Source organism: Dipodomys merriami, unplaced genomic scaffold (genome assembly GCF_024711535.1).
Source record: "Dipodomys merriami isolate MVZ:Mamm:240054 unplaced genomic scaffold, mDipMer1.0.p SCAF_325, whole genome shotgun sequence".
Lineage (NCBI taxonomy): Eukaryota > Metazoa > Chordata > Mammalia > Rodentia > Heteromyidae > Dipodomys > Dipodomys merriami.
The window spans coordinates 645,847-790,025 of record NW_027204771.1 but is presented as its reverse complement, the minus strand read 5'-3'; the positions used below and the strand labels follow the sequence as shown (position 1 = coordinate 790,025).

At 41.1% G+C, this 144,179-nt stretch overlaps 1 protein-coding gene across 1 annotated transcript; it reads right to left on the bottom strand.

Moving 5' to 3' along the window:
• Nucleotides 1–24,459: 24,459 nt before the first annotated feature.
• Nucleotides 24,460–132,890, bottom strand: LOC138841664 (zinc finger protein 658B-like). The gene is made up of 12 exons (XM_070042448.1): nucleotides 132,696–132,890; nucleotides 128,760–128,831; nucleotides 108,789–108,915; nucleotides 107,697–107,786; nucleotides 105,299–105,532; nucleotides 105,180–105,256; nucleotides 103,978–104,882; nucleotides 103,286–103,893; nucleotides 68,016–68,020; nucleotides 64,013–64,809; nucleotides 32,947–32,953; nucleotides 24,460–25,719 (listed from the first exon to the last, which is right to left on the bottom strand). Exons 1-12 carry the CDS (start codon nucleotides 132,888–132,890, stop codon nucleotides 24,460–24,462), a joined length of 4,377 nt encoding a protein of 1,458 aa, XP_069898549.1.
• Between the last annotated feature and the right edge of the window lie 11,289 nt (nucleotides 132,891–144,179).

Sequence of the window (144,179 nt, the reverse complement as noted above, 5' to 3'; positions counted from 1 at the left end):
TCCTTTGTCGAATATCAGCTGGCTGTAGGCCTGTGGGTTTATTTCTGGATCTTCTATTCTGTTCCATTGGTCTTCGGGTCTGTTTTTGTGCCAGTACCATGCTGTCTTTGTTATTATAGCTCTGTAGTAGAGTTTGAAGTTCGGCATGGATAGCCCTCCCATATTGTCTTTATCCCCTAGAATTGTTTTGGCTATTCTAGGTCTATTGTTGTTCCATATGAATTTTTGCACTGTTTTCTGTATTTCAGTGATGTACGTCATTGGGATTTTAATAGGAATTGCGTTGAATTTGTATATTAGTTTTGGAAGTATTACCATCTTTACTATATTAAGTCAGCCGAAATTCGAACTGTGTCCCCCAGGCTGTATAACCTAGGTGGTATACACATCAGCACAGGCCTAACGAGTGCGCTCCAGGCTGCATAACCTAGGTGGTATACACATCAGCACAGGCCTAACAAGCGCGCTCCAGGCTGGGGCCGGAACCAGGCCCGGGGATCCGGCGCCTGAACAACACAACCAACTCCTCCCAATTGAAGTAAAAAGCTGAGCATACGCCTCAACAGAGGGGAGAAAACCAGGAAACAACACTCCCCCAGGAAGCACGCCTGTGACAACAAAAGACCTGGAGGCCCAGGACAAGAGAAGCCCAAACCCCACCAAAACTCCACCCATATACCCTAGACTGAGAATTGGGCAACACAGGCTGCCAGCACCTGATAGTAAGCAGGAGCTCAGACTATTAAGGCGGCTCAGCAATAGAGTGAGAGTCTTGGATGTATGAGGCCCTGGATCTGATTCCTCAGCATCACAAAAGCAAAAAGGGTCAGAAGTGGTGCTGTGGCTCAAACGGTAGGGTGCCAGCCTTGAGCTGAAAAGCTGAGGGACAGCACCCAAACCTAGAGTTCAAGCCCACAACCAGCCCAAAACAAATAAACAAAAACACATCAGGAGCTCATAGCAGACTCCAGCATTTGGGAGAGTGCATCCAGAGCAACTGTTCTTCACAAGAGCACCCATAGGAGCAAACACAAGCAGTCTAGGCTGCTCAACCCTTCCAAAGGCGGGAACTGCCAGCAATCTACAGCAGAGAGCTGAGAATCCTAAGTCAGAATAGCAGCTGGAAATAGGTTCCCAACAGAACCCAGATCAGGCACAGACTCTCTCTACCAATACAGAATCAGCAACGAAGCAAAGACAGACACACCAAAACAAAATTGAAGAGCAGTCTCCTGAACCTCCATGCGAAAATCACAGAGAAAAATCACAAGGTTTACTACCACCCAGGACAGCAAGGCCACCTCAAAAGCCAGCAGCCACACAGGGGAGAGCCCCAGTGGGAGCAAAGCAGGAATGGAAGACAAAGGCTACTTCCAAGGGTTGCTGGAGGCAATGACTCAAGAAATAAAGCGAGAAATTGATAAGAAATTGAAAGAGCACAAGGATGAACTATCCAAAGAGATACAGGGTATCAAACAAGAGATGCATGCAAAAATCGAAGCTGCACAAACCTCAGTAAGAAGTGAGATAAATGCCAAATTAGAGGTAATGCATACCTCATTGAGAGGTGAGATCAGTACTCTGAGAACCAACATTGAATCCATAAAGGGATCCATTTCCTCCATGCAAACCACAATAGAAGCCACTGTCAACAGAGTGAATGAAATGGAAGGTAGAGTGTCAGATACAGAAGACAGAATACACCAACTGGACCAAAAAGTGACAGATATGGAAAAAACACTCAAATTAAATCAAAGGGATATTCAAGAGCAAGCAGATAATGCTAAAAAATTTAACCTTCACATAATTGGAGTGGACGAAGGTGAGGAATTCCAGAGCAAGGGAATGCAACACCTATTTAACAAGATAATCAATGAAAATTTTCCCCACCTCAAAAACGACCATCTTAACTACATCACAAAAGCTTATCGAACACCCAACAAGCAAGACCCCAGGAGAAACACTTCTAGACACATTATAGTAAAAATGATAGATCTGAATAATAAGGAAACAATCCTGCATGCAGCAAAAATGAAGAAGGAGCTATACTACAATGGGAAAAATATAAGAATTACTGCAGATCTCTCCACACAAACAATGAATGCAAGAAAAGCCTGGGAAAGCACCATACGAGCCCTGAGAGCCAATAACTGCCAACCCAGACTGATCTACCCGGCAAAGCTAGCATTCACATTTGATGGAGAACTGAAAACTTTTAATAGCAAAGAAAAAGAAAGATTGATTTTCAACGAAACACAAGTGTAGCAGTTCTTTACCAGATACCATCGGGGAGGGACATACACAGCAAAAAAGAAATCATCCTACAAATATGTTAGAAACAATAGCAATAAAGAAATATTTGAGACTCATTTCTGATAAACCGATTAGAAAACAGGAAGTGGTACTATGGCTCCAGTGGTAGAGCACTAGCTTTGAGCTGAAGAGCTGAGAGACAGTGCCCAGGCCCAGAGTTCAAGCTTCACAACCGATAAACCTATCAGTTTGGGTCTGGCCCTTAACTTCTTGGTGTTCTATTATGAGATTCTGAACTCCCCAGAGAAAGCTTGCTTTCTTGCAAAGACAGGTTTTGATGAAGTCATTGCTGAACTTGATACATTAAGTGAAGAGGGGTTCAAAGACTGCACGCTAATAAAGTAGTTACTGAGAGAAAAGTTGACATTGTAGATATGATAACCAAGGAGATGAAGTGAAAGCAGGAGAAGGAGGGGAAAATTAAATGGCCTTCCAACTTTTGTCTGCCTCATTCTAAAATTTATACAGCAGACTAATTGCCATCCATGCTGTCCCACAAATAATTTGTTTATGATTTATGATGGGTTTATGTTGCTTCTATTTGAATTTCTACATTTCTCAGGGTTTTTTGTTGTTGTTTTTTAATATTAGGGGAATAGATATTGCCTGTTAACATTTAGTGATTTATCTGTTTTCATCTTCAATTGGCCAATATGAAGATGTAGAATTTTCTTTTTTTTGGGTCCAGTCATGGGGCCTGAACTCTGGGCCTGGGCACTGTCCCTCAGCTCTTCAGCTCAAGGCTAGCGCTCTACCACTTGAGCCACAGCGCCACTTCTGGCTTTTTTCTTTTTTGCTTATGTGGTGCTGAGGAATCGAACCCAGGGCCTCAGGCATGCAAGGCAAGCGCTCTACCACTGAGCCACCTTCCCAGCCCGAAGATGTAGAATTTTTTACAAGTTGTAAATGTTTGGCATGTACTTTGGTACATGGGGACTTCACAAGGGCCAGTGTGTGTTAAAACTGCTTCCATGTTGAAGTGAAGAAATCTTCCTACATATTGGTTTGTACTGGTGGGGAATAAAAGGGAAAATTGGTTCCAGGCACAGGTGTAGTTATTCTGGATATTCGAAAATTTTGGAGCACTAGCAGGGCTGTGGTACAGATATTCCATGGCTGTTGCATTCTGGAATCATCTATTTCTGTGGAAGAGTCTATTTCAGTGTGCACACCTTAAACTACAGTACCAGAAGTATTATTTGAGACAAAGTTGTGTCCCAATTAACTCTGGATAAGGGCAGAAATGGTTCACATTCCATTATTTGTAATGTTACCTGCTGCTTGCTCTCATTATTTTTGCTACAGATTTTATTTGTATTTAACTGTTTTAGACAACCTACAAACAAAAATGTAAAAGTAAAGATGCAGTGAAAACGAACTGTTTAGTAATCATTATTACCGTCTTCTCTACAACTTTTCATGTAAATTATTCTTTTGGTTTTGATATGCCTCAAAAGAAATTGTACATTATTATAACTTAGTTCCTTACTCCCTTTTGGCAGGTAATGGGCTTTTACCAAGTTTAAAGTGCAAAATTTATCACAATAACAAAAATACTAATCTATCTACCAACTACCTCCTACAAACCCAAGTTTTTCTTTGGGAAGGGGAAAATTCATTTGAAAAATAACGTTCCAGTTAAAATTTTGATATATAGCATTTTCTAAATTAGGGAGCCACAACGTTTTTGACCCACCATAACAATGGTTAGTATTAACTGAAAATTCTGTGCATCTAAGTCAGTTTTGGTTTTTGAGAATGTTTTGATTCAGCTTGCCTTCGATTTTGGTAATTTTATTTGACAGGCACCCAGGATTACCGTTGTTTTTTTTTTTTTTTTTTTTTTTTTTTGTTTTTTGTTTTTTTTTTTTTTAGCCTTCTGTCTTGTCACTAACCATTCCTCCTTGGTGGCCATGTACTTCGGAAAAGGTCACATGACTTTTCTGGTCTACTCACTGTCTAAGATCCCTTGCTTTCCTTGCTTGCATCCCACAAACTATTAACCATCCTCTACTGCAGCACATCTCACCTTACTTAATGAGATTGTGTATCTCCTACAAACTCTATCCTGAATGCTCTGCCATTGTTTGTCTTTAAATCTTCTCTAAGTAATGATGGGTCTGAGTTATATCAAATCTCACCCTACAGAATATTTCCTCAGAAAGTTACAGAAGACACCAAATAAAAGTGCCATTTTAAAGGACAAGTGGGGCTGAGAAGGTGGCTCAGTGATAGAGTGCTTGCCTTGCATGCACGAGGCCCTAGTTTCTATTCCTCAGCACCACATACACAGAAAAAGTCAGAAATGGTGCTGTGTTCAAGTGGTAGAGTGCTTGCCTCAAGCTGAAGAGCTGAGGGACAGCTCCCAGGCCCAGAGTTCAGGCCCCACGACCGAGAAAAAAAATGATATATTTTTTCTTTCAGAATGTAAGATCCTCCAGAGCAGGGACAATATTTCCTGTATGTTCTACTGTGTTCAGTACACTGTAAATGCTCAATAAATATTGATGATTGGAGGCAAAAAATATCTGCTTTCTTCATTGGAAATATCAACTATACCAATTACTATTCTTGTGTTTGATAATAGTTCTAAAATAAACACTGCCATTCTTTCAAAGACAAACATATAGACACATATATGTATATAAGTACACATATAATGCTTTGGGGGTAATCAGTAAGATTGTATTTCATTAATATGAAATATTAAATTAGTGTTCTATATAAATCAATACAAACCCATCCAGTCATTGAACCCGTCCAGACTCCTTCATAAACCTGTAAACTTATCATATCTTTTGCACAAGCATTAGTCCTCCTGAGTAAGCTCAGGTCAGGAGAAGCCACAACAGGACACAAGATCCATATCAGGGCCTTAAAAATAGGCACACAAAAGAGGTGTGATCAGTTTTGAAAGAAGAGATATCAGTAAGATTATTAAATTATTTGGGATTGAAAGCCAAAGAAATGAAGATCTCTACAAAGAAGGGGACTAGAAAGAAAAGGAAATATCTCTGAGGTCCATTCAGTCCAGTGTTCATGTACAAGTCTTCCAGGGGTGATGGGCCACAGTGTGATGCCCAGTAGCCCACGTGCTTAACTGCTCAAGGCAGGATGAGATGATGTCTAGGGGCTTGCATACAGGATGGCTGAAGGTCACAGTAATAGGAGACAGAACTTTTATAAGAGGGGCCCTTTGTGTGTAATCCTAGTTACTTTGGAGGCTGAGATCTGAGGATCAGGGTTCAAAGCCAGCCCAGGCAAAAAGAAAAATCTATAACTTTTTTTTTATTAGTCTTATGGCTTGAACTGAGCATCTTGGAGCTATCCATGAGCTCTTTTGCTCAAAGGTAGCACTCTTTTGCCACAGCACCACTTCTAGATTTTTCTGTAAATAATTGGAGATAGGTTGGGGCTGGAAAGGTGGCTCAGTGGTAGAGCGCTTTCCTTGCATGCCTGAGGCCCTGGGTTCGATTCCTCAGCACCCACATAAGCAAAAAGAAAAAAAAAAAAAAGAAAGAAAGAAAATGCATTAAAAAAAATAATTGGAGATAGGAAACTAACACATTCTCCTGCCCAGGCTGGCTTTGAATTGACATCCTCAGATATCAGCCTCCTGAGTAGCTAGGATTAAAGGCCTGAGCAATTGACACCTAGCTCATACGAAACTCTTATCTCCAAGTAATCAGCAAAAAGCCAGAAGTGGAGGTGTGGTTCAATTGGTAGAGTGCTAGCCTTGAGCAGAAATATTAAGGGATAGCACCCTGGCTTGAGATCAAGCCCCCGGATCAACAGAAGGAATAGAAAAGAAATAATCTGAAAATCACAAGCCAGGAAGATGCAGGATATGGAGCAGAAGGAGTCTACTGTGTTTATGTAGCAGACAGACAAAGTGAGACCCAATGAGGCCAGAGGTCTGTGAAGCAGGTAAGACACTTGCCTAAGTGTCGCCTAGGATGGCAACATGCAGCATTTTGCATTTGTACCAGCAGGTGGCACTAAAACAACAAGGCTAAGCAGGCCTAGTTGGTTGGCTCTAAGTAATGAGCAGGTGATTTTGTATATTTGCTGGGTGTTGGGGGTGGAATGGGGTGAATTGAGGCCCTTCAGGATTCTCTTCCTTCATTCTTCCATTATCTTGTTCATCATTCCATTTTACAGATGAGGAAAGCTCTGAGCTGATTTTTTAAATTAGTTATTTGCCTGATTTTTGCTAGCATTGGGGCTTTAACTCAGAGTCTGTCACTCTTACTTGGCTTTTCTTCTCAAGGCTGGCACTCTTCCCACTGGAGCCATATGTTCACTTCTGGGATTTTGCTGGTTCATGGGAGAAAAGAATCTCTCAAATATATCTGCTGGGGCTGGCTTTGAACTGAGATCTTCAGATCTCTGCCTCCCAACTAGCTAGAATTACAGTCGTAAGCCATCAGTGAGTTGTTTTAGAGATGATTTTTTAAAATAATATTTTTTCTTTTATTGTGAAAATACTGTACAGAGGGGTTACAATTACATGGGCAAGATAATGAGTACATTTCTTATAAAATAATACTTCTATGTTCATCCAATGTGTGTGTGTGTGTGTGTACACCCTCATGCATGCATACACACATACACACACACACACACATACACACACACACACAGAAGCAGGGACATTGTCCAAGCCCAGTCAAAGGGCAGAACAATGTTCACACCAACCATTTATTGTCCAGTGGTCTTAGATTTTGGGTGAGGGGAAGGGAGTGTTCTGTTACTCCCTGCCTTTTGGGCTAGGCCTATTCCTTCCTGGTGACTACTTTGTTTCTCATCACAGACTCCCAAAACTCTCCTTGGGAGTTCAGAGCTGCCACCCCGAAGATCTCATGTCTTTCTGTCCAGCTGTAGGCTTTCTCATTATGGGAAGAACATGGGCTCCTTGGGCAGAGATCATAACAGTCACCTTTAGTGCCTTAACCAGAAACCTGCCACATCCCTAGATGGAGGCTGGACACACAGACTTCATTCCTTCATTCTGCAAGCCATTCCTTTGCCACACTGCACATGGCAGCATGCGTGATCTGGGAAGGGTCTCAGATGAGCTTCTCTGGAAAAAGCAGATAAATAGTAACAAACAGATATGGAAAAATAACACAGAAAGAAGGACTCTGGAGGCGGAGAACTAAGGATCTTGGTTCAAAGACAACTTGGGTAGGAAAAGTCCCTAGACTTACCTTCAAAGAACCAGCAAATATTCCAAAGTGGGGCTGTGGTTCAAGTGGCAGAATTCCAGCGTTGGTCAAAAAAGCTAAGGGACAGTGACTAGGTTCTGAATTGAAGCCTCATTACCAGCGATAGATAGATAGATAGATAGATAGATAGATAGATAGACAGACAGACAGACAGACAGACAGACAGATAGATAGATAGATAGATAGATAGGTAGATAGATAGATAGATACATAGATAGATAGATAGATAGATAGATAGATAGATAGATAGATAGATAGATAGATAGATAGATAGATAGATAGATAGATAGATAGATAGATAGATAGATAGATAGATAAACAGGTTTTCTGCGTACTGGTGTTTCACACCTGTAATCTTAGCTACTCAGGAGACTAGGAGTGAGGCAAGAATCATGGTGTGCAGCCAGACAAGGCAGGAAAGTCCATAAGACACTTATCTCCAATTAGATATCAAAAAGCTGAAAGCAGAGCTGTGCCTCAAGAGATACAGAGATAACCTTGAGTAGAAAAGCTGAGGGACAATGTGCAGGTCCTAAGTTCAATTCCCAGGATGAACATGCACACATGCACCTGTGCATACATATACACACAAGCACACACACACATACACACACACACACACACACACACACACACACACACACACAGAGGAAGATACGGTAGTATGACCATGGGCTGTGGGGTATAGAGGGGGTGGCTGACTGGGAGCCGTGTTTTGGGTGTGGTGCTGGGGACAGAACTGGAGGAAGGGTCTCCTACAGGCCTAGGAATGGGGACTTCAGTAACAGGAAGAGCCAGCATCCAAATCTAAGGGAGAACAGCAAACAGGGAGGAGACAGAACACTCTACACAGTTCTAGATTGTTCTGCAAGGTCCTAGTGTGTTACGCAGTTGAATGAATGTTCTCCTCATGGCCTTCATCATTCTGGCTGTTAGTGGACCCCCTTGGTGTGTATGTATGCAGGTCCTGGGGCTTGAATTCAGAGCCTGGGCACTGACCTTGAGCTGTTTCTGCTCAAGGCTCGCATGCTACCTTTTGAGGAACATCTGTACTTCCAGCTCTTTAGTAATTAAAGGGAAATGAGTGTCTCCTAGCTCATGCCTGTAATCCTAGCTACTTAGGGAGCTAAGATATGAGGGTCATGGTTCAAAGCTAGCCCAAACAGGAAATTCCATGAGACTCTTATCTATAATTAACCACCTGAAAACTAGAAGTGTTGCTATGGCTCCAAGTGGTAGAGTGCTAGCCTTGAGCAAAAGAGTTCAGGAACACCTAGGTCCTGAGTTCAAGCCTCGGTACTGACTCCAAGCCTCGGTACTGACTCCCTCCTACCCCCTGTAATAACTCAAAAAAAGAAGTCTCACAAACTTACATGCTCAGGTTGGCTTTGAACCATGATCTTCAGATTTCAGCCTCCTGAGTAGCTAAGATTAGAGGTGTGAACCACCAGCATCTACCTCACTTGACTTTATCTCAAGACAGCTCTCTACCTCTTGAGACACAGCTCCACTTCCAGTTTTTTTTTTTTTTTTGAGTAACTGGACATAAGAGTCTGTTGGATTTTTCTTCCCAGGTTGACTTTAAACCATCATTCTCTGATCTCAGCCTCCTGAGTAGTGAGAATAACAGGTGTGAGCAATGAGCCCCTGGCTATAGCTCTCTTCTTGGCCCTTTTTCAGTTCCACCAACCTCCCTAGCTTCCTGCCCTGACTTTTCAATCCCTTGCTATCATTGGTGGTGATTGTCACTCCCTCCTATTTTGACTGAGTCACTCAGTCTCTGGTCCCAGGAATCTACTGCAATGCTATTATGATGACTAGGGCAAACATAAGGGAATAAGCCAGGGACAGACAGTATGGAATCTGAGCCTGCTGCCTGTTACATCTGCCACAGTATGAATGATCTTGGGGCTTCTGATAAATGCCACTGCCCTCTTGGAGACCTCCAAGGAGTTAGTTGAATGCCCACTCACTGAAGGCATGCCAAGTCCTGGGGTACAGGGCACTAAGGCTCTTCCTGTTCTCCACTGCCACCAGTGGGACTGTGAGAGGTCATGTCCCTCTTCTGAGCCTTCATTTCCTCCATAGTTCACAGATATTGTCCTTAAACTCTTGCATTCCAATCCCTTCTCCCTTCTCCTGGCTCTTTGCCAGAAGTCTCATACTTATGATTTTTGGGCTTTGCTTTTGGCTAAGCTGATCTGTCTGTTCCCAGCCTGGAAATCACACCATTATAATCATCCTTACTTGGTAGAGAAGAGAATGGGGACTAAAGGTTTGTGATGATGAAATGGGAAAATGGAGACCCAGTCTTTCCACCCCCCTTTTTTATTTTTATTGTGAAAATACTGTACAGATGGGTTACAATTACATGGGTAAGATAATGAGTACATTTCTTATCAAGCATTGTAGCCTCCTCCTTTGTTTTCCCTTCCCATCTTCCCCCCACCACCCAATCCTCGCCCCCCCCCGCCTGCACCAAAGTTGTAATGTTCATTTTCAACATAACGACTTGTACATTTCATTGGAGACCCAGTCTTTGAATGAGGAGTTTGTTAAAGAATATTAAAAACAACCCAGGCAACGGTGGTTCCTGCCTGCCATTCAAGCAACTTAAGAGGCTAAGATCTAAAGACCATGGTTTGAAGTCAGCCTGGGCAAAAAACCCTGTGAGAGTCTTACTGACAATTAACCAGTTTTAAAAAGTCAGAAATGGAAGTGTGGCTTAAGTGGTAAACACCAGACTTGAGCAGAAAAGCTAAGCAAGAGAACAAGCCCTAGTATCAGCGCACTTGCACATGCACACACACACACACACACACACACACACACACACACACACACACACACACACACTAAAATGTGTTTTAAATATTGACCCATAAACCAGCACTTCTAGACTGGTGAATCTATTCTTCTTACGAAACCCTTGGCTAAGGCTTTGGCTTCATCAGCTTGAGGTCCCAGAATGAATAGCCTCAACAATGAAGATCCCTAAAAAAGCCAAAGTAAGGACACCTAGTAGGAAATTTTATATCCCACCAGGAAGGTTGAAGACACAGACCACAGTTTGTTAAAATAAATACATAAATAAAAAGGGACCTGGATATTGGTGGCTCATGCTCGTAATCCTAGCTACTTGTGGGGCAGAGATCTGAGGATCATTATTCGAAGCAAATCTGGGCAGGAATGTCTATGAGTTTCTTGTTTGCTTGTTTGCTTTCCTTTTAATTTTTTGCCAGTCTTGGGCCTTAAACTCTAGGCATGGGCACTGTCCCTAAACTTTTGCTCAAGGATTGCACTCAATCACTTGAGCCACAGTGCCACATCTGACTCTTTCTGTGATTAACTGGAGATTAGAATCTCCCAAACTTTCCTGCTTTGACTGGCTTTAAACCCAGATTCTCAGATCTCTGCTTCCTGAGTAGCTAGGATTACAGGTGGGATCCACCAGCATTGGCTGACTGTGAAACTCTTATCTCCAGTTAACCACCAAGAAAACTGAATGGGGGGGGGGCTGTGGTTCAAGGGGTTGAGTGCTAGCATTAAGCAATAAAACTTCAAGGACAGGACCCAGACCTTGAGTTCAAGGCACAGGACCACACAAAAAATAATAAAGAGGGAAGTAGCAAGGGGACAGTGGGAGGAGAGACTTACCATTCATCAAATACAATATTCTAGAAGCTGACACAGTGCTGACCCAAGTCACAACCAATCATCTATTTGAGGAAGCACAGTGACAACCAAGTAAACAAACAAATATGTGAAGCAACCATAACAAGATCAACAGTGCAGGTGAGAGGGCTTTAAAGGGGTCATTATGAGTCAAATGCTGGTGGCTCACACCTGTTATCCCAACTACTCAGGAGGCTGAGATTTGAGGATCCTGTTTCAAAGCCAGCCCAGGCACTAAAGTCCATGAGACGTTTTTTTTTTTTTGGGGTCCGGTCGTGGGGCCTGAACTCTGGGCTTGGGTGCTGTCCCTCAGCTCTTCAGCTCAAGGCTAGTGCTCTACCACTTGAGCCACTGCGCCACTTCGGGCTTTTTTCTTTTTGCTTATGTGGTGCTGAGGAATCGAACCCAGGGCCTCAGGCAGGCAAGGCAAGTGCCCTACCACTGAGTCACTTTCTCAGCCCTCCATGAGACTTTTATCTTCAATAAACTACTCAAAAAAGCTGTGGCTCAAGTAGTAGAGCATTAGCCTTAAACTCCAGGACAGGGCTCAGGCCCTGAGTCAAGCCCCAGTCCTCAGACTTCAGCTTCCTGAGTAGATAGGAATACATATGTGAGCCACCACAGCAAGGCAACCTTTTATTATATATTATCTCATTTAATGTCCATGACTACCCCAATAAGAGGGCTCAGTCTAAAAGTATCAGTTCTCATTTACTTTCAGTCAATGATCAGGTCTGTTATTCCACTGAAAGTAGTCTTGTCTCTGGGAGGAGGATAAAAATCCCAAAAGCCCTTTCCCTTGTTTGGTGCATCCTATATTACAAAAGTGATGAAAGGGGCTGGGAAGGTGGCTCAGTGGTAGAGTGCTTGCCTTGCATGCATAAGGCCCTGGGTTCGATTCCTCAGCACCACATAAGCAAAAAGAAAAAAGCCGGAAGTGGCGCTGTAGCTCAAGTGGTAGAGCGCTAGCCTTGAGCTGAAGAGCTGAGGGACAGCGCCCAGGCCCCACAACCAGACCCCCCCCCAAAAAAAAGTGATAAAAGGGCATGAGATTAAAGCTGGGTTCTTAAAGTAATGTGGGAAGCCTGGCCTGGTTTGCAACTTTTATTAAAAAATGACTCCGGGAAGATAAAAACAAAACACACCTCAACTCCAATTTCCTTCAGAGTCCTCTAGGAAGCTAGTTGAAGAGAGGTGAAGGGGAGAGAGACTAAATAATTTCTTTCCTTTTATGAATTTGACTGCTAAGCTCAAGCAGTAATTACTGAATACAATAGCTACAATGTACTAGCTGGGGAAGGTCGTCAGTTTACTTTCCCAAGGTGGAGAAGTATATTAGCTAAAACTTCAGGTCTCAGCTTTACTTAGGCTGCTTGGCTCAGGGAAGAGGGGGACCTTTTCTGCAAATTCTTCTGTCCAGAAAGAGCTCTAGTTTATTCTCAATGAACAGTAGCAGGTGCTTCTAGAGATAAGAATGGAATAGAATAGATTGTGACCTAGGTGCTGACATCCTCCAGAGGGAAGCCCAAACTGAGACCTGCTCTGTAGAGAAATCAAAGAACTAGTGAAGAATGAATATTTTAGGTCAGCAGGCAAGGGAAGGGGTTGCTGAGGTAGAATTTCTGCTCCTGTTCCTGAGAAAATGGAGAGAACTACACAAAGGTTTATTTTTACGTGTGTGTGTGTGTGTGTGTGTGTGTGTGTGTGTGTGTGTGTGTGTGTGTGTATGCATGCCAGGGGGCTTGAACTCCAGGTCTCATGCCCTTGCTTAGCATTTCCTGCAAGGCAGATCCTCTACCACTTGAGCCAAACCTCCACTTTGAGGTTTTTTGCTAGTTTATTGGAGATAGGAGTCTGTCAGCTTTGTCTGCCCAGTCTGGCTTTTAACAAGTATCCTCAGATCTCAGCCTCCTGAGTAGCTAGGGTTATAAGCAGAAGCCTTCCAGTATCCAGGTAACACAAAAGTTTAGAGAAGTTTCTAGAGGAGACCAGAGCAAATTTGCAAAGGCCCTACCTGATTTGTTAACTTCTTGGGTATTTATTTAATTAGGAAAACAGCAAGATCATCCTAACTAGGAGAAAAGCAAAAGGTGTAAATCGGTCATATCATATGGGCCTCGCAGGCTGTAAGGATTCTTGTGGATTGTTAATGTGAAGGAAAAGTACTGGTGAGTCCCTAAAGTTCACCTGGGGTTCTAGCCGCTCCTCTGGCTACTCTGTTACAGCAGTGTGCCCAATACAAAAGAAGTATAATATTAGTCATCGCATCATTCACAGTAGTGGAAAGGTAGGAGCAACCCAAATGTCCATGGATGAATAAACAAAATGTGATCTATGCATCCAATGAAATACTATTCAGTCTTAAAAAGGAATGGCATTCGGACCCATGCTACATGAATGAATCTTTAAAATATTGTAAGATATAAAAAATGACAATTTATGTTTCCACATCCATAGTTAAACAATAGTAAAAATAAATAAATAAAAGTCAAATTTGCTGGGTACCCATGGCTCACATTTATAATACTAGCTTCTCAGTGGGCTGAGAACTGAGGATGGAGGCTTGAAGCCAGGCTAGGCAGAAAAATCTCTGGGGCTCTTAACCCAATTATACCAAAAAGTCAGAAGTAGAGGTAGGACTCAACAGTAGAATATCAGTCTTGCCAAAAAAAATTCAACTTCGAGTGGAGAATGAGTCGGTCAGTGCGGGTGAGAAAGAGCAAGCTTTCTGGGTGCAACAGCACTGTGGCAGAGTGAGCACACAAAGCCAGCCCTAGGCTGACAAGGAAGGGCAGAAAAGACAGGAGAGGTTTGATTACTTTTATTGGCCAGCCCTGTGGGTTGACCCCAGGGCCTGGGTCTGTTCCTGACCCTCATTGTGCTTAAGGCTAGTGCTCTACCACTTGAGCCACAGCCCTGCCCTGCTTTTGGCTTTTTCTGAGTCTTTATTGGAAATAACACTTTCATGGACTTCCTGCCAGGCTGGCTTCAGAGATTGATCCTCAGATCACGGCCTCCCGAGTAGCTAGGCATACAGGCATGAGCTACTACTTCCCCCCATTTCATTAACTCTTGTGTGTCATCCCCAGGAATGTGCACTGGAGCCAAGGAGACCCAAGCCTTCAGGGGAGCCCCAGACCCCGGGGGCTGAGCAAAGGCGGGGCTCCGCCACTATCTGCAAAGCCCAAAGACCTCGACTCCAGTGACCACAGAAGCATAGGAGGCAGGGATCAGATCCTGGAGTGCACTCCAACTGCACCAAAATGCACCACGAGCACCAGTGCCCAATGAGCAGGCAGCAGTGGAAAGTGCTATAGAGTCGGAGTGGGACAGCACCATTGCTGTCTTGGGTTTGGTTAGTTGTTGCCGCTGCCAGCACGTGGACATGCGGATGGACTAAGGAGGTCAGGTCTGACTGTCCATATTGGCCACATGGTGATTGTAGAGTCTGGCATCTAGTCTTCATGCTGGGGGAGGAAAACCAGCCTCCCAGATGAGAGGCATGCCTGGATCCCTGGAGGCAGGGGTGGGCACTTGGCTGATAGGTTATTGAACCTGTCAGTCCAATGCCTGGGACTGGGAATTTCCTGTGGCTCTGCCCCCTGAACTGATCTCTTTAGGCCAGATGATGGGTGTGTCCGGATCCCTGGGGTGAGCACTTGGCTGATAGGTTATTGAACCTGTCAGTCCAGTGCCTGGGACTGGGAATTTCTGGTGGATCTGCCCGTGCTCTGATCTTTTTAGGCCCGGATCAGCTTAAGTCTTGCCACATGTGTCTCCCTAGTTGAGTGCTGGGTCCTGTCTCATCTTTGGTCATCATGCCATCGTAATTCAGATCTCCATGGAAGCTGAATTGCCTTGTTGGTATTGTTTTTATTTCTTTCCTCTTTAGCATGTTTGCTAGCTGTGTTATGTGTATTTGGGGGGCTGTGGGCCTTTGTAACAACGGGCGGCCTGCAGCCTGTTAACTGTGTAATAAAGACTCCAATATTTTATATTCCCAAGTGTGGCTTCAGGGATAGCTCACAACACAGCTAGTGCGGTGCAGGGCTGCCGGGCTCTGAAGGGGCTTTTTCAGGCGGTGGTACTGGTGGCCCTGGTCTTCCTGCCCAATGTGGGGCTGTGGGCTTTGTACCAGGAGAGGCAGCTTGGTGGCACCTGTGGGGGGTTCAGAAAAAGTGCTGTTTCTAGCGGCTGGGCAGGTGAGTGCCTCGGTCCGGTGCAGCATGGAATAATGCTTTCCCTCTTCTCCAAATACTTTTCTGCTGCCCCTTCTTGCTCCTTCTCCTCCTGTCGGAGTCCTCAGAGGCGGCAGGGGGGAACATTTGCACTTTTCCCCGCTTTTTTTCCCCAGATGGGGCAAATTGAGGATGAAAATGTGTCCACTCAATTGAGTCAGAATTAGAACCCAGGGCCTTTGGTGCCCCAGTCTGGGACTCTTATTTCAAATTTCCATGTTTTACAGTCAGTCCTCCTTTCTGTTGCCCTCTCTCCTCCCCTGACCTCCCAATATTCTCTTTCTGGGGAGAACCCTGTGTCCCAGGGTGTGATGCCTTCTGTAGGACTGGTTCCCCCCTCATCTCTGCTCTCCTCCCTCATCCCCCCTCCCCTCACCTCACCTGATCCTGTTGTTTCTGCTCAGGTCAGTCCCTTTTGCCTTTTACCATTTGCACAGGGGCCCCTGGGCCTCCCTGCTCCCCTCTCCCTATTTGGCTTTCCCCATTCCTATTTTTTTCTCAGATCCTGTGGATTCCTTGGGGAGTGAGTGCAGAGATCCTCTTGGAGCTTCAGGTGCCTTGGATAGGGTGAAAGGTGAGTTTCTGGTTCTTGAGGAACTTGCCACCTTTAACTCTCCAGGAGTATGGAGGTGTCCTGGTGGAAGGATCCCCCGAAATGTCCCAAAGCACAATTCCTTGAGGGTAGAATGCCACATGCCTTCCTCCTCTCCTCTGAATTGACGGGACTTGGTATTTTTTCCATTCCAAATTGTGATCATTTTTGTTATTGCCTTTTTGAAACTTAATCATGTACCTGTACCTGTGTACATGCATTAGGCTAAATTTACATTTCTGTGTGTGTGTGTGTGTGTGTGTGTGTGTGTGTGTGTGTGTGTGTGTGTGTGTGTGTTCATGTGTTCAGATCCTGGGACTTGAACTCAGGGCCTGGGTGCTGTCCTTTAGTGTTTTTCACTCATGGCCCGTGCTCTGCCGCCTGATCCACAGCTCCACTTCTGGCTTTTTGGTGGTTCATTGGAGATAAGTGGTACAGATTTCACTGGCTTAGAACAAGGATTCTCATATTTTAGCCTCCTGAGTAGCTAGGATGGCATGTGTGAACCATTGGCACCTGGCTTTGACTGCTCCCTCACATCATTCCAACTCCCTTATCTCCTAGCAAGTCTATGGATACTTAAATTGCTTCCTATAGTAGGGCATTTCAGATTTGCTTATGGGATTTTTCCTGGTCCCATAAGAAGTGGGTAATTTGTATATCAGAATCTGACTTGACTGACTGTTGGCTGGCCTCAAAGGAAGAGGCTGAATTTTTTTTGTTGGGGGGGGGGTCCTGTCATGGGGCCTGAACTCTGGGCCTGGGTGCTGTCCCTCAGCTCTTCAGCTCAAGGGTAGCACTCTACTACATCATCCACAGCAACAATTCCAGCTTTGTTCTTTTTGCTTATGGGGTGCTGAGGATTGGAACCCAGGGCCTCATGCATGCAAGACAAGTGCTCTACCACTGAGCCACCTTTCCAGCCCAAGAGGCTGAATTTTTGAGGTTGATGCTTTTCCTTTCTCCTCAGTCTCTGGCTGGTCTCTGGCCATTCTGGTGTCTTGAGTACAGAGGGCTCTTTGTTCTAGGGCTAATCAAATGGAGATTAGCAAATGCTCTAGTTAATACCTTGAGGTTAACTTGGCAGCTAAAAGTACATCCTGTAGCAGTTAATTGCCCTTGTCAGTGTTTGAATTGTGTGAGTGAGTTATGTGTCTTCTGTATTTTGCATATGCCAGACCCTCTGCATTTCATACATGTGTCACAGTCAGAAAGACAAAGACTTAAATGAAACTGTTGCTTCCTAACAACCACAATGGAACTGGGAATGGAGGGAGCCTCTGTAGCATGTGCAGTAGAGTGGGGAAAGGAGGTGAGCCACAGATAACCTAGCCCGGATCTCTCTTTGAGACCTCTCCTCTTTCCCAACTTCATATGGGAACTGAAGGAAAGCTGGAAACCAGGGCTGCTTACATTAGCCCAGGGCCTGCAGGCAGGGTTAAACTCTCCTCAGCAGGGATGATTAACAGGTCTGGCCTTATCCTGGAGTAATGGAGCTGGCAGAGGGGAGGTTCAGGAGCCTCTAGAGAAGCTCACCCCCACTTCAGGGTGATGGGTCCTAGGTATGAGCCTAGCTCCAGGGTCTCTCAGTGGGCCCTGGCCTTATGGATTACCAGAGTGCTAGTTAATAAAGGAATATAATTAGTTAGCTGGGCACCAGTAGCTCATGCCTGTAATCCTAGCTACTCAGGAGGCTGAGAGCTGAGCTCATGATTCAAAAACAGCCTTGGCAGAAAAGTCTGCAACTTTGCTCTCCAATTAACTACCAAAAAGCCACAAAGTGGATCTGTGGCTCAAGTGATAGGAGCACAGAAGCTCAGGGACAGGATCCAGCCCCTGAGTTTAAGCCCTAGGACCAGTCCCCAAAATAAAACAAAACTGAAACACAAAGTTACTCTTGTTGACTTTAAGAGTACTGCGCTATGGCTGGCAATTCTAGGTGCTAGTAGGACTCTCATTCCAGAAACCTATAAGGAAACTAGGGTTCTGTGGGGCTTGAACTTGTTTAAGATCCCTACCATGAGCTACATTACTATTGGCCTTCCTGGAATTGTGCCCAAGGCTATCTAATTATTGGGCATGTACAGCCTTTTAATTTAACTTTCATTCTCTTGGAAGTGAGCTGCGGCTAAAGTGGTAGAGCATCAGCCTAGAGAGAAAAGGTTATGAGAGAGCACACAGACCCAGACTTCAAGCACCAGCACTGGCACAAATAAATGCTCTCTCTTTTCCACCTATATGAGCCATGGAGAGACTGGTGTTGGAGTGAATGCAGTTGTGCTCTTTTGCTTACTAACTGGTGGGTCTTTCTGTACTTTATAGTGCCGGCTGTGGCTTGAAATCATGGCCTGGGTAGTATAAACTGGGCTTTTTTGCTCAGTTTTACCACTTGAGCTACAGCTCTAATTCTAGGTTTTTAGGTGGTTCATTGGAGATAAGAGTCTCATGAACTTTCCTAACCAAACTGGTTTGAACCATGATTTTCAGATCTTGGCCTCTCCTGAATAGCTAGGATAACAGATGTGGGCCACCAGCACCTGGCTTAGCTGGCTAAACTGCAAACCACCTGGAGGCACCCCAGAGACTTGGATTTAGTTAGTCAGGTTGGGGCTGGCACTGTACTCTGTGTCTGTGTGTCTGTATGTACTTGTGCAGTTGCCTAAACACAGGACCTCATATTCTATTTTGTTGTTGTTGATGCTGGGGCTTGAACTCAGGGCTAGGGACATATCCATGAGAGTCTTTTTCTCAAGGCTACCACAGAGCCACAGCTCTATTTCCAGCTTTTTCTGAGTAATTTACTGAAGATAGAATTTCATGGAGTTTTGTGCCCAGGCTGGCTTCGAACTGTGATCCCCAGCATACTGAGTAGCAGCAGCAAGGATTACAGGTATGAGCCAACAGCACCCAGCTCATATTTGTAAAGAAGGATGAGGTAGTGATTATCTTAAAGCTTGCCTCTGGGCATGGCATAAATAGGTTTTGTGTACTACTTGTTGTTGTTATTGTTGTTGTCAAGTCAGAGGTGGGGATAGAACTCAGGACCTTGTACTTGTCAGGACAGGCTTCTCCAAGAGCTAAATCCCCAGCCCCACCTCATATTTTTTATTGTTTTTTTCCCCTCACAATTGGTGCTCTACCAGATGAGCCCCATCTCTATTTCTGTTTTATGTTTTTGATTTTTTTTTCTTGTTAATTGGAGATAAGGGTGTCAGACTTGCCTGCCCAGGCTGGCTTTGAACTGCAATCCTCTCCTCTCAACCTCAGGAAGTAGAATGGTGGGTTTCCAGAGCCTGGGAAAAGGCATGGATGGGTACTGCTAATTAATAGGTACCCAATTTTAGTTTGGGATACTGAGAAAGTTCTAGAAGTTGATATCAGTGAGGTTGCTTGAAATGTGATTGTACTTAAAGCCACTGAAGTGTATACGTATACTTGGTTCGTATAGCATGTTTTATGCTATACTTATTTTCACACAATGAGAGAATAATTAACATTGCAGCCAGAGAGGGGCTGGACAAGAAAGGTTGGCAGGAGGTGTAAAGTTCACTCATTCAGTTTCTCATCACCAAATATCTATTGTTGGACCATTTGTGCTGGGCCTGTGCCAAGTTGTAACAAAGGCAGTGTGGGTGGTTGCTTGGAACTGGTCCTCTATTACTTGAGCCACACTTATGCTTCTGGCTTTTTGCAGGTTAATTGGAGATTAATCTCTCAGATTTAGCTGCCATGGCTGGCTTTGAACTTAATATACTATCTTAAACTCATGAGTGGAACCTGCTCTTTTTTGTGTGTGTGTATCAGTTGTGGGGCTTGAACTCTGGACTTGGGCGCTGCCCTTGTGATCTTCAGCTTAAGGCGAGTGTTCTACCCGCTTGAGCCACAGCACCACTTCCGGTTTCCTAGTGGTTTATTGGAGATAAGAGTCTCATGAACTTTCTTTCCCCGGGCTGGCTTTGAACCGTGATCCTCAGATCTCAGCCTCCTGAGTAGCTAGGATTACAGGCGTGAGCCACCAGCTCCCGGCCTGCTCTTTTTTTTTGTTGTTGTTGTTTTTGGTTATCAGGCTTAAACTCAGTGGATGGGCACTGACCCTGAGCTCTTCTGCTTAAGGCTAGTTCTCTACCACTTCGAACCACTGTACTACTTTTGGTTTTCTGGTGATTAATTAGAGATGAGAGTCTCACAGACTTTGTTGCTCTTTAGCCTTGAACTTCAATCCTCTGATCTCAGCCTCCTGAGTAGTTAGGATTACAGGCAGGAGCCCCTGCACCTTGCTGGAGACCTGCTCTTCTATGAGGGAAGGGACTCTGATTATCTCCATTTTACAGATGTAGAAACAGTGACAAAAAAAATAAAATGGCTTGTCTATGATGTCACAAGTTAGTAAATGCCAGAGCTGGGGCTGTTATCTTTTAGCAAAGCTCACCCTCAAATAATACTCCATTTGTGTGTGTCCTTTGTCATCCCATCATATTCCTGTACCAAGGAATCAACAACACCCACAGGTGTGATTAAGAACATGGCTCTGTCTGGTGAGGAGAGTGCCTGGATTTGAGTCTCATGTTCACTACTGAATTTGGATTGAGACGTTTGTATGGCCAAGATTCAAGTTTTGTGATCTTGTCTCTGGCCAATCATTTGTTCTGTGTTCCAGTGGCCAGGTCTGTACGACTAGGATAATTTATTACCAAGTTCACCTATTAAAGTCAGCTTTATAGTTCATTTGAGTGAAGATGGCAACCTTGGGCTGAGTGTCTCATTCAGTGGTATTCTGTACATTTTTAGCATGGTGAGAAGGAGGAGGGAGGTGAGGGGAGAGGAAGAAGAACCAAGAGGAAGAGGTAGAGGTAGAGGTGGACGTTGGCCAGGTATCAATGTCTGGAGCCAGTAATCCTAGTTCAAACCAGCCAGTACAGGAAAGTCTGTAAGATTTTTTTTTTTTTGGTCGGTCGTGGGGCTTGAACTCTGGGCTTGGGCGCTGTCCCTGCACTCTTCAGCTCCAGACTGAGTGCTCTACTGCTTGAGACACAGCGGCACTTCCGGTTTTCTAGTGGTTTATTGGAGATAAGAGTCTCATGGACTTTTCTACCTGGGCTGGCTTTGAACCACGATCTTCAGATCTCAGCCTCCTGAGTAGCTAGAATCACAGGTGGGAGCCACCGGCACCCACCAAGATTTTTATCTCAAACTACTCAAAGACTGGAAGTGGAACTGTGGCTCAAGTGGTAAAGCACTAGCCTTTTATTGTGGGGGGGAGGGGTCTGGTCCTGGGGCTTGGGCGCTGTCCCTCAGCTCTTCAGCTCAAGGCTAGCACTCTACCACTTGGGTCCCAGCGCCACTTCTGGCTTTTTTCTTATTTGCTTATGTGGTGCTGAGGAATCGAACCCAGGGCCTCAAGCATGCAAGGCAAGTGCTGTACCACTGAACAACCTTCCCAGCCCCAAAGCACTAGCCTTGATTGAACACAAAGAGGCTCACGGACAGTGCTCAGGCTCTGAGTTCAAGCCTCAAGACTAGCGAAAAAATAAAACAAGAGACAGAAGTAGAAAAGATAGGGTTTTGTGTTAGCAATATAGTTTGTTGTTGCTGCGACAAAATACTTGACAGAAATAACCTAAGGGAAAAAGGATTTATTTTGCTTCATGTCACAGATTTCAGGCAATCTTGGCAAAGCAGAACAACTCATGGTAGCCAGGGAGTTAGGGGAGGGGGTAAGAGTGGGAAAGAGAATGCCTGCATTGCAGCATTCTCTCCCCCACCCCACTTTAATTTCATACGGAAAGCCTGCCTATGGAATGGTGCGACCTATATGCAGGAGAGATTCAGTTAATCTGCTATCCAGCCCAACCCCCCCCCCACACACACAAATGTGTGTTTTACTCATCAGCCTGATGCATCTAAACCAATCTATCTCAATTAAGTTCATCCTCAAGATTTAACCATGACAGATGTCAGCTTCATTTGCCTCCAGATTTACCTTACTTGTTCTCTCACAACTCACCTATAATTTGTCATTGTTGGGTTTTGTTTTGTTTTGTTGGTTATGGGGCTTGAACTCTGGGCCTAAGCTCTGTGCCTGAGCTCTTCAGCTTAAGGCTAGCACTCTACCACCTGAGCCACAGTGCCACTTGGAGTTTTCTGAGTGGTTTATTGGAGATAGGTGTCTCACAGACTTTCCTGCCTGGGCTGGCTTTGAACTATGATCCTCAGATCTCAGCCTCCTGAGTAGCTAGGATTACAGGCATGAGACACAAGCACCCAGCTTCATTGTTGGTTTTTTTTTTAAGCACTCTTAAACTACAGTGTGTGTGTGTGTTTATATGTATGCACCTGCATGCATGTGTACACATGCTGATACTGTGGCTGGAACTCAGCCTCTGTTAGTTCTTCCTTACCTTTTGTATTCAAGATAAGGCTGATGCTACCACTTGATCCATGTCTCCATGTCGTTTTTTTTAGGCCAGGTTCAAGTGGCTCACACTCTAATCCTAGCTACTCAAAAGGCTTGATATCTGATGTTGAGGTTCAAAGCCAGCCAGAGCAGGGCTTTTATCTCCAATTAGCAATCTACTGTGATTTAAAGTGGTAGACCACCTGCCACCTGTATTTTACCCTGCCAAATATCTAGCACAGTCCTACCTCTTTCTGCTTATCTCTATAATCGCATGGATATCTGTAAGTATTCTAGCTAGCTTTTGTCCATCATTTTTTCCATGGGTCTAGTTTTTTTTAATTGCTACAGAATTAAATTTAGCAAAACCATAACTTATAATTTGTTGTAGAACTAGAAATTTGTAACTTGAAAAAGCAATATTCTCCTCTTGAGAAATTCACTTTCACCCTCCATAACAGTGAGAAAACACAGACTCTCCACAATATCCAGACTAGTGTTTTATTACTCAGAAGAACAATAGCATGGTCTACAAGTGAAAAATTTACAACAGACTCATCAGTAGTAAATAGAAAACAGCATGTAGTAAAATCATTTTGGCATTACTCATCCAAACCCAAATGCTTAAGAATCATGTCTTCATTTTTCCACCAAAGAAACTAGAAATGGAACTGTGATTCTAGTGCTAGAATTTAGCCTTGAGAAAAAGTAGTTAAGGAAAGTGGCTAGGCTTTGAGTTCAATCTACAAGACTAGTACCCACACACAAAGAAAATGTATTCTTTCAGGTTTTCTGAATATTTCATGAACTTGGGGATGAAAGATGATGAGACAGATTTTATTCTTGTGCACATTTTGTAATAAACAAGGAGTATTATCTTCCACCAGACCTTCTATTAAAAAAATGAATTGGAATAGTAATAGTGTTATAATGCATACATAGACCACACATATAGTGGAAGACTTTTGGGGAGCAGTGGAGAAATTGATGCTCTCATGTCCTTGGAATAAAGCATGTTAGTCCTTCCCCATCTATCACTACCAAACCACTATGGATGATTTGAGTTCAATCTCAAAGGTCCAGAGCTCCTATTTCTGAAAAGTGTTTATTAAATTACTTGACCATCCATTCCTCAATATAAAAGACACAAGTCAACAATTTCACTATCTTAATTCTTTGTCAAGCCTGGAAATCCAACCCCTGAATAACATGAAGGGGAATCATCCCTACTCTACACAATGAGAGGATGAGAAATGTTGGTTCAGTGAGTGGTTTTCCCTTACACCTAGCTTAATTCTGCCACGAAGGATTTCTCTATAATTTACAGAGGTTTCTGCCAAAGGTTTCCCTATGTTGGGTTTCATTTTTTGTGTGAGTGCTCTAATGCTGGCTGAAGGTTCATTCCTGCTTGAATGATGTCCTCTAATGTTCACTCCACATTCTCTCTTGTCTCTAGGTCTCTGAAATATGTAGAGAAACCTGTGAAACTTCTGGCTAAATATTTGTCTACATTTATTATACTCACATTTTCTCTCCTTATTATGTTCTTGGATGTACTGAGGACTGACTTCTATTAAAAATTGCATATTTGTTAGACCTGTTAATTTTCTTTTCTCCTATGTGATTCAGTTCTCTGCTGAACACTGTGCTACGCTGTCGAAGTGGTATTTTCTACATTGGTATTATTCATACCTTGTCTTTCTTGTCTGTGCTCTATAAACACTCATCCATGCATGATTACTAAGTGAAGGACTTTTTTGATACTTGTTTCATTCATAATGTTTTTCTCCTGTGTGTTTTCTGATGAAAATTTAACTATGTATGACTTCTCAAAAACTTTCCACATTTTTTTCATTCATAAGATTTTTCTCCTGTGTGCATTCAATTTGGAACCATGAGGCATGCCTTCTGGCTAAAAGGCTCCACATTTGCTACATTCACAAGGCTTCTATCAGGTTTTGGTTCTATCATGCAAACTTATTTTTCATCCAGGTGAGACATTCCATAGTTATCACATTCCTAAGATTTCTCATGTGTGTGGATTCTCTTATGCTTCCTGAGGGATGAACTGCAGATGAAGGACTTTCCACATTTGTTACATTCATAAGGTTTTTCTCCTGTATGTGTTCTCTGATGAACAGTAAGCTGTGACTTACAGGGGAAAGACTTTTCACACACATTACATTTATAAGGTTTCTCCCCTGTATGTTTTCTCTGATGGACAGTAAGGTGTGATTTTAATCTGAAATACTTTCCACATTTGTTACATTCATAAGGTTTCTCTCCCGTGTGTGTTCTCTGATGAACACTAAGGTGTGACTTTTGGGTGAAAGACTTTTCACACACATTACATTCATAAGGTTTCTCCCCTGTATGTTTTCTCTGATGGACAGTAAGGTGTGATTTTAATATGAAATACTTTCCACATCTGTTACATTCATAAGGTTTCTCTCCCGTGTGTGTTCTCTGATGAACACTAAGGGGTGACTTATGGGTGAAAGACTTTTCACACACATTACATTCATAAGGTTTCTCTCCTGTGTGTGTTCTCTGATGGACAGTAAGGTGTGATTTTAATCTGAAATACTTTCCACATTTGTTACATTCATAAGGTTTCTCTCCTGTGTGTGTTCTCTGATGAACAGTAAGGTCAGACTTACTGGTGAAAGACTTTTCACATACATTACATTCATAAGGTTTCTCTCCTGTGGGTGTTCTCTGATGGACAATAAGGTGAAACTTCTGTCTGAAATACTTTCCACATTTGTTACATTCATAAGGTTTCTCTCCTGTGTGTGTTCTCTGATGAACAGTAAGGTGTGACTTACGGGTGAAAGACTTTTCACACACATTACATTCATAAGGTTTCTCTCCTGTATGAGTTCTCTGATGAACAGTAAGGTCTGACTTACGAGTGAAAGACTTTTCACACACCTTACATTCATAAGGTTTCTCTCCTGTGTGTGTTCTCTGATGGACAATAAGGTGAAACTTCTGTCTGAAATACTTTCCACATTTGTTACATTCATAAGGTTTCTCTTCCGTGTGTGTTCTCTGATGAACAGTAAGGTCTGACTTCTGGGAGAAAGACTTTTCACACACATTACATTCATAAGGTTTCTCTCCTGTATGAGTTCTCTGAGGAACAGTAAAGTCTGACTTCTGTCTGAAATACTTTCCACATTTGTCCCATTCATAAGATTTCTCTCCTGTGTGTATTCTCTGATGCAAAGTGATGTATGACTTCATTCTAAATGATTTTCCACATTTGTTGCATTCCTCAAACTTTTGTTCTTTGTCAGTTCTCTGATGCCTTCTGAGACCTGACTTTTGGGTGGAAAATTTCCTATATTCTTCGTATTCAAAGGGTTTCTCTTCTGGTGTTGTTTTAGGTTGATCAGAACTTAGTTCTGAATTCTTAGAGATAGATTTTGCACATTGCTTACACTCATCAGGATTCTCTGGATATTTCCTCTCAGGTTTTGTAAGGTGTAAATCCTTACTGAATGATTTCTCACATTCACTACTTGTATAAGGATTCTCTCCTGTGTCTCTTTTCTGATGCATAGTGACTGGAAACCTCCCTCCCTGACAAAGTTCTTGGGCAAGAAGAGCAGACTTATCATATTCTTCTCTATATTCGTTATGGTTAGAGGCGGGATCTCTGATGCAAACCCAATTATGTGGAAAGAATATCATCTCTGAATTTAATACCTTCTCTCCTCCATATTGAAAATATGGACCATCATAATTTTGACTAAAAGCCTCTGAGTATCGAATTGATTGTTTAACTACAGGAGAAATACCAGGTATATATGCAGCCGGCATCTTACCAGGCTCACTGTAGTGGAGCATGTTCTGACACTGAATGAACTCGTCCGTCGTCATCCTTAAGGAGTTCTCATCATTCCTATTCAGATCTGGCTTCTGTTTTGAGGTCAAGTTAGAAGTTGTCACTAATCTCACTCTTTGCTCTATTGTGTTAATATTTGTGACAGCTACGTCACGCAGACATTCATCTGGACCTTCCTGGTAAGTCTTAATCACATGCTCCATTTTTTGAATATCTAAAATGAGTCATATAAAGAAGAAAAAAAACATAAATAAGATCCAAATACTCCTTAAAATAAAGGTAAAGACATTTTCCCCATCTTAACTGTTACAAATTTTGAAATATTAATATAGGAAATGATTTATGAGAAATAAATTTCTTTTACCACAATGTATTGATTAAGAAAGTAATACTCTTCCTTACACCGTTTTTTTGTCATGGGGCATGAACTCCAGGCCTGGTGTTGTCCTTCAGCTATTGAGCTCAATGCTAGCTCTCTATCATTTGAGCCACAGCATGACTCCCAGTTTTATCTGCTTATATGGTGCTGAAGAATCGAACCCAGAGCCTTATGCATGCAAGGCAAGCACACTACCACTGAGCTACTATAATCAAGAACTCTAATAACAACAGATGCTGGAGGGGATATGGACAGAAGGGAACACTACTGCATTGTTGTTGGGAGTGTAAACTTGTACAACCACTTTGGAAAACAGAATGGAGGCTCCTCAACAGACTTCACATAGAGCTCCCTTATGACTCAGCAATCCCATTTCTGGGCATTTACCCAAATGATCACAAACAAGACCATACTAAGGGTACCAGCACAACTATGTTTATTGCAGCATTGTTTACCATAGGTAAGATAAGGAACAAACACTAATGTCCCTCAGTAGATGAATGGATCAAGAAAATGTGGTATATATACATAATGGAATTCCATGCATTCATCGAAAAGAATGATATGGCTCCATTTGTTAGGAAATGGAAAGACTTGGAAAAATTATATTGAGTGAAGTATGCCAAGCCCAAAGAAACAGGTCCCATGGTTCCGCTTATTTGCAATAACTAGTATATATCTGAGACAAGCAGAAACGGTCAATAAATTGATGTTAGGCAAAATGAACCCCAAGATAAGGACTCATATGTTTTTATTTATTGCTATTGTATCTAACATATATATATATATATATATATATATATATGATATTTCTTTATTGATTTATATGTCCCTCCCCTATGGTATAAGCCCTGTTTTTACTGTGTTTGATATAGGTATAATTTGTGGAGGGAAGGTGGACCCATTGCAACAATGAGATGTACAAGATGTTATGTCAAAAAATGAACTTCCCAACTTTGGCTGGGGCGGGGGGCTGGAGGGGAATGATGGGAGGGGATGGTAACGGAAAACAAAGGAGGAGGCAACAATGCTTGGTAAGAAATGTACTCATTACCTTGCCCATGTAATTGTAACCCCTCTGTAAATTGTTTTCACAACAACAAAAAAGAGTAACACTGACAGTTTATGATGGAAAATGTTTTTCTGTATTTCAGGTTTTTCTTCTTTTTTATGTCAGAGGAATTATTTATACAAATTACTAAACTATTTACTGCTAGCTTTTTAACCTGTATAATTTAATATGTAGCATTCTTCATTTTTTCCGAAAAATTGTTTTGTTTGATCTTAGGGGAATAGATGCTTTGTATTGTTTTACTTTCTTAAAATAATTTATATATTGTGCTACTTTACTTCTCAAACATTAGGAGAACAGTATTTTCTAACTTTGGAGATTGTACCTTTTTTATACAAACCTTTGCTTACACCTGAGAATAAAGTTTTATAACCACATTTCTTCAGTTATAAGTTCTCACTGTGAATTAAGTATCTTTAGAAATTTTAAAATTTGTTTCCCTCCACGTTAGACAGAATGTCATCTGACTTTTAAACCCTCAGACTCATGAACTAAAGCCACATCAGATCACGACCTAGTTAATCATTCTTTCTAGACTGAAAGCTTTGGTTCTGTATCCTGGCCTCTACCCTCCTTATCCTTATCAGAGGATAGCAGCCTTGGCATAGTCATTTGCTATACCTGCCTAGTCCTAGTTTCAAAGAAAAGTAAATCTCACTTTTCACATTTCTAATTTTGTTTTTTCAAAATAATTTCCACAAAGAGAAAGAATTGCTAACTTTACCTTTACTGCCCTACACAGTTCAGTGTGCATCTACATGCATTTTTGATTCACAAGTCTAACACAAAGATCACCTAGTTCTCTGCTACACATGGGACTCAAGGGAATTAGGAATATTATTGGTCAGTACATAGCAAGACGAATTTACCAATTTGGTTCTGGATCCATGATCACTATGCAAGATGCTTTAACTCACCTGAGAAATTCTTGTCTGAGGCTTCTCTCATATATGGCTCTTCATCTTGCTCCAGCTTGACAATCAATTGAGGTTTAGGACCAGTGTGCCCTGTTAATAAGAGTGAAGACTTATTGCTCATGCTGTGTCAAAATTGTTCTAAGATTTCAGATATCCTGTTAACAAGGTTGCTCCCAAATCTTCTTTCATTTCTCACTGTCTCCATGGTTGAATCTCCCCGAGGTTTGAATGAATTTTGCAGGTTGTGTGACTTGAATGCAATTCTTTTTCTCAAGGTTAGCATTCTATTAGTTTGAGTCCTAGCTCCACTTCCAGTGTAAGAGTGGTTATCTTGAGATAAGAGTCTCATGGAGACTTCACTGGCATTTTTTGCTTCAAACTGAAAGCCTCAGATTTCAGACTCCTAAGAATTACAGGCATGAACCACTGCATCTAGTACTAGGTTTGGATTATAAATACTCCCTCTAATCTAGTGATTTCCAGTTCTTACTTCCAATAATGATAAATAGGTATGTATGTATGTATGTATGTATGTATGTATGTATGTATGTATGTGTTTTCTAGATTGTATATCTACCCACAATAATCACTTCAAGTTTGGAAATACAGTCTTCTCTTTAGGGAAGACAGTTTGGAACTTTTGTCAAACTGCTGATTTGGATTCTTGAACAATGAAAATAAAATTGCCTCAGAATTTATATAATCTACCTGTATATAATCTACCTTCATTTGAAACAAATGACACTTCCCTCAGACTGGAAACTTACATCCAAATAGCATTGAAAGTTCTATAAATATTCACATATCTACTAAAAACAAATCATTTTCCGCCCACCAGTGGTTCACACCTGTAATCCTAGTTACTCAGTAGGCTGAGATCTGACGATTGCCATACAAAGCCAGCCCTAATAGGAAAGCTGTGAGATACTTATCTCCAATTTAACCACCAGAAAGCTTGAAGAGGCGCTGTTGCTCAAGTGATAGGGTGCTCACCTTGAACTGAAGAGCTGAGGCACTGTACCAATGCCCAGAGGTCAAGCCCCACTTAACTTTTCAAGTTAATGTGATATTTTTGGCTCACCTAAGGACACCAGCATGCTATAGGTTTCCAGCATCACATCTCTATACAGGGTCCTCTGAGAAATATCCAATTCCTGCCACTCCTCCCAGCTGAATTCCACAGCCACATCATCAAATGACACCAGCTTCTGTAAGGGCACATTCCATCAATCCCTGAGTCATGAGAACACCAAAACTAGAATTTCATTCTTCTACATGTATGCTTTTGTATTACAGAATGTGGTTGGAACTTTCTGTGTTATTTATAAAATGAGAGAATATATAATCAAAGTAGAAATATTTGCCTCCATAGTAACTTGGTAATTACACATACAAAGTTTTTCTAATACATTAGAACCCATTTCTGGTTGCAGCAATGAAGACAAGAAAACAGTTCTAAGAAGCTAATAACCTAGCAAGACAACAATAAGTATAAGTAGGAGTCTCAAAGTGTGTGTTTAGCTTATTTTGGTAATATTTACTATATATCTGGGTAACAATGAAGTAAATAAATATGTTTTCGGCATTTTCATATTCTGCCTCACTGACAATACTATTTAGAGTTTGTATTAAATAGTGCTCTCATAAACAGTCACAACATGGCCATTACATCATATGCAATACATAACACATTAGTAGATCTATGAAAAGCACAGCATCCAGGTAAATGTTAAAAGGAGTAAATTATGCAAAAAATAGTAAACGAATGATTTGGCTCTCATAAGATTTGACTTAGTTCTCACAATAAAACATCCGATGTTAACTATTTTTGTTATTAAATTTCTAGATATAAAAGTATGGTCATAGATAGCCATTTGTTTCTTCATATGTAAAAATGAACTGCCAGCATGAACGTTTGTGAACACTGACTACTTCCTACCACACCAAATACTTACTTATTACCATAAAATGTTTCTTAATCAGCTTTGCATTTTAATAGGCCTTAATTGAAGGATGGATGTAAATGGATAGAGGCTTAAGGAATGCTCAAGATGATCCCCAAAAATGTGAACTATGACCACCACAAGAAGGATAGAGAATAAAACTATGAATTGGGACATGATGTAAAAAATATAGTAGTTTTAAGAATTAGAATAAAATACAGCACTAATTTGTTGTACAGTGTCTAAAAGGAATACAGTCATTCTTGAAAATATCAGAGGTGAATGATGACTAACACACAAAAAGAAATATATCTATAAAGTGTTTAAAGAAAATAGACTTCAATACACAATCCATGGGGCAAAGGGCCTCTTCTTACAATTAAGATTGAAGGTATTCCTAGGGAAAGATAATGCATTATTAACACATCTTCATTTTAAGTGCTATAAAAATTATTCTTCGGGGCTGGGAAGGTGACTGGCTCAGCGGTAGAGCGCTTGCCTTGCATGCCTGAGGCCCAGGGTTCGATTCCTCAGCACCACATGAGCAAAAAAGAAAAAAGCCAGAAGTGGCGCTGTGGCTCAAGTGGTAGAGCCCTAGCCTTGAGCTGAAGAGCTGATGGATAGGGCCCAGGGCCAGAGATCAGGCCCGTAAACGGGACCGAAAAAAAATTATTGTGCATCAAGAGAAAAATAAAAATTGCTAACATAGATCTACACAGAGGAGAAGATTATTAAAAAGGTAAATGTGTAGTTAAAGGAATGGTACATGTGTAGGTAAAAGAATGTATAGAAAACATTGTATGTAATTTCTCTTGTGAAAAGAAAACTTATAGTACCATATTCATAATTCATAAGGAATGCAAATTCAATATACAAACACATAGGTGTTTTAAAAACAAAGTTTGTGAATCCTGCATATGGATCAATTAATTTTGTACTTGCCTCGCAAATATGGGGGTCTGAGTTCAAAGAATTATTTCTACAAAAATTTAAAAGGAAAATAGAAAGGTTATACATAGGTTGTAAATTTCATTGAATTCCATTGAAAAGTAACTATATTATGCTATATGCTACTACTATGATAATATTGTAAAGATTAATGTTCATAGTAAAAATGCAATCAGCAAGTTAATTTCCTTTGTGTTCCTAACAAAGAATCCCACAGGGTAGAAAGTTCTTTTTCTTGCAGTTCTACAGTATAACAATTTTCCTGCACATTTTACTTCTGCTGAAGCTCTATGCTTCAGCCTGAGAATGGCCTTTGTTCTTTACATGAAATGTCTGCTTATTTCTGTATGAAGAATATTAATAAGACTGTTTTTAAAAAATCTTGCAGTCCTTGCATATTTTGAGTTGCACAAATTCAATGGAACATAGAAACAAACGTTTGAAAAAGTAGGGCACCTGTATTAAGCATGCAGTCTTATTTTTATCCTATGAACAATGGAGTATAACAACTATTTACATCAGATTTAATTTGTAATTGGTATCAGAGGTAATTCACAGTGTACAGGAGAATGCCTGCAGCTTATATGAGAGGTGATTTACAGTGAAGTTGAGGTGTGTGCAGGTTACATAGAAGCAAAATAAGAAATAAATATCAGATGAGACAAACAGATATTAAATAGCAAGATATCCATCAAAATAAGACCATATTTATATTGTAAAATATAGTAAATATATAAGGCACTGTCTGACATGAACAGAAGAAAGAAAACTTAATGAGCAATCCAAAGTCATGGACTAGAGAGAAAAAAAATAAAAAAAAATATACAAAGATACCATGAGCAAAAGTTAATGATGAAAAATACAAATAGTGATAATATGTAGGAAATAAGCATCAGCCCAAAATATTTGACCACAGATATAGATCATTGATAATGACAGACAGATTATACATTATGATAGTAAAAATGTATGCTGAAAAGCAAAGGTACAAAGACATGTTTAAAAGACCATGCAGTTTTAATACTTTAATCTACCATTACTATTGTAGAACTAATACTCCTTTTACTAACTGATATAACAACCAGACAAATAATCAGCACGAACACACACATGGATGCCATTATCTTTTTTTTTTTTTTTTTTTTTTTAGGATTGTTTTTTTTTTAAATTGTATTTTATTTTATTTGAGAACATACTGTACAGAGGGGCTACAATTACATGGGCAGGATAATGCATACATTTCTTACCAAGCATTGCAGCCTCCTCCTTTGTTTACCCTTCACTTCCCTTCCCCGCCTCCCCCCTCCCCCTGGATGCCATTATCTTAAACTTAAAAAATATGGTGTTGCATTTATCAAGACACATATTCCAAGATTAATAGCAAATCGGAAGACAAAAGGTGTAGAAAACAATATGAAAAATTAAAGTTATGTTATAAATACATGAAAATTAAAAGATATATTTATAGTATTCTATGAATGAAATAAACACAGGGAAATTACAATGGATCTCAAAGAAATGTATTCCATCATTGTGATTTATAGAATATTAAATATAGCCTCTTTCTTAGTTCACCTTTGAAATAAAAACACATAGTTTGGGGCTGGGAATATAGCTAAGTGTTAGAGTACTTGCCTGCCATGCATGAAGCTCTAGGTTCCATTCCTCAGCACTACATCAATAGAAAAATTAGGAAATGGCACTGTGGCTCAGGTGGTAGAGTTGTAGACTTGAGCAAATCAAGATCAGGAATGGTGCCCAGGACAGGCTCCAAATTCAAGCCCCAGGTTTGGCAAAAAAAAGTTTAAATAGATATGGTGTATTCACATGGATCTCTTCTGGAGAGTGGGGGAAGCCAGAGAACTAGAAGGAAATGGGGTAAAAAGCGCATCTGTGGAGGTCATTAGGCACTGATGAAAGTAAGCTATACAAATCATGAGTCAAGATGGCAGGGAAACATTGGGAGAGAGTGAGGGTATGGAAGACACAGCATGAAAGGAAATGTATTCAATACCTGGCCCAAGAAATGGTAGTCACTCTGTACATCACCACTATAACAATAGATCAATTAAATTTGAAACAATTTCTTCATGGAGTTGTGTGAGCATAAAGTTAGTGAAGAAAATGTAGCACAGTTAGAAAAACAGCTACAATTATTAGAAATAAAGTACATCACTTAATTGAAACATGAAATACTGGAGCTTAGGTTGAATATTAATTTTAAATATGCTGTTAACAATCATCTAACTATATTGTAGTATCCAATTAATTATTAATGATAAATATTCAAGTAAGTAAAAACAAAACAAGTGCTTCTGGTTCAAGATGCTTATCCTACCCTAGCTATTAAGGAGGCTGGAAGCCAGAAAACTGGGTAGACAACTCAAATTAAGCAGCTAATCAACATATTGGAGGAGGTGTGGCTCAAGAGATAGTGCCAAAAAAGAAATTAAAGCACAACTTAGGAACTGGAAAAACCTACCATGCTCTCAGAATGGGAGGATCAACATTGTGAAAATGACAATACTTCCAAAGGCTATCTACAAATTCAATGCAATACTTATCAATAGTCCGAGTTCTTCAATGAAATATTAAAAACAAGCCAGAAATGTATATGGAACAATAAAAGACCCCAGATAGCAAAAACGATCCATACCAGAAAGAACAATGCTGGTAGAATATCACTACCAAATTTCAAACTGTACTACAAAGCCATAGTAATCAAAACAGATTGGAAATTGCACAAGAACAAACTTGAGGACCAATGGAATAGGACTGAAGTCCCAGAAATGTACACACAGACCTATATCCACCTAAACTTTGAGAAGGGAGCTCAAAATTAGAATCGAGGAAAGACAACTTCGTCAGTAAATGGTGGTGGCAAAGTTGGTTCATTACCTGTAGAAAACTAAAGCTAGATCTGTATATATAACCCTGCACCAGAATCAATTCCAAAATGATCAAAAACCTCACATTCAAAGCAAACACCCTAAACAACATTACAGAAAAGAATAGGAGAAACTCTAGTGGTACTTGGCACCAGCCAAAATTTTCTTAATAGAGACCCAGAAACACAACAAATCAAAGAAAGGTTGGACAAATGGGATTGCATGAAACCGCAGAGCTTCTGCATGGCAAAGGACATTGCTAACAAGATCAATACAAAACCCACAGATTGGCAGAAGATCTTCACTAGGCATAAAATGAACATGGGTCTCATATCTAAAATATACTTAGAACTCAAGAAATTAAATCCCCAACAACAAATCCTCAGAGAAACAACTGCCCAATAAATAAGTGGGCTAAAGACTTAACAAGAATCTAATCTGAAGAGGAAATAAGAATGGCCAAAAGACATATTTAAAAAAAGGCTCAACTTATAAATATGTTAGAAACAATTACAAGAAAGAAAATACATTTGAATCCTTAATGGGGTTCATTTTTGCCTAAACTCAACTTATCTGACCGTTTCTGCTTGTTTCAGACATATACAAGTTATTGCAAATAAGGGAAACCATGGGACCTGCAATTACAAGAAAGAAAATACATTTGAATCCTTAATGGGTTCATTTTTGCCTAAACTCAACTTATCTGGCCGTTTCTGCTTGTTTCAGACATATACAAGTTATTGCAAATAAAGGAAACCATGGGACCTATGTTTCTTTGGGCCTTTCTTACTTCTCTTAGTATAATTTTTTCCCAAGACTTTCCATTTCCTAACAAATGGAGCAATTTCATTCTAAAAAAAACACAAAAATCAAAAAAAGTCTCAACTTCTCTAGCCAAAAAGAAATGCAGATTAAGACAACCTTGAAATTCCACCTCACCCCAGATAGAATGGCTATAATCAAGAACACGAATAACAACAGATGCTGGAGGGGATGCAAACAGAAAAGGGAACCCTACTGCATTGTTGGTGGGAGTGTAAACTTGTTCAATCACTTTGGAAAGTAGTATGGAGGTTCCTCAAAAGACTCCACATAGTGCTCCCCTTTGACCCAGCAATCACACTTTAGGGTATTTACCCAAAGATCACAAACAAGGGTATACTAAAGCTACCAGCACACCTATGTTTATTGCAGCTTTATTTACCATAGCTAAGACATGGAACCAACCTTGATGCCCCTCAGTAGATGAGTGAATCAAGAAAATATGATATATATATCCATATATACATAATATGTATTTATACATATATGTGTATAGACACACACACACACACACACACACACACACACACACACACACACACACACACACACACAAACAATGCTTTTCTATGCCTCCATCAGAATAATGGCATCACCCCCTTTATAAGGAAATGTTAAGACTTGGAGAAATGTGTAATAAGTGAAGTAAGCCAGGCCCAAAGAAACATAGGTCCCATGATCTCCCTTATTTGAAATAACTAGTACATGTCTAGGACAAGCAGAAATGGTCAAAAGCTATGTACATATGACCATATCAGATGATATGAAGTGAAATGAGCCCTAAGACAGGAACTCAAGTGGTTTTTCTCTTTCTTGCTCTTGTTTTTAATGTACTATGTGACTTTTTGTTCCTTTGGTATGTTCTTCCCCCACGGTATAACCCCTGTTTTCACTGTATGTTTTTGCAGTGCCTTGCATCTTGTATATACACTTTTCTAAATTGGGGATAGGATGGAAAAAAAACAAAATGCTTAAATAGGGATACAGGCTGACTCATTGTAACAATGAGATGTACAAGACACTAGGTTGGGGGCTGGGAAGGTGGATCAGTGGTAGAGCGCTTGCCTTGCATGCATGAGGCCCAGGGTTCGATTCCTCAGCACCACATAAGCAAAAAGAAAAAAAGCCGGAAGTGGCGCTGTGGCTCAAGTTGGAAGAGGTGAGGGACAACGCCCAGGTCCAGAATTCAGGTCCCCCAGCTGGACCCCAAAACAAAAATAGACAGTAGGTTGAAAACGAACTTTACCATTTGAGTGAGGGAGGGTGGGAGGGGTTGCAGAGGTTAGGAGGAAAGAAATGGTAGAGGAAAAACAAAGGAGCAGGTAACAATGCTCCATAGGAAATATAATCATATAACTGTAACCCCTCTCTAAACTATTTTACAATGCATAAAGATTTTTTTTAAAAGACCAAGTAGTGCTTGGTCTTCCAAGGAGGAAGCGGACAGGATGTGAAGCCTGTGAGTTCCTGTTCCAACACTAGCACAAGAAAGACAGTGGAGAATGAGGTAGGTGTGTCCCATTAGTGTTGAATTTAGACACCAAGCATGCAACACAACAAACGTTCATCTCAGACATAAAGAGAAAAGGGGTAAGAAAAATTTCAATTCAAAGAACTATGTCAGCAAAGGAAAATTGATCAGTAAAACAAACAAGTTCCCAGATACAGCATTTGAAAAATGGTGAGAGACAGATGGAGAGAAGGGGGACTGAAAGAGATGAAGACACAGGGAAGAAAATATATAAAAAGTGAGAGAAAGAGAGAAATGTTGAAAGCTTATGAGTAGGAAACAGAATGAAGAGAGTAAATAGAGAAAAAAAATCTTGTGACGACACATTAGGAAAAAAACAAAGGGCTTTCTAGTAAGACCACACACTATATCATCAAATATTATCAAGTTTTATGTAGTCAAAGACCAGGAAGCAGTCCAAGAAGTATGTATGGAGAGTAATTTAATTACATGTATCTTACTAAGTAATCTCTCACATTTGAAGGTGTGTGTGTGTGACCACACTATTTCAGAAACTCCAGTAAAACCTGTTTAACATAATTCAACATTAATCATAAGGAGGTGATCTCTGACAAGTTGTCAGCAAATGTCCACTTTACATGACAAGTGACTCCCTCAATGGCATTGAATCACCAAACAAGTGTGACTACTTTATCTCACATCAGAAAACTCCAAGCAAGTCTGCCCTCAACTAAGACATTCTATAATCTACTCATTCTAAAAACCATCTTACTCTTGTTTAGGAACATGTTCTTGAAACTGAATATTTTTTTTCTGTTTTAAATCTTGGATAGACTTAGCTTCCTAAAATGGAATGTGAAAAATGAGAAATAAAAAACAACTCACCAGAGATCCTCTCATTCTTTCTTCCTGTTGCCAATGCAGAGAAGATTCTGGAAGCATGGCTTAGAGAAAAGGCAATTGACATAGTCAGGAAAGAACCTGTGTGATTATGCCTCAGATTTTCCTGCTCAAAACATTATACATGGAGTGAAAAAGCACAAAGCCTTCTTATGGTAGAAGAATCTTTGATGTCTCAAGTAGAGTATTAAATGCTCCAATGAAGATGACTCCACAGTCAATTAGTTGGTAGACAAACAGTATTCTAGGTTAATATACATACAGAATTCATAAAAACTAAGGTTCCTAAAAATGATTGAATAATTAAAACAAAAATCCACACCTTCAATACCACCAATTATTAATGAAATACATTGAGGGTTGTATGAATTATTTTTCTATTCATTAAAATGGATCCTAGGACTCCATTGAGCTTTTGCACTCTATCTTATTCATTTATACATTTAAACTCCATGGAGAGAATATAGGTTATAACTCAATACTTTTCCCCAAAATTATACAAGAAAATATATACAATACATATTACTTGTATTATAATATTTCAGTAATGGTTTTCAAATGGCACATTTCCCATTTCCCTGCATCCAAATACTTGGAGAACCCTTGAGCAATAACTTGAAATTTGTCATTTAGCCTACTTTACTTAATCAGTAAAGATTATGTAAATACAGTTTTGAGAAGTCCCTAATGCTCACTTTCCTAAACAATCATATGAGAGATAAAGGGCTTAATAAAGATGTAACATGAAATATTAAGCATAGGAGTGACAGAACATCACAGCTAAAGAACCAGAAGATTAAAATCTTATGTTGCACAAATAATACTAACACAAAGTTCTAAGCTGAGGACACCCCAAAATGCAGACTTATAAAAATAAAAAATAAATATCGATATGCTTTTTCTTATATTTATTGCTTGGCTTTTACACAGGAAATGCTACTGTCCAGAGTTTTTATTTTTTTTTACACAACTACGTGGATTAGAAACTCTTAATATAAAATAACATAAATTTTACAGTGATATGTATGAAATATGAAAACCTACTCTGTAATCTTCAGTTGGGTCGTTTGTGCTAAGGAACAATATGAATCACTTAAAAGCAACATTTGCACATTCATTTTGGATTGTTCCACATGACAAGAATGGTTTCTTACTTTTAAAAAGTAACAAAGAAACTTCTGTAGGCTAATTATCCATATTCAAATACTCAAAACCACAATTGTTATAGATTTCGGGGTGTGATATTTTCTTCTTGTTTTGGGATTTAGACTATCATCCTTTAAATTTCAAGTTTCTATTTCATATTATTTTATTACAAACATAATCTATATTTAAGAGTTTATTTTGTAACTGTGCTCTGGTTGCTCATAGTTGTAATCTTAGCTACTCAGAAGGCTCAGATCTGAGCCCCACAGATTGAAGCCAGCTGGGGCAGGAAAATCTAAGAGACACTGATCTCCAATAAACTACTAAAATACCTAGAAGTGGAGATATGGCTTAAGTGGTAGAACATTAGGCTGGAACAAAACAAGCTCAGGGTCAATGTCCAGTGCTTGAGCCCAAGAACCAGGTCTAGCACACAAAAAAAGAGCATTTTATTGTATTGTATTTAAATTCTATTGAACAATTGTTTTGGAATACATATTTAGGCAGTCTCTCATTTTAAATGATGTAAAATAGGCTCAATAATCTAGTGGAGAAATTGTAAATTGTCAAGAACAGATAAAGTGGAAAACCTCCATGTTAGTAAAATTTTAAGCTAGGAAAATGCATAGGAACTGCAAAGGATAAAAAGGGATCAACGTGTTTCACTAACATATTTTAAATGAATGTTCAAGCTTCATTGACTTCAATTCCCATGAAGATTTTAAGTGAAATAATACTTCTTTGAGCAGATTGAGACAAAATGGAGAACACTACCTAAAACTTCATTATACGTTACATCTAAAAACCATACCACTTTGAGTAAGACACAGTACTTTAATTTCCTTCTGTAACACTCCATGACAAACACTTTCTTAACTGCAGGTAAAAACCAACGCTATAAGGCTACTATCAGTATATCCACAGGTGAGACATTTGAGAGATCCTGTACAAGAATTGATACTGTGAAGAGGCTGAATAAATGAGTAAGAACAGAGATAGATACTTTCAGTTGTGACAATAATTCCTAATCCACAAACCACAGCCCCATGTCCTTTCTGAGAACTAGGCTCTGACTGATTCCTCAGGCAAATTCATTTTCCCTCCTACTAGTTACTGTTAACCTTCCAACAGCACCTAGTGATTGGGAGTGTTAGAGGAAAGAGTACCACCTGAGTCTTGTGCTCTAGTGAGTAGAACCAATCTTTGCTTAAGGCAAGGAAGCTGAAAATATTTTGCCTTTCCTTTGCCTTTCTGCCTCTGCTCTGTAGGGCTTGTCAGAGTTGACAAGGTATCCTCCTTCAAACATTGCTAGGCTTCATTGCTTAACAGAAAGTAAAACAAAAACAAAAACAAAAACAAAAACAAAACAGGACCATCACACACTACTGTAATATCTCATGTAGACCTGTTCCTAGTAAAAAGGTCTTGTACAAACACGTGTGAACTAAAACCAGGAGTACTAAGAAAGCTAACAAGGAAGGAGAAGAGCAGAGACACCTGTAGGAGAAACAACACAGGAACCCAAAAAACAACTGCAATATAAATGGAGTCAAATCAGGCACACACCTCACAATTTTGCTACAATTGTTACCATGCTCATCTTACACCTGGGCAAAGATAGTAAGATCACAGGTGTTAACAGCAGAATTTCACCATCATGGAAATATAAATGCACACTTTCTCCTATTCTGGAGAACCACCCAACTTGCTGTCAGAATGTTGCAAGCGTTTCTGGCACCTGGAGACACAAGGGCTGTGGCAGCACAAACTCTGGAGCCCTGAACAAATCATCAGCCTCATGCTGGAGGAACATGTGGAGGATCAATTTTGCCTTGTGTTTTGCATCCAGCTCACAGTTCCTACCTGTTATTGGTTCTGCAGCCTGAGATCCCTTCGTTACACCTCCCAAGCTCCACTGAAGAGAAAACTTCCAGCAGCAAGGCATCGGGAAAGAAACCAGAATTTGCAGGCTGGAACCACCCACAGTGGGTGGGGAGGCATATGCGCAGAAGGATCTTTTCCCTGCTTTTAAAAAAAGAATAAAAAACCTGCACTTTCAAAGTATCTGTGCTGCAACATAGACTACAATTCCCACAATGCATCGTGCCACTCTGAGAGGAAGTAGGTTTCCACCAGTGTTAGGCCCTTTGTCTTAGGACTGCAGGGATGCATAGGGAGGTTTTCACCTGCTTCGCATGAACATAGGTGAGTTTTTTTTTTTTTTTAAATGAAAATCACTGTGTGTCTTCTGAAACATTGTTAGACTATCTGAGAAATGGACAAGTATTGGAAGCATGAAATAAGTTGGCTTTTTAATTCTTAGATCTACTAATGTAATTGAGCTTATGAGACTTGTGTTTCTGTTCGTGTGTAACAGATAAGTTCTGTTGAATGTAAATGATATCTGATTTCTTTACATTTTGGAATAGCTCCCTGTTCAATATAAAAAGGTATTCGCAGGCACTAAACTGATTCTTGGATCATTTTTCATGCTTTAATGTATACACTGCAATAAAGTAGCAGAATTGCTAGATATACAGCATAATCCTTGCACCAATTAAATTTTTTTTAAAAATCTAACAATTTCCCAGAAATGTCCAAATTCCATTTTTGGAATCTTAAGTAGTTTTTGGCTGTTTCCAAATTTTTCCTTTCCTTTAAGGTTCTTTACTTTACTTTTCATTTCTTTTCTTTGATGTTCATTGTTATTCTTGTGGCTTGAACTCATGGTGTTCCCATGACCTTTTCTTTAACAATTTGTTCAGCTAAATAGTGAAAAGCATCCTGTGGGTGGGAGGAGTGGTCTTAGAACAGGCATCTCACCACCATTACTGTTCAAACTAATGGTGGTTTGGGGAGATCGGGGGGAATGTGGGTGAGGTGCAAGTGAAGTGAAGGATAGGTCTCAGTGAAGCTTGATGGCTTGGCCCAAACCAGTGTGTTTTTGTCTTTCCATTTGCATGCCCTATTCCAGTGTGCATTCCTCCCTCTTCTATGATCCTAAAAGTTCCTCTCAGTCACTCTAAGCTACCTGATATTGTCTTCCCAGGTGTTACCCATTAGACCTTGGAATAAATCTTTGTTATCCCAGGTCCTATGTGTGGGAAGAGTCAGGGCCACTTCTAGAAACCAGGCTTGTGTCCTGACCTCTGGCATTTGCCACAGTCAGGTATAGTCAGGCATCATTTGGGACAACACAGTTCCTTTACTGATAATGCAGCATCACCAGAGAATTCCTAACTTCTTAGCTCCCTAGGAGCTCTTCTCAAAATAACTGTGTAGGCCTAATCTTTCCAGGCCCATTGATAAAACTATAGTGCAGCAACTTCTAAGCCTGAGTAGGGAGGATCATTCAAGCTCAGGAGTAACATAGAAAGATTGATTTTCAACGAAACACAAGTGTAGCAGTTCTCTATCAGATACCATCGGGGAGGGACATACACAGCAAAAAAGAAATCATCCTACAAATATGTTAGAAACAATAGCAATAAAGAAATATTTGAGACTCATATCTGATAAACCGATTAGAAAACAGGAAGTGGTACTATGGCTCGAGTGGTAGAGCACTAGCTTTGAGCTGAAGAGCTGAGAGACAGTGCCCAGGCCCAGAGTTCAAGCTTCACAACTGATAAACCTATCAGTTTGGGTCTGGCCCTTAACTTCTTGGTGTTCTATTATGAGATTCTGAACTCCCCAGAGAAAGCTTGCTTTCTTGCAAAGACAGGTTTTGATGAAGTCATTGCTGAACTTGATATATTAAGTGAAGAGGGGTTCAAAGACTGCACGCTAATATAGTAGTTACTGAGAGAAAAGTTGACATTGTAGATATGATAACCAAGGAGATGAAGTGAAAGCAGGAGAAGGAGGGGAAAATTAAATGGCCTTCCAACTTTTGTCTGCCTCATTCTAAAATTTATACACCAGACTAATTGCCATCCATGCTGTCCCACGAATAGTTTGTTTATGATTTATGATGGGTTTATGTTGCTTCTATTTGAATTTCTATATTTCTCAGGGTTTTTTGTTGTTGTTTTTTAATATTAGGGGAATAGATATTGCCTGTTAACATTTAGTGATTTATCTGTTTTCATCTTCAATTGGCCAATATGAAGATGTAGAATTTTTTTTTTTTGGGTCCAGTCATGTGGCCTGAACTCTTGGCCTGGGCACTGTCCCTCAGCTCTTCAGCTCAAGGCTAGCGCCCTACCACTTGAGCCACAGCGCCACTTCTGGCTTTTTTCTTTTTTGCTTATGTGGTGCTGAGGAATCGAACCCAGGGCCTCAGGCATGCAAGGCAAGCGCTCTACCACTGAGCCACCTTCCTAGCCGGAAGATGTAGAATTTTTACAAGTTGTAAATGTTTGGCATGTACTTTGGTAGATGGTGACTTCACAAGGGCCAGTGTGTGTTAAAACTGCTTCCACGTTGAAGTGAAGAAATCTTCCTACATATTGGTTTGTACTGGTGGGGAATAAAAGGGAAAATTGGTTCCAGGCACAGGTGTAGTTATTCTGGATATTCGAAAATTTTGGAGCACTAGCAGGGCTGTGGTATAGATATTCCATGGCTGTTGCATTCTGGAATCATCTATTTCTGTGGAAGAGTCTATTTCAGTGTGCACACCTTAGACTACAGTACCAGAAGTATTATTTGAGACAAAGTTGTGTCCCAATTAACTCTGGATAAGGGCAGAAATGGTTCACATTCCATTATTTGTAATGTTACCTGCTGCTTGCTCTCATTATTTTTGCTACACATTTTATTTGTATTTAACTGTTTTAGACAACCTACAAACAAAAATGTAAAAGTAAAGATGCAGTGAAAACGAACTCTTTGGTAATCATTATTACCGTTTTCTCTACAACTTTTCATGTAAATTATTCTTTTGGTTTTGATATGCCTCAAAAGAAATTGTACATCATATAACTTAGTTCATTACTCCCTTTTGGCAGCTAATGGGCTTTTACCAAGTTTAAAGTGCAAAATTTATCACAATAACAAAAATACTAATCTATCTACCAACTACCTCCTACAAACCCAAGTTTTTCCTTGGGGAGGGGAAAATTGATTTGAAAAATATGTTCCAGTTAAAATTTTGATATATAGCATTTTGTAACTTAGGAAGCCAAATTTTTGACTCACCATGACAATGGTTAGTATTAACTGAAAATTCTGTGCATCTAAATCAATTTTGGTTTTTGAGAATTTTTTGATTCAGCTTGCCTTCGATTTTGGTAATTGTATTTGCCAGGCACGCAGGATTACCGTTGTTTTTTTTTTTTTTTTAGCCTTCTGACTTGTCACTAACCATTCCTCCTTCGTGGCCATGTACTTCCGAAAAGGTCACATGACTTTTCTGGTCTACTCACTGTCTAAGATCCCTTGCTTTCCTTGCTTGCATCCCACAAACTATTAACCATCCTCTACTGCAGCACATCTCACCTTACTTAATGAGATTGTGTATCTCCTACAAACTCTATCCTGAATGCTCTGCCATTGTTTGTCTTTAAATCTTCTCTAAGTAATGATGGGTCTGAGTTATATCAAATCTCACCCTACAGAATATTTCCTCAGAAAGTTACAGAAGACACCAAATAAAAGTGCCATTTTAAAAGACAAGTGGGGCTGAGAAGGTGGCTCAGTGATAGAGTGCTTGCCTTGCATGCACGAGGCCCTAGTTTCTATTCCTCAGCACCACATACATAGAAAAAGTCAGAAATGGTGCTGTGTTCAAGTGGTAGAGTGCTCGCCTCAAGCTGAAGAGCTGAGGGACAGCTCCCAGGCCCAGAGTTCAGGCCCTATGACCGAGAAAAAAAAAAAGATATATTTTTTCTTTCAGAATGTAAGATCCTCCAGGCAGGGACAATATTTTCTGTATGTTCTACTGTGTTCAGTACACTGTAAATGTTCAATAAATATTGATGATTGGAGGCAAAAAATATCTGCTTTCTTCATTGGAAATATCAACTATACCAATTATTATTCTTGTGTTTGATAATAGTTCTAAAATAAAAACTGCCATTCTTTCAAAGACAAACATATAGACACATATATGTATATAAGTACACATATAATGCTTTGGGGGTAATCAGTAAGATTGTATTTCATTAATATGAAATATTAAATTAGTGTTATATATAAATCAATACAAACCCATCCAGTCATTGAATCCGTCCAGACTCCTTCATAAACCTGTAAACTTATCATATCTTTTGCACAAGCATTAGTCCTCCTGAGTAAGCTCAGGTCAGGAGAAGCCACAACAGGACACAAGATCCATATCAGGGCCTTAAAAATAGGCACACAAAAGAGGTGTGATCAGTTTTGAAAGAAGAGTTATCAGTAAGATTATTAAATTATTTGGGATTGAAAGCCAAAGAAATGAAGATCTCTACAAAGAAGGGGACTAAAAAGAAAAGGAAATATCTCTGAGGTCCATTCAGTCCAGTGTTCATGTACAAGTCTTCCAGGGGTGATGGGCCACAGTGTGATGCCCAGTAGCCCACGTGCTTAACTGCTCAAGGCAGGATGAGATGATGTCTAGGGGCTTGCATACAGGATGGCTGAAGGTCACCGTAATAGGAGACAGAACCTTTATAAGAGGGGCCTTTTGTGTGTAATCCTAGTTATTTTGGAGGCTGAGATCTGAGGATCAGGGTTCAAAGCCAGCCCAGGCAAAAAGAAAAATCTATAACTTTTTTTTTACTAGTCTTATGGCTTGAACTGAGCATCTGGGAGCTATCCATGAGCTCTTTTGCTCAAAGGTAGCACTCTTTTGCCACAGCACCACTTCTAGATTTTTCTGTAAATAATTGGAGATAGGAAACTAACAGATTCTCCTGCCCAGGCTGGCTTTGAATTGACATCCTCAGATATCAGCCTCCTGAGTAGCTAGGATTAAAGGCCTGAGCAATTGACACCTAGCTCATACGAAACTCTTATCTCCAAGTAATCAGCAAAAAGCCAGAAGTGGAGGTGTGGTTCAATTGGTAGAGTGCTAGCCTTGAGCATAAATATTAAGGGATAGCACCCTGGCTTGAGATCAAGCCCCAGGATCAACAGAAGGAATAGAAAAGAAATAATCTGAAAATCACAAGCCAGGAAGATGCAGGATATGGAGCAGAAGGAGTCTACTGTGTTTATGTAGCAGACAGACAAAGTGAGACCCAATGAGGCCAGAGGTCTGTGAAGCAGGTAAGACACTTGCCGAAGTGTCTCCTAGGATCGCAACATGCAGCATTTTGCATTTGTACCAGCAGGTGGCACTAAAACAACAAGGCTAAGCAGGCCTAGTTGGTTGGCTCTAAGTAATGAGCAGGTGATTTTGTATATTTGCTGGGGGGGGGGGTGGAATGGGGTGAATTGAGGCCCTTCAGGATTCTCTTCCTTCATTCTTCCATTATCTTGTTCATCATTCCATTTTACAGATGAGGAAAGCTCTGAGCTGATTTTTTAAATTAGTTATCTGCCTGATTTTTGCTAGCATTGGGGCTTTAACTCAGAGTCTGTCACTCTTACTTGGCTTTTCTTCTCAAGGCTGGCACTCTTCCCACTGGAGCCATATGTTCACTTCTGGGATTTTGCTGGTTCATGGGAGAAAAGAATCTCTCAAATATATCTGCTGGGGCTGGCTTTGAACTGAGATCTTCAGATCTCTGCCTCCCAAATAGCTAGAATTACAGTCGTAAGCCATCAGTGAGTTGTTTTAGAGATGATTTTTTAAAATAATATTTTTTCTTTTATTGTGAAAGTACTGTACAGAGGGGTTACAATTACATGGGCAAGATAATGAGTACATTTCTTATAAAATAATATTTCTATGTTCATCCAATGTGTGTGTGTGTGTGTGTGTGTGTGTACACCCTCATGCACGCAAACACAGACACACACACGCACACACACACACATACACACACACACACAGAAGCAGGGACATTGTCCAAGCCCAGTCAAAGGGCAGAACAATGTTCACACCAACCATTTATTGTCCAGTGGTCTTAGATTTTGGGTGAGGGGAAGGGAGTGTTCTGTTACTCCCTGCCTTTTGGGCTAGGCCTATTCCTTCCTGGTGACTACTTTGTTTCTCATCACAGACTCCCAAAACTCTCCTAGGGAGTTCAGGGCTGCCACCCCGAAGATCTCATGTCTTTCTGTCCAGCTGTAGGCTTTCTCATTATGGGAAGAACATGGGCTCCTTGGGCAGAGATCATAACTTAGTCACCTTTAGTGCCTTAACCTGAAACCTGCCACATCCCTAGATGGAGGCTGGACACACAGACTTTATTCCTTCATTCTGCAAGCCATTCCTTTGCCACACAGCACATGGCAGCATGCGTGATCTGGGAAGGGTCTCAGATCAGCTTCTCTGGACAAAAGCAGATAAATAGTAACAAACAGATATGGAAAAATAACACAGAAAGAAGGACTCTGGAGGCGGAGAACTAAGGATCTTGGTTCAAAGACAACTTGGGTAGGAAAAGTCCCTAGACTTACCTTCAAAGAACCAGCAAATATTCTAAAGTGGGGCTGTGGTTCAAGTGGCAGAATTCCAGCCTTGATCAAAAAAGCTAAGGGACAGTGACTAGGTTCTGAATTGAAGCCTCATTACCAGCGATAGATAGATAGATAGATAGATAGATAGATAGATAGATAGATAGATAGATAGATAGATAGATAGATAGATAGACAGACAGACAGACAGACAGACAGACAGATAGATAGATAGATAGATAGATAGATAGATAGATAGATAGATAGATAGATAGATAGATAGATAGATAGATAGATAGATAAACAGGTTTTCTGCGTACTGGTATTTCACACCTGTAATCTTAGCTACTCAGTAGACTAGGAGTGAGGCAAGAATCATGGTGTGCAGCCAGACAAGGCAGGAAAGTCCATAAGACACTTATCTCCAGTTAGATATCAAAAAGCTAAAAGCAGAGCTGTGGCTCAAGAGATACAGAGATAACCTTGAGTAGAAAAGCTGAGGGACAATGTGCAGGTCCTAAGTTCAATTCCCAGGATGAACATGCACACATGCACCTGTGCAAACATATACACACAAGCACACACACACATACACACACACACACACACTCACACACACACACACAGAGGAAGATACGGTAGTATGACCATGGGCTGTGGGGTATAGAGGGGGTGGCTGACTGGGAGCCGTGTTTTGGGTGTGGTGCTGGGGACAAACTGGAGGAAGGGTCTCCTACAGGCCTAGAAATGGGGACTTCAGTAACAGGAAGAGCCAGCATCCAAATCCAAGGGAGAACAGCAAACGGGGAGGATACAGAACTCTCTACACAGTTCTAGATTGTTCTGCAAGGTCCTAGTGTGTTAGCCAGGTGAATGAATGTTCTCTTCATGGCCTTCATCACTCTGGCTGTTAGTGGACCCCCTGGGTGTGTATGTATGCAGGTCCTGGGGCTTGAATTCAGAGCCTGGGCCCTGATCTTGAGCTGTTTATGCTCAAGGCTAGCATGTTACCTTTTGAGGAACGTCTGTACTTCCTGCTTTTTAGTAATTAAAGGGAAATGAGTGTCTCATAGCTCATTCCTGTAATGCTAGCTACTCAGGGAGCTAAGATATGAGGATCGTGGTTCAAAGCTAGCACAAACAGGAAATTCCATGAGACTCTTATCTATAATTAACCACCTGAAAACCAGAAGTGTTGCTGTGGTTCCAAGTGGTAGAGTGCTAGCCTTGAGCAGAAGAGTTCAGGAACACCTAGGTCCTGAGTTCAAGCCTCGGTACTGACTCACTCCTACCCCCTGTAATAACTCAAAAAAAGAAGTCTCACAAACTTTCATGCTCAGGTTGGCTTTGAACCATGATCTTCAGATTTCAGCCTCCTGAGTAGCTAAGATTAGAGGTGTGAACCACCAGCATCTACCTCACTTGACTTTTCACTCAAAACAGCTCTCTACCTCTTGAGACACAGCTCCACTTCCAGTTTTTTTTATTTTTGAGTAACTGGACATAAGAGTCTGTTGGATTTTTCTTCCCAGGTTGACTTTAAACCATCATTCTCTGATCTCAGCCTCCTGAGTAGTGAGAATAACAGGTGTGAGCAATGAGCACCTGGCTACAGCTCTCTTCTTGGCCCTTTTTCAGTTCCACCAACCTCCCTAGCTTCCTACCCTGGCTTTTCACTCCCTTGCTATCATTGGTGGTGATTGTCACTCCCTCCTATTTTGACTGAGTCACTCAGTCTCTGGTCCCAGGAATCTACTGCAATGCTATTATGTTGACTAGGGCAAACATAAGGCAATAAGCCAGGGACAGACAGTATGCAATATGAGCCTGCTGCCTCTTACATCTGCCAGCGTGTGAGTGATCTTGGGGCTTCTGATAAATGCCACTGCCCTCTTGGAGACCTCCAAGGAGTTAGTTGAATGCCCACTCACTGAAGGCATGCCAAGTCCTGGAGTACAGGGCACTAAGGCTCTTCCTGTTCTCCACTGCCACCAGTGGGACTGTGAGAAGTCATGTCCCTCTTCTGAGCCTTCATTTCCTCCATAGATCACAGACATTGTCCTTAAACTCTTGCATTCCAATCCCTTCTCCTTTCTCCTGGCTCTTTGCCAGAAGTCTCATACTTATGATTTTTGGGCTTTGCTTTTGGCTAAGCTGATCTGTCTGTTCCCAGCCTGGAAATCACACCATTATAATCATCCTTACTTGGTAGAGAAGAGAATGGGGACTAAAGGTTTGTGATGATGAGATGGGAAAATGGAGACCCAGTCTTTCCACCCCCCTTTTTTATTTTAATTGTGAAAATACTGTACAGATGGGTTACAATTACATGGGTAAGATAATGAGTACATTTCTTATCAAGCATTGTAGCCTCCTCCTTTGTTTTCCCTTCCCATCCTCCCCCCACCACCCAATTCTCGCCCCCCCCCACCTGCACCAAAGTTGTAATGTTCATTTTCAACATAACGACTTGTACATTTCATTGGAGACCCAGTCTTTGAATGAGGAGTTTGTTAAAGAATATTAAAAACAACCCAGGAAACGGTGGTTCCTGCCTGCCATTCAAGCAACTTAAGAGGCTAAGATCTAAAGACCATGGTTTGAAGTCAGCCTGGGCAAAAAAGCCTGTGAGAGTCTTACTGACAATTAACCAGTTTTAAAAAGTCAGAAATGGAAGTGTGGCTTAAGTGGTAAACACCAGACTTGAGCAGAAAAGGTAAGCAAGAGAACAAGCCCTAGTATCAGAGCACTTGCACATGCACACACACACACACACACACACTAAAATGTGTTTTAAATACTGAGCCATAAACCAGCACTTCTAGACTGGTGAATCTATTCTTCTTACAAAACCCTTGGCTAAGGCTTTGGCTTCATCAGCTTGAGGTCCCAGAATGAATAGCATCAACACTGAAGATCCCTAAAAAAGCCAAAGTAAGGACACCTAGTAGGAAATTTTATATCCCACCAGGAAGGTTGAAGACACAGACCACAGTTTGTTAAAATAAATACATAAATAAAAAGGGACCTGGATATTGGTGGCTCATGCTCGTAATCCTAGCTACTTGTGGGGCAGAGATCTGAGGATCATTATTCGAAGCAAATCTGGGCAGGAATGTCTATGAGTTTCTTGTTTGCTTGTTTGCTTTCCTTTTAATTTTTTGCCAGGCTTGGGCCTTAAACTCTAGGCATGGGCACTGTCCCTAAACTTTTGCTCAAGGATTGCACTCAATCACTTGAGCCACAGTGCCACATCTGACTCTTTCTGTGATTAACTGGAGATTAGAATCTCCCAAACTTACCTGCTTTGACTGGCTTTAAACCCAGATTCTCAGATCTCTGCTTCCTGAGTAGCTAGGATTACAGGTGGGAGCCACCAGCCTAGGCTGACTGTGAAACTCTTATCTCCAGTTAACCACCAAGAAAACTGAATGGGGGGGCTGTGGTTCAAGGGGTTGAGTGCTAGCATTAAGCAATAAAACTTCAAGGACAGGACCCAGACCTTGAGTTCAAGGCACAGGACCACACAAAAAATAATAAAGAGGGAAGTAGCAAGGGGACAGTGGGAGGAGAGACTTACCATTCATCAAATACAATATTCTAGAAGCTAACACAGTGCTGACCCAAGTCACAACCAATCATCTATTTGAGGAAGCACAGTGACAACCAAGTAAACAAACAAATATGTGAAGCATCCATAACAAGATCAACAGTGCAGGTGAGAGGGCTTTAAAGGGGTCATTATGAGTCAAGTGCTGGTGGCTCACACCTGTTATTCCCAACTACTCAGGAGGCTGAGATTTGAGGATCCAGTTTCAAAGCCAGCCCAGGCACTAAAGTCCATGAGACTTTTTTTTTTTTTTGGGTCCGGTCGTGGGGCCTGAACTCTGGGCCTGGGTGCTGTCCCTCAGCTCTTCAGCTCAAGGCTAGCGCTCTACCACTTGAGCCACAGTGCCACTTCTGGCTTTTTTCTTTTTGCTTATGTGGTGTTGAGGAATCAAACCCAGGGCCTCAGGCAGGCAAGGCAAGCGCCCTACCACTGAGTCACTTTCTCAGCCCTCCATGAGACTTTTATCTTCAATAAACTACTCAAAAAAGCTGTGGCTCAAGTAGTAGAGCATTAGCCTTAAACTCCAGGACAGGGCTCAGGCCCTGAGTCAAGCCCCAGTCCTCAGACTTCAGCTTCCTGAGTAGATAGGAATACATCTGTGAGCCACCACAGCAAGGCAACCTTTTATTATATATTATCTCATTTAATGTCCATGACTACCCCAATAAGAGGGCTCAGTCTAAAAGTATCAGTTCTCATTTACTTTCAGTCAATGATCAGGTCTGTTTTTCCACTGAAAGTAGTCTTGTCTCTGGGAGGAGGATAAAATCCCAAAACCCCTTTCCCTTGTTTGGTGCATCCTATATTACAAAAGTGATGAAAGGGGCTGGGAAGGTGGCTCAGTGGTAGAGTGCTTGCCTTGCATGCATAAGGCCCTGGGTTCGATTCCTCAGCACCACATAAGCAAAAAGAAAAAAGCCGGAAGTGGCACTGTAGCTCAAGTGGTAGAGTGCTAGCCTTGAGCTGAAGAGCTGAGGGACAGCGCCCAGGCCCCACAACCAGACCCCCCCCCAAAAAAAAAGTGACAAAAGGGCATGAGATTAAAGCTGGGTTCTTAAAGTATTGTGGGAAGCCTGGCCTGGTTTGCAACTTTTATTAAAAAATGACTCCGGGAAGATAAAAACAAAACACACCTCAACTCCAATTTCCTTCAGAGTCCTCTAGGGAGCTAGTTGAAGAGAGGTGAAGGGGAGAGAGACTAAATAATTTCCTTCCTTTGATGACTTTGACTGCTACGCTCAAGCACTAATTACTGAATACAATAGCTACAATGAACCTAGCTGGGGAAGGTCGTCAGTTTACTTTCCCAAGGTGGAGAAGTATATGAGCTAAAATTTCAGGTCTCAGCTTTACTTAGGCTGCTTGGCTCAGGGAAGAGGGGGACCTTTTCTGCAAATTCTTCTGTCCAGAAAGAGCTCTAGTTTATTCTCAATGAACAGTAGCAGGTGCTGCTAGAGATAAGAATGGAATAGAATAGATTGTGACCTAGGTGCTGACATCCTCCAGAGGGAAGCCCAAACTGAGACCTGCTCTGTAGAGAAATCAAAGAACTAGTGAAGAATGAATATTTTAGGTCAGCAGGCAAGGGAAGGGGTTGCTGAGGTAGAATTTCTGCTCCTGTTCCTGAGAAAATGGAGAGAACTACACAAAGGTTTATTTTTACATGTGTGTGTGTGTGTGTGTGTGTGTGTGTGTGTGTGTGTGTGTGTGTGTGTGTGTGTGTGTGTGTGTGTGTGTGTATGCATGCCGGGGGCTTGAACTCCAGGTCTCATGCCCTTGCTTAGCTTTTCCTGCAAGGCAGATCCTCTACCACTTGAGCCAATCCTCCACTTTGAGGTTTTTTGCTAGTTTATTGGAGATAGGAGTCTGTCAGCTTTGTCTGCCCAGTCTGGCTTTTAACAAGTATCCTCAGATCTCAGCCTCCTGAGTAGCTAGGGTTATAAGCAGAAGCCTTCAAGTATCCAGGTCCACACAAAGGTTTAGAGAAGTTTCTAGAGGAGACCAGAGCAAATTTGCAAAGGCCCTAGATGATTTGTTAACTTCTTGGGTATTTATTTAATTAGGAAAACAACAAGATCAGCCTAACTAGGAGAAAAGCAAAAGATGTAAATCGGTCATATCATATGGGCCTCGCAGGCTGTAAGGATTCTTGTGGATTGTTAATGTGAAGGAAAAGTACTGGTGAGTCCCCACAGTTCACCTGGAGTTCTAGCCGCCCCTCTGGCTACTCTGTTACAGCAGTGTGCCCAATACAAAAGAAGTATAATATTAGTCATCACATCATTCACAGTAGTTGAAAGGTAGGAGCAACCCAAATGTCCATGGATGAATAAACAAAATGTGATCTATGCATCCAATGAAATACTATTCAGTCTTAAAAAGGAATGGCATTCGGACCCATGCTACATGAATGAATCTTTAAAATATTGTAAGATATAAAAAATGACAATTTATGTTTCCACATCCATAGTTAAACAATAGTAAAAATAAATAAATAAAAGTCAAATTTGCTGGGTACCCATGGCTCACATTTATAATACTAGCTTCTCAGTGGGCTGAGAACTGAGGATGGAGGCTTGAAGCCAGGCTAGGCAGAAAAATCTCTGGGGCTCTTAACCCAATTATACCAAAAAGTCAGAAGTAGAGGTAGGACTCAACAGTAGAATATTAGACTTGCGCAAAAAAATTCAACTTTGAGTGGAGAATGAGGCGGTCAGTGCGGGTGAGAAAGAGCAAGCTTTCTGGGTGCAAAAGCACTGTGGCAGAGTGAGCACACAAAGCCAGCCCTAGGCTGACAAGGAAGGGCAGAAAAGACAGGAGAGGTTTGATTACTTTTATTGGCCAGCCCTGTGGGTTGACCCCAGGGCCTGGGTCCTGTTCCTGACCCTCATTGTGCTTAAGGCTAGTGCTCTACCACTTGAGCCACAGCCCTGCCCTGCTTTTGGCTTTTTCTGAGTCTTTATTGGAAATAACACTTTCATGGACTTCCTGCCAGGCTGGCTTCAGAGATTGATCCTCAGATCACGGCCTCCCGAGTAGCTAGGCATACAGGCATGAGCTACTACTTCCCCCCATTTCATTAACTCTTGTGTGTCATCCCCAGGAATGTGCACTGGAGCCAAGGTGACCCAAGCCTTCAGGGGAGCCCCAGACCCCGGGGGCTGAGCAAAGTCCGCCACTATCTGCAAAGCCCAAAGACCTCGACTCCAGTGACCACAGAAGCATAGGAGGCTGGGATCAGATCCTGGAGTGCACTCCAACTGCACCAAAATGCACCATGAGCACCAGTGCCCAATGAGCAGGCAGCAGTGGAAAGTGCTATAGAGTCGGAGTGGGACAGCGCCATTGCTGTTTTGGGTTTGGTTAGTTGTTGCCGCTGCCACAACGTGGACATGCGGATGGACTAAGGAGGTCAGGTCTGACTGTCCATATTGGCCACATGGTGATTGTAGAGTCTGGAATCTAGTCTTCACGCTGGGGGAGGAAAACCAGCCTCCCAGATTATAGGCGTGCCCAGATCCTTGGAGGCAGGGGTGGGCACTTGGCTGATAGGTTATTGAACATGTCAGTCCAATGCCTGGGACTGGGAATTTCCGGTGGGTCTGCCGGTGCTCTGATCTTTTTAGGCCCGGATCAGCTTAAGTCTTGCCACATGTGTCTCCCTAGTTGAGTGCTGGGTCCTGTCTCATCTTTGGTCATCATGCCATCGTTATTCAGATCTCCATGGAAGGTGAATTGCCTTGATGGTATTGTTTTTATTTCTTTCCTCTTTAGCATGTTTGCTAGCTGTGTTATGTGTATTTGGGGGGCTGTGGGCCTTTGTAGCAACGGGTGGCCTGCAGCCTGTTAACTGTGTAATAAAGACTCCAGTATTTCATATTCCAGAATGTGGCTTCAGGGATAGCTCACAACACAGCTAGTGCGGTGCTGGGCTGCAGGGCTCTGAAGGGGCTTTTTCAGGCGGTGGTACTGGTGGCCCTGGTCTTCCTGCCCAATGTGGGGCTGTGGGCTTTGTACCAGGAGAGGCAGCTTGGTGGCACCCGTGAGGGTTCAGAAAAAGTGCTGGTTCTAGCGGCTGGGCAGGTGAGTGCCTCGGTCCAGTGCAGCATGGAATAATGCTTTCCATCTTCTCCAAATACTTTTCTGCTGCCCCTTCTTGCTCCTTCTCCTCCTGTCGGAGTCCTCAGAGGCGGCAGGGGGGAACATTTGCACTTTTCCCCGCTTTTTTTCCCCAGATGGGGCAAATTGAGGATGAAAATGTGTCCACTCAATTGAGTCAGAAATAAAACCCAGGGCCTTTGGTGCGCCAGTCTGGGACTCTTATTTCAAATTTCCATGCTTTACAGTCAGTCCTCCTTTCTGTTGCCCTCTCTCCTCCCCTGACCTCCCAATGTTCTCTTTCTGGGGAGAACCCTGTGTCCCAGGGTGTGATGTCTTCTGTAGGACTGGTTCTCTCCTCATCTCTGCTCTCCTCCCTCATCCCCCTCCCCCCCACCTCACCTGATCCTGTTGTTTCTGCTCAGGTCAGTCCCTTTTGCATTTTACCATTTGCACAGGGGCCCCTAGGCCCCCCTGCTCCCCTCTCCCTATTTGGCTTTCCCCATTCCTATTTTTTTTCTCAGCTCCTGTGGATTCCTTGGGGAGTGAGTGCAGAGATCCTCTTGGAGCTTCAGGTGCCTTGGATAGGGTGAAAGGTGAGTTTCTGGTTCTTGAGGAACTTGCCACCTTTACCTCTCCAGGATATGGAGGTGTCCTGGTGGAAGGATCCCCCGAAATGTCCCAAAGCACAATTCCTTGAGGGTAGAATGCCACATGCCTTCCTCCTCTCCTCTGAATTGACGGGACTTGGTATTTTTTCCATTCCAAATTGTGATCATTTTTGTTATTGCCTTTTTGAAACTTAATCATGTACCTGTACCTGTGTACATGCATTAGGCTAAATTTGCATTTCTCTGTGTGTGTGTGTGTGTGTGTGTGTGTGTGTGTGTGTTCATGTGTTCAGATCCTGGGACTTGAACTCAGGGCCTGGGTGCTGTCCTTTAGTGTTTTTCACTCATGGCCCGTGTTCTGCCGCCTGATCCACAGCTCCACTTCTGGCTTTTTGGTGGTTCATTGTAGATAAGTGGTACAGATTTCACTGGCTTAGAACAAGGATTCTCATATTTCAGCCTCCTGAGTAGCTAGGATGGCATGTGTGAACCATTGGCACCTGGCTTTGACTGCTCCCTCACATCATTCCAACTCCCTTATCTCCTAGCAAGTCTATGGATACTTAAATTGCTTCCTATAGTAGGGCATTTCAGATTTGCTTATGTGATTTTTCCTGGTCCCATAAGAAGTGGGTAATTTGTATATCAGGATCTGACTTGACTGACTGTTGGCTGGCCTCAAAGGAAGAGGCTGAATTTTTTTTGTTGGGGGGGGGTCCTGTCATGGGGCCTGAACTCTGGGCCTGGGTGCTGTCCCTCAGCTCTTCAGCTCAAGGCTAGCACTCTACTACATGATCCATAGCACCACTTCCAGCTTTGTTCTTTTTGCTTATGTGGTGCTGAGGAATGGAACCCAGGGTCTCATGCATGCAAGACAAGTGCTCTACCACTGAGCCAACTTTCCAGCCCAAGAGGCTGAATTTTTGAGGTTGATGCTTTTCCTTTCTCCTCAGTCTCTGGCTGGTCTCTGGCCATTCTGGTGTCTTGAGTACAGAGGGCTCTTTGTTCTAGGGCTAATCAAATGGAGATTAGCAAATGCTCTAGTTAATACCTTGAGGTTAACTTGGCAGCTAAAAGTACATCCTGTAGCAGTTAATTGCCCTTGTCAGTGTTTGAATTGTGTGAGTGGGTTATGTGTCTTCTGTATTTTGCATATGCCAGACCCTCTGCATTTCATACATGTTGTCAGAGTCAGAAAGACAAAGACTTAAATGAAACTGTTGCTTCCTAACAACCACAATGGAACTGGGAATGGAGGGAGCCTCTGTAGCATGTGCAGTGGAGTGGGGAAAGGAGGTGAGCCACAGATAACCTAGCCCGAATCTCTCTTTGAGACCTCTCCTCTTTCCCAACTTCATATGGGAACTGAAGGAAAGCTGGTAACCAGGGCTGCTAATACTAGCCCAGGGCCTGCAGGCAGGGTTAAACTCTCCTCAGCAGGGATGATTAACAGGTCTGGCCTTATCCTGGAGTAATGGAGCTGGCAGAGGGGAGGTTCAGGAGCCTCTAGAGAAGCTCACCCCCACTTCAGGGTGATGGGTCCTAGGTATGAGCCTAGCTCCAGGGTCTCTCAGTGGGCCCTGGCCTTATGGATTACCAGAGTGCTAGTTAATAAAGGAATATAATTAGTTAGCTGGGCACCAGTAGCTCATTCCTGTAATCCTAGCTACTCAGGAGGCTGAGAGCTGAGCTCATGATTCAAAAACAGCCTTGGCAGAAAAGTCTGAAACTTTGCTCTCCAATTAACTACCAAAAAGCCACAAAGTGGATCTATGGCTCAAGTCTCAGGAGCACAGAAGCTCAGGGACAGGATCCAGGCCCTGAGTTTAAGCCCTAGGATCAGTCCACAAAATAAAACCAAACTGAAACACAAAGTTACTCTTGTTGACTTTAAGAGTATTGTGCTATGGCTGGCAATTCTAGGTGCTTGTAGGACTCTCATTCCAGAAACCTGTAAGGAAACTAGGGTTCTGTGGGGTTTGAACTTGTCTAAGAGCTAGATTACCATTGGTCTTCCTGGAATTGTGCCCAAGGCTATCTAATTATTGGGCATGTACAGCCTTTTAATTTAACTTTCATTCTCTTGGAAGTGAGCTGTGGCTAAAGTGGTAGAGCATCAGCCTAGAGAGAAAAGGTTATGAGATAGCACACAGACCCAGACTTCAAGCACCAGCACTGGCACAAATAAATGCTCTCTCTTTTCCACCTGTATGAGCCATGGAGAGACTGGTGTTGGAGTGAATGCAGTTGTGCTCTTTTGCTTACTAACTGGTGGGTCTTTCTGTACTTTATAGTGCTGGCTGTGGCTTGAAATCATGGCCTGGGTACTATAAACTGAGCTTTTTTGCTCAGTTTTACCACTTGAGCTACAGCTGTAATTCTAGGTTTTTAGGTGGCTCATTGGAGATAAGAGTCTCATGAACTTTCCTGCCCAGACTGGTTTGAACCATGATTTTCAGATCTTGGCCTCTCCTGAATAGCTAGGATAACAGATGTGGGCCACCAGCACCTGGCTTAGCTGGCTAAGATGCAAACCACCTGGAGGCAGCCCCAGAGACTTGGATTTAGTTAGTCAGGTTGGGGCTGGCACTGTACTCTGTGTCTGTGTGTCTGTATGTACTTGTGCAGTTGCCTAAACACAGGACCTCGTATTCTATTTTGTTTTTGTTGATGCTGGGGCTTGATCTCAGGGCTAGGGACATATCCATGAGAGTCTTTTTCTCAAGGCTACCACTGAGCCACAGCTCTATTTCCAGCTTTTTCTGAGTAATTTACTGAAGATAGAATTTCATGGAGTTTTGTGCCCAGGCTGGCTTTGAACTGTGATCCCCAGCATCCTGAGTAGCAGCAGCAAGGATTACAGATATGAGCCAACAGCACCCAGCTCATATTTATAAAGAAGGATGAGGTAGTGATTATCTTTTATTGTAAAGCTTGCCTCTGGGCATAAATAGTTTGTGTACTACTTGTTGTTGTTATTGTTGTTGTCAAGTCAGAGGTGGGGATGGAACTCAGGACCTTGTCAGGACAGGCTTCAACAAGAGCTAAATCCCCAGCCCCACCTCATATTTTTTATTGTTTTTTTCCCCTCACAATTGGTGCTCTACCAGATGAGACCCATCTCTATTTCTGTTTTATGTTTTTGATTTTTTTTCTTGTTAAATGGAGATAAGGGTGTCAGACTTGCCTGCCCAGGCTGGCTTTGAACTGCAATCCTCTCCTCTCAACCTCAGGAAGTAGTATGGTGGGTTTCCAGAGGCTGGGAAAAGGCATGGATGGGTGCTGCTAATTAATAGGTACCCAATTTCAGTTTGGGATACTGAGAAAGTTCTAGAAGTTGATATCAGTGAGGTTGCTTGAAATGTGATTGTACTTAAAGCCACTGAAGTGTATACGTATACTTGGTTCGTATAGCATGTTTTATGCTATACTTATTTTCACACAATGAGAGAAGAATTAACATTGCAGCCAGAGAGGGGCTGGACAAGAAAGGTTGGCAGGAGGTGTAAAGTTCACTCATTCAGTTTCTCACCACCAAATATCTGTTGTTGGACCCTTTGTGCTTGGCCTGTGTCAAGTTGGAACAAAGGCAGTGGGTGGTTGCTTAGATCTGGCCCTCTATTACTTGAGCCACAATTATACTTCTGGCTTTTTACAGGTTAATTGGAGATTAATCTCTCAGATTTAGCTGCCATGGCTGGCTTTGAACTTAATATACTATCTTAAACTCATGAGTGGAATCTGCTCTTTTTTTTTTTTTTTTTTGTCAGTCATGGGGCTTGAACCCTGGGCTTGGACGCTATCCTTGTGATCTTCAGCTGAAGGCGAGTGCTCTACCCGCTTGAGCCACAGCACCACTTCTGGTTTTCTAGTGGTTTATTGGAGATAAGAGTCTCATGAACTTTCCTTCCCTGAGCTGGCTTTGAACCGTGATCCTCAGATCTCAGCCTCCTGAGTAGCTAGGATTACAGGCGTGAGCCACCAGCTCCCGGCCTGCTCTTTTTTATTTGTTGTTTTTGGTTATCAGGCTTAAACTCAGTGCCTGGGCACTGACCCTGAGCTCTTCTGCTTAAGGCTAGTTCTCTACCACTTCGAACCACTGTACTACTTTTGGTTTTCTGGTGATTAATTAGAGATGAGAGTCTCACAGACTTTGCTGCTCTTTAGCCTTGAACTTCAATCCTCTGATCTCAGCCTCCTGAGTAGTTAGGATTACAGGCAGGAGCCCCTGCACCTTGCTGGAGACCTGCTCTTCTATGAGGGAAGGGACTCTGATTATCTCCATTTTACAGATGTAAAAACAGTGACAAAAAAAATAAAATGGCTTGTCTATGATGTCACAAGTTAGTAAATGCCAGAGCTGGGGCTGTTATCTTTTAGCAAAGCTCACCCTCAAATAATACTCCATTTGTGTGTGGCCTTTGTCATCCCATCATATTCCTGTACCAAGGAATCAACAACACCCACAGGTGTGATTAAGAACATTGCTCTGTCTGGTGAGGAGAGTGCCTGGATTTGAGTCTCATGTTCACTACTGAATTTGGATTGAGACGTTTGTATGGCCAAGATTCAAGTTTTGTGATCTTGTCTCTGGCCAATCATTTGTTCTGTGTTCCAGTGGCCAGGTCTGTACGACTAGGATAATTTATTACCAAGTTCACCTATTAAAGTCAGCTTTATAGTTCATTTGAGTGAAGATGGCAACCTTGGGCTGAGTGTCTCATTCAGTGGTATTCTGTACATTTTTAGCATGGTGAGAAGGAGGAGGGAGGTGAGGGGAGAGGAAGAAGAACCAAGAGGAAGAGGTAGAGGTAGAGGTGGACGTTGGCCAGGTATCAATGTCTGGAGCCAGTAATCCTAGTTATTCAGGCGGCTAACATCTGAAGATGATAGTTCAAACCAGCCAGTACAGGAAAGTCTGTAAGATTTTTTTTTTTTTTTGGTCGTTCGTGGGGCTTGAACTCTGGGCTTGGGCGCTGTCCCTGCACTCTTCAGCTCCAGGCTGAGTGCTCTACTGCTTGAGACACAGCAGCACTTCCGGTTTTCTAGTGGTTTATTGGAGATAAGAGTCTCAAGGACTTTTCTACCTGGGCTGGCTTTGAACCACGATCTTCAGATCTCAGCCTCCTGAGTAGCTAGAATCAAAGGTGGGAGCCACCAGCACCCACCAAGATTTTTATCTCAAACTACTCAAAGACTATAAGTGGAACTGTGGCTCAAGTGGTAAAGCACTAGCCTTTTATTGTGGGGGGGAGGGGTCTCGTCCTGGGGCTTGGGCGCTGTCCCTCAGCTCTTCAGCTCAAGGCTAGCACTCTACCACTTGGGTCCCAGCGCCACTTCTGGCTTTTTTCTTCTTTGCTTATGTGGTGCTGAGGAATCGAACCCAGGGCCTCAAGCATGCAAGGCAAGTGCTGTACCACTGAACAACCTTCCCAGCCCCAAAGAACTAGCCTTGATTGAACACAAAGAGGCTCACGGACAGTGCTCAGGCTCTGAGTTCAAGCCTCAAGACTAGCGAAAAAATAAAACAAGAGACAGAAGTAGAAAAGATAGGGTTTTGTGTTAGCAATATAGTTTGTTGTTGCTGCGACAAAATACTTGACAGAAATAACCTAAGGGAAAAAGGATTTATTTTGCTTCATGTCACAGATTTCAGGCAATCTTGGCAAAGCAGAACAACTCATGGTAGCCAGGGAGTTAGGGGAGGGGGTAAGAGTGGGAAAGAGAATGCCTGCATTGCAGTATTCTCTCCCCCACCCCACTTTAATTTCATATGGAAAGCCTGCCTATGGAATGGTGCTACCTATATGCAGGAGAGATTCAGTTAATCTGATATCCAGCCCAACCCCCCCACCCCCCCACACACAAAGGTGTGTTTTACTCATCAGCCTGATGCATCTAAACCAATCGATCTCAATTAAGTTCATCCTCAAGATTTAACCATCACAGATGTCAGCTTCATTTGCCTCCAGATTTACCTTACTTGTTCTCTCACAACTCACCTATAATTTGTCATTGTTGGGTTTTGTTTTGTTTTGTTGGTTATGGGGCTTGAACTCTGGGCCTAAGCTCTGTGCCTGAGCTCTTCAGCTTAAGGCTAGCACTCTACCACCTGAGCCACAGTGCCACTTCGAGTTTTCTGAGTGGTTTATTGGAGATAGGAGTCTCACAGACTTTCCTGCCTGGGCTGGCTTTGAACTATGATCCTCAGATCTCAGCCTCCTGAGTAGCTAGGATTACAGGCATGAGCCACAAGCACCCAGCTTCATTGTTGGGTTTTTTTAAGCACTCTTAAACTACTGTGTGTGTGTGTGTGTGTGTATATGTATGCACCTGCATGCATGTGTACACATGCTGATACTGTGGCTGGAACTCAGCCTCTGTGAGTGAGTTCTTCCTTACCTTTTGTATTCAAGATAAGGCTGATGCTACCACTTGAGCCATGTCTCCATGTCATTTTTTTTAGGCCAGGTTCAAGTGGCTCACACTATAATCTTAGCTACTCAAAAGGCTTGATATCTGATGTTGAGGTTCAAAGCCAGCCAGAGCAGGGCTTTTATCTCCAATTAGCAATCTACTGTGATTTAAAGTGGTAGACCACCTGCCACCTGTATTTTACCCTGCCAAATATCTAGCACAGTCCTACCTCTTTCTGCTTATCTCTATAATCGCATGGATATCTGTAAGTATTCTAGCTAGCTTTTGTCAATCATTTTTTCCATGGGTCTAGTTTTTTTTTAATTGCTACAGAATTAAATTTAGCAAAACCATAACTTATATTTTGTTGTAGAACTAGAAATTTGTAACTTGAAAAAGCAATATTCTCCTCTTGAGAATTCACTTTCACCCTCCATAACAGTGAGAAAACACAGACTCTCCACAATATCCAGACTAGTGTTTTATTACTCAGAAGAACAATAGCATGGTCTACAAGTGAAAAATTTACAACAGACTCATCAGTAGTAAATAGAAAACAGCATGTAGTAAAATCCTTTTGGCATTACTCATCCAAACCCAAATGCTTAAGAATCATGTCTTCATTTTTCCACCAAAGAAACTAGAAATGGAACTGTGATTCTAGTGCTAGAATTTAGCCTTGAGAAAAAGTAGTTAAGGAACGTGACTAGGCTTTGAGTTCAATCTACAAGACTAGTACCCACACACAAAGAAAATGTATTCTTTCAGGTTTTCTGAATGTTTCATGAACTTGGGGATGAAAGATGATGAGACAGATTTTATTCTTGTGCACATTTTGTAATAAACAAGGAGTATTATCTTCCACCAGACCTTCCATTAAAAAAATGAATTGGAATAGTAATAGTGTTATAATGCATACATAGACCACACATATAGTGGAAGACATTTGGGGAGCAGTGGAGAAATTGATGCTCTCATGTCCTTGGAATAAAGCATGATAGTCCTTCCCCATCTATCACTACCAAACCACTATGGATGATTTGAGTTCAATCTCAAAGGTCCAGAGCTCCTATTTCTGAAAAGTGTTTATTAAATTTCTTGACCATCCATTTCTCAATATAAAAGACACAAGTCAACAATTTCACTATCTTAATTCTTTGTCAAGCCTGGAAATCCAACCCCTGAATAACATGAAGGGGAATCATCCCTACTCTACACAATGAGAGGATGAGAAATGTTGGTTCAGTGAGTGGTTTTCCCTTACACCTAGCTTAATTCTGCCATGAAGGATTTCTCTATAATTTACAGAGGTTTCTGCCAAAGGTTTCCCTATGTTGGGTTTCATTTTTTGTGTGAGTGCTCTAATGCTGGCTGAAGGTTCATTCCTGCTTGAAAGATGTTCTGTAATGTTCACTCGACATTCTGTCTTGTCTCTAGGTCTCTGAAATATGTAGAGAAACCTGTGAAACTTCTGGCTAAATATTTGTCTACATTTATTATACTCACATTTTCTCTCCTTTTTATGTTCTTGGATGTACTGGGGACTGACTTCTATTAAAAATTGCATATTTGTTAGACCTGTTAATTTTCTTTTCTCCTATGTGATTCAGTTCTCTGCTGAACACTGTGCTATGCTGTCGAAGTGGTATTTTCTACATTGGTATTATTCATACCTTGTCTTTCTTGTCTGTGCTCTATAAACACTCATCCATGCATGATTACTAAGTGAAGGACTTTTTTGATACTTGTTTCATTCATAATGTTTTTCTCCTGTGTGTTTTCTGATGAAAATTTAACTATGTATGACTTCTCAAAAACTTTCCACATTTTTTTCATTCATAAGATTTTTCTCTTGTGTGCATTCAATTTGGAACCATGAGGCATGCCTTCTGGCTAAAAGGCTCCACATTTGCTACATTCACAAGGCTTCTATCAGGTTTTGGTTCTATCATGCAAACTTATTTTTCATCCAGGTGAGACTTTCCATAGATATCACATTCCTAAGATTTCTCATGTGTGTGGATTCTCTTATGCTTCCTGAGGGATGAACTGCAGATGAAGGACTTTCCACATTTGTTACATTCATAAGGTTTTTCTCCTGTATGTGTTCTCTGATGAACAGTAAGGTCTGACTTCTGGGTGAAAGACTTTTCACACACATTACATTCATAAGGTTTCTCCCCTGTATGTTTTCTCTGATGGACAGTAAGGTGTGATTTTAATCTGAAATACTTTCCACATCTGTTACATTCATAAGGTTTCTCTCCCGTGTGTGTTCTCTGATGAACACTAAGGTGTGACTTTTGGGTGAAAGACTTTTCACACACATTACATTCATAAGGTTTCTCCCCTGTATGTTTTCTCTGATGGACAGTAAGGTGTGATTTTAATATGAAATACTTTCCACATCTGTTACATTCATAAGGTTTCTCACCCGTGTGTGTTCTCTGATGAACAGTAAGTTCTGACTTACGGGTGAAAGACTTTTCACACACATTACATTCATAAGGTTTTTCTCCTGTGTGTGTTCTCTGAAGGACAGTAAGGTGTGATTTTAATCTGAAATACTTTCCACATTTGTTACATTCATAAGGTTTCTCTCCTGTGTGTGTTCTCTGATGAACAGTAAGGTCAGACTTAATGGTGAAAGACTTTTCACATACATTACATTCATAAGGTTTCTCTCCTGTGTGTGTTCTCTGATGGACAATAAGGTGAAACTTCTGTCTGAAATACTTTCCACATTTGTTACATTCATAAGGTTTCTCTCCTGTGTGTGTTCTCTGATGAACAGTAAGGTGTGACTTACGGGTGAAAGACTTTTCACACACATTACATTCATAAGGTTTCTCTCCTATATGAGTTCTCTGATGAACAGTAAGGTCAGACTTACCGGTGAAAGACTTTTCACACACCTTACATTCATAAGGTTTCTCTCCTGTGTGTGTTCTCTGATGGACAATAAGGTGAAACTTCTGTCTGAAATACTTTCCACATTTGTTACATTCATAAGGTTTCTCTCCTGTGTGTGTTCTCTGATGAACAGTAAGGTCTGACTTCTGGGTGAAAGACTTTTCACACACATTACATTCATAAGGTTTCTCTCCTTTATGAGTTCTCTGAGGAACAGTAACGTCTGACTTCTGTCTGAAATACTTTCCACATTTGTCCCATTCATAAGATTTCTCTCCTGTGTGTATTGTCTGATGCAAAGTGATGTATGACTTCATTCTAAATGATTTTCCACATTTGTTGCATTCCTCAAACTTTTGTTCTTTGTCAGTTCTCTGATGCCTTCTGAGACCTGACTTTTGGGTGGAAAATTTCCTACATTCTTCGTATTCATAGGGTTTCTCTTCTGGTGTTGTTTTAGGTTGATCAGAACTTAGTTCTGAATTCTTAGAGATAGATTTTGTACATTGCTTACACTCATCAGGATTCTCTGGATATTTCCTCTCAGGTTTTGTAAGGTGTAAATCCTTACTGAATGATTTCTCACATTCACTACTTGTATAAGGATTCTCTCCTGTGTCTCTTTTCTGATGCATAGTGACTGGAAACCTCCCTCCCTGACAAAGTTCTTGGGCAAGAAGAGCAGACTTATCATATTCTTCTCTATATTCGTTATGGTTAGAGGCGGGATCTCTGATGCAAACCCAATTATGTGGAAAGAATATCATCTCTGAATTTAATACCTTCTCTCTTCCATATTCAAAATATGGACCATCATCATTTTGACTAAAAGCCTCTGAGTATCGAAGCGATTGTTTAACTACAGGAGAAACACCAGGCATATATGCAGCTGGCATCTTACCAGGCTCACTGTAGTGGAGCATGTTCTGACACTGAATGAACTCGTCCGTCGTCATCCTTAAGGAGTTCTCATCATTCCTATTCAGATCTGGCTTCTGTTTTGAGGTCAAGTTAGAAGTTGTCACTAATCTCACTCTTTGCTCTATTGTGTTAATATTTGTGACAGCTACGTCACGCAGACATTCATCTGGACCTTCCTGGTAAGTCTTAATCACATGCTCCATTTTTTGAATATCTAAAATGAGTCATATAAAGAAGAAAAAAAACATAAATAAGATCCAAATACTCCTTAAAATAAAGGTAAAGACATTTTCCCCATCTTAACTGTTACAAATTTTGAAATATTAATATAGGAAATGATTTATGAGAAATAAATTTCTTTTACCACAATGTATTGATTAAGAAAGTAATACTCTTCCTTACACCGTTTTTTTGTCATGGGGCATGAACTCCAGGCCCGGTGTTGTCCTTCAGCTCTTCAGCTCAATGTTAGCTCTCTATCATTTGAGCCACAGCACGACTCCCAGTTTTATCTGCTTATATGGTGCTGAAGAATCGAACCCAGAGCCTTATGCATGCAAGGCAAGCACACTACCACTGAGCTACTATAATCAAGAACTCTAATAACAACAGATGCTGGAGGGGATATGGACAGAAGGGAACACTACTGCATTGTTGTTGGGAGTGTAAACTTGTACAACCACTTTGGAAAACAGAATGGAGGCTCCTCAACAGACTTCACATAGAGCTCCCTTATGACTCAGCAATCCCATTTCTGGGCATTTACCCAAATGATCACAAACAAGACCATACTAAGGGTACCAGCACAACTATGTTTATTGCAGCATTGTTTACCATAGGTAAGATAAGGAACAAACAAAAATGCCCCTCAGTAGATGAATGGATCAAGAAAATGTGGTATATATACATAATGGAATTCCATGCATTCATCGGAAAGAATGATATGGCTCCATTTGTTAGGAAATGGAAAGACTTGGAAAAATTATATTGAGTGAAGTATGCCAAGCCCAAAGAAACAGGTCCCATGGTTCCGCTTATTTGCAATAATTAGTATATATCTGAGACAAGCAGAAACGGTCAATAAATTGATGTTAACAAAATGAACCCCAAGATAAGGACTCATATGTTTTTATTTATTGATATTGTATCTAACATATATATATATATATATATATATATATATATGATATTTCTTTATTGCTTTATATGTCCCTCCCCTATGGTATAACCCCTGTTTTTACTGTGTTTGATGTAGGTATAATTTGTGGAGGGAAGGTGGACCCATTGCAACAATGAGATGTACAAGATGTTATGTCAAAAAATGAACTTCCCAACTTTGGCTGGGGCGGGGGGCTGGAGGGGAATGATAGGAGGGGATGGTAACGGAAAACAAAGGAGGAGGCAGCAATGCTTGGTAAGAAATGTACTCATTACCTTGCCCATGTAATTGTAACCCCTCTGTAAATTGTTTTCACAACAACAAAAAAGAGTAACACTGACAGTTTATGATGGAAAATGTTTTTCTGTATTACAGGTTTTTCTTCTTTTTTATGTCAGAGGAATTATTTATACAAATTACTAAACTATTTACTGCTAGCTTTTTAACCTGTATAATTTAATATATAGCATTCTTCATTTTTTCCCAAAAATTGTTTTGTTTGATCTTAGGGGAATAGATGCTTTGTATTGTTTTACTTTCTTAAAATAATTTATATATTGTGCTACTTTACTTCTCAAACATTAGGAGAACAGTATTTTCTAACTTTGGAGATTGGACCTTTTTTATACAAACCTTTGCTTACACCTGAGAATAAAGTTTTATAACCACATTTCTTCAGTTATAAGTTCTCACTGTGAATTAAGTATCTTTAGAAATTTTAAAATTTGTTTCCCTCCACGTTAGACAGAATCTCATCTGACTTTTAAACCCTCAGACTCATGAACTAAAGCCACATCAGATCACGACCTAGTTAATCATTCTCTCTAGACTGAAAGCTTGGGTTCTGTTTACTGGCCTCTACCCTCCTTATCCTTATCAGAGGATAGCAGCCTTGGCATAGTCATTTGCTATACCTGCCTAGTCCTAGTTTCAAAGAAAAGTAAATCTCACTTTTCACATTTCTAATTTTCTTTTTTCAAAATAATTTCCACCAAGAGAAAGAATTGCTAACTTTACCTTTACTGCCCTACACAGTTCAGTGTGCATCTACATGCATTTTTGATTCACAAGTCTAACACAAAGATCACCTAGTTCTCTGCTACACATGGGACTCAAGGGAATTAGGAATATTATTGGTCAGTACATAGCAAGACGAATTTACCAATTTGGTTCTGGATCCATGATCACTATGCAAGATGCTTTAATTCACCTGAGAAATTCTTGTCTGAGGCTTCTCTCATATATGGCTCTTCATCTTGCTCCAGCTTGACAATCAATTGAGGTTTAGGACCAGTGTGCCCTGTTAATAAGAGTGAAGACTTATTGCTCATGCTGTGTCAAAATTGTTCTAAGATTTCAGATATCCTGTTAACAAGGTTGCTCCCAAATCTTCTTTCATTTCTCACTGTCTCCATGGTTGAATCTCCCCGAGGTTTGAATTAATTTTGCAGGTTGTGTGACTTGAATGCAATTCTTTTTCTCAAGGTTAGCATTCTATTAGTTTGAGTCCTAGCTCCACTTTCAGTGTAAGAGTGCTTATCTTGAGATAAGAGTCTCATGGAGACTTCACTGGCATTTTTTGCTTCAAACTGAAAGCCTCAGATTTCAGACTCCTAAGAATTACAGGCATGAACCACTGCATCTAGTACTAGGTTTGGATTATAAATACTCCCTCTAATCTAGTGATTTCCAGTTCTTACTTCCAATAATGATAAATAGGTATGTATGTATGTATGTATGTATGTATGTATGTATGTATGTATGTATATATGTATGTGTTTTCTAGATTGTATATCTACCCACAATAATCACTTCAAGTTTGGGAATACAGTCTTCTCTTTAGGGAAGACAGTTTGGAACTTTTGTCAAACTGCTGATTTGGATTCTTGAACAATGAAAATAAAATTGCCTCAGAATTTATATAATCTACCTGTATATAATCTACCTTCATTTGAAACAAATGACACTTCCCTCAGACTGGAAACTTACATCCAAATAGCATTGAAAGTTCTATAAATATTCACATATCTACTACAAACAAATCATTTTCCGCCCACCACTGGTTCACACCTGTAATCCTAGTTACTCAGTAGGCTGAGATCTGAGGATTGCCATACAAAGCCAGCCCTAATAGGAAAGCTGTGAGATACTTATCTCCAATTTAACCACCAGAAAGCTTGAAGAGGCGCTGTTGCTCAAGTGATAGAGTGCTCACCTTGAACCGAAGAGCTGAGGCACTGTACCAATGCCCAGAGGTCAAGCCCTACTTAACTTTTCAAGTTAATGTGATATTTTTGGCTCACCTAAGGACACCAGCATGCTATAGGTTTCCAGCATCACATCTCTATACAGGGTCCTCTGAGAAATATCCAATTCCTGCCACTCCTCCCAGCTGAATTCCACAGCCACATCATCAAATGACACCAGCTTCTGTAAGGGCACATTCCATCAATCCCTGAGTCCTGAGAACACCAAAACTAGAATTTCATTCTTCTACATGTATGCTTTTGTATTACAGAATGTGGTTGGAACTTTCTGTGTTATTTATAAAATGAGAGAATATATAATCAAAGTAGAAATATTTGCCTCCATAGTAACTTGGTAATTACACATACAAAGTTTTTCTACTACATTAGAACCCATTTCTGGTTCCAGCAATAAAGACAAGAAAACAGTTCTAAGAAGCTAATAACCTAGCAAGACAACAATAAGTATAAGTAGGAGTCTGAAAGTGTGTGTTTAGCTTATTTTGGTAATATTTACTATATATCTGGGTAACAATGAAGTAAATAAATGTGTTTTCGGCATTTTCATATTCTGCCTCACTGACAATACTATTTAGAGTTTCTGTTAAATAGTGCTCTCATAAACAGTCACAACATGGCCATTACATCATATGCAATACATAACACATTAGTAGATCTATGAAAAGCACAGCATCCAGATAAATGTTCAAAGGAGTAAATTACTCAAAAAATAGTAAACGAATGATTTGGCTCTCATAAGATTTGACTTAGTTCTCACAATAAAACATCCGATGTTAACTATTTTTGTTATTAAATTTCTAGATATAAAAGTATGGTCATAGCCATTTGTTTCTTCATATGTAAAAATGAACTGCCAGCATGAACGTTTGTGAACACTGACTACTTCCTACCACACCAAATACTTACTTATTACCATAAAATGTTTCTTAATCAGCTTTGCATTTTAATAGGCCTTAATTGAAGGATGGATGTAAATGGATAGAGGCTTAAGGAATGCTCAAGATGATCCCCAAAAATGTGAACTATGACCACCACAAGAAGGATAGAGAATAAAACTATGAATTGGGACATGATGTAAAAAATATAGTAGTTTTAAGAATTAGAATAAAATACAGCACTAATTTGTTGTACAGTGTCTAAAAGGAATACAGTCATTCTTGACAATATCAGAGGTGAATGATGACTAACACACAAAAAGAAATATATCTATAAAGTGTTTAAAGAAAATAGACTTCAATACACAATCCATGGGGCAAAGGGCCTCTTCTTACAATTAAGATTGAAGGCATTCCTAGGGAAAGATAATGCATTATTAACACATCTTCATTTTAAGTGCTATAAAAATTATTCTGTGGGGCTGGGAAGGTGACTGGCTCAGCGGTAGAGTGCTTGCCTTGCATGCCTGAGGCCCAGGGTTCGATTCCTCAGCACCATATGAGCAAAAAAGAAAAAAGCCAGAAGTGGCGCTGTGGCTCAAGTGGTAGAGCCCTAGCCTTGAGCTGAAGAGCTGATGGATAGGGCCCAGGGCCAGAGATCAGGCCCGAAAACGGGACCGAAAAAAAAATATTGTGCATCAAGAGAAAAAAAAAATTGCTAACATAGATCTACACAGAGGAGAAGATTATTAAAAAGGTAAATGTGTAGTTAAAGGAATGGTACATGTGTAGGTAAAAGAATGTATAGAAAACATTGTATGTAATTTCTCTTGTGAAAAGAAAACTTATAGTACCATATTCATAATTCATAAGGAATGCAAATTCAATATACAAACACATAGGTGTTTTAAAAACAAAGTTTGTGAATCCTGCATATGGATCAATTAATTTTGTACTTGCCTCGCAAATATGGGTGTCTGAGTTCAAAGAATTATTTCTACAAAAATTTAAAAGGAAAATAGAAAAGTTATACATAGGTTATAAATTCCATTCAATTCCATTGAAAAGTAACTATATTATGCTATATGCTATTACTATGATAATATTGTAAAGATTAATGTTCGTAGTAAAAATGCATCCAGCAAGTTAATTTCCTTTGTGTTCCTAACAAAGAATCCCACAGGATAGAAAGTTCATTTACTTGCAGTTCTACAGTATAACAATTTTCCTGCACATTTTACTTCTGCTGAAGCTCTATGCTTCAGCCTGAGAATGGCCTTTGTTCTTTACATGAAATGTCTGCTTATTTCTGTATGAAGAATATTAATAAGACTGTTTTTAAAAAATCTTGCAGTCCTTGCATATTTTGAGTTGCACAAATTCAATGGAACATAGAAACAAACCTTTGAAAAAGTAGGGCACCTGTATTAAGCATGCAGTCTTATTTTTATCCTATGAACAATGGAGTATAACAACTATTTACATCAGATTTAATTTGTAATTGGTATCAGAGGTAATTCACAGTGTACAGGAGAATGCCTGCAGCTTATATGAGAGGTGATTTACAGTGAAGTTGAGGTGTGTGCAGGTTACATAGAAGCAAAATAAGAAATAAATATCAGATGAGACAAACAGATATTAAATAGCAAGATATCCATCAAAATAAGACCATATTTATATTGTAAAATATAGTAAATATATAAGGCACTGTCTGACATGAACAGAAGAAAGAAAACTTAATGAGCAATCCAAAGTCATGGATTAGAGAGAAATAAAAATTAAAAAAAATATACAAAGATACCATGAGCAAAAGTTAATGATGAAAAATACAAATAGTGATAATATGTAGGAAATAAGCATCAGCCCAAAATATATGACCACAGATATAGATCATTGATAATGACAGACAGATTATACATTATGATAGTAAAAATGTATGCTGAAAAGCAAAGGTACAAAGACATGTTTAAAAGACCATGCAGTTTTAATACTTTAATCTACCATTACTATTGTAGAACTAATACTCCTCTTACTAACTGATACAACAACCAGACAAAAAATCAGCACGAACACACACATGGATGACATTATCTTAAACTTAAAAAAAAATACTATGGTGTTGCATTTATCAAGACACATATTCCAAGATTAATAGTAAATCAGAAGACAAATGGTGTAGAAAACAATATGAAAAATTAAAGTTATGTTATAAATACATGAAAATTAAAAGATATATTTATAGTATTCTATGAGTGAAATAAACACAGGGAAATTACAATGGATCTCAAAGAAATGTATTCCGTCATTGTGATTTATAGAATATTAAATATAGCCTCTTTCTTACTTCACCTTTGAAATAAAAACACATAGTTTGGGGCTGGGAATATAGCTAAGTGTTAGAGTACTTGCCTGCCATGCATGAAGCTCTAGGTTCCATTCCTCAGCATTACATAAATAGAAAAATTAGGAAATGGCACTGTGGCTCAGGTGGTAGAGTTGTAGACTTGAGCAAATCAAGATCAGGAATGGTGCCCAGGACAGGCTCCAAATTCAAGCCCCAGGTTTGGCAAAAAAAAGTTTAAATAGATATGGTGTATTCACATGGATCTCTTCTGGAGAGTGGGGGAAAGCCAGAGAACTAGAAGGAAATGGGGTAAAAAGCGCATCTGTGCAGGTCATTAGGCACTGATGAAAGTAAGCTATACAAATCATGAGTCAAGATGGCAGGGAAACATTGGGAGAGAGTGAGGGTATGGAAGACACAGCATGAAAGGAAATGTATTCAATACCTGGTCCAAGAAATGGTAGTCTCTCTATACATCACCACTATAACAATAGATCAATTAAATTTGAAACAATTTCTTCATGGAGTTGTGTGAGCATAAAGTTAGTGAAGAAAATGTAGCACAGTTAGAAAAACAGCTACAATTATTAGAAATAAAGTACATCACTTAATTGAAACATGAAATACTGGAGCTTAGGTTGAATATTAATTTTAAATATGCTGTTAACAATCATCTAACTTTATTGTAGTATCCAATTAATTATTAATGATAAATATTCAAGTAAGTAAAAACAAAACAAGTGCTTCTGGTTCAAGATGCTTATCCTACCCTAGCTATTAAGGAGGCTGGAAGCCAGAAAACTGGGTAGACAACTATTGGAGGAGGTGTGGCTCAAGAGATAGTGCCAAAAAAGAAATTAAAGCACAACTTAGGAACTGGAAAAACCTACCATGCTCCCGGAATGGGAGGATTAACATTGTGAAAATGACAATACTTCCAAAGGCTATCTACAAATTCAATGCGATACTTATCAATAGTCCGAGTTCTTCAATGAAATATTAAAAACAAGCCAGAAATGTATATGGAACAATAAAAGACCCCAGATAGCAAAAACGATCCATACCAGAAAGAACAATGCTGGTAGAATATCACTACCAAATTTCAAACTGTACTACAAAGCCATAGTAATCAAAACAGATTGGTAATTGCACAAGAACAAACTTGAGGACCAATGGAATAGGACTGAAGTCCCAGAAATGTACACACAGACCTATATCCACCTAAACTTTGAGAAGGGAGCTCAAAAATAGAATCGAGGAAAGACAACTTTGTCAGTAAATGGTGGTGGCAAAGTTAGTTCATTACCTGTAGAAAACTAAAGCTAGATCTGTATATATAACCCTGCACCAGAATCAATTCCAAAACGACCAAAAACCTCACATTCAAAGCAAACACCCTAAACAACATTACAGAAAAGAATAGGAGAAACTCTAGTGGTACTTGGCACCAGCCAAAATTTTCTTAATAGAGACCCAGAAACACAACAAATCAAAGAAAGGTTGGACAAATGGGATTGCATGAAACCGCAGAGCTTCTGCATGGCAAAGGACATTGCTAACAAGATCAATACAAAACCCACAGATTGGCAGAAGATCTTCATTAGGCATAAAATGAACATGGGTCTCATATCTAAAATATACTTAGAACTCAAGAAATTAAATCCACAACAACAAATCCTCAGAGAAACAACTGCCCAATAAATAAGTAGGCTAAAGACTTAACAAGAATCTAATCTGAAGAGGAAATAAGAATGGCCAAAAGACATATTTAAAAAAAGGCTCAACTTATAAATATGTTAGAAACAATTACAAGAAAGAAAATACATTTGAATCCTTAATGGAGTTCATTTTTGCCTACAATCAACTTATCTGACCGTTTCTGCTTGTTTCAGACATATACAAGTTATTGCAAATAAGGGAAACCATGGGACCTATGTTTCTTTGGGCTTTTCTTACTTCTCTTAGTATAATTTTTTCCAAGACTTTCCATTTCCTAACAAATGGAGCAATTTCATTCTAAAAAAAACACAAAAATCAAAAAAAGTCTCAACTTCTCTAGCCAAAAAGAAATGCAGATTAAGACAACCTTGAAATTCCACCTCACCCCAGATAAAATGCCTATAATCAAGAACACGAATAACAACAGATGCTGAAGGGGATGCGAACTGAAAAGGGAACCCTACTGCATTGTTGGTGGGAGTGTAAACTTGTTCAATCACTTTGGAAAGTAGTATGGAGGTTCCTCAAAAGACTCCACATAGTTGCTCCCCTTTGACCCAGCAATCACACTTTAGGGTATTTACCCAAAGATCACAAACAAGGGTATACTAAAGCTACCAGCACACCTATGTTTATTGCAGCTTTATTTACCATAGCTAAGATATGGAACCAACCTTGATGCCCCTCAGTAGATGAGTGAATCAAGAAAATATGATATATATATCCATATATACATAATATGTAATTATACATATATGTGTATAGACATACACACACACACACACACACACACAATGCTTTTCTATGCCTCCATCAGAAATAATGGCATCACCCCATTTATAAGGAAATGTTAAGACTTGGAGAAATGTGTAATAAGTGAAGTAAGCCAGGCCCAAAGAAACATAGGTCCCATGATCTCCCTTATTTGAAATAACTAGTACATGTCTAGGACAAGCAGAAATGGTCAAAAGCTATGTACATATGACCATATCAGATGATATGAAGTGAAATGAGCCCTAAACAGGAACTCAAGTGTTTTTTCTCTTTCTTGATATTGTTTTTAATGTACTATGTGACTTTTTGTTCCTTTGGTATGTTCTTCCCCCACGGTATAACCCCTGTTTTCACTGTATGTTTTTGCGGTGCCTTGCATCTTGTATATACACTTTTCTAATTTGGGGATAGGACGGAAAAAAACAAAATGCTTAAATAGGGATACAGGCTGACTCATTGTAACAATGAGATGTACAAGACACTAGGTTGGGGGCTGGGAAGGTGGATCAGTGGTAGAGCGCTTGCCTTGCATGCGTGAGGCCCAGGGTTCGATTCCTCAGCACCACATAAGCAAAAAGAAAAAAAGCTGGAAGTGGCGCTGTGGCTCAAGTGGAAAGAGCTGAGGGACAATGCCCAGGTCCAGAATTCAGGCCCCACAGCTGGACCCCAAAACAAAAAAAAGACACTAGTTTGAAAACGAACTTTACCATTTGAGTGAGGGAGGGTGGGAGGGGTTGCAGAGGTTAGGAGGAAAGAAATGGTAGAGGAAAAACAAAGGAGCAGGTAACAATGCTCCATAGGAAATATAATCATGTAACTGTAACCCCTCTGTAAACTATTTTACAATGCAAAAAGATTTTTTTTTAAAGACCAAGTAGTGTCAACAGTGAAGGAGGAAGCGGACAGGATGTGAAGCCTGTGAGTTCCTGTTCCAACACTAGCACAAGAAAGACAGTGGAGAATGAGGTAGGTGTGTCCCATTAGTGTTGAATTTAGACACCAAGCATGCAACACAACAAACGTTCATCTCAGACATAAAGAGAAAAGGGGTAAGAGAAATTTCAATTCAAAGAACTATGTCAGCAAAGGAAAATTGATCAGGAAAACAAACAAGTTCCCACATACAGCATTTGAAAAATGGTGAGAGACAGACGGAGAGAAGGGGGACTGAAAGAGATGAAGACACAGGGAGGAAAATATATAAAAAGTGAGAGAAAGAGAGAAATGATGAAAGCTTATGAGTAGGAAACAGAATGAAGAGAGTAAATAGAGAAAAAAAATCTTGTGACGACACGTTAGGAAAAAAACAAAGGGTTTTCTAGGAAGACCACACACTATATCATCAAATATTATCAAGTTTTATGTAGTCAAAAACCAGGAAGCAGTCCAAGAAGTATGTATGGAGAGTAATTTAATTACATGTATCTTACTAAGTAATCTCTCACATTTGAAGGTGTGTGTGTGACCACACTATTTCAGAAACTCCAGTAAAATCTGTTTAACATAATTCAACATTAATCATAAGGAGGTGATCTCTGACAAGTTGTCAGCAAATGTCCACTTTACATGACAAGTGACTCCCTCAATGGCATTGAATCACCAAACAAGTGTGACTACTTTATCTCACATCAGAAAACTCCAAGCAAGTCTGCCCTCAACTAAGACATTTTATAATCTACTCATTCTAAAACCATCTTACTCTTGTTTAGGAACATGTTCTTGAAACTGAATATTTTTTTTCTGTTTTAAATCTTGGATAGACTTAGCTTCCTAAAATGGAATGTGAAAAATGAGAAATAAAAAACAACTCACCAGAGATCCTCTCATTCTTTCTTCCTGTTGCCAATGAAGAGAAGATTCTGGAAGCATGGCTTAGAGAAAAGGCAATTGACATAGTCAGGAAAGAACCTGTGTGATTATGCCTCAGATTTTCCTGCTCAAAACATTATACATGGAGTGAAAAAGCACAAAGCCTTCTTATGGGAGAAGAATCTTTGATGTCTCAAGTAGAGTATTAAATGCTCCACTGAAGATGACTCCACAGTCCATTAGTTGGTAGACAAACAGTATTCTAGGTTAATATACATACAGAATTCATAAAAACTAAGGTTCCTAAAAATGATTGAATAATTAAAACAAAAATCCACACCTTCAATACCACCAATTATTAATGAAATACATTTAGGGTTGTATGAATTATTTTTCTATTCATTAAAATGGATCCTAGGACTCCATCGAGCTTTTGCACTCTATCTTATTCATTTATACATTTAAACTCCATGGAGAGAATATAGGTTATAACTCAATACTTTTCCCCAAAATTATACAAGAAAATATATACAATACATATTACTTGTATTATAATATTTCAGTAATGGTTTTCAAATGGCACATTTCCCTGCATCCAAATACTTGGAGAACCCTTGAGCAATAACTTGAAATTTGTCATTTAGCCTACTTTACTTAATCAGTAAAGATTATGTAAATACAGTTTTGAGAAGTCCCTAATGCTCACTTTCCTAAACAATCATATGAGAGATAAAGGGCTTACTAAAGATGTAACATGAAATATTAAGCATAGGAGTGACAGAACATCACAGCTAAAGAACCAGAAGATTAAAATCTTATGTTGCACAAATAATACTAACACAAAGTTCTAAGCTGAGGACACCCCAAAATGCAGACTTATAAAAGTAAAAAATAAATATCTATATGCTTTTTCTTATATTTATTGTTTGGCTTTTACACAGGAAATGCTACTGTCCAGATTTTTTATTTTTTTTTACACAACTACGTGGATTAGAAACTCTTAATATAAAATAACATAAATTTTACAGTGATATGTATGAAATATGAAAACCTACTCTGTAAACTTCAGTTGGGTCGTTTGTGCTAAGGAACAATATGAATCACTTAAAAGCAACATTTGCACATTCATTTTGGATTGTTCCACATGACAAGAATGGTTTCTTACTTTTAAAAAGTAACAAAGAAACTTCTGTAGGCTAATTATCCATATTCAAATACTCAAAACCACAATTGTTATAGATTTCAGGGTGGGATATTTTCTTCTTGTTTTGGGATTTAGACTATCATCCTTTAAATTTCAAGTTTCTATTTCATATTATTTTATTACAAACATAATCTATATTTAAGAGTTTATTTTGTAACTGGGCTCTGGTGGCTCATAGTTGTAATCTTAGCTACTCAGAAGTCTGAGATCTGAGCACCACAGATTGAAGCCAGCTGGGGCAGGAAAGTCTAAGAGACACTGATCTCCAATAAACTACTAAAATACCTAGAAGTGGAGATATGGCTTAAGTGGTAGAACATTAGGCTGGAACAAAACAAGCTCAGGGTCAATGTCCAGTGCTTGAGCCCAAGAACCAGGTCTAGCACACAAAAAAAGAGCATTTTATTGTATTGTATTTAAATTCTATTGAACAATTGTTTTGGAATACATATTTAGGCAGTCTCTCATTTTAAATGATGTAAAATAGGCTCAATAATCTAGTGGAGAAATTGTAAATTGTCAAGAACAGATAAAGTGGAAAACCTCCATGTTAGTAAAATTTTAAGCTAGGAAAATGCATAGGAACTGCAAAGGATAAAAAGGGATCAACGTCTTTCACTAACATATTTTAAATGAATGTTCAAGCTTCATTGACTTCAATTCCCATGAAGATTTTAAGTGAAATAATACTTCTTTGAGCAGATTGAGACAAAGTGGAGAACACTACCTAAAACTTCATTATACGTTACATCTCAAAACCATACCACTTTGAGTAAGACACAGTACTTTAATTTCCTTCTGTAACACTCCATGACAAACACTTTCTTAACTGCAGGTAAAAACCAACGCTATAAGGCTACTATCAGTATATCCACAGGTGAGACATTTGAGAGATCATGTACAAGAATTGATACTGTGAAGAGGCTGAATAAATGAGTAAGAACAGAGATAGATACTTTCAGTTGTGACAATAATTCCTAATCCACAAACCACAGCCCCATGTCCTTTCTGAGAACTAGGCTCTGACTGATTCCTCAGGCAAGTTCATTTCCCCTCCTACTAGTTACTGTTAACCTTCCAACAGCACCTAGTGATTGGGAGTGTTAGAGGAAAGAGTACCACCTGAGTCTTGTGCTCTAGTGAGTAGATCCAATCTTTGCTGAAGGCAAGGAAGCTGAAAATATTTTGCCTTTCCTTTGCCTTTCTGCCTCTGCTCTGTAGGGCTTGTCAGAGTTGACAAGCTATCCTTCTTCAAACATTGCTAGGCTTCATTGCTTAACAGAAAGTAAAAAAAAAAAAAACCAGGACCATCACACACTACTGTAATATCTCATGTAGACCTGTTCCTAGTAAAAAGGTCTTGTACAAACACGAGTGAACTAAAGCCAGGAGTACTAAGAAAGCTAACAAGGAAGGAGAAGAGCAGAGACACCTGTAGGAGAAACAACACAGGAACCCAAAAAACAACTGCAATATAAATGGAGTCAAATCAGGCACACACCTCACAATTTTGCTACAATTGTTACCATGCTCATCTTACACCTGGGCAAAGATAGTAAGGTCACAGGTGTTAACAGCAGAATTTCACCATCATGGAAATATAAATGCACACTTTCTCCTATTCTGGAGAACCACCCAACTTGCTGTCAGAATGTTGCTAGCCAGTTTCTGGCACCTGGAGACACAAGAGCTGTGGCAGCACAAACTCTGGAGCCCTGAACAAATCATCAGCCTCATGCTGGAGGAACATGTGGAGGATCAATTTTGCCTTGTGTTTTGCATCCAGCTCACAGTTCCTACCTGTTATTAGTTCTGCAGCCTGAGATCCCTTCAAGTTACACCTCCCAAGCTCCACTGAAGAGAAAACTTCCAGCAGCAAGGCAACGAGAAAGAAACTGGAATTTGCAGGCTGGAACCACCCACAGTGGGTGGGGAGGCACATGCGCAGAAGGATCTTTGTCCTGCTTTTAAAAAAAGAATAAAAAACCTGCACTTTCAAAGTATCTGTGCTGCAACATAGACTACAATTCCCACAATGCATCGTGCCACTCTGAGAGAAAGTAGGTTTCCACCAGTGCTAGGCCCTTTGTCTTAGGACTGCAGGGATTTATGGGGATGTTTTCTCCTGCTTGCATGAGCATAGGTGAGTTTGGTTTTTTTTTAATGAAAATCACTGTGTGTCTCCTGAAACATTGTTAGACTATCTGAGAAAAGGACAAGTATTGGAAACATGAAATATGTTGGCTTTTTAATTCTTAGATCTACTAATGTAATTGAGGTTATGAGACTTTTGTTTCTGTTCGTGTGTAACAGATAAGTTCTGTTGAATGTAAATGATATCTGATTTCTTTACATTTTGGAATAGCTCCCTGTTCAATATAAAAAGGTATTCGCAGGCACTAAACTGATTCTTGGATCATTTTTCATGCTTTAATGTATACACTGCAATAAAGTAGCAGAATTGCTAGATATACAGCATAATCCTTACACCAATTAAATTTTTTTAAAAAATCTAACAATTTCCCAGAAATGTCCAAATTCCATTTTTGGAATCTTAAGTAGTTTTTGGCTGTTTCCAAATTTTTCCTTTCCTTTAAGATTCTTTACTTTACTTTTCATTTCTTTTCTTTGATGTTCATTGTTATTCTTGTGGCTTGAACTCATGGTGTTCCCATTATCTTTTCTTTAACAATTTGTTCAGCTAAATAGTGAAAAGCATCCTGTGGGTGGGAGGAGTGGTCTTAGAACAGGCACCTCACCACAATTACTGTTCAAACTAATGGTGGTTTGGGGAGATCGGGGGGAATGTGGGTGAGGTGCAAGTGTGAAGTGAAGGATAGGTTTCAGTGAAGCTTGATGGCTTGGCCCAAACCAGTGTGTTTTTGTCTTTCCATTTGCACGCCCTATTTCAGTGTGAATTCCTCCCTCTTCTATGATCCTAAAAGTTCCTCTCAGTCACTCTAAGCTACCTCATATTGTCTTCCCAGGTGTTACCCATTAGACTTTGGAATAAATCTTTGTTATCCCAGGTACTAAGTGTGGGAAGAGTCAGGGCCACTTCTAGAAACCAGGCTTGTGTCCTGACCTCTGGCATTTGCCACAGTCAGGAATAGTCAGGCATCATTTGGGAAAACACAGTTCCTTTACTGATAATGCAGCATCACCAGAGAATTCCTAACTTCTTAGCTCCCTAGGAGCTCTTCTCAAAATAACTGTGTAGGCCTAATCTTTCCAGGCCCAGTGATACAACTATAGTCAAGCAACTTCTAAGCCTGAGTAGGATCATTCAAGCTCAGGAGATGAAGGCCATTCTAGGTACCATAGAAAGATTGATTTTCAACGAAACACAAGTGTAGCAGTTCTTTACAAAATACCATTGGGGAGGGACATACACAGCAAAAAAGAAATCATCGTACAAATATGTTAGAAACAATAGCAATAAAGAAATATTTGAGACTCATATCTGATAAACCGATTAGAAAACAGGAAGTGGTACTATGGCTCAAGTGGTAGAGCACTAGCTTTGAGCTGAAGAGCTGAGAGACAGTGCCCAGGCCCAGAGTTCAAGCTTCACAACCGATAAACCTATCAGTTTGGGTCTGGCCCTTAACTTCTTGGTGTTCTATTATGAGATTCTGAACTCCCTAGAGAAAGCTTGCTTTCTTGCAAAGACAGGTTTTGATGAAGTCATTGCTGAACTTGATACATTAAGTGAAGAGGGGTTCAAAGACTGCACGCTAATAAAGTAGTTACTGAGAGAAACGTTGACATTGTAGATATGATAACCAAGGAGATGAAGTGAAAGCAGGAGAAGGAGGGGAAAATTAAATGGCCTTCCAACTTTTGTCTGCCTCATTCTAAAATTTATACAGCAGACTAATTGCCATCCATGCTGTCCCACAAATAGTTTGTTTATGATTTATGATGGGTTTATGTTGCTTCTATTTGAATTTCTATATTTCTCAGGGTTTTTTGTTGTTGTTTTTTAATATTAGGGGAATAGATATTGCCTGTTAACATTTAGTGATTTATCTGTTTTCATCTTCAATTGGCCAATATGAAGATGTAGAATTTTTTTTTTTGGGTCCAGTCATGGGGCCTGAACTCTTGGCCTGGGCACTGTCCATCAGCTCTTCAGCTCAAGGCTAGTGCCCTACCACTTGAGCCACAGCGCCACTTCTGGCTTTTTTCTATTTTGCTTATGTGGTGCTGAGGAATCGAACCCAGGGCCTCAGGCATGCAAGGCAAGCGCTCTACCACTGAGCCACCTTCCCAGCCCAAAGATGTAGTATTTTTACAAGTTGTAAATGTTTGGCATGTACTTTGGTACATGGGGACTTCACAAGGGCCAGTGTGTGTTAAAACTGCTTCCATGTTGAAGTGAAGAAATCTTCCTACATATTGGTTTGTACTGGTGGGGAATAAAAGGGAAAATTGGTTCCAGGCACAGGTGTAGTTATTCTGGATATTTGAAAATTTTGGAGCACTAGCAGGGCTGTGGTACAGATATTCCATGGCTGTTGCATTCTGGAATCATCTATTTCTGTGGAAGAGTCTATTTCAGTGTGCACACCTTAGACTACAGTACCAGAAGTATTATTTGAGACAAAGTTGTGTCCCAATTAACTCTGGATAAGGGTAGAAATGGTTCACATTCCATTATTTGTAATGTTACCTGCTGCTTGCTCTCATAATTTTTGCTACACATTTTATTTGTATTTAACTGTTTTAGACAACCTACAAACAAAAATGTAAAAGTAAAGATGCAGTGAAAACGAACTGTTTGGTAATCATTATTACCGTTTTCTCTACAACTTTTCATGTAAATTATTCTTTTGGTTTTGATATGCCTCAAAAGAAATTGTACATTATTATAACTTAGTTCCTTACTCCCTTTTGGCAGCTAATGGGCTTTTACCAAGTTTAAAGTGCAAAATTTATCACAATAACAAAAATACTAATCTATCTACCAACTACCTCCTACAAACCCAAGTTTTTCCTTGGGTAGGGGAAAATTGATTTGAAAAATAATGTTCCAGTTAAAATTTTGATATATAGCATTTTCTAACTTAGGAAGCCACAACGTTTTTGACTCACCATGGTTGGTATTAACTGAAAATTCTGTGCATCTAAATCAGTTTTGGTTTTTGAGAATTTTTTGATTCAACTTGCCTTCGATTTTGGTAATTGCATTTGCCAGGCATGCAGGATTATCGTTGTTTTTTTTTGTTTTTTTTTGTTTTTTTTTTTTTTTTTAGCCTTCTGTCTTGTCACTAACCATTCCTCCTTGGTGGCCATGTACTTCGGAAAAGGTCACATGACTTTTCTGGTCTACTCACTGTCTAAGATCCCTTGCTTTCCTTGCTTGCATCCCACAAACTATTAACCATCCTCTACTGCAGCACATCTCACCTTACTTAATGAGATTGTGTATCTCCTACAAACTCTATCTAGAATGCTCTGCCATTGTTTGTCTTTAAATCTTCTCTAAGTAATGATGGGTCTGAGTTATATCAAATCTCACCCTACAGAATATTTCTTCAGAAAGTTACAGAAGACACCAAATAAAAGTGCCATTTTAAAAGACAAGTGGGGCTGAGAAGGTGGCTCAGTGATAGAGTGCTTGCCTTGCATGCACGAGACCCTAGTTTCTATTCCTCAGCACCACATACACAGAAAAAGTCAGAAATGGTGCTGTGTTCAAGTGGTAGAGTGCTCGCCTCAAGCTGAAGAGCTGAGGGACAGCTCCCAGGCCCAGAGTTCAGGCCCCACGACCGAGAAAAAAAAAGATATATTTTTTCTTTCAGAATGTAAGATCCTCCAGAGCAGGGACAATATTTCCTGTATGTTCTACTGTGTTCAGTACACTGTAAATGCTCAATAAATATTGATGATTGGAGGCAAAAAATATCTGCTTTCTTCATTGGAAATATCAACTATACCAATTACTATTCTTGTGTTTGATAATAGTTCTAAAATAAACACTGCCATTCTTTCAAAGACAAACATATAGACACATATATGTATATAAGTACACATATAATGCTTTGGGGGTAATCAGTAAGATTGTATTTCATTAATATGAAATATTAAATTAGTGTTATATATAAATCAATACAAACCCATCCAGTCATTGAATCCGTCCAGACTCCTTCATAAACCTGTAAACTTATCATATCTTTTGCACAAGCATTAGTCCTCCTGAGTAAGCTCAGGTCAGGAGAAGCCACAACAGGACACAAGATCCATATCAGGGCCTTAAAAATAGGCACACAAAAGAGGTGTGATCAGTTTTGAAAGAAGAGATATCAGTAAGATTATTAAATTATTTGGGATTGAAAGCCAAAGAAATGAAGATCTCTACAAAGAAGGGGACTAAAAAGAAAAGGAAATATCTCTGAGGTCCATTCAGTCCAGTGTTCATGTACAAGTCTTCCGGGGTGATAGGCCACAGTGTGATGCCCAGTAGCCCACGTGCTTAACTGCTCAAGGCAGGATGAGTTGATGTCTAGGGGCTTGCATACGGGATGGCTGAAGGTCACAGTAATAGGAGACAGAACCTTTATAAGAGGGGCCCTTTGTGTGTAATCCTAGTTACTTTGGAGCCTGAGATCTGAGGATCAGGGTTCAAAGCCAGCCCAGGCAAAAAGAAAAATCTATAACTTTTTTTTTTACTAGTCTTATGGCTTGAACTGAGCATCTGGGAGCTATCCATGAGCTCTTTTGCTCAAAGGTAGCACTCTTTTGCCACAGCACCACTTCAAGATTTTTCTGTAAATAATTGGAGATAGGAAACTAACAGATTCTCCTGCCCAGGCTGGCTTTGAATTGACATCCTCAGATATCAGCCTCCTGAGTAGCTAGGATTAAAGGCCTGAGCAATTGACACCTAGCTCATACGAAACTCTTATCTCCAAGTAATCAGCAAAAAGCCAGAAGTGGAGGTGTGGTTCAATTGGTAGAGTGCTAGCCTTGAGCATAAATATTAAGGGATAGCACCCTGGCTTGAGATCAAGCCCCAGAATCAACAGAAGGAATAGAAAAGAAATAATCTGAAAATCACAAGCCAGGAAGATGCAGGATATGGAGCAGAAGGAGTCTACTGTGTTTATGTAGCAGACAGACAAAGTGAGACCCAATGAGGCCAGAGGTCTGTGAAGCAGGTAAGACACTTGCCAAAGTGTCTCCTAGGATGGCAACATGCAGCATTTTGCATTTGTACCAGCAGGTGGCACTAAACAAGGCTAAGCAGGCCTAGTTGGTTGGCTCTAAGTAATGAGCAGGTGATTTTGTATATTTGCTGGGTGTTGGGGGTGGAATGGGGTGAATTGAAGCCCTTCAGGATTCTCTTCCTTCATTCTTCCATTATCTTGTTCATCATTCCATTTTACAGATGAGGAAAGCTCTGAGCTGATTTTTTAAATTAGTTATTTGCCTGATTTTTGCTAGCATTGGGGCTTTAACTCAGAGTCTGTCACTCTTACTTGGCTTTTCTTCTCAAGGCTGGCACTCTTCCCACTGGAGCCATATGTTCACTTCTGGGATTTTGCTGGATCATGGGAGAAAAGAATCTCTCAAATATATCTGCTGGGGCTGGCTTTGAACTGAGATCTTCAGATCTCTGCCTCCCAAATAGCTAGAATTACAGTCGTAAGCCATCAGTGAGTTGTTTTAGAGATGATTTTTTAAAATAATATTTTTTCTTTTATTGTGAAAATACTGTACAGAGGGGTTACAATTACATGGGCAAGATAATGAGTACATTTCTTATAAAATAATATTTCTATGTTCATCCAATGTGTGTGTGTGTGTGTGTGTGTGTGTACACCCTCATGTACGCATACACACACACACACACACACATACACACACACACACAGAAGCAGGGACATTGTCCAAGCCCAGTCAAAGGGCAGAACAATGTTCACACCAACCATTTATTGTCCAGTGGTCTTAGATTTTGGGTGAGGGGAAGGGAGTGTTCTGTTACTCCCTGCCTTTTGGGCTAGGCCTATTCCTTCCTGGTGACTACTTTGTTTCTCATCACAGACTCCCAAAACTCTCCTAGGGAGTTCAGGGCTGCCACCCCGAAGATCTCATGTCTTTCTGTCCAGCTGTAGGCTTTCTCATTATGGGAAGAACATGAGCTCCTTGGGCAGAGATCATAACTTAGTCACCTTTAGTGCCTTAACCTGAAACCTGCCACATCCGTAGATGGAGGCTGGACACACAGACTTCATTCCTTCATTCTGCAAGCCATTCCTTTGCCACACTGCACATGGCAGCATGCGTGATCTGGGAAGGGTCTCAGATCAGCTTCTCTGGACAAAAGCAGATAAGTAGTAACAAACAGATATGGAAAAATAACACAGAAGAAGGACTCTGGAGGCGGAGAACTAAGGATCTTGGTTCAAAGACAACTTGGGTAGGAAAAGTCCCTAGACTTACCTTCAAAGAACCAGCAAATATTCCAAAGTGGGGCTGTGGTTCAAGTGGCAGAATTCCAGCCTTGATCAAAAAAGCTAAGGGACAGTGACTAGGTTCTGAATTGAAGCCTCATTACCAGCAATAGATAGAGATAGATAGACAGACAGACAGATAGATAGATAGATAGATTGATAGATAGATAGATAGATAGATAGATAGATAGATAGATAGATAGATAGATAGATAGATAGATAGATAGATAGATAGATAGATAGATAGATAAACAGGTTTTCTGCGTACTGGTATTTCACACCTGTAATCTTAGCTACTCAGGAGACTAGAAGTGAGGCAAGAATCATGGTGTGCAGCCAGACAAGGCAGGAAAGTCCATAAGACACTTATCTCCAATTAGATATCAAAAAGCTGAAAGCAGAGCTGTGCCTTAAGAGATACAGAGATAACCTTGAGTAGTAAAGCTGAGGGACAATGTGCAGGTCCTAAGTTCAATTCCCAGGATGAACATGCACACATGCACCTGTGCATACATATACACACAAGCACACACACACATACACACACACACACATACACACACACACACACACACACACACAGAGGAAGATACGGTAGTATGACCATGGGCTGTGGGGTATAGAGGGGGTGGCTGACTGGGAGCCATGTTTTGGGTGTCGTGCTGGGGACAGAACTGGAGGAAGGGTCTCCTACAGGCCTAGGAATGGGGACTTCAGTAACAGGAAGAGCCAGCATCCAAATCTAAGGGAGAACAGCAAACGGGGAGGAGACAGAACTCTCTACACAGTTCTAGATTGTTCTGCAAGGTCCTAGTGTGTTAGGCAGGTGAATGAATCTTCTCTTCATGGGCTTCATCACTCTGGCTGTTAGTGGACCCCCTGGGTGTGTATGTATACATACAGGTCCTGGGGCTTGAATTCAGAGCCTGGGCACTGATCTTGAGCTGTTTATGCTCAAGGCTCGCATGCTACCTTTTGAGGAACATCTGTACTTCCAGCTTTTTAGTAATTAAAGGGAAATGAGTGTCTCATAGCTCATGCCTGTAATCCTAGCTACTTAGGGAGCTAAGATATGAGGGTCATGGTTCAAAGCTAGCCCAAACAGGAAATTCCATGAGACTCTTATCTATAATTAACCACCTGAAAACTAGAAGTGTTGCTATGGCTCCAAGTGGTAGAGTGCTAGCCTTGAGCAAAAGAGTTCAGGAACACCTAGGTCCTGAGTTCAAGCCTCGGGACTGACTCCCTCCTACCCCCTGTAATAACTCAAAAAAAGAAGTCTCACAAACTTTCATGCTCAGGTTGACTTTGAACCATGATCTTCAGATTTCAGCCTCCTGAGTAGCTAAGATTAGAGGTGTGAACCACCAGCATCTACCTCACTTGACTTTATCTCAAGACAGCTCTCTACCTCTTGAGACACAGCTCCACTTCCAGTTTTTGTTTTTTTTTTTTTTTTTGGTTTTTTGAGTAACTGGACATAAGAGTCTGTTGGATTTTTCTTCCCAGGTTGACTTTAAACCATCATTCTCTGATCTCAGCCTCCTGAGTAGTGAGAATAACAGGTGTGAGCAATGAGCCCCTGGCTATAGCTCTCTGGTCCAGGAATCTACTGCAATGCTATTATGATGACTAGGGCAAACATAAGGGAATAAGCCAGGGACAGAAAGTATGGAATCTGAGCCTGGTGCCTCTTACATCTGCCACAGTATGAATGATCTTGGGGCTTCTGATAAATGCCACTGCCCTCTTGGAGACCTCCAAGGAGTTAGATGAATGCCCACTCACTGAAGGCATGCCAAGTCCTGGGGTACAGGGCACTAAGGCTCTTCCTGTTCTCCACTGCCACCAGTGGGACTGTGAGAGGTCATGTCCCTCTTCTGAGCCTTCATTTCCTCCAAGTTCACAGACATTGTCCTTAAACCCTTGCATTCCAATCCCTTCTCCTTTCTCCTGGATCTTTGCCCGAAGTCTCATACTTATGATTTTTGGGCTTTGCTTTTGGCTAAGCTGATCTGTCTGTTCCCAGCCTGGAAATCACACCATTATAATCATCCTTACTTGGTAGAGAAGAGAATGGGGACTAAAGGTTTGTGATGATGAGATGGGAAAATGGAGACCCAGTCTTTCCACCCCCCTTTTTTATTTTTATTGTGAAAATACTGTACAGATGGGTTACAATTACATGGGTAAGATAATGAGTACATTTCTTATCAAGCATTGTAGCCTCCTCCTTTGTTTTCCCTTCCCATCCTCCCCCCACCACCCAATCCTCGCCCCCCCCCCGGCCTGCACCAAAGTTGTAATGTTCATTTTCAACATAACGACTTGTACATTTCACTGGAAACCCAGTCTTTGAATGAGGAGTTTGTTAAAGAATATTAAAAACAACCCAGGCAACGGTGGTTCCTGCCTGCCATTCAAGCAACTTAAGAGGCTAAGATCTAAAGACCATGGTTTGAAGTCAGCCTGGGCAAAAAAGCCTGTGAGAGTCTTACCGACAATTAACCAGTTTTAAAAAGTCAGAAGTGGAAGTGTGGCTTAAGTGGTAAACACCAGACTTGAGCAGAAAAGCTAAGCAAGAGAGCAAGCCCTACTATCATAGCACTTGTGCACGCATGCACACGTCATGCACACACACACAATCAATAAAATGTGTTTTTAAATAAACCAGCACTTCTAGACTGGTGAATCTATTCTTCTTTCAAAACCCTTGGCTTTGGCTTTGGCTTCATCAGTATGAGGTCCCAGAATGAATAGCACCAACATTGAAGCTCCCTAACAAAGCCAGATAAGGACACCTAGTAGGAAAAGTTTTTGTATCCCACCAGGAAGGTTGAAGACACAGAGGATGAATAAGCAGTTTGTTAAAATACATACATAAATAAAAAGGGACCTAGATATTGGTGGCTCATGCTCGTAATCCAGGCTACTTGTGGGGCAGAGATCTGAGGATCACTATTCCAAGCAAGTCTGGACAGGAATGTCTATGAGTTTGCTTGCTTGCTTTCCTTTTTATTTTTTGCCAGTCTTGGGCCTTAAATTCTAGGCCTGGGCACTGTCCCTAAACTTTTGCTCAAGGATTGCACTCAATCACTTGAGCCACAGTGCGACATCTGGCTCTTTCTGTGATTAACTGGAGATAAGAATCTCCCGAACTTTCCTGCCTTTACTGGCTTTAAACTCAGATTCTCAGATCTCTGCCTCCTGAGTAGCTAGGATTACAGGTGGGAGCCATCAGCATAGGCTGACTGTGAAACTCTTATCTCCAGTTAACCACCAAGAAAACTGAATGGGGGGGCTGTGGTTCAAGGGGTTGAGTGCTAGCATTAAGCAATAAAACTTCAAGGACAGGACCCAGACCTTGAGTTCAAGGCACAGGACCACACAAAAAATAATAAAGAGGGAAGTAGCAAGGGGTAGTGGGAGGAGAGACTTACCATTCATCAAATACAATAGTCTAGAAGCTGACAAGGAGCTGACCCAAGTCACAACCAATCATCTATTTGAGGAAGCACAGTGACAACCAAGTAAACAAACAAATATGTGAAGCAACCATAGCAAGATCAACAGTGCAGGTGAGAGGGCTTTAAAGGGGTCATTATGAGTCAAGTGCTGGTGGCTCAACCTGTTATCCCAACTACTCAGGAGGCTGAGATTTCAGGATCCTGTTTCAAAGCCAGCCCAGGCACTAAAGTCCATGAGACTTTTTTTTTTTTTGGGGGTCCGGTCGTGGGGCCTGAACTCTGGGCCTGGGTGCTGTCCCTCAGCTCTTCAGCTCAAGGCTAGCCCTCTACCACTTGAGCCACAGCGCCACTTCTGGCTTTTTTCTTTTTGCTTATGTGGTGCTGAGGAATCGAACCCAGGGCCTCAGGCAGGCAAGGCAAGTGCCCTACCACTGAGTCACTTTCTCAGCCCTCCATGAGACTTTTATCTTCAATAAACTACTCAAAAAAGCTGTGGCTCAAGTAGTAGAGCATTAGCCTTAAACTCCAGGACAGGGCTCAGGCCCTGAGTCAAGCCCCAGTCCTCAGACTTCAGCTTCCTGAGTAGATAGGAATACATATGTGAGCCACCACAGCAAGGCGACCTTTTATTATATATTATCTCATTTAATGTCCATGACTACCCCAATAAGAGGGCTCAGTCTAAAAGTATCAGTTCTCATTTACTTTCAGTCAATGATCAGGTCTGTTTTTCCACTGAAAGTAGTCTTGTCTCTGGGAGGAGGATAAAATCCCAAAAGCCCTTTCCCTTGTTTGGTGCATCCTATATTACAAAAGTGATGAAAGGGGCTGGGAAGGTGGCTCAGTGGTAGAGTGCTTGACTTGCATGCATAAGGCCCTGGGTTCGATTCCTCAGCACCACATAAGCAAAAAGAAAAAAGCCGGAAGTGGCGCTGTAGCTCAAGTGGTAGAGCGCTAGCCTTGAGCTGAAGAGCTGAGGGACAGCGCCCAGGCCCCACAACCAGACCCCCCCCCAAAAAAAGTGATGAAAGGGCATGAGGTTAAAGCTGGGTTCTTAAAGTATTGTGGGAAGCCTGGCCTGGTTTGCAACTTTTATTAAAAAATGACTCCGGGAAGATAAAAACAAAACACACCTCAACTCCAATTTCCTTCAGAGTCCTCTAGGGAGCTAGTTGAAGAGAGGTGAAGGGGAGAGAGACTAATTAATTTCCTTCCTTTTATGACTTTGACTGCTAAGCTCAAGCAGTAATTACTGAATACAATAGCTACAATGTACCTAGCTGGGGAAGGTCGTCAGTTTACTTTCCCAAGGTGGAGAAGTATATGAGCTAAAATTTCAGGTCTCAGCTTTACTTAGGCTGCTTGGCTCAGGGAAGAGGGGGACCTTTTCTGCAAATTCTTCTGTCCAGAAAGAGCTCTAGTTTATTCTCAATGAACAGTAGCAGGTGCTGCTAGAGATAAGAATGGAATAGAATAGATTGTGACCTAGGTGCTGACATCCTCCAGAGGGAAGCCCAAACTGAGACCTGCTCTGTAGAGAAATCAAAGAACTAGTGAAGAATGAATATTTTAGGTCAGCAGGCAAGGGAAGGGGTTGCTGAGGTAGAATTTCTGCTCCTGTTCCTGAGAAAATGGAGAGAACTACACAAAGGTTTATTTTTATGTGTGTGTGTGTGTGTGTGTGTGTGTGTGTGTGTGTGTGTATGCATGCCAGGGGGCTTGAACTCCAGGTCTCATGCCCTTGCTTAGCTTTTCCTGCAAGGCAGATCCTCTCCCACTTGAGCCAAACCTCCACTTTGAGGTTTTTTGCTAGTTTATTGGAGATAGGAGTCTGTCAGCTTTGTCTGCCCAGTCTGGCTTTTAACAAGTATCCTCAGATCTCAGCCTCCTGAGTAGCTAGGGTTATAAGCAGAAGCCTTCAAGTGTCCAGGTAACACAAAATTTTAGAGAAGTTTCTAGAGGAGACCAGAGCAAATTTGCAAAGGCCCTACCTGATTTGTTAACTTCTTGGGTATTTATTTAATTAGGAAAAGAGCAAGATCAGCCTAACTAGGAGAAAAGCAAAAGGTGTAAATCGGTCATATCATATGGGCCTCGCAGGCTGTAAGGATTCTTGTGGATTGTTAATGTGAAGGAAAAGTACTGGTGAGTCCCTACAGTTCACCTGGGGTTCTAGCCGCTCCTCTGGCTACTCTGTTACAGCAGTGTGCCCAATACAAAAGAAGTATAATATTAGTCATCGCATCATTCACAGTAGTGGAAAAGTAGGAGCAACTCAAATGTCCATGGATGAATAAACAAAATGTGATCTATGCATCCAATGAAATACTATTCAGTCTTAAAAAGGAATGGCATTCGGACCCATGCTACATGAATGAATCTTTAAAATATTGTAAGTGAAATAAACCAGATATAAAAAATGACAATTTATGTTTCCACATCCATAGTTAAACAATAGTAAAAATAAATAAATAAAAGTCAAATTTGCTGGGTACCCATGGCTCACATTTATAATACTAGCTTCTCAGTGGGCTGAGAACTGAGGATGGAGGCTTGAAGCCAGGCTAGGCAGAAAAATCTCTGGGGCTCTTAACCCAATTATACCAAAAAGTCAGAAGTAGAGCTAGGACTCATCAGTAGAATATCAGCCTTGCGTAAAAAAAATTCAACTTCGAGTGGAGAATGAGTCGGTCAGTGCGGGTGAGAAAGAGCAAGCTTTCTGGGTGCAACAGCACTGTGGCAGAGTGAGCACACAAAGCCAGCCCTAGGCTGACAAGGAAGGGCAGAAAAGACAGGAGAGGTTTGATTACTTTTATTGGCCAGCCCTGTGGGTTGATCCCAGGGCCTGGTTCCTGTTCCTGACCCTCAGTGTGCTGAAGGCTAGTGCTCTACCACTTGAGCCACAGCCCTGCCCTGCTGTTGGCTTTTTCTGAGTCTTTATTGGAAATAACACTTTCATGGACTTCCTGCCAGGCTGGCTTCAGAGATTGATCCTCAGATCGTGGCCTCCCGAGTAGCTAGGCATACAGGCATGAGCTACTACTTCCCCCCATTTCATTAACTCTTGTGTGTCATCCCCAGGAATGTGCACTGGAGCCAAGGTGACCCAAGCCTTCAGGGGAGCCCCAGACCCCGGGGGCTGAGCAAAGGCGGGGCTCCGCCACTATCTGCAAAGCCCAAAGACCTCGACTCCAGTGACCACAGAAGCATAGGAGGCAGGGATCAGATCCTGGAGTGCACTCCAACTGCACCAAAATGCACCATAAGCACCAGTGCCCAATGAGCAGGCAGCAGTGGAAAGTGCTATAGAGTCGGAGTGGGACAGCGCCATTGCTGTCTTGGGTTTGGTTAGTTGTTGCTGCTGCCACCAAGTGGACATGCGGATGTACTAAGGAGGTCAGGTCTGACTGTCCATATCGGCCACATGGTGATTGTAGAGTCTGGCATCTAGTCTTCATGCTGGGGGAGGAAAACCATCCTCCCAGATGAGAGGCGTGCCCGGATCCCTGGAGGCAGGGGTGGGCACTTGGCTGATAGGTTATTGAACCTGTCAGTCCAATGCCTGGGACTGGGAATTTCCTGTGGCTCTGCCCCGTGAACTGATCTCTTTAGGCCAGATGATGGGCGTGTCCAGATCCCTGGGGTGAGCACTTGGCTGATAGGTTATTGAACCTGTCAGTCCAGTGCCTGGGACTGGGAATTTCCGGTGGGTCTGCCTGTGCTCCGATCTTTTTAGGCCCGGATCAGCTTAAGTCTTGCCACGTGTGTCTCCCTAGTTGAGTGCTGGGTCCTGTCTCATCTTTGGTCATCATGCCATCGTAATTCAGATCTCCATGGAAGCTGAATTGCCTTGTTGGTATTGGCTTTATTTCTTTCCTCTTTAGCATGTTTGCTAGCTGTGTTATGTGTATTTGGGGGGCTGTGGGCCTTTGTAGCAACGGACGGCCTGCAGCCTGTTAACTGTGTAATAAAGACTCCAATATTTTATATTCCCAAGTGTAGCTTCAGGGATAGCTCACAACCCAGCTAGTGCGGTGCAGGGCTGCTGGGCTCTGAAGGGGATTTTTCAGGCGGTGGTACTGGTGGCCCTGGTCTTCCTGCCCAATGTGGGGCTGTGGGCTTTGTACCAGGAGAGGCAGCTTGGTGGCACCTGTGGGGGATTCAGAATAAGTGCTGGTTCTAGCGGCTGGGCAGGTGAGTGCCTCGGTCCAGTGCAGCATGGAATAATGCTTTCCCTCTTCTCCAAATACTTTTCTGCTGCCCCTTCTTGCTCCTTCTCCTCCTGTCGAAGTCCTCAGAGGCGGCATGGGGGAACATTTGCACTATTCCCCGCTTTTTTTCCCCAGATGGGGCAAATTGAGGATGAAAATGTGTCCACTCAATTGAGTCAGATTTAGAACCCAGGGCCTTTGGTGCCCCAGTCTGGGACTCTTATTTCAAATTTCCATGCTTTACAGTCAGTCCTCCTTTCTGTTGCCCTCTCTCCTCCCCTGATCTCCCAATATTCTCTTTCTGGGGAGAACCCTGTGTCCCAGGGTGTGATGCCTTCTGTAGGACTGGTTCCCCCCTCATCTCGGCTCTCCTCCCTCATCCCCCCCCAACCTCACCTGATCCTGTTGTTTCTGCTCAGGTCAGTCCCTTTTGCATTTTACCATTTGCACAGGGGCCCCTAGGCCTCCCTGCTCCCCTCTCCCTATTTGGCTTTCCCCATTCCTATTTTTTTTCTCAGATCCTGTGGATTCCTTGGGGAGTGAGTGCAGAGATCCTCTTGGAGCTTCAGGTGCCTTGGATAGGGTGAAATGTGAGTTTCTGGTTCTTGAGGAACTTGCCACCTTTAACTCTCCAGGAGTATGGAGGTGTCCTGGTGGAAGGATCCCCCGAAATGTCCCAAAGCACAATTCCTTGAGGGTAGAATGCCACATGCCTTCCTCCTCTCCTCTGAATTGACGGGACTTGGTATTTTTCCATTCCAAATTGTGATCATTTTTGTTATTGCCTTTTTGAAACTTAATCATGTACCTGTACCTGTGCACATGCATTAGGCTAAATTTGCATTTCTCTGTGTGTGTGTGTGTGTGTGTGTGTGTTTGTGTGTGTTTGTGTGTGTTCATGTGTTCAGATCCTGGGACTTGAACTCAGGGCCTGGGTGTTGTCCTTTAGTGTTTTTCACTCATGGCCCGTGCTCTGCAGCCTGATCCACAGCTCCACTTCTGGCTTTTTGGTGGTTCATTGGAGATAAGTGGTACAGATTTCACTGGCTTATAACAAGGATTCTCATATTTCAGCCTCCTGAGTAGCTAGGATGGCATGTGTGAACCATTGGCACCTGGCTTTGACTGCTCCCTCCCATCATTCCAACTCCCTTATCTCCTAGCAAGTCTATGGATACTTAAATTGCTTCCTATAGTAGGGCATTTCAGATTTGCTTATGGGATTTTTCCTGGTCCCATAAGAAGTGGGTAATTTGTATATCAGGATCTGACTTGACTGACTGTTGGCTGGCCTCAAAGGAAGAGGCTGAATTTTTTTTGTTGGGGGGGGGTCCTGTCATGGGGCCTGAACTCTGGGCCTGGGTGCTGTCCCTCAGCTCTTCAGCTCAAGGCTAGCACTCTACTACATGATCCACAGCACCACTTCCAGCTTTTTTCTTTTTGCTTATGTGGTGCTGAGGAATGGAACCCAGGGCCTCATGCATGCAAGACAAGTGCTTTACCACTGAGCCACCTTTCCAGCCCAAGAGGCTGAATTTTTGAGGTTGATGCTTTTCCTTTCTCCTCAGTCTCTGGCTGGTCTCTGGCCATTCTGGTGTCTTGAGTACAGAGGGCTCTTTGTTTTAGGGCTAATCAAATGGAGATTAGCAAATGCTCTAGTTAATACCTTGACGTTAACTTGGCAGCTAAAAGTACATCCTGCAGCAGTTAATTGCCCTTGTCAGTGTTTGAATTGTGTGAGTGAGTTATGTGTCTTCTGTATTTTGCATATGCCAGACCCTCTGCATTTCATACATGTGTCACAGTCAGAAAGACAAAGACTTAAATGAAACTGTTGCTTCCTAACAACCACAATGGAACTGGGAATGGAGGGAGCCTCTGTAGCATGTGCAGTAGAGTGGGGAAAGGAGGTGAGCCACAGATAATCTAGCCCGGATCTCTCTTTGAGACCTCTCCTCTTTCCCATCTTCATATGGGAACTGGAGGAAAGCTGGTAACCAGGGTTGCTAACACTAGCCCAGGGCCTGCAGGCAGGGTTAAACTCTCCTCAGCAGGGATGATTAACAGGTCTGGCCTTATCCTGGAGTAATGGAGCTGGCAGCAGGGGAGGTTCTGGAGCCTCTAGAGAAGCTCACCCCCACTTCAGGGTGATGGGTCCTAGGTATGAGCCTAGCTCCAGGGTCTCTCAGTGGGCCCTGGCCTTATGGATTACCAGAGTGTTAGTTAATAAAGGAATATAGTTAGTTACTGGGCACCAGTAGCTCATGCCTGTAATCCTAGCTACTCAGTAGGCTGAGAGCTGAGCCCATGATTCAAAGACAGCCTTGGCAGAAAAGTCTATGAAGCTTTCCTCTCCAGTTAACTACCAAAAAGCCACAAAGTGGATCTGTGGCTCAAGTGATAAGAGCACAGAAGCCCAGGGACAGGATCCAGGCCCTGAGTTTAAGCCCTAGGACCAGTCCTCAAAATAAAACAAAACTGAAACACAAAGTTACTCTTGTTGACTTTAAGAGTATTGCGCTATGGCTGGCAATTCTAGGTGCTAGTAGGACTCTCATTCCAGAAACCTGTAAGGAAACTAGGGTTCTGTGGGGCTTGAACTTGTCTAAGAGCTAGATTACCATTGGTCTTCCTGGAATTGTGCCCAAGGCTATCTAATTATTGGGCATGTACAGCCTTTTAATTTAACTTTCATTCCCTTGGAAGTGAGCTGCAGCTAAAGTGGCAGAGCATCAGCCTAGAGAGAAAAGGTTATGAGAGAGCACACAGTCCCAGACTTCAAGCTCCAGCACTGGCACAAATAAATGCACTCTCTTTTCCACCTACATGAGCCATGGAGAGACTGGTGTTGGAGTGAATGCAGTGGGTGCTCTTTTGCTTACTAACTGGTGGGTCTTTCTGTACTTTATAGTGCCAGCTGTGGCTTGAAATCATGCCCTGGGTACTATAAACTGGGCTTTTTTCCTCAGTTCTACCACTTGAGTTACAGCTCTAATTCTAGGTTTTTAGGTGGCTCATTGGAGATAAGAGTCTCATGAACTTTCCTGCCCAGACTGGTTTGAACCATGATTTTCAGATCTTGGCCTCTCCCGAATAGCTAGGATAACAGATGTGGGCCACCAGCACCTGGCTTAGCTGGCTAAAATGCAAACCGCCTGGAGGCAGCCTCAGAGACTTGGATTTAGTTAGTCAGGTTGGGGCTGGCACTGTGCTCTGTGTCTGTGTGTCTGTATGTACTTGTGCAGTTGCCTAAACACAGGACCTCATATTCTATTTTGTTGTTGTTGATGCTGGGGCTTGAACTCAGGGCTAGGGACATATCCATGAGAGTCTTTTTCTCAAGGCTACCACTGAGCCACAGCTCTATTTCCAGCTTTTTCTGAGTAATTTACTGAAGATAGAATTTCATGGAGTTTTGTGCCCAGGCTGGCTTTGAACTGTGATCCCCAGCATCCTGAGTAGCAGCAGCAAGGATTACAGATATGAGCCAACAGCACCCAGCTCATATTTATAAAGAAGGATGAGGTAGTGATTATCTTTTATTGTAAAGCTTGCCTCTGGGCATAAATAGTTTGTGTACTACTTGTTGTTGTTATTGTTGTTGTCATGTCAGAGGTGTGGATGGAACTCAGGACCTTGTACTTGTCAGGACAGGCTTCTCCAAGAGCTAAATCCCCAGCCCCACCTCATATTTTTTATTGTTTTTTCCCCTCACAATTGGTGCTCTACCAGATGAGCCCCATCTCTATTTCTGTTTTCTGTTTTTTATTTTTTTTCTTGTTAATTGGAGGTAAGAGTGTCAGACTTGCCTGCCCAGGCTGGCTTTGAACTGCAATCCTCTCATCTCAACCTCAGGAAGTAGAATGTTGGGTTTCCACAGTCTGGGAAAAGGCATGGATGGGTGCTGCTAATTAATAGGTACCCAATTTCAGTTTGGAATACTGAGAAAGTTCTAGAAGTTGATATCAGTGAGGTTGCTTGAAATGTGACTGTACTTAAAGCCACTGAAGTGTATACTTCTACTTGGTTTGTATAGCATGTTTTATGCTATACTTATTTTCACACAATGAGAGAATAATTAACATTGCAGCCAGAGAGGGGCTGGACAAGAAAGGTTGGCAGGAGGTGTAAAGTTCACTCATTCAGTTTCTCACCACCAAATATCTGTTGTTGGACCATTTGTGCTGGGCCTGTGCCAAGTTGGAATAAAGGCAGTGGGTGGTTGCTTGGAACTGGTCCTCTATTACTTGAGCCACACTTACACTTCTGGCTTTTTGCAGGTTAATTGGAGATTAATCTCTTAGATTTAGCTGCCATGGCTGGCTTTGAACTTAATATACTATCTTAAACTCATGAGTGGAACATGCTCTTTTTTTTGTGTGTGTATCAGTCGTGGGGCTTGAACTCTGGGCTTGGGTGTTATCCTTGTGATCTTCAGCTTAAGGCGAGTGCTATACCCGCTTGAGCCACAGCACCACTTCTGGTTTTCTAGTGGTTTATTGGAGATAAGAGTCTCATGAACTTTCCTTCCCCGGGCTGGCTTTGAACCGTGATCCTCAGATCTCAGCCTCCTGAGTAGCTAGGATTACAGGCGTGAGCCACCAGCTCCCGGCCTGCTCTATTTTTTTGTTTGTTTTTGGTTATCAGGCTTAAACTCAGTGCCTGGGCACTGACCCTGAGCTCTTCTGCTTAAGGCTAGTTCTCTACCACTTCGAACCACTGTACTACTTTTGGTTTTCTGGTGATTAATTAGAGATGAGAGTCTCACAGACTTTGCTGCTCTTTAGCCTTGAACTTCAATCCTCTGATCACAGCCTCCTGAGTAGTCCCTGCACCTTGCTGGAGACCTGCTCTTCTATGAGGGAAAGGGCTCTGATTATCTCCATTTTACAGATGTAGAAACAGAGGCAAAAAAATTAAAATGACTTGTCTATGATGTCACAAGTTAGTAAATGCCAGAGCTGGGGCTTTTATCTTGTAGGAAAGCTCACCCTCAAATAATACTCCATTTGTGTGTGTCCTTTGTCATTCCATCATATTCCTGTACCAAGGAATCAACAACACCCACAGGTGTGATTAAGAACATGGCTCTGTCTGGTGAGGAGAGTGCCTGGATTTGAGCCTCATGTTCACTATTGAATTTCATTGAGACGTTTGTATGGCCAAGATTCAAGTTTTGTGATCTTGTCTCTGGCCAATCATTTGTTCTGTGTTCCAGTGGCCAGGTCTGTAAGACTAGGATAATTTATTACCAAGTTCACCTATTAAAGTCAGCTTTATAGTTCATTTGAGTGAAGATGGCAACCTTGGGTTGAGTGTCTCATTCAGTGGTATTCTGTACATTTTTAGCATGGTGGGAAGGAGGAGGGAGGTGAGGGGAGAGGAAGAAGAACCAAGAGGAAGAGGTAGAGGTAGAAATGGACGTTGGCCAGGTATCAATGTCTGGAGCCAGTAATCCTAGTTATTCAGGTGGCTAACATCTGAAGATGATAGTTCAAAGCAGCCAGTACAGGAAAGTCTGTAAGATTTTTTTTTTTTTGTCGGTCGTGGGGCTTGAACTCTGGGCTTGGGCGCTGTCCCTGCACTCTTGAGCTCAAGGCTGAGTGCTCTACCGCTTGAGCCACAGCGCCACTTCTGGTTTTCTAGTGGCTTATTGGAGGTAAGAGTCTCAAGGACTTACCTACCTGGGCTGGCTTTGAACCATGATCTTCAGATCTCACCCTCCTGAGTAGCTAGAATCACAGGTGGGAGCCACCGGCACCCACCAAGATTTTTATCTCAAACTACTCAGAAAAACTGGAAGTGGAATTGTGGCTCAAGTGGTAAAACACTAGCCATTTTTTCTGGGGAGGAGGGCTGGTCCTGGGGCTTGGGCGCTGTCCCTTGGGCGCTGTCCCTCAGCTCTTCAGCTCAAGGCTAGCACTCTACCACGTGGGTCCCAGCACCACTTCTGGCTTTTTTCTTTTTTGCTTATGTGGTGCTGAGGAATCGAACCCAGGGCCTCAAGCATGCAAGGCAAGTGCTGTACCACTGAACAACCTTCCCAGCCCCAAAGCACTAGCCTTGATTGAACACAAAGAGGCTCATGGACAGTGCTGAGGCTCTGAGTTCAAGCCTCAAGACTAGCAAAAAAATAAAACAAGAGACAGAAGTAGAAAAGATAGGGTTTTGTGTTAGCAATATAGTTTGTTGTTGCTGTGACAAAATACTTGACAGAAATAACCTAAGGGAAAAAGGATTTATTTTGCTTCATGTCACAGATTTCAGGCAATCTTGGCAAAGCAGAACAACTAATGGTAGCCAGGGAGTTAGGGGAGGGGGTAAGAGTGGGAAAGAGAATGCCTGCATTGCAGTATTCTCTCCCCCACCCCACTTTAATTTCATATGGAAAGCCTGCCTATGGAATGGTGCGACCTATATGCAGGAGAGATTCAGTTAATCTGATATCCAGCCCAACACCCCCCCCCCCCCACACACAAAGGTGTGTTTTACTCATCAGCCTGATGCATCTAAAGCAATTGATCTCAATTAAGTTCATCCTCAAGATTTAACCATCACAGATGTCAGCTTCATTTGCCTCCAGATTTACCTTTCTTGTTCTCTGACAACTCACCTATAATTTGTCATTGTTGGGTTTTGTTTTGGTTTGTTGGTTATGGGGCTTGAACTCTGGGCCTGAGCTCCTCTGTCCCTGAGCTCTTCAGCTTAAGGCTGGCACTCTACCACCTGAGCCACAGTGCCACTTCGAGTTTTCTGAGTGGTTTATTGGAGATAGGAGTCTCACAGACTTTCCTGCCTGGGCTGGCTTTGAACTATGATCCTCAAATCTCAGCCTCCTGAGTAGCTAGGATTACAGGCATGAGCCACAAGCACCCAGCTTCATTGTTGGGTTTTTTAAGCACTCTTAAACTACTGTGTGTGTGTGTGTGTGTATGTATGCACCTGCACGCATGTGTACACATGCTGATACTGTGGCTGGAACTCAGCCTCTGTGAGTGAGTTCTTCCTTACCTTTTGTATTCAAGATAAGGCTGATGCTACCACTTGAGCCATGTCTCCATTTTGTTTTTTTTAGGCCAGGTTCAAGTGGCTCACACTCTAATCCTAGCTACTCAAAAGGCTTGATATCTGATGTTGAGGTTCAAAGCCAGCCAGAGCAGGGCTTTTATCTCCAATTAGCAATCTACTGTGATTTAAAGTGGTAAACCACCTGCCACCTGTATTTTACCCTACCAAATATCTAGCACAGTCCTACCTCTTTCTGCTTATCTCTATAATCCCATGGATATCTGTAAGTATTCTAGCTAGCTTTTGTCCATCATTTTTTCCATGGGTCTAGTTTTTTTTAATTGCTACAGAATTAAATTTAGCAAAACCATAACTTATAATTTGTTGTAGAACTAGAAATTTTAACTTGAAAAAGCAATATTCTCCTCTTGAGAAATTCACTTTCACCCTCCATAACAGTGAGAAAACACAGACTCTCCACAATATCCACACTAGTGTTTTATTACTCAGAAGAACAATAGCATGGTCTACAAGTGAAAAATTTACAACAGACTCATCAGTAGTAAATAGAAAACAGCCTGTAGTAAAATCATTTTGGCATTACTCATCCAAACCCAAATGCTTAAGAATCATGTCTTCATTTTTCCACCAAAGAAACTAGAAATGGAACTGTGATTCTAGTGCTAGAATTTAGCCTTGAGAAAAAGTAGTTAAGGAAAGTGGCTAGGCTTTGAGTTCAATCTACAAGAATAGTACCCACACACAAAGAAAATGTATTCTTTCAGGTTTTCTGAATGTTTCATGAACTTGGGGATGAAAGATGATGAGACAGATTTTATTCTTGTGCACATTTTGTAATAAACAAGGAGTATTATCTTCCACCAGACCTTCCATTAAAAAATAAATTGGAATAGTAATAGTGTTATAATGCATACATAGACCACACATATAGTGGAAGACTTTTGGGGAGCAGTGGAGAAATTGATGCTCTCATGTCCTTGGAATAAAGCATGTTAGTCCTTCCCCATCTATCACTACTAAACCACTATGGATGATTTGAGTTCAATCTCAAAGGTCCAGAGCTCCTATTTCTGAAAAGTGTTTATTAAATTACTTGACCATCCATTCCTCAATATAAAAGACACAAGTCAACAATTTCACTATCTTAATTCTTTGTCAAGCCTGGAAATCCAACCCCTGAATAACATGAAGGGAAATCATCCCTACTCTACAAAATGAGAGGATGAGAAATGTTGGTTCAGTGAGTGGTTTTCCCTTACACCTAGCTTAATTCTGCCATGAAGGATTTCTCTATAATTTACAGAGGTTTCTGCCAAAGGTTTCCCTATGTTGGGTTTCATTTTTTGTGTGAGTGCTCTAATGCTGGCTGAAGGTTCATTTCTGCTTGAAAGATGTCCTCTAATGTTCACTCGACATTCTGTCTTGTCTCTAGGTCTCTGAAATATGTAGAGAAACCTGTGAAACTTCTGGCTAAATATCTGTCTACATTTATTATACTCACATTTTCTCTCCTTATTATGTTCTTGGATGTACTGAGGACTGACTTCTATTAAAAATTGCATATTTGTTAGACCTGTTAATTTTCTTTTCTCCTATGTGATTCAGTTCTCTGCTGAACACTGTGCTATGCTGTCGAAGTGGTATTTTCTACATTGGTATTATTCATACCTTGTCTTTCTTGTCTGTGCTCTATAAACACTCATCCATGCATGATTACTAAGTGAAGGACGTTTTTGATACTTGTTTCATTCATAATGTTTTTCTCCTGTGTGTTTTCTGATGAAAATTTAACTATGACTTCTCAAAAACTTTCCACATTTTTTTTCATTCATGAGATTTTTCTCCTGTGTGCATTCAATTTGGAACCATGAGGCATGCCTTCTGGCTAAAAGGCTCCACATTTGCTACATTCACAAGGCTTCTATCAGGTTTTGGTTCTATCATGCAAACTTATTTTTCATCCAGGTGAGACTTTCCATAGTTATCACATTCCTAAGATTTCTCATGTGTGTGGATTCTCTTATGCTTCCTGAGGGATGAACTCCAGATGAAGGACTTTCCACATTTGTTACATTCATAAGGTTTTTCTCCTGTATGTGTTCTCTGATGAACAGTAAGGTGTGACTTACAGGTGAAAGACTTTTCACACACATTACATTCATAAGGTTTCTCCCCTGTATGTTTTCTCTGATGGACAGTAAGGTCTGATTTAAATAGGAAATACTTTCCACATTTGTTACATTCATAAGGTTTCTCTCCTGTGTGTGTTCTCTGATGGACAGTAAGGTCTGACTTCTGGGTGAAAGACTTTTCACACACATTACATTCATAAGGTTTCTCTCCTGTGTGTGTTCTCTGATGGACAATAAGGTGAAACTTCTGTCTGAAATAATTTCCACATTTGTTACATTCGTAAGGTTTCTCTCCTGTGTGTGTTCTCTGATGAACACTAAGGTGTGACTTATGGGTGAAAGACTTTTCACACACATTACATTCATAAGGTTTCTCCCCTGTATGTTTTCTCTGATGGACAGTAAGTTGTGATTTTAATATGAAATACTTTCCACATTTGTTACATTCGTAAGGTTTCTCTCCCGTGTGTGTTCTCTGATGAACAGTAAGGTCTGACTTTTGGGTGAAAGACTTTTCACACACATTACATTCATAAGGTTTCTCCCCTGTATGTTTTCTCTGATGGACAGTAAGGTGTGATTTTAATATGAAATACTTTCCACATCTGTTACATTCATAAGGTTTCTCTCCCGTGTGTGTTCTCTGATGAACACTAAGGGGTGACTTATGGGTGAAAGACTTTTCACACACATTACATTCATAAGGTTTCTCTCCTGTGTGTGTTCTCTGATGGACAGTAAGATGTGATTTTAATCTGAAATACTTTCCACATTTGTTACATTCATAAGGTTTCTCTCCTGTGTGTGTTCTCTGATGAACAGTAAGGTCTGAATTACCGGTGAAAGACTTTTCACACACATTACATTCATAAGGTTTCTCTACTGTGTGTGTTCTCTGATGGACAATAAGGTGAAACTTCTGTCTGAAATACTTTCCACATTTGTTACATTCATAAGGTTTCTCTCCTGTGTGTGTTCTCTGATGAACAGTAAGGTGTGACTTATGGGTGAAAGATTTTTCACACACATTACATTCATAAGGTTTCTCTCCTGTATGAGTTCTCTGATGAACAGTAAGGCCTGACTTACGGGTGAAAGACTTTTCACACACATTACATTCATAAGGTTTCTCTCCTGTGTGTGTTCTCTGATGGACAATAAGGTGAAACTTCTGTCTGAAATACTTTCCACATTTGTTACATTCATAAGGTTTCTCTCCTGTGTGTGTTCTCTGATGAACAGTAAGGTCTGACTTACGGGTGAAAGACTTTTCACACACATTACATTCATAAGGTTTCTCTCCTATATGAGTTCTCTGAGGAACAGTAAGGTCTGACTTCTGTCTGAAATACTTTCCACATTTGTCACATTCATAAAATTTCTCTCCTGTGTGTATTCTCTGATGCAAAGTGATGTATGACTTCATTCTAAATGATTTTCCACATTTGTTGCATTCATCAAACTTCTGTTCTTTGTCAGTTCTGTGATGCCTTCTGAGACCTGACTTTCGGGTGGAAATTTTCCTACATTCTTCGTATTCATAGGGTTTCTCTTCTGGTGTTGTTTTAGGTTGATCAGAACTTAGTTCTGAATTCTTAGAGATAGATTTTGCACATTGCTTATACTCATCAGGATTCTCTGGATACTTCCTCTCAGGTTTTGTAAGGTGTAAATCCTTACTGAATGATTTCTCCCATTCACTACTTGTATAAGGATTCTCTCCTGTGTCTCTTTTCTGATGCATAGTGACTGGAAACCTCCCTCCCTGACAAAGTTCTTGGGCAAGAAGAGCAGACTTATCATATTCTTCTCTATATTCGTTATGGTTAGAGGCGGGATCTCTGATGCAAACCCAATTATGTGGAAAGAATATCATCTCTGAATTTAATACCTTCTCTCCTCCATATTCAAAATATGGACCATCATAATTTTGACTAAAAGCCTCTGAATATCTAAGCGATTGTTTAACTACAGGAGAAACACCAGGCATATATGCAGCCGGCATCTTACCAGGCTCACTGTAGTGGAGCATGTTCTGACACTGAATGAACTCGTCTGTCGTCATCCTTAAGGAGTTGTCATCATTCCTATTCAGATCTGGCTTCTGTTTTGAGGTCAAGTTAGAAGTTGTCACTAATCTCACTCTTTGCTCTATTGTGTTAATATATGTGACAGCTACGTCACGCAGACATTCATCTGGACCTTCCTGGTAAGTCTTAATCACATGCTCCATTTTTTGAATATCTAAAATGAGTCATATAAAGAAGAAAAAAAACATAAATAAGATCCAAATACTCCTTAAAATAAAGGTAAAGACATTTTCCCCATCTTAACTGTTACAAATTTTGAAATATTAATGTAGGAATTGATTTATGAGAAATAAATTTCTTCACCACAATGTATTGATTAAGAAAGTAATACTCTTCCTTACACCGTTTTTTGTCATGGGGCATGAACTCCAGGCCTGGTGTTGTCCTTCAGCTCTTCAGCTCAATGCTAGCTCTCTATCATTTGAGCCACAACACGACTCCCAGTTTTATCTGCTTATATGGTGCTGAAGAATGGAACCCAGAGCCTTATGCATGCAAGGCAAGCACACTACCACTGAGCTACTATAACCAGGAACTCTAATAACAACAGATGCTGGAGGGGATATGGACAGAAGGGAACACTACTGCATTGTTGTTGGGAGTGTAAACTTGTACAACCACTTTGGAAAACAGAATGGAGGCTCCTCAAAAGACTCCACATAGAGCACCCTTATGACGCAGCAATCCCACTTCTGGGCATTTACCCAAATGATCACAAACAAGACCATACTAAGGGTACCAGCACAACTATGTTTATTGCAGCATTGTTTACCATAGGTAAGATAAGGAACAAACACATATGCCCCTCAGTAGATGAATGGATCAAGAAAATGTGGTATATATACATAATGGAATTCCATGCATTCATCGAAAAGAATGATATGGCTCCATTTGTTAGGAAATGGAAAGACTTGGAAAAAGTATATTGAGTGAAGTATGCCAAGCCCAAAGCAACAGGTCCCATGGTTCTGCTTATTTGCAATAACTAGTATATATCTGAGACAAGCAGAAACGGTCAATAAATTGATGTTAGGCAAAATGAACCCCAAGATAAGGACTCATATGTTTTTATTTATTGCTATTGTTTCTAACATATATATATATATATATATATATATATATATATATATATATGATATTTCTTTATTGCTTTATATGTCCCTCCCCTATGGTATAACCCCTGTTTTTACTGTGTTTGATGTAGGTATAATATGTGGAGGGAAGGTGGACCCATTGCAACAATGAGATGTACAAGATGTTATGTCAAAAATGAACTTCCCAACTTTGGCTGGGGCGGGGGGCTGGAGGGGAATGATGGGAGGGGATGGTAACGGAAAACAAAGGAGGAGGCAACAATGCTTGGTAAGTAATGTACTCATTACCTTGCCCATGTAATTGTAACCCCTCTGTAAATTGTTTTCACAACAACAAAAATAGAGTAACACTGACAGTTTATGATGGAAAATGTTTTTCTGTATTTCAGGTTTTTCTTCTTTTTTATGTCAGAGGAATTATTTATACAAATTACTAAACTATTTACGGCTAGCTTTTTAATCTGTATAATTTAATATGTAGCATTCTTCATTTTTTCCCAAAAATTGTTTTGTTTGATCTTAGGGGAATAGATGCTTTGTATTGTTTTACTTTCTTAAAATAATTTATATATTGTGCTACTTTACTTCTCAAACATTAGGAGAACAGTATTTTCTAACTTTGGAAATTGTACCTTTTTTATACAAACCTTTGCTTACACCTGAGAATAAAGTTTTATAACCACATTTCTTCAGTTATAAGTTCTCACTGTGAATTAAGTATCTTTAGAAATTTTAAAATTTGTTTCCCTCCACCTTAGACAGAATCTCATCTGACTTTTAAACCCTCAGACTCATGAACTAAAGCCACATCAGATCACGACCTAGTTAATCATTCTCTCTAGACTGAAAGCTTTGGTTCTGTATCCTGGCCTCTACCCTCCTTATCCTTATCAGAGGATAGCAGCCTTGGAATAGTCATTTGCTATACCTGCCTAGTCCTAGTTTCAAAGAAAAGTAAATCTCACTTTTCACATTTCTAATTTTCTTTTTTCAAAATAACTTCCACCAAGAGAAAGAATTGCTAACTTTACCTTTACTGCTCTACACAGTTCAGTGTGCATCTACATGCATTTTTGATTCACAAGTCTAACACAAAGATCACCTAGTTCTCTGCTACACATGGGACTCAAGGGAATTAGGAATATTATTGGTCAGTACATAGCAAGACGAATTTACCAATTTGGTTCTGGATCCATGATCACTATGCAAGATGCTTTAACTCACCTGAGAAATTCTTGTCTGAGGCTTCTCTCATATATGGCTCTTCATCTTGTTCCAGCTTGACAATCAATTGAGGTTTAGGACCAGTGTGCCCTGTTAATAAGAGTGAAGACTTATTGCTCATGCTGTGTCTAAATTGTTCTAAGATTTCAGATATCCTGTTAACAAGGTTGCTCCCAAATCTTCTTTCATTTCTCACTGTCTCCATGGTTGAATCTCCCCGAGGTTTGAATGAATTTTGCAGGTTGTGTGACTTGAATGCAATTCTTTTTCTCAAGGTTAGCATTCTATTAGTTTGAGTCCTTGCTCCACTTCCAGTGTAAGAGTGGTTTTCTTGAGATAAGAGTCTCATGGAGACTTCACTGGCATTTTTTGCTTCAAACTGAAAGCCTCAGATTTCAGACTCCTAAGAATTACAGGCATGAATCACTGCATCTAGTACTAGGTTTGGATTATAAATACTCCCTCTAATCTAGTGATTTCCAGTTCTTAATTCGAATAATGATAAATAGGTATGTATGTATGTATGTATGTATGTATGTATGTATGTATGTATGTATGTATGTATGTGTTTTCTAGATTGTATATCTACCCACAATAATCATTTCAAGTTTGGGAATACAGTCTTCTCTTTAGGGAAGACAGTTTGGAACTTTTGTCAAACTGCTGATTTGGATTCTTGAACAATGAAAATAAAATTGCCTCAGAATTTATATAATCTACCTGTATATAATCTACCTTCATTTGAAACAAATCACACTTCACACAGACTGGAAACTTACATCCAAATAGCATTGAAAGTTCTATAAATATTCACATATCTACTACAAACAAATCATTTTCTACCCACCAGTGGTTCACACCTGTAATCCTAGTTACTCAGTAGGCTGAGATCTGAGGATTGCCATACAAAGCCAGCCCTAATAGGAAAGCTGTGAGATACTTATCTCCAATTTAACCACCAGAAATCTTGAAGAGGCGCTGTTGCTCAAGTGATAGAGTGCTCACCTTGAACTGAAGAGCTGAGGCTGTACCAATGCCCAGAGGTCAAGCCCCCACTTAACTTTTCAAGTTAATGTGATATTTTTGGCTCACCTAAGGACACCAGCATGCTATAGGTTTCCAGCATCACATCTCTATACAGGGTCCTCTGAGAAATATCCAATTCCTGCCACTCCTCCCAGCTGAATTCCACAGCCACATCATCAAATGACACCAGCTTCTGTAAGGGCACATTCCATCAATCCCTGAGTCATGAGAACACCAAAACTAGAATTTCATTCTTCTACATGTATGCTTTTGTATTACAGAATGTGGTTGGAACTTTCTGTGTTATTTATAAAATGAGAGAATATATAATCAAAGTAGAAATATTTGCCTCCATAGTAACTTGGTAATTACACATACAAAGTTTTTCTAATACATTAGAACCCATTTCTGGTTCCAGCAATAAAGACAAGAAAACAGTTCTAAGAAGCTAATAACCTAGCAAGACAACAATAAGTATAAGTAGGAGTCTGAAAGTGTGTGTTTAGCTTATTTTGGTAATATTTACTATATATCTGGGTAACAATGAAGTAAATAAATGTGTTTTCGGCATTTTCATATTCTGCCTCACTGACAATACTATTTAGAGTTTCTATTAAATAGTGCTCTCATAAACAGTCACAACATGGCCATTACATCATATGCAATACATAACACATTAGTAGATCTATGAAGAGCACAGCATCCAGGTAAATGTTCAAAGGAGTAAATTACTCAAAAAATAGTAAACGAATGATTTGGCTCTCATAAGATTTGACTTAGTTCTCACAATAAAACATCCGATGTTAACTATTTTTGTTATTAAATTTCTAGATATAAAAGTCTGGTCATAGATAGCCATTTGTTTCTTCATATGTAAAAATGAACTTCCAGCATGAACGTTTGTGAACACTGACTACTTCCTACCACACCAAATACTTACTTATTACCATAAAATGTTTCTTAATCAGCTTTGCATTTTAATAGGCCTTAATTGAAGGATGGATGTAAATGGATAGAGGCTTAAGGAATGCTCAAGATGATCCCCAAAAATGTGAACTATGACCACCACAAGAAGGATAGAGAATAAAACTATGAATTGGGACATGATGTAAAAAATATAGTAGTTTTAAGAATTAGAATAAAATACAGCACTAATTTGTTGTACAGTGTCTAAAAGGAATACAGTCATTCTTGACAATATCAGAGGTGAATGATGACTAACACACAAAAAGAAATATATCTATAAAGTGTTTAAAGAAAATAGACTTCAATACACAATCCATGGGGCAAAGGGCCTCTTCTTACAATTAAGATTGAAGGTATTCCTAGGGAAAGATAATGCATTATTAACACATCTTCATTTTAAGTGCTATAAAAATTATTCTGCGTGGCTGGGAAGGTGACTGGCTCAGCGGTAGAGCGCTTGCCTTGCATGCCTGAGGCCCAGGGTTCGATTCCTCAGCACCACATGAGCAAAAAAGAAAAAAGCCAGAAGTGGCGCTGTGGCTCAAGTGGTAGAGCCCTAGCCTTGAGCTGAAGAGCTGATGGATACGGCCCAGGGCCAGAGATCAGGCCCGAAAACGGGACCGAAAAAAAAATTATTGTGCATCAAGAGAAAAATAAAAATTGCTAACATAGATCTACACAGAGGAGAAGATTATTAAAAAGGTAAATGTGTAGTTAAAGGAATGGTACATGTGTAGGTAAAAGAATGTATAGAAAACATTGTATGTAATTTCTCTTGTGAAAAGAAAACTTATAGTACCATATTCATAATTCATAAGGAATGCAAATTCAATATACAAACACATAGGTGTTTTAAAAACAAAGTTTGTGAATCCTGCATATCGATCAATTAATTTTGTACTTGCCTCGCAAATATGGGGGTCTGAGTTCAAAGAATTATTTCTACAAAAATTTAAAAGGAAAATAGAAAGTTTATACATAGGTTATAAATTCCATTCAATTCCATTGAAAAGTAACTATATTATGCTATATGCTACTACTATGATAATATTGTAAAGATTAATGTTCGTAGTAAAAATGCATCCAGCAAGTTAATTTCCTTTGTGTTCCTAACAAAGAATCCCACAGGGTAGAAAGTTCATTTTCTTGCAGTTCTACAGTATAACAATTTTCCTGCACATTTTACTTCTGCTGAAGCTCTATGCTTCAGCCTGAGAATGGCCTTTGTTCTTTACATGAAATGTCTGCTTATTTCTGTATGAAGAATATTAATAAGACTGTTTTTAAAAAATCTTGCAGTCCTTGCATATTTTGAGTTGCACAAATTCAATGGAACATAGAAACAAACCTTTGAAAAAGTAGGGCACCTGTATTAAGCATGCAGTCTTATTTTTATCCTATGAACAATGGAGTATAACAACTATTTACATCAGATTTAATTTGTAATTGGTATCAGAGGTAATTCACAGTGTACAGGAGAATGCCTGCAGCTTATATGAGAGGTGATTTACAGTGAAGTTGAGGTGTGTGCAGGTTACATAGAAGCAAAATAAGAAATAAATATCAGATGAGACAAACAGATATTAAATAGCAAGATATCCATCAAAATAAGACCATATTTATATTGTAAAATATAGTAAATATATAAGGCACTGTCTGACATGAACAGAAGAAAGAAAACTTAATGAGCAATCCAAAGTCATGGACTAGAGAGAAATAAAAATTAAAAAAACTATACAAAGATACCATGAGCAAAAGTTAATGATGAAAAATACAAATAGTGATAATATGTAGGAAATAAGCATCAGCCCAAAATATATGACCACAGATATAGATCATTGATAATGACAGACAGATTATACATTATGATAGTAAAAATGTATGCTGAAAAGCAAAGGTACAGAGACATGTTTAAAAGACCATGCAGTTTTAATACTTTAATCTACCATTACTATTGTAGAACTAATACTCCTCTTACTAACTGATATAACAAACAGACAAAAAATCAGCACGAACACACACATGGATGACATTATCTTAAACTTAAAAAAAAATACTATGGTGTTGCATTTATCAAGACACATATTCCAAGATTAATAGTAAATCGGAAGACAAATGGTGTAGAAAACAATATGAAAAATTAAAGTTATGTTATAAATACATGAAAATTAAAAGATATATTTATAGTATTCTATGAGTGAAATAAACACAGGGAAATTACAATGGATCTCAAAGAAATGTATTCCATCATTGTGATTTATAGAATATTAAATATAGCCTCTTTCTTACTTCACCTTTGAAATAAAAACACATAGTTTGGGGCTGGGAATATAGCTAAGTGTTAGAGTACTTGCCTGCCATGCATGAAGCTCTCGGTTCCATTCCTCAGCACTACATAAATAGAAAAATTAGGAAATGGCACTGTGGCTCAGGTGGTAGAGTTGTAGACTTGAGCAAATCAAGATCAGGAATGGTGCCCAGGACAGGCTCCAAATTCAAGCCCCAGGTTTGGCAAAAAAAAGTTTAAATAGATATGGTGTATTCACATGGATCTCTTCTGGAGAGTGGGGGAAAGCCAGAGAACTAGAAGGAAATGGGGTAAAAGCGCATCTGTGGAGGTCATTAGGCACTGATGAAAGTAAACTATACAAATCATGAGTCAAGATGGCAGGGAAACATTCATTGGGAGAGAGTGAGGGTATGGAAGACACAGCATGAAAGGAAATGTATTCAATACCTGGCCCAAGAAATGGTAGTCTCTCTATACATCACCACTATAACAATAGATCAATTAAATTTGAAACAATTTCTTCATGAAGTTGTGTGAGCGTAAAGTTAGTGAAGAAAATGTAGAACAGTTAGAAAAAGAGCTATAATTATTAGAAATAAAGTACATCACTTAATTGAAACAATAAATACTGGAGCTTAGGTTGAATATTAATTTTAAATATGCTGTTAACAATCATCTAACTTTATTGTAGTATCCAATTAATTATTAATGATAAATATTCAAGTAAGTAAAAACAAAACAAGTGCTTCTGGTTCAAGATGCTTATCCTACCCTAGCTATTAAGGAGGCTGGAAGCCAGAAAACTGGGTAGACAACTCAAATTAAGCAGCTAATCAACATATTGGAGGAGGTGTGGCTCAAGAGATAGTGCCAAAAAAGAAATTAAAGCACAACTTAGGAACTGGAAAAACCTACCATGCTCCCGGAATGGGAGGATCAACATTGTGAAAATGACAATACTTCCAAAGGCTATCTACAAATTCAATGCGATACTTATCAATAGTGCGAGTTCTTCAATGAAATATTAAAAACAAGCCAGAAATGTATATGGAACAATAAAAGACCCCAGAGAGCAAAAACGATCCATACCAGAAAGAACAATGCTGGTAGAATATCACTACCAAATTTCAAACTGTACTACAAAGCCATAGTAATCAAAACAGATTGGTAATTGCACAAGAACAAACTTGAGGACCAATGGAATAGGACTGAAGTCCCAGAAATGTACACACAGACCTATATCCACCTAAACTTTGAGAAGGGAACTCAAAAATAGAATGGAGGAAAGACAACTTCGTCAGTAAATGGTGGTGGCAAAGTTGGTTCATTACCTGTAGAAAACTAAAGCTAGATCTGTATATATAACCCTGCACCAGAATCAATTCCAAAATGATCAAAAACCTCACATTCAAAGCAAACACCCTAAAAAACATTACAGAAAAGAATAGGAGAAACTCTAGTGGTACTTGGCACCAGCCAAAATTTTCTTAATAGAGACCCAGAAACACAACCAATCAAAGAAAGGTTGGACAAATGGGATTGCATGAAACCGCAGAGCTTCTGCATGGCAAAGGACATTGCTAACAAGATCAATACAAAACCCACAGATTGGCAGAAGATCTTCACTAGGCATAAAATGAACATGGGTCTCATATCTAAAATATACTTAGAACTCAAGAAATTAAATCCACAACAAGAAATCCTCAGAGAAACAACTGCCCAATAAATAAGTGGGCTAAAGACTTAACAAGAATCTAATCTGAAGAGGAAATAAGAATGGCCAAAAGACATATTTAAAAAAAGGCTCAACTTATAAATATGTTAGAAACAATTACAAGAAAGAAAATACATTTGAATCCTTAATGGGGTTCATTTTTGCCTAAAACCAACTTATCTGACCATTTCTGCTTGTTTCAGACATATACAAGTTATTGCAAATAAGGGAAACCATGGGACCTATGTTTCTTTGGGCCTTTCTTACTTCTCTTAGTATAATTTTTTCCACGACTTTCCATTTCCTAACAAATGGAGCAATTTCATTCTAAAAAAACCACAAAAATCAAAAAAAGTCTCAACTTCTCTAGCCAAAAAGAAATGCAGATTAAGACAACCTTGAAATTCCACCTCACCCCAGATAGAATGGCTATAATCACGAACACGAATAACAACAGATGCTGAAGGGGATGCGAAGAGAAAAGGGAACCCTACTGCATTGTTGGTGGGAGTGTAAACTTGTTCAATCACTTTGGAAAGTAGTATGGAGGTTCCTCAAAAGACTCCACATAGTTGCTCCCCTTTGACCCAGCAATCCCACTTTAGGGTATTTACCCAAAGATCACAAACAAGGGTATACTAAAGCTACCAGCACACCTATGTTTATTGCAGCTTTATTTACCATAGCTAAGATATGGAACCAACCTTGATGCCCCTCAGTAGATGAGTGAATCAAGAAAATATGATATATATATCCATATATACATAATAAGTATTTATACATATATGTGTATAGACATACACACACACACACACACACACACACACACAGACACACACACACAATGCTTTTCTATGCCTCCATCAGAAATAATGGCATCACCCCATTTATAAGGAAATGTTAAGACTTGGAGAAATGTGTAATAAGTGAAGTAAGCCAGGCCCAAAGAAACATAGGTCCCATGATCTCCCTTATTTGAAATAACTAGTACATGTCTAGGACAAGCAGAAATGGTCAAAAGCTATGTACATATGACCATATCAGTGAAATGAGCCCTAAGACAGGAACTCAAGTGGTTTTTCTCTTTCTTGCTATTGTTTTTAATGTACTATGTGACTTTTTGTTCCTTTGGTATGTTCTTCCCCCACGGTATAACCCCTGTTTTCACTGTTATGTTTTTGCGGTGCCTTGCATCTTGTATATACACTTTTCTAATTTGGGGATAGGACGGAAAAAAACAAAATGCTTAAATAGGGATACAGGCTGACTCATTGTAACAATGAGATGTACAAGACACTAGGTTGGGGGCTGGGAAGGTGGATCAGTGGTAGAGCGCTTGCCTTGCATGCATGAGGCCCAGGGTTCGATTCCTCAGCACCACATAAGCAAAAAGAAAAAAAGCTGGAAGTGGCGCTGTGGCTCAAGTGGGAAGAGCTGAGGGACAATGCCCAGGTCCAGAATTCAGGCCCTACAACTGGACCCCAAAACAAAAAAAAGACACTAGGTTGAAGATGACCTTTACCATTTGAGTCTGGGAGGGTGGGAGGGGTTGCAGAGGTTAGGAGGAAAGAAATGTTAGAGGAAAAACAAAGGAGCAGGTAACAATGCTCCATAGGAAATACAATCATGTAACTGTAACCCCTCTGTAAACTATTTTACAATGCAAAAAGATTTTTTTAAAAAGACCAAGTAGTGCCAACAGTGAAGGAGGAAGCAGACAGGATGTGAAGCCTGTGAGTTCCTGTTCCAACACTAGCACAAGAAAGACAGTGGAGAATGAGGTAGGTGTGTCCCATTAGTGTTGAATTTAGACACCAAGCATGCAACACAACAAACGTTCATCTCAGACATAAAGAGAAAAGGGGTAAGAAAAATTTCAATTCAAAGAACTATGTCAGCAAAGGAAAATTGATCAGTAAAACAAACAAGTTCCCAGATACAGCATTTGAAAAATGGTGAGAGACAGACGGAGAGAAGGGGGACTGAAAAAGATGAAGACACAGGGAGGAAAATATATAAAAAGTGAGAGAAAGAGAGAAATGATGAAAGCTTATGAGTAGGAAACAGAATGAAGAGAGTAAATAGAGAAAAAAAATCTTGTGACGACACATTAGGAAAAATACAAAGGGTTTTCTAGGAAGACCACACTCTATATCATCAAATATTATCAAGTTTTATGTAGTCAAAGACCAGTAAGCAGTCCAAGAAGTATGTATGGAGAGTAATTTAATTACATGTATCTTACTAAGTAATCTCTCACATTTGAAGGTGTGTGTGTGTGACCACACTATTTCAGAAACTCCAGTAAAACCTGTTTAACATAATTCAACATTAATCATAAGGAGGTGATCTCTGACAAGTTGTCAGCAAATGTCCACTTTACATGACAAGTGACTCCCTCAATGGCATTGAATCACCAAACAAGTGTGACTACTTTATCTCACCTCAGAAAACTCCAAGCAAGTCTGCCCTCAACTAAGACATTTTATAATCTACTCATTCTAAAAACCATCTTACTCTTGTTTAGGAACATGTTCTTGAAACTGAATATTTTTTTTCTGTTTTAAATCTTGGATAGACTTAGCTTCCTAAAATGGAATGTGAAAAATGAGAAATAAAAAACAACTCACCAGAGATCCTCTCATTTTTTCTTCCTGTTGCCAATGCAGAGAAGATTCTGGATGCATGGCTTAGAGAAAAGGCAATTGACATAGTCAGGAAAGAACCTGTGTGATTATGCCTCAGATTTTCCTGCTCAAAATATTATACATGGAGTGAAAAAGCACAAAGCCTTCTTATGGGAGAAGAATCTTTGATGTCTCAAGTAGAGTATTAAATGCTCCATTGAGGATGACTCCACATTCCATTAGTTGGTAGACAAACAGTATTCTAGGTTAATATACATACAGAATTCATAAAAACTAAGGTTCCTAAAAATGATTGAATAATTAAAACAAAAATCCACACCTTCAATACCACTAATTATTAATGAAATACATTTATGGTTGTATGAATTATTTTTCTATTCATTAAAATGGATCCTAGGACGCCATCGAGCTTTTGCACTCTATCTTATTCATTTATACATTTAAACTCCATGGAGAGAATATAGGTTATAACTCAATACTTTTCCCCAAAATTATACAAGAAAATATATACAATACATATTACTTGTATTATAATATTTCAGTAACGGTTTTCAAATGACCCATTTCCCTGCATCCAAATACTTGGAGCACCCTTGAGCAATAACTTGAAATTTGTCATTTAGCCTACTTTACTTAATCAGTAAAGATTATGTAAATACAGTTTTGAGAAGTCCCTAATGCTCACTTTCCTAATCAATCATATGAGAGATAAAGGGCTTACTAAAGATGTAACATGAAATATTAAGCATAGGAGTGACAGAACATCACAGCTAAAGAACCAGAAGATTAAAATCTTATGTTGCACAAATAATACTAACACAAAGTTCTAAGCTGAGGACACCCCAAAATGCAGACTTATAAAAATAAAAAATAAATATCTATATGCTTTTTCTTATATTTAGTGCTTGGCTTTTACACAGGAAATGCTACTGTCCAGAATTTTTATTTTTTTTTACACAACTACGTGGATTAGAAACTCTTAATGTAAAATAACATAAATTTTACAGTGATATGTATGAAATACGAAAACCTACTCTGTAAACTTCAGTTAGGTCGTTTGTGCTAAGGAACAATATGAATCACTTAAAAGCAACATTTGCACATTCATTTTGGATTGTTCCACATGACAAGAATGGTTTCTTACTTTTAAAAAGTAACAAAGAAATTTCTGTAGGCTAATTATCCATATTCAAATACTCAAAACCACAATTGTTGTAGATTTCAGGGTGGGATATTTTCTTCTTGTTTTGGGATTTAGACTATCATCCTTTAAATTTCAAGTTTCTATTTCATATTATTTTATTACAAACATAATCTATATTTAAGAGTTTATTTTGTAACTGGGCTCTGGTGGCTCATAGTTGTAATCTTAGCTACTCAGAAGTCTGAGATCTGAGCCCCACAGATTGAAGCCAGCTGGGGCAGGAAAGTCTAAGAGACACTGATCTCCAATAAACTACTAAAATACCTAGAAGTGGAGATATGGCTTAAGTGGTAGAACATTAGGCTGGAACAAAACAAGCTCAGGGTCAATGTCCAGTGCTTGAGTCCAAGAACCAGGTCTAGCACACAAAAAAAGAGCATTTTATTGTATTGTATTTAAATTCTATTGAACAATTGTTTTGGAATACATATTTAGGCAGTCTCTCATTTTAAATGATGTAAAATAGGCTCAATAATCTAGTGGAGAAATTGTAAATTGTCAAGAACAGATAAAGTGGAAAACCTCCATGTTAGTAAAATTTTAAGCTAGGAAAATGCATAGGAACTGCAAAGGATAAAAAGGGATCAACGTGTTTCACTAACATATTTTAAATGAATGTTCAAGCTTCATTGACTTCAATTCCAATGAAGATTTTAAGTGAAATAATACTTCTTTGAGCAGATTGAGACAAAATGGAGAACACTACCTAAAACTTCATTATACGTTACATCTAAAAACCATACCACTTTGAGTAAGACACAGTACTTTAATTTCCTTCTGTAACACTCCATGACAAACACTTTCTTAACTGCAGGTAAAAACCAACGCTATAAGGCTACTATCAGTATATCCACAGGTGAGACATTTGAGAGATCATGTACAAGAATTGATACTGTGAAGAGGCTGAATAAATGAGTAAGAACAGAGATAGATACTTTCAGTTGTGACAATAATTCCTAATCCACAAACCACAGCCCCATGTCCTTTCTGAGAACTAGGCTCTGACTGATTCCTCAGGCAAGTTCATTTCGCCTCCTACTAGTTACTGTTAACCTTCCAACAGCACCTAGTGATTGGGAGTGTTAGAGGAAAGAGTACCACCTGAGTCTTGTGCTCTAGTGAGTAGAACCAATCTTTGCTTAAGGCAAGGAAGCTGAAAATATTTTGCCTTTCCTTTGCCTTTCTGCCTCTGCTCTGTAGGGCTTGTCAGAGTTGACAAGGTATCCTTCTTCAAACATTGCTAGGCTTCATTGCTTAACAGAAAGTAAAAAAACAAAACAAAACAAAACAGGACCATCACACACTACTGTAATATCTCATGTAGACCTGTTCCTAGTAAAAAGGTCTTGTACAAACACGTGTGAACTAAAGCCAGGAGTACTAAGAAAGCTAACAAGGAAGGAGAAGAGCAGAGACACCTGTAGGAGAAACAACACAGGAACCCAAAAAACAACTGCAATATAAATGGAGTCAAATCAGGCACACACCTCACAATTTTGCTACAATTGTTACCATGCTCATCTTACACCTGGGCAAAGATTGTAAGGTCACATGTGTTAACAGCAGAATTTCACCATCATGGAAATATAAATGCACACTTTCTCCTATTCTGGAGAACCACCCAACTTGCTGTCAGAATGTTGCAAGCCAGTTTCTGGCACCTGGAGACACAAGAGCTGTGGCAGCACAAACTCTGGAGCCCTGAACAAATCATCAGCCTCATGCTGGAGGAACATGTGGAGGATCAATTTTGCCTTGTGTTTTGCATCCAGCTCACAGTTCCTACCTGTTATTAGTTCTGCAGCCTGAGATCCCTTCAAGTTACACCTCCCAAGCTCCACTGAAGAGAAAACTTCCAGCAGCAAGGCAACGGGAAAGAAACTGGAATTTGCAGGCTGGAACCACCCACAGTGGGTGGGGAGGCACATGCGCAGAAGGATCTTTGTCCTGCTTTTAAAAAAAGAATAAAAAACCTGCACTTTCAAAGTATCTGTGCTGCAACATAGACTACAATTCCCACAATGCATCGTGCCACTCTGAGAGGAAGTAGGTTTCCACCAGTGCTAGGCCCTTTGTCTTAGGACTGCAGGGATGCATGGGGATGTTTTCTCCTGCTTGCATGAGCATAGGTGAGTTTGGTTTTTTTTTAATGAAAATCACTGTGTGTCTCCTGAAACATTGTTAGACTATCTGAGAAAAGGACAAGTATTGGAAGCATGAAATAAGTTGGCTTTTTAATTCTTAGATCTACTAATGTAATTGAGCTTATGAGACTTTTGTTTCTGTTCGTGTGTAACAGATAAGTTCTGTTGAATGTAAATGATATCTGATTTCTTTACATTTTGGAATAGCTCCCTGTTCAATATAAAAAGGTATTCGCAGGCACTAAACTGATTCTTGGATCATTTTTCATGCTTTAATGTATACACTGCAATAAAGTAGCAGAATTGCTAGATATACAGCATAATCCTTGCACCAATTAAATTTTTTTTAAAAATCTAACAATTTCCCAGAAATGTCCAAATTCCATTTTTGGAATCTTAAGTAGTTTTTGGCTGTTTCCAAATTTTTCCTTTCCTTTAAGGTTCTTTACTTTACTTTTCATTTCTTTTCTTTGATGTTCATTGTTATTCTTGTGGCTTGAACTCATGGTGTTCCCATTATCTTTTCTTTAACAGTTTGTTCAGCTAAATAGTGAAAAGCATCCTGTGGGTGGGAGGAGTGGTCTTAGAACAGGCATCTCACCACCATTACTGTTCAAACTAATGGTGGTTTGGGGAGATCGGGGGGAATGTGGGTGAGGTGCAAGTGAAGTGAAGGATAGGTCTCAGTGAAGCTTGATGGCTTGGCCCAAACCAGTGTGTTTTTGTCTTTCCATTTGCATGCCCTATTCCAGTGTGAATTCCTCCCTCTTCTATGATCCTAAAAGTTCCTCTCAGTCACTCTAAGCTACCTCATATTGTCTTCCCAGGTGTTACCCATTAGACCTTGGAATAAATCTTTGTTATCCCAGGTCCTAAGTGTGGGAAGAGTCAGGGCCATTTCTAGAAACCAGGCTTGTGTCCTGACCTCTGGCATTTGCCACAGTCAGGTATAGTCAGGCATCATTTGGGACAACACAGTTCCTTTACTGATAATGCAGCATCACCAGAGAATTCCTAACTTCTTAGCTCCCTAGGAGCTCTTCTCAAAATAACTGTGTAGGCCTAATCTTTCCAGGCCCAGTGATACAACTATAGTGCAGCAACTTCTAAGCCTGAGTAGGGAGGATCATTCAAGCTCAGGAGTAACATAGAAAGATTGATTTTCAACGAAACACAAGTGTAGCAGTTCTTTACCAGATACCATCGGGGAGGGACATACACAGCAAAAAAGAAATCATCCTACAAATATGTTAGAAACAATAGCAATAAAGAAATATTTGAGACTCATATCTGATAAACCGATTAGAAAACAGGAAGTGGTACTATGGCTCGAGTGGTAGAGCACTAGCTTTGAGCTGAAGAGCTGAGAGACAGTGCCCAGGCCCAGAGTTCAAGCTTCACAACCGATAAACCTATCAGTTTGGGTCTGGCCCTTAACTTCTTGGTGTTCTATTATGAGATTCTGAACTCCCCAGAGAAAGCTTGCTTTCTTGCAAAGACAGGTTTTGATGAAGTCATTGCTGAACTTGATACATTAAGTGAAGAGGGGTTCAAAGACTGTACGCTAATATAGTAGTTACTGAGAGAAATGTTGACATTGTAGATATGATAACCAAGGAGATGAAGTGAAAGCAGGATAAGGAGGGGAAAATTAAATGGCCTTCCAACTTTTGTCTGCCTCATTCTAAAATTTATACAGCAGACTATTTGCCATCCATGCTTTCCCACAGATAGTTTGTTTATGATTTATGATGGGTTTATGTTGCTTCTATTTGAATTTCTATATTTCTCAGGGTTTGTTGTTGTTGTTTTTTAATATTAGGGGAATAGATATTGCCTGTTAACATTTAGTGATTTATCTGTTTTCATCTTCAATTGGCCAATATGAAGATGTAGAATTTTTTTTTGGGGGGTCCAGTCATGGCGCCTGAACTCTGGGCCTGGGCACTGTCCCTCAGCTCTTCAGCTCGAGGCTAGCGCTCTACCACTTGAGCCACAGCGCCACTTCTGGCTTTTTTCTTTTTTGCTTATGTGGTGCTGAGGAATCGAACCCAGGGCCTCAGGCATGCAAGGCAAGCGCTCTACCACTGAGCCACCTTCCCAGCCCGAAGATGTAGAATTTTTTACAAGTTGTAAGTGTTTGGCATGTACTTTGGTACATGGTGACTTCACAAGGACAAGTGTGTGTTAAAACTGCTTTCATGTTGAAGTGAAGAAATCTTCCTACATATTGGTTTGTACTGGTGGGTAATAAAAGGGAAAATTGGTTCCAGGCACAGGTGTAGTTATTCTGGATATTCGAAAATTTTGGAGCACTAGCAGGGCTGTGGTACAGATATTCCATGGCTGTTGCCTTCTGGAATCATCTATTTCTGTGGAAGAGTCTATTTCAGTGTGCACACCTTAGACTACAGTACCAGAAGTATTATTTGAGACAAAGTTGTGTCCCAATTAACTCTGGATAAGGGCAGAAATGGTTCACATTCCATTATTTGTAATGTTACCTGCTGCTTGCTCTCATTATTTTTGCTACACATTTTATTTGTATTTAACTGTTTTAGACAACCTACAAACAAAAATGTAAAAGTAAAGATGCAGTGAAAACGAACTGTTTGGTAATCATTATTACCGTTTTCTCTACAACTTTTCATGTAAATTATTCTTTTGGTTTTGATATGCCTCAAAAGAAATTGTACATTATTATAACTTTGTTCCTTACTCCCTGTTGGCAGCTAATGGGCTTTTACCAAGTTTAAAGTGCAAAATTTATCACAATAACAAAAATACTAATCTATCTACCAACTACCTCCTACAAACCCAAGTTTTTCCTTGGGGAGGGGAAAATTGATTTGAAAAATAATGTTCCAGTTAAAATTTTGATATATAGCATTTTCTAAATTAGGAAGCCACAACGTTTTTGACCCACTATGACAATGGTTAGTATTAACTGAAAATTCTATGCATCTAAGTCAATTTTGGTTTTTGAGAATTTTTTGATTCAGCTTGCCTTCGATTTTGGTAATTTTATTTGCCAGGCACGCAGGATTACCGTTGTTTTTTTTGTTTTGTTTTTTTTAGCCTTCTGTCTTGTCACTAACCATTCCTCCTTGGTGGCCATGTACTTCGGAAAAGTTCACATGACTTTTCTGGTCTACTCACTCTCTAAGATCCCTTGCTTTCTTGCTTGCATCCCACAAACTATTAACCATCCTCTACTTCAGCACATCTCACCTTACTTAATGAGATTGTGTATCTCCTACAAACTCTATCCTGAATGCTCTGCCATTGTTTGTCTTTAAATCTTCTCTAAGTAATGATGGGTCTGAGTTATATCAAATCTCACCCTACAGAATATTTCCTCAGAAAGTTACAGAAGACACCAAATAAAAGTGCCATTTTAAAAGACAAGTGGGGCTGAGAAGGTGGCTCAGTGATAGAGTGCTTGCCTTGCATGCACGAGGCCCTAGTTTCTATTCCTCAGCACCACATACACAGAAAAAGTCAGAAATGGTGCTGTGTTCAAGTGGTAGAGTGCTCGCCTCAAGCTGAAGAGCTGAGGGACAGCTCCCAGGCCCAGAGTTCAGGCCCCACGACCGAGAAAAAAAAAAGATATATTTTTTCTTTCAGAATGTAAGATCCTCCAGGCAGGGGCAATATTTTCTGTATGTTCTACTGTGTTCAGTACACTGTAAATGCTCAATAAATATTGATGATTGGAGGCAAAAAATATCTGCTTTCTTCATTGGAAATATCAACTATACCAATTACTATTCTTGTGTTTGATAATAGTTCTAAAATAAAAACTGCCATTCTTTCAAAGACAAACATATAGACACATATATGTATATAAGTACACATATAATGCTTTGGAGTAATCAGTAAGATTGTATTTCATTAATATGAAATATTAAATTAGTGTTATATATAAATCAATACAAACCCATCCAGTCATTGAATCCGTCCAGACTCCTTCATAAACCTGTAAACTTTTCATATCTTTTGCACAAGCATTAATCCTCCTGAGTAAGCTCAGGTCAGGAGAAGCCACAACAGGACACAAGATCCATATCAGGGCCTTAAAAATAGGCACACAAAAGAGGTGTGATCAGTTTTGAAAGAAGAGATATCAGTAAGATTATTAATTTATTTGGGATTGAAAGCCAAAGAAATGAAGATCTCTACAAAGAAGGGGACTAAAAAGAAAAGGAAATACCTCTGAGGTCCATTCAGTCCAGTGTTCATGTACAAGTCTTCCAGGGGTGATGGGCCACAGTGTGATGCCCAGTGGCCCACATGCTTAACTGCTGAAAGCAAGATGAGATGATGTCTAGGGGCTTGCATACAGGATGGCTGAATTTCACAGTGATAGGAGGCAGAACCTCTATAAGAGGGGCCCTTTGTGTGTAATCCTAGTTATTTAGGAGGCTGAGATCTGAGGATCAGGGTTCAAAGCCAGCCCAGGCAAAAAGAAAAATCTATAACTTTTTTTTTTACTAGTCTTATGGCTTGAACTGATCATCTGGGAGCTATCCATGAGCTCTTTTGCTCAAAGGTAGCACTCTTTTGCCACAGCACCACTTCTAGATTTTTCTGTAAATAATTGGAGATAGGAAACTAACAGATTCTCCTGCCCAGGCTGGCTTTGAATTGACATCCTCAGATATCAGCCTCCTGAGTAGCTAGGATTAAAGGCCTGAGCAATTGACACCTAGCTCATACGAAACTCTTATCTCCAAGTAATCAGCAAAAAGCCAGAAGTGGAGGTGTGGTTCAATTGGTAGAGTGCTAGCCTTGAGCATAAATATTAAGGGATAGCACCCTGGCTTGAGATCAAGCCCCAGGATCAACAGAAGGAATAGAAAAGAAATAATCTGAAAATCACAAGCCAGGAAGATGCAGGATATGGAGCAGAAGGAGTCTACTGTGTTTATGTAGCAGACAGACAAAGTGAGACCCAATGAGGCCAGAGGTCTGTGAAGCAGGTAAGACACTTGCCGGAGTGTCTCCTAGGATGGCAACATGCAGCATTTTGCATTTGTACCAGCAAGTGGCACTAAAACAAGGCTAAGCAGGCCTAGTTGGTTGGCTCTAAGTAATGAGCAGGTGATTTTGTATATTTGCTGTGTGTTGGGGGTGTTATGGGGTGAATTGAGGCCCTTCAGGATTCTCTTCCTTCATTCTTCCATTATCTTGTTCATCATTCCATTTTACAGATGAGGAAAGCTCTGAGCTGATTTTTTAAATTAGTTATTTGCCTGATTTTTGCTAGCATTGGGGCTTTAACTCAGAGTCTGTCACTCTTACTTGGCTTTTCTTCTCAAGGCTGGCACTCTTCCCACTGGAGCCATATGTTCACTTCTGGGATTTTGCTGGTTCATGGGAGAAAAGAATCTCTCAAATATATCTGCTGGGGCTGGCTTTGAACTGAGATCTTCAGATCTCTGCCTCCCAAATAGCTAGAATTACAGTTGTAAGCCATCAGTGAGTTCTTTTAGAGATGATTATTTTATAATAATATTTTTTCTTTTATTGTGAAAATACTGTACAGAGGGGTTACAATTACATGGGCAAGATAATGAGTACATTTCTTATAAAATAATATTTCTATGTTCATTCAATGTGTGTGTGTGTGTGTGTGTGTTTGTACACCCTCATGCACGCATACATACACACACACACACATACACACACACACACAGAAGCAGGGACATTGTCCAAGCCCAGTCAAAGGGCAGAACAATGTTCACACCAACCATTTATTGTCCAGTGGTCTTAGATTTTGGGTGAGGGAAAGAGAGTGTTCTGTTACTCCCTGCCTTTTGGGCTAGGCCTATTCCTTCCTGGTGACTACTTTGTTTCTCATCACAGACTCCCAAAACTCTCCTAGGGAGTTCAGGGCTGCCACCCCGAAGATCTCATGTCTTTCTGTCCAGCTGTAGGCTTTCTCATTATGGGAAGAACATGAGCTCTTTGGGCAGAGATCATAACTTAGTCACCTTTAGTGCCTTAACCTGAAACCTGCCACATCCCTAGATGGAGGCTGGACACACAGACTTCATTCCTTCATTCTGCAAGCCATTCCTTTGCAACACTGCACATGGCAGCATGCGTGATCTGGGAAGGGTCTCAGATCAGCTTCTCTGGACAAAAGCAGATAAATAGTAACAAACAGATATGGAAAAATAACACAGAAAGAAGGACTCTGGAGGCGGAGAACTAAGGATCTTGGTTCAAAGACAACTTGGGTAGGAAAAGTCCCTAGACATACCTTCAAAGAACCAGCAAATATTCCAAAGTGGGGCTGTGGTTCAAGTGGCAGAATTCCAGCCTTGATCAAAAAAGCTAAGGGACAGTGATTAGGTTCTCAATTGAAGCCTCATTACCAGCGATAGATAGAGATAGATAGACAGACAGATAGATAGATAGATAGATAGATAGATAGATAGATAGATAGATAGATAGATAGATAGATAGATAGATAGATAGATAGATAGATAGATAGACAGGTTTTCTGCATACTGGTATTTCACACCTGTAATCTTTGCTACTCAGGAGACTAGGAGTGAGGCAAGAATCATGGTGTGCAGCCAGACAAGGCAGGAAAGTCCATAAGACACTTATCTCCAATTAGATATCAAAAAGCTGAAAGCAGAGGTGTGCCTCAAGAGATACAGAGATAACCTTGAGTAGTAAAGCTGAGGGACAATGTGCAGGTCCTAAGTTCAATTCCCAGGATGAACATGCACACATGCACCTGTGCATACATATACACACAAGCACACACACACATACACACACACACACACACACACACACACACACACAGAGGAAGATACGGTAGTATGACCATGGGCTGTGGGGTATAGAGGGGGTGGCTGACTGGGAGCCGTGTTTTGGGTGTGGTGCTTGGGACAGAACTGGAGGAAGGGTCTCCTACAGGCCCAGGAATGGGGACTTCAGTAACAGGAAGAGCCAGCATCCAAATCTAAGGGAGAACAGCAAACGGGGAGGAGACAGAACTCTCTACACAGTTCTAGATTGTTCTGCAAGGTCCTAGTGTGGTAGGCAGGTGAATGAATGTTCTCTTCATGGCCTTCATCACTCTGGCTGTTAGTGGACCCCCTTGGTGTGTATGCATACATACAGGTCCTGGGGCTTGAATTCAGAGCCTGGGCACTGATCTTGAGCTGTTTATGCTCAAGGCTCGCATGCTACCTTTTGAGGAACATCTGTACTTCCAGCTTTTTAGTAATTAAAGGGAAATGAGTGTCTCCTAGCACATGCCTGTAATCCTAGCTACTTAGGGAGCTAAGATATGAGGGTCATGGTTCAAAGCTAGCCCAAACAGGAAATTCCATGAGACGCTTATCTATAATTAACCACCTGAAAACTAGAAGTGTTGCTATGGCTCCAAGTGGTAGAGTGCTAGCCTTGAGCAAAAGAGTTCAGGAACACCTAGGTCCTGAGTTCAAGCCTCGGTACTGACTCCATCCTACCCCCTGTAATAACTCAAAAAAAGAAGTCTCACAAGCTTTCATGCTCAGGTTGGCTTTGAACCATGATCTTCAGATTTCAGCCTCCTGAGTAGCTAAGATTAGAGGTGTGAACCACCAGCATCTACCTCACTTGACTTTATCTCAAGACAGCTCTCTACCTCTTGAGACACAGCTCCACTTCCAGTTTTTGTTTTTTGTTTTTTGTTTTTTTTAGGAACTGGACATAAGAGTCTGTTGGATTTTTCTTCCCAGGTTGACATTAAACCATCATTCTCTGATCTCAGCCTCCTGAGTAGTGAGAATAACAGGTGTGAGCAATGAGCCCCTGGCTATAGCTCTCTTCTTGGCCCTTTTTCAGTTCCACCAACCTCCCTAGCTTCCTGCCCTGACTTTTCACTCCCTTGCTATCATTGGTGGTGATTGTCACTCCCTCCTATTTTGACTGAGTCACTCAGTCTCTGGTCCCAGGAATCTACTGCAATGCTATTATGATGACTAGGGCAAACATAAGGGAATAAGCCAGGGACAGACAGTATGGAATCTGAGCCTGCTGCCTCTTACATCTGCCACAGTATGAATGATCTTGGGGCTTCTGATAAATGCCACTGCCCTCTTGGAGACCTCCAAGGAGTTAGTTGAATGCCCACTCACTGAAGGCATGCCAAGTCCTGGGGTACAGGGCACTAAGGCTCTTCCTGTTCTCCACTGCCACCAGTGGGACTGTGAGAGGTCATGTCCCTCTTCTGAGCCTTCATTTCCTCCATAGTTCACAGATATTGTCCTTAAATTCTTGCATTCCAATCCCTTCTCCTTTCTCCTGGATCTTTGCCAGAAGTCTCATACTTATGATTTTTGGGCTTTGCTTTTGGCTAAGCTGATCTGTCTGTTCCCAGCCTGGAAATCACACCATTATAATCATCCTTACTTGGTAGAGAAGAGAATGGCGACTAAAGGTTTGTGATGATGAGATGGGAAAATGGAGACCCAGTCTTTCCACCGCCTTTTTAATTTTTATTGTGAAAATACTGTACAGATGGGTTACAATTACATGGGTAAGATAATGAGTACATTTCTTATCAAGCATTGTAGCCTCCTCCTTTGTTTTCCCTTCCCATCTTCCCCCCACCACCCAATCCTCGCCCCCCCCCGCCTGCACCAAAGTTGTAATGTTCATTTTCAACATAACGACTTGTACATTTCATTGGAGTCCCAGTCTTTGAATGAGGAGTTTGTTAAAGAATATTAAAAACAAGCCAGGCAACGGTGGTTCCTGCCTGCCATTCAAGCAACTTAAGAGGCTAAGATCTAAAGACCATGGTTTTAAGTCAGCCTGGGCAAAAAACCCTGTGAGAGTCTTACTGACAATTAACCAGTTTTAAAAAGTCAGAAATGGAAGTGTGGCTTAAGTGGTAAACACCAGACTTGAGCAGAAAAGCTAAGCAAGTGAACAAGCCCTAGTATCAGCACACTTGCACATGCACGCACACACACACACACACACACACACACTAAAATGTGTTTTAAATATTGACCCATAAACCAGCACTTCTAGACTGGTGAATCTATTCTTCTTACAAAACCCTTGGCTAAGGCTTTGGCTTCATCAGCTTGAGGTCCCAGAATGAATAGCATCAACACTGAAGATCCCTAAAAAAGCCAAAGTAAGGACACCTAGTAGGAAATTTTATATCCCACCAGGAAGGTTGAAGACACAGACCACAGTTTGTTAAAATAAATACATAAATAAAAAGGGACCTGGATATTGGTGGCTCATGCTCGTAATCCAGGCTACTTGTGGGGCAGAGATCTGAGGATCATTATTCGAAGCAAATCTGGGCAGGAATGTCTATGATTTTCTTGTTTGCTTGTTTGATTTCCTTTTAATTTTTTGCCAGTCTTGGGCCTTAAACTCTAGGCATGGGCACTGTCCCTAAACTTTTGCTCAAGGATTGCACTCAATCACTTGAGCCACAGTGCCACATCTGACTCTTTCTGTGATTAACTGGAGATTAGAATCTCCCAAACTTTCCTGCTTTGACTGGCTTTAAACCCAGATTCTCAGATCTCTGCTTCCTGAGTAGCTAGGATTACAGGTGGGAGCCACCAGCATAGGCTGACTGTGAAACTCTTATCTCCAGTTAACCACCAAGAAAACTGAATGGGGGGGCTGTGGTTCAAGGGGTTGAGTGCTAGCATTAAGCAATAAAACTTCAAGGACAGGACCCAGACCTTGAGTTCAAGGCACAGGACCACACAAAAAATAATAGAGGGAAGTAGCAAGGGGACAGTGGGAGGAGAGACTTACCATTCATCAAATACAATATTCTAGAAGCTGACACAGTGCTGACCCAAGTCACAACCAATCATCTATTTGAGGAAGCACAGTGACAACCAAGTAAACAAACAAATATGTGAAGCAACCATAGCAAGATCAACAGTGCAGGTGAGAGGGCTTTAAAGGGGTCATTATGAGTCAAGTGCTGGTGGCTCACACCTGTTATCCCAACTACTCAGGAGGCTGAGATTTGAGGATCCTGTTTCAAAGCCAGCCCAGGCACTAAAGTCCATGAGACTTTTTTTTTTTTGGGGGTCCGGTCGTGGGGCCTGAACTCTGGGCCTGGGTGCTGTCCCTCAGCTCTTCAGCTCAAGGCTAGCGCTCTACCACTTGAGCTACAGCGCCACTTCTGGCTTTTTTCTTTTTGCTTATGTGGTGCTGAGGAATCGAACCCAGGGCCTCAGGCAGGCAAGGCAAGTGCCCTACCACTGAGTCACTTTCTCAGCCCTCCATGAGACTTTTATCTTCAATAAACTATTCAAAAAAGCTGTGGCTCAAGTAGTAGAGCATTAGCCTTAAACTCCAGGACAGGGCTCAGGCCCTGAGTCAAGCCCCAGTCCTCAGACTTCAGCTTCCTGAGTAGATAGGATTACATATGTGACCCACCACAGCAAGGCAACCTTTTATTATATATTATCTCATTTAATGTCCATGACTGCCCCAATAGGAGGGCTCAGTCTAAATGTATCAGTTCTCATTTTCTTTCAGTCAATGATCAGGTCTATTTTTCCACTGAAAGTAGTCTTGTCTCTGGGAGGAGGATAAAATCCCAAAAGCCCTTTCCATTGTTTGGTGCATCCTATATTACAAAAGTGATGAAAGGGGCTGGGAAGGTGGCTCACTGGTAGAGTGCTTGCCTTGCATGCATAAGGCCCTGGGTTCGATTCCTCACCACCACATAAGCAAAAAGAAAAAAGCCGGAAGTGGCGCTGTGGCTCAAGTGGTAGAGCGCTAGCCTTGAGCTGAAGAGCTGAGGGACAGAGCCCAGGCCCCACAACCAGACCCCCCCCCAAAAAAAAGTGATAAAAGGGCATGAGATTAAAGCTGGGTTCTTAAAGTATTGTGGGAAGCCTGGCCTGGTTTGCAATTTTTATTAAAAAATGACTCCGGGAAGATAAAAACAAAACACACTTCAACTCCAATTTTCTTCAGAGTCCTCTAGGGAGCTAGTTGAAGAGAGGTGAAGGGGAGAGAGACTAAATAATTTCCTTCCTTTGATGACTTTGACTGCTACGCTCAAGCAGTAATTACTGAATACAATAGCTACAATGTACCTAGCTGGGGAAGGTCGTCAGTTTACTTTCCCAAGGTGGAGAAGTATATGAGCTAAAACTTCAGGTCTCAGCTTTACTTAGGCTGCTTGGCTCAGGGAAGAGGGGGACCTTTTCTGCAAATTCTTCTGTCCAGAAAGAGCTCTAGTTTATTCTCAATGAACAGTAGCAGGTGCTGCTAGAGATAAGAATGGAATAGAATAGATTGTGACCTAGGTGCTGACATCCTCCAGAGGGAAGCCCAAACTGAGACCTGCTCTGTAGAGAAATCAAAGAACTAGTGAAGAATGAATATTTTAGGTCAGCAGGCAAGGGAAGGGGTTCCTGAGGTAGAATTTCTGCTCCTGTTCCTGAGAAAATGGAGAGAACTACACAAAGGTTTATTTTTACGTGTGTGTGTGTGTGTGTGTGTGTGTGTGTGTGTGTGTGTGTGTGTGTATGCATGCCATGGGGCTTGAACTCCAGGTCTCATGCCCTTGCTTAGCTTTTCCTGCAAGGCAGATCCTCTACCACTTGAGCCAAACCTCCACTTTGAGGTTTTTTGCTAGTTTATTGGAGATAGGAGTCTGTCAGCTTTGTCTGCCCAGTCTGGCTTTTAACAAGTATCCTCAGATCTCAGCCTCCTGAGTAGCTAGGGTTATAAGCAGAAGCCTTCAAGTATCCAGGTCCACACAAAGGTTTAGAGAAGTTTCTAGAGGAGACCAGAGCAAATTTGCAAAGGCCCTACCTGATTTGTTAACTTCTTGGGTATTTATTTAATTAGGAAAACAGCAAGATCAGCCTAACTAGGAGAAAACCAAAGGTGTAAATCGGTCATATCATATGGGCCTCGCAGGCTGTAAGGATTCTTGTGGATTGTTAATGTGAAGGAAAAGTACTGGTGAGTCCCCACAGTTCACCTGGGGTTCTAGCCGATCCTCTGGCTACTCTGTTACAGCAGTGTGCCCAATACAAAAGAAGTATAATATTAGTCATCGCATCACTCACAGTAGTGGAAAGGTAGGAGCAACCCAAATGTCCATGGATGAATAAACAAAATGTGATCTATGCATCCAATGAAATACTATTCAGTCTTAAAAAGGAATGGCATTCGGACCCATGCTACATGAATGAATCTTTAAAATATTGTAAGATATAAAAAATGACAATTTATGTTTCCACATCCATAGTTAAACAATAGTAAAAATAAATAAATAAAAGTCAAATTTGCTGGGTCCCCATGGCTCACATTTATAATACTAGCTTCTCAGTGGGCTGAGAACTGAGGATGGAGGCTTGAAGCCAGGCTAGGCAGAAAAATCTCTGGGGCTCTTAACCCAATTATACCAAAAAGTCAGAAGTAGAGGTAGGACTCAACAGTAGAATATCAGACTTGCGCAAAAAAAATTCAACTTCGAGTGGAGAATGAGTCGGTCAGTGCGGGTGAGAAAGAGCAAGCTTTCTGGGTGCAACAGCACTGTGGCAGAGTGAGCACACAAAGCCAGCCCTAGGCTGACAAGGAAGGGCAGAAAAGAGAGGAGAGGTTTGATTACTTTTATTGGCCAGCCCTGTGGGTTGACCCCAGGGCCTGGGTCTGTTCCTGACCCTCATTGTGCTGAAGGCTAGTGCTCTACCACTTGAGCCACAGCCCTGCCCTGCTTTTGGCTTTTTCTGAGTCTTTATTGGAAATAACACTTTCATGGACTTCCTGCCAGGCTGGCTTCAGAGATTGATCCTCAGATCGCGGCCTCCCGAGTAGCTAGGCATACAGGCATGAGCTACTACTTCCCCCCATTTCATTAACTCTTGTGTGTCATCCTCAGGAATGTGCACTGGAGCCAAGGTGACCCAAGCCTTCAGGGGAGCCCCAGACCCCAGGGCCTGAGCAAAGGCGGGGCTCCGCCACTATCTGCAAAGCCCAAAGACCTCGACTCCAGTGACCACAGAAGCATAGGAGGCAGGGATCAGATCCTGGAGTGCACTCCAACTGCACCAAAATGCACCACGAGCACCAGTGCCCAATGAGCAGGCAGCAGTGGAAAGTGCTATAGAGTCGGAGTGGGACAGCGCCATTGCTGTCTTGGGTTTTGTTAGTTGTTGCCGCTGCCACCACGTGGACATGCGGATGGACTAAGGAGGTCAGGTCTGACTGTCCATATTGGCCACATGGTGATTGTAGAGTCTGTCATATAGTCTTCATGCTGGGGGAGGAAAACCATCCTCCCAGATGAGAGGCATGCCCGGATCCCTGGAGGCAGGGGTGGGCACTTGGCTGATAGGTTATTGAACCTGTCAGTCCAATGCCTGGGACTGGGAATTTCCTGTGGCTCTGCCCCCTGAACTGATCTCTTTAGGCCAGATGATGGGCGTGTCCGGATCCCTGGGGTGAGCACTTGGCTGATAGGTTATTGAACCTGTCAGTCCAGTGCCTGGGACTGGGAATTTCTGGTGGATCTGCCCGTGCTCTGATCTTTTTAGGCCCGGATCAGCTTAAGTCTTGCCACATGTGTCTCCCTAGTTGAGTGCTGGGTCCTGTCTCATCTTTGGTCATTCAGATCTCCATGGAAGCTGAATTGCCTTGTTGGTATTATTTTATTTCTTTCCTCTTTAGCATGTTTGCTAGCTGTGTTATGTGTATTTGGGGGGCTGTGGGCCTTTGTAACAATGGGCGGCCTGCAGCCAGTTAACTGTGTAATAAAGACTCCAATATTTTATATTCCCAAGTGTGGCTTCAGGGATAGCTCACAACACAGCTAGTGCGGTGCAGGGCTGCCGGGCTCTGAAGGGGCTTTTTCAGGCGGTGGTACTGGTGGCCCTGGTCTTCCTGCCCAATGTGGGGCTGTGGGCTTTGTACCAGGAGAGGCAGCTTGGTGGCACCTGTGGGGGGTTCAGAAAAAGTGCTGTTTCTAGCGGCTGTCAGGTGAGTGCCTCGGTCCGGTGCAGCATGGAATAATGCTTTCCCTCTTCTCCAAATACTTTTCTGCTGCCCCTTCTTGCTCCTTCTCCTCCTGTTGGAGTCCTCAGAGGCGGCAGGGGGGGAACATTTGCACTTTTCCCCGCTTTTTTTCCCCAGATGGGGCAAATTGAGGATGAAAATGTGTCCACTCAATTGAGTCAGAATTAGAACCCAGGGCCCTTGGTGCCTCAGTCTGGGACTCTTATTTCAAATTTCTATGCTTTACAGTCAGTCCTCCTTTCTGTTGCCCTCTCTCCTCCCCTGACCTCCCAATATTCTCTTTCTGGGGAGAACCCTGTGTCCCAGGGTGTGATGCCTTCTGTAGGACTGGTTCCCCCCTCATCTCTGCTCTCCTCCCTCATCCCCCCCCCAACCTCACCTGATCCTGTTGTTTCTGCTCAGGTCAGTCCCTTTTGCATTTTACCATTTGCACAGGGGCCCCTAGCCCCCCCTGCTCCCCTCTCCCTATTTGGGTTTCCCCATTCCTATTTTTTTTCTCAGATCCTGTGGATTCCTTGGGGAGTGAGTGCAGAGATCCTCTTGGAGCTTCAGGTGCCTTGGATAGGGTGAAAGGTGAGTTTCTGATTCTTGAGGAACTTGCCACCTTTAACTCTCCAGGAGTATGGATGTGTCCTGGTGGAAGGATCCCCCGAAATGTCCCAAAGCACAATTCCTTGAGGGTAGAATGCCACATGCCTTCCTCCTCTCCTCTGAATTGATGGGACTTGGTTTTTTTTCCATTCCAAATTGTGATCATTTTTGTTATTGCCTTTTTGAAACTTAATCATGTACCTGTACCTGTGTACATGCATTAGGCTAAATTTGCATTTTTCTCTGTATGTGTGTGTGTGTGTTTGTGTGTGTTCATGTGTTCAGATCCTGGGACTTGAACTCAGGGCCTGGGTGCTGTCCTTTAGTGTTTTTCACTCATGGCCCGTGCTCTGCCGCCTGATCCACAGCTCCACTTCTGGCTTTTTGGTGGTTCATTGGAGATAAGTCGTAAAGATTTCACTGGCTTAGAACAAGGATTCTCATATTTCAGCCTCCTGAGTAGCTAGGATGGCATGTGTGAACCATTGGCACCTGGCTTTGACTGCTCCCTCACATCATTCCAACTCCCTTATCTCCTAGCAAGTCAATGGATACTTAAATTGCTTCCTATAGTAGGGCATTTCAGATTTGCTTATGGGATTTTTCCTGGTCCCATAAGAAGTGGGTAATTTGTATATCAGGATCTGACTTGACTGACTGTTGGCTGGCCTCAAAGGAAGAGGCTGAATTTTTTTGTTGGGGTGGGGGGTCCTTTCATGGGGCCTGAACTCTGGGCCTGGGTGCTGTCCCTCAGCTCTTCAGCTCAAGGCTAGCACTCTACTACATGATCCACAGCACCACTTCCAGCTTTGTTCTTTTTGCTTATGTGGTGCTGAGGAATGGAACCCGGGGCCTCATGCATGCAAGACAAGTGCTCTACCACTGAGCCACCTTTCCAGCCCAAGAGGCTGAATTTTTGAGGTTGATGTTTTTCCTTTCTCCTCAGTCTCTGGCTGGTCTCTGGCCATTCTGGTGTCTTGAGTACAGAGGGCTCTTTGTTCTAGGGCTAATCAAATGGAGATTAGCAAATGCTCTAGTTAATACCTTGACGTTAACTTGGCAGCTAAAAGTACATCCTGTAGCAGTTAATTGCCCTTGTCAGTGTTTGAATTGTGTGAGTGAGTTATGTGTCTTCTGTATTTTGCATATGCCAGACCCTCTGCATTTCATACATGTTGTCAGAGTCAGAAAGACAAAGACTTAAATGAAACTGTTGCTTCCTAACAACCACAATGGAACTGGGAATGGAGGGAGCCTCTGTAGCATGTGCAGTGGAGTGGGGAAAGGAGGTGAGCCACAGATAACCTAGCCCGGATCTCTCTTTGAGACCTCTCCTCTTTCCCAACTTCATATGGGAACGGAAGGAAAGCTGGTAACCAGGGCTGCTAACACTAGCCCAGGGCCTGCAGGCAGGGTTAAACTTTCCTCAGCAGGGATGATTAACAGGTCTGGCCTTATCCTGGAGTAATGAAGCTGGCAGAGGGGAGGTTCAGGAGCCTCTAGAGAAGCTCACCCCCACTTCAGGGTGATGGGTCCTAGGTATGAGCCTAGCTCCAGGGTCTCTCAGTGGGCCCTGGCCTTATGGATTACCAGAGTGCTAGTTAATAAAGGAATATAATTAGTTAGCTGGGCACCAGTAGCTCATGCCTGTAATTCTAGCTACTCAGGAGGCTGAGAGCTGAGCTCATGATTCAAAAACAGCCTTGGCAGAAAAGTCTGAAACTTTGCTCTCCAATTAACTACCAAAAAGCCACAAAGTGGATCTATCGCTCAAGTGTCAGGAGCACAGAAGCTCAGGGACAGGATCCAGGCCCTGAGTTTAAGCCCTAGGACCAGTCCCCAGAATAAAACCAAACTGAAACACAAAGTTACTCTTGTTGACTTTAAGAGTACTGTGCTATGGCTGGCAATTCTAGGTGCTATTAGGACTCTCATTCCAGAAACCTGTAAGGAAACTAGGGTTCTGTGGGGCTTGAACTTGTCTAAGAGCTAGATTACCATTGGTCTTCCTGGAATTGTGCCCAAGGCTATCTAATTATTGGGCATGTACAGCCTTTTAATTTAACTTCCATTCTCTTGGAAGTGAGCTGCGGCTAAAGTGGTAGAGCATCAGCCTAGAGAGAAAAGGTTATGAGATAGCACACAGACCCAGACTTCAAGCACCAGCACTGGCACAAATAAATGCTCTCTCTTTTCCACCTATATGAGCCATGGAGAGACTGGTGTTGGAGTGAATGCAGTTGTGCTCTTTTGCTTACTAACTGCTGGGTCTTTCTGTATTTTATATTGCCAGCTGTGGCTTGAAATCATGGCCTGGGTACTATAAACTGAGCTTTTTTGCTCAGTTTTACCACTTGAGCTACAGCTCTAATTCTAGGTTTTTAGGTGGCTCATTGGAGATAAGAGTCTCATGAACTTTCCTGCCCAGACTGGTTTGAACCATGATTTTCAGATCTTGGCCTCTCCTGAATAGCTAGGATAACAGATGTGGGCCACCAGCACCTGGCTTAGCTGGCTAAGATGCAAACCACCTGGAGGCAGCCCCAGAGACTTGGATTTAGTTAGTCAGGTTGGGGCTGGCACTGTGCTCTGTGTCTGTGTGTCTGTATGTACTTGTGCAGTTGCCTAAACACAGGACCTCATATTCTATTTTGTTGTTGTTGATGCTCGGGCTTGAACTCAGGGCTAGGGACATATCCATGAGAGTCTTTTTCTCAAGGCTACCACTGAGCCACAGCTCTATTTCCAGCTTTTTCTGAGTAATTTACTGAAGATAGAATTTCATGGAGTTTTGTGCCCAGGCTGGCTTCGAACTGTGATCCCCAGCATCCTGAGTAGCAGCAGCAAGGATTACAGGTATGAGCCAACAGCACCCAGCTCATATTTGTAAAGAAGGATGAGGTAGTGATTATCTTTTATCGTAAAGCTTGCCTCTGGGCATAAATAGTTTGTGTACTACTTGTTGTTGTTATTGTTGTTGTCAAGTCAGAGGTGGGGATGGAACTCAGGACCTTGTACTTGTCAGGACAGGCTTCTCCAAGAGCTAAATCCCCAGCCCCACCTCATATTTTTTATTGTTTTTTTCCCCTCACAATTGGTGCTCTACCAGATGAGCCCCATCTCTATTTCTGTTTTATGTTTTTGATTTTTTTTCTTGTTAATTGGAGGTAAGAGTGTCAGACTTGCCTGCTCAGGCTGGCTTTGAACTGCAATCCTCTCCTCTCAACCTCAGGAAGTAGAATGGTGGTTTTCCAGAGGCTGGGAAAAGGCATGGATGGGTGCTGCTAATTAATAGGTACCCAATTTCAGTTTGGGATACTGAGAAAGTTCTAGAAGTTGATATCAGTGAGGTTGCTTGAAATGTGATTGTACTTAAAGCCACTGAAGTGTATACGTATACTTGGTTCGTATAGCATGTTTTATGCTATACTTATTTTCACACAATGAGAGAAGAATTAACATTGCAGCCAGAGAGGGGCTGGACAAGAAAGGTTGGCAGGAGGTGTAAAGTTCACTCATTCAGTTTCTCACCACCAAATATCTGTTGTTGGACCATTTGTGCTGGGCCTGTGCCAAGTTGGAACAAAGGCAGTGGGTGGTTGCTTGGAACAGGTCCTCTATTACTTGAGCCACACTTACACTTCTGGCTTTTTGCAGGTTAATTGGAGATTAATCTCTCAGATTTAGCTGCCATGGCTGGCTTTGAACTTAATATAATATCTTAAACTCATGAGTGGAACCTGCTCTTTTTTGTGTGTGTGTATCAGTTGTGGGGCTTGAACTCTGGGCTTGGGCGCTGTCCCTGCACTCTTCAGCTCAAGGCTGAGTGCTCTACTGCTTGAGACACAGCGGCACTTCCAGTTTTTCTAGTGGTTTATTGGAGATAAGAGTCTCAAGGACTTTTCTACCTGGGCTGGCTTTGAACCACAATCTTCAGATCTCAGCCTCCTGAGTAGCTAGAATCACAGGTGGGATCCACCGGCACCCACCAAGATTTTTATCTCAAACTACTCAAAGACTGGAAGTGGAACTGTGGCTCAAGTGGTAAAGCACTAGCCTTTTTTTGTGGGGGGGAGGGGTCTGGTCCTGGGGCTTGGGCGTTGTCCCTCAGCTCTTCAGCTCAAGGCTAGCACTCTACCACTTGGGTCCCAGCGCCACTTCTGGCTTTTTTCTTCTTTGCTTATGTGGTGCTGAAGAATCGAACCCAGGGCCTCAAGCATGCAAGGCAAGTGCTGTACCACTGAACAACCTTCCCAGCCCCAAAGCACTAGCCTTGATTGAACACAAAGAGGCTCACGGACAGTGCTCAGGCTCTGAGTTCAAGCCTCAAGACTAGCGAAAAAATAAAACAAGAGACAGAAGTAGAAAAGATAGGGTTTTGTGTTAGCAATATAGTTTGTTGTTGCTGTGATAAAAAACTTGACAGAAATAACCTAAGGGAAAAAGAATTTATTTTGCTTCATGTCACAGATTTCAGGCAATCTTGGCAAAGCAGAACAACTCATGGTAGCCAGGGAGTTAGGGGAGGGGGTAAGAGTGTGAAAGAGAATGCCTGCATTGCAGTATTCTTTCCCCCAGCCCACTTTAATTTCATATGGAAAGCCTGCCTATGGAATGGTGCAACCTATATGCAGGAGAGATTCAGTTAATCTGATATCCAGCCCAACCCCCCCCAAACCCCCCCCCACACAAAGGTGTGTTTTACTCATCAGCCTGATGCATCTAAACCAATCGATCTCAATTAAGTTCATCCTCAAGATTTAACCATCACAGATGTCAGCTTCATTTGCCTCCAGATTTACCTTACTTGTTCTCTCACAACTCACCTATAATTTGTCATTGTTGGGTTTTGTTTTCTTTTGTTGGTTATGGGGCTTGAACTCTGGGCCTGAGCTCTGTCCCTGAGCTCTTCAGCTTAAGGCTAGCACTCTACCACCTGAGCCACAGTGCCACTTCGAGTTTTCTGAGTGGTTTATTGGAGATAGGAGTCTCACAGACTTTCCTGCCTGGGCTGGCTTTGAACTATGATCCTCAGATCTCAGCCTCCTGAGTAGCTAGGATTACAGGCATGAGCCACAAGCACCCAGCTTCATTGTTGGGTTTTTTTAAGCACTCTTAAACTACTGTGTGTGTGTATATGTATGCACCTGCACGCATGTGTACACATGCTGATACTGTGGCTGGAACTCAGCCTCTGTGAGTGAGTTCTTCCTTACCTTTTGTATTCAAGATAAGGCTGATGCTACCACTTGAGCCATGTCTCCATTTTGTTTTTTTTAGGCCAGGTTCAAGTGGCTCACACTCTAATCCTAGCTACTCAAAAGGCTTGATATCTGATGTTGAGGTTCAAAGCCAGCCAGAGCAGGGCTTTTATCTCCAATTAGCAACTGTGATTTAAAGTGGTAGACCACTTGCCCTGAGGAATAGGAGTTCTGGTGGGTACAGCAACCAGGCCCTGAGTTCAAACTCCACACACAACAACAAAAAAAACTGAAAACTCTCATGAACTTTCTTGCCTGACCTGAGCTGACTTTGGAACGTGATCCTTAGATCTCAGGCTCCTGAATAGCTAGGATTACAGGTGTGTGTGAGCCACTGGCACCCAGCTTTTAGATTCTGAGATAATCGATGTTCCTAAAATTGCCAGAACTTTTTGTCTTGAATGGAGCCTGCAAGATGCAGAAGAGGGTCAAAACTGGGTGTAGAGTGGCTCTGCCCAATGGAAAGGGCAGAACTGATCATCTCTGCAAGCTGAGTGGCTTAGACAACAGTTGTTAACCCTCCCTTGGGGTCCACATCGGTCAGACTTTGGGGCCTTCCAGAGCAGCTCTGTAAGTCACGGGGGGGGGGGGATGTTGTATATAGAGTTATTCAGTCAACTAATCCAGTAAACAGGATCAGCAGGACCTAGCTGGATTTATGGATTGCCAGAGGGCCTTTCACTGAAGGAGATGTGCTTGCTTGTGGCTCTTCTGCTCACCACTGGCCAAGCTTGAACTCAGTATCTGAACACTGTTCCTGGGCTCTTTGGCTCCAGACTGCTACTCTACCACTAGAGCCATAGCTCCATTTCTGGTTTTCTGGTGGTTAATTGAAGATAAGAGTCTTATGGAGGGCTAGGAAGGTGGCTCAGTGGTAGAGCGCTTGCCTTGCATGCTCGAGGCCCTGGGTTCGATTCCTCAGCACCACATAAGCAAAAATGGAAAAGCCGGAAGTGGCGCTGTGGCTCATAGTGGTAGAGCGCTAGCCTTGAGCTGAAGAGCTGAGGGACAGTGCCCAGGCACAGAGTTCAGGCCCCACGACCGGACCCAAAAAAAAAAAAAAAAAAAAGAGTTTTATGGACTTTCCTGCCCAGGTTGTCTTTGAATTGTAATCTTCAGATCTCAGCTTGCTGGGTAGCTAGGATCACAGGTATGAGGTACCAGCTCCCAGCCATTTTTTTTTGAGCCCAAGTTTTTCTGTTTGTAGAATAGTGGTGTTCTGAGTACATTTGCAATATGTTTCTGTGTGTCTGTGTCTGTGTCTAATGGTCCTGGGGCTTGAACTCAGGGCCTGAGTACTCTCCCTAAGCTGTTTTTTTTGTTTGTTTGTTTTTGTTTTGTTTTGTTTATTTGCTCAAGTTTAATGCTCTACCACTTGAGTCTAAGCTCCATTGCTGGCCTTTTGGTAATTAGTTGAGTAGCTAAGAAACAGACCTAAGCCACCAATGAGAAAGGTACATTTTACGAAAACAAATATGCCCACATCCAAAACAAGAATACACATGTCATGTCAGGTGCCCATGGCTCATGTCTGTAATCGTAGCTACTGTGTGAGCCCTGTGACAGGCTCTACCTTTTAACAGCAGTCATTTTTCCTCACTTACTTACTGTCTCCAGAATTCTTTCATTAGCTGGGCACCAGTTGCTCATGCCTGTAATCCTCACTACTCAGGAGGTTGAGATCTGAGGATCACAGTTCAAAGCCCGCTTGGGCAGGAAAGTCCCTGTGAGACTCTTAGTTCCAATGACCCACTGTAAAACTGGAAGTGGAGCTTTTTGGCTCAAGTGGTAGAGTGCTAGCCTTGAGAACAAAAACTCATGGATAGCACCCAGATCAAGAGTTTAAGCCCCAGGACCAGAAAAAACATTCTTGCATTGTGCAGAAGTGACAGTACATACCACTAATCAATACTTAGAGGATTGAGTGTGATTAAGATTCCTTCCTAAGCCAGGGACCAGTGGTTCACGTCTATAATCCTAGCTACTCAGGGAGCTGAGATCTGATAATCAAGGTTTAAAGCCAGCCTGGGCAGGGAAGTCTGTGAGGCCCTTATCTCCAATTAACCACCTTTTGAAAAGCCAGAAATGGAGGTGTCACTCAAGTGGTAGATCACTAGCCGTAAACAAAAGATCAAGGAGGGGGCCCAGACCTTGAGTTCAAGCCCCAGAATTGGCACACATGCACAATTTTTTCCTATGGTCTCTCTGTTCTCTTTGGCCTCTGCATGCAGGCCATGAAGGATGGCTGGTGTAGATTCAGAACCACTGCTGCCTTGGTGGGTGCCAATGATGCCCATTGAGCAATGCCCTCTGACCCTTTTACCATTTCCATGGCTCTGCTCCTCAGCACTGAACACCTGTGGCTTTCTTTAGAGGAGAAAGCAAAATAGACGGATGACCAAATGGATTAGGGCAGCAGGAGGAGATTGTTCACTGCAACTCAAGGCTCTCCAAGTTCAGGCTTGCACAGAACCCCATATCACCCCGTTATCCTTTTCTTCTGCTGCTGATCCCCTGGAACATCGTACACCTTATGTATAATCATTTCATGGACTCCCTGGAAACCTTGAGGAAGCATCACTCCTTCATTGCTGTCTATTCTTCTCTGTCCACATACTGTCTTCACTGAGTATATACCTCTTCCCCAGCATTCCTTTAGTCTCCATGGAAGTGCATTGAAGGGACATAGGCATGTAAATTAGAGTCACTGTCTGACAGATCTATCGAGTGTGTGTGTGTGTTATATGTGTGTGTGTGTGTGTGTGTGTGTGTGTGTGTGTGTGTGATTCCTAGGGTTTGAACTCAAATCTGGATGATGCCCTTGAGCTTTTTGGCTCAAAACTCATCCTCTGCCACTTGAGCCACAGCTCCATATCCAGGTTTTTGTAGTCGATTGTAGATAAGATTCCACTTGGTTTCCTTCCCAGGCTGTCTTTGAACCATGATCCTTAGATGTCAGCCTCCTGATTCAGCTAGGTTTACATGCATGAGCCACCAGTGCCTGTCCCTAAGCCTTTTTAATTTACCTTCCAGGTCACTGAAAGCCCAAAAGTTCTTCAGACAATCTGACAACTCTCCAGGAGTCATAACTGTCCTTGATTCTCTGCCCTGATGAGGGTGCTCTGAGTATTTGGATACAAGGAAATGTGCCATTTGACAATCATCATTGAAACATTATAACACAAAAAATATGTGTTGTATACATTTTCCCTCTATAAATTTAGGTGAAAAATACTGAGTTACAATATTCATGTTCTCCATGGTGTTTAAATATGTAAATGAATGTTAGAATACAAATGCTCAGTGGAGTCCTAGGATATCTTTGCATTAGTAGAATAATAGATCATACATCTCTAAGTGTGTTTGAGTAATAGCTAGTTTTAGTGAAGATCTGACTTTTTGATTATTCAATTATTTTTGTAGGAACATCAGTTTTTATGAATTCTGTATGTACATTAACAGAGAAATAAATTGCTTTTGTACTATCTGTTAGGGTATATTAGACTTTGCCAGAGAACCATGCAAACATCCAGGTACAAAGAACAAAGAAAGTTTTATTGACAGCAGTGGAACTGGCAAGACCTCACAAGTGAAGAGTGAGAAGAAGTACTGGCTATTGTTTGAGGTGACCTATATAACGAGGGGCTAGGAGGTGGAGACCCCATTGTGGACATGTGGACCAAGGGATCCATCATGGTGGACTAGGATTTATGGCTGCTGTCCAAATAGTAGATAAGGGGCTCTGCATCTGTCCAGACCTTAAGGTCACTCTAGGGAGTTCTTGCTGCCTTATATGGTGGTAACTACCTCAGAAGAGTACCATCTCAAGGTAAAGGGGGCTTGGAGGGAGGCTGATTATTAACTGCCTTTCCTTAATGGGCCTAGTGTTGACCAGGACGGGAGCATGCCAATGTGGAAAGGGGAAGGAGCATGCTTAGCTATGGGAAATAATCTTACTGGGCTAACAATATCTAGCAACTAATGGACTGTGGATTTGTGTTTAGTGGAGAGTTTGATGCTTTACTTGATACATAAAAAATTCTTCTCCCATAAGAAGGCCTTTCCTCCCATGTATAATATTTTGAGGAGGAAAATTTCAGTAAAATTACACAGGTTCTTTCCTGACTACCTCATTTGCCTTCTCTCCCAGCCATGCTTCTTGAATCTTCTGTTCATTGTCAACAGCAAGAAAGAATGAAAGACTCTCTGGTGAGTTGCATTTTATTTCTCATTTTGTATTACATTCCATCTTATGAACTTAAAGGTGTCCAAGATTTAAAAGCAGAAAAACAGATCCAGCTTCAGGAACATGTTCATAAATCACATAAAGATGGCTATTAGGTTTAGCATATTATAATATCTGACATTCCATACAGAGGGTTACAGTTACATGAGTGAGGTAATGAGTACACTTCCTCTTGAACATTGTTACCCCCTCCATTGTTTTCCCCTACCATCCCCTGCCTCCCTCCCTACCCCAAGGTTTTTTTTTTTTTGATTGTGATTAAGTGATTACTTAATTTCCGGAAATTCACAGTATTGTGGAATAATGATGCTCATTTAAACTCACAAGTTCATTCTAATTTTCCTGGAGCAAATTGT

What these genes read in the sequence shown, in the direction of transcription:
- LOC138841664 (XM_070042448.1), bottom strand. Translation starts at nt 132,890, where the DNA reads ATGTCCACGTGGTGGCAGCGGCAACAACTAACAAAACCCAAGACAGCA. An exon ending in CTGTGGTCACTGGAGTCGAG is followed by an intron (nt 128,832 to 132,695) that starts GTCTTTGGGCTT and finishes TGGCTTTTTTAG; the next exon opens with GGATCTTCAGTGTTGATGCT. An exon ending in TTGAATATGGAGGAGAGAAG is followed by an intron (nt 104,883 to 105,179) that starts GTATTAAATTCA and finishes TCTATCTCTAAG; the next exon opens with AATTCAGAACTAAGTTCTGA.